The following is a 144,179-nucleotide window of genomic DNA, read 5'->3' as shown; positions in this document are numbered from 1 at the left end:
GTTATAGACAGCATATAGATGGGTCTTGTTTTTTTAATCCATTTATCCACTTCATATGTTTTGGTAATTCAGTCAATTCATATTTAATTATTGATAGTTAGGTACTTGTTGCATTTTGTTAATTGTTTTCTGGCTGTTTTGTAGTTCCTCTTTTATTCTTTTTCTCTTGCTGTCTTCCTTTGTGGTTTGATGACTTCCTTTAATGGTATGTTTAGATTTTTTTACATATTTACTTTCACATATTTAATACAAGTTTTTTCTGTGTGGTTACCATGAGGCTTAAATATAAGTACTTTAATTTATAACAGTCTATTTTAAGTTGGTAACTTAAGTCTGAATGCACAATAAAGCTCTACATTTTTATTATCCCCCACCACCACCACATTTTATGGGTTTTGGTCACATTTACATCTTTTTTGTCTTGTGTATCCTTTAATTGTTGTCGTTCAGTTGTTTTTACTACTTTGGTCATTTAACCTGTATAGTAGCTTTATAAGTGACTAATCTACTTTTACTATATATTTTCCTTAACCAGTGAGATTTATACTTTCATATGTTTTCTTGTTACTAATTAGGGCCCTTTCAGTTTAAAGAAGTACTTTCAACACTTCTCGTATGGCCATTTTAGTGGTGATGAACTCTTTTCACGTTTGCTTGTCTGGAAAACTCTCTATCTCTCCTTCAAATCTGAATGATAACTTTGCTAGGTACGGTATTCTTGGTTGGAGGTTGTTTTATTTCAGCACTTGTATTGTGACACTCCTTCTTGCTCACAAAGTGTGTGCTAAAACTCTGCTTATAGTCTTGTGGCAGTTCCCTAGTATGTGAAAAGTTGTTTTTTCTGCTTTTTAGATTCTTGCATTTTAATTATGTGTCCTTTATGAGTCTCCTTGGTTATGCCTTATTTGGGACTTTCTGAACTTCCTGGATCTGGATGTCTGTTTCTTTTCCCAAGCTAGGGAAGTTTTCACCCATTATTTCTTTGAATGATTTTCTGCCCCCTTATCTCTCTCTCTCTCTCTCTCTCTCTTTTCCTTTCTCTCCCTCACTCTCCTTCTCTCTCTTTCTCTATCTCTTCTCTTTCTAGGACTCCTGACTATAAATCCCTTAAGCTATCTTCACTTCTTAAAATTCTCTTTTTCTTTTTGTGGCTTTGATGGGTTGAATTCCTCTGCTCTATCTTGAGTTTATTTTTTCTTCTGCTTCATCTAGTCTACTGCTGAACCCTTCTGGTGTATATTTTAGTTCAATTATTTTATTCTTTCACCCTGTGACTTGTTCAGAATTTTCTTACATTTCCTATTTTTTTGTTGAAGTTCTCACTTCATTTGTTGAATGTTTTCACCCATTATTTCCTGAATTTGGCAAACATCTTGGTGACTATTATTTTTAATTTGTTTTCATTTAGATTACTCATCTTTATTTCTTTAAAGTCTTTTTTCTGAGGTTTTGTCTTGTTCTTTAATTTGGAACATATTTCTCTGTTCATTTTGCTTGGCTGTCTGTGTTGGTTTCTATGCATTAGATAAAAACCTCTCTCAGTGTTGGAGGACTGGTCTTGTGTAGGAGATAAATTATCTAAAATTGTGTGGAAGATTGAATTATCATTCAATCCTGCCCCAGCTCTTGGTTTTCTCTCAAACCTTTGTGATTATCCAAGCAACATATTTTATTTTTAATAGTTCCCAGTAATTGTGGGTGTGGTGAGAACACTCAGTGTCCCAAAGGAGAAGATTTCATTAACCACCTAGATTCAGGTTTATTGGAAGCTGGACCTTCAGGCAGTAGCCCTTAATTTTTAATATTTTTTTAAAATTATTTTTAGTGTTTGTTTATTTTTGAGAGAGAGAGACAGAGCATGAGGTAGAGAGGGATACACAGAATGTGAAGCACGCTCCAGGCTCTGAGCTGTCAGCACAGAGACCAAAGCAGGGCTCAAACCCACAAACTGCAGGATCATGACATGAGCTGAAGTTGGACGCTTAACCAACTAAGCCACCCAGGCATCCCTAAGCAGTAGCCTTTAAAGAATGCATATATATTTAGTCCCATGGATTTGCAAGCATAAGCCCCACTGACCCTTAGAGCAAGGTGATTTGGAGATGTCCCCTGGGCACTTGTCACAAAACTTGGGGCTCCAAAATAGTGTGTAAACTCCTTTCTGGGAAATACTAATGAGCTCTAGTGAGGCAGAGGAGACTGCAAAGATGGTAATCTCTGTCCTACCTAGATTCACTGAGAACACCTCTGTAGAGTGCAGATGTGTGCAAACCTGAAGCCTGCCCTTAAGGCTGAAGCACCAGGACAGCAAGAAGCTATGTTTCTGTCTTCTGTGTGCAGTGCCCTGGAGGCTGGTAGCCTGCTTCTCCATTTGTTACAGTAATATGGGCCCCAGGAACATAAGTCTCCCTCACCACTGGGGCTAGGTGGTGACCAGGTATCCCTGAAAGGCAGCTGAAAACACCAGGGCACCTTCAAGAGATGCCGGTGCTAGGGAGCACAGCAGAGGCAGAGTGAAAAGATAGCGCCTCTCCTCCAAAGCCTCTGGAAAGATTTACAGTCAGCCATTGGGTGTGCATTTAGTAAGAAGCCTGCCCCTCAGGCTGCAGCTGTGATAAGCTAATAGGCCTCTTTCAAAGAAAAATTGAGCTTTGGATTTGTTTCTTCCTGCTGTGCCCTAAAGGTGTAGATGTTTAAGAACTCTTTCTTGGCTCTTATAGTTCTCTGGAATCCTTGAGCATAAGTTTCACTGGCTACCAGAGACAAGGAATGTAGAGATGTCTCCTGGCAGCAGCTACAAAATCAGGGCACTAGAGAAGTATATATGCTCCGTTTGGAAGCTGGGGCAAAGCAGAAGAGCGCAGAGATCACACCCACCAGTTTCTCTTCCAAGAGCAGCTCCATAGGCCCCTCTAATTGTGCCAAACCAGAAGCCTGCCCCTAAGGGCAAAGCTCCTGAACAAGCAAGTAAGGCCTCTTTCTGAGAAAGCCTAGGTGTGTATATCAATCTGCTATCTGTGTAGTGACCTGGCAATGGTAGTCTGCCAAGAACTGGATCTCAGATTGTTTTAGTCCCATGGGACTTAGAACCAAGTGTCCCTGTCCACCAGAGCAAGGCAGTCAAGGGACGTTGCTTGTGCGGCCACCACAAGAACGGATATAAAAAACTGGGGTAGCACATATGCACAGAAACTTCCCCTCACCTCCCAGAGATATGGGTGTCCTGGCATATGGAAGAGGGAAAGTGTGAAAATAGTGCCCACTGGCTGCAGAAGGGCAGAGTAGGAGTGCAAAGAATGCACCCACAGTAAAAGAACATAAAAAGGAAAATAAATAGAAAGAAAAATACAGTGAAAATGAAAAAGTTCTCCAACCTTAGTGAGGCAGAGGAAGACCAGGAAGATGGCAGCCACCGGCTCTATCTCCAGAAAGTATCCCAGCAGGCCACTGCCCGTCAGACCAATGCTTTAAAAAATAGCCAATGAGGGACACCTGGGTGGCTCAGTCATTTAAGCTTTTGACTCTTGATTTCTGCTCAGGTCATGATCCCAAGGTCTTTGGATTGAGCCTTGTGTCGGGCTCCACACTGAGGGTAGAGCCTCCTTAAGATGGTTTCTCCCTCTGCCACTTTCCCCCACTCCCACTCTCTCTCTCTTTCTCTAAATTAAAACAGTTAAAAATGAATAAAATTAGCTAGTGAATCTTTTTCACATAAAGAGTGGTCTTTTTTAAAAGGGCTGTTTCAGCACTGGGCCTTGGGATGGGTGAGTCTGCGTGCAAGCGTTTTAAGAGCATTCCTCAGTTTGCCACAACCCTGCAGGTCTCCTGAGTATGAGCCCTGTTGATCTTTAAAGCCAGGTGTTATCGGGGCTTGTGTTTCCTGTGCTAGTCTTCAAAGTTGGGCTGCCTGATGTAGGGTAAGAACCACTCCTCAGAGTGAAGCTTTGGGTTTTGAGTTCCCTCCTGTGGTGGGTTTCTGCTCCAGGGATGAGGCTTATGGTGTGATTTTTGTCTTAGCCTTTCCTACCTGCCTGTTGATTTTTCCTCTTGTTAGCCTACTGAGAAGGGGTCACTGTGCCAGTGTTTGGTTTTATTTCTCTAAAGAAAGTGTTTCATGCATAGCTGTAGTTTCAGTGCGTCCTTTGGAGGAAGTGAGTTTAGGATCTTCCTGCATCACCATCTTGAACCAGAGTCTAAAAAATCTTTTTCTCAACAATAAAATCCATGGATAACTATCTTAATTGTAACAAATACACTAATCATGTACTTAATATCTCGCATACACGTACATATAATTTTCTTCTTTGGTAGCCCAAAACATCCATATATCTTTGTGATGGTTTGGGGATTTGAAGTGCATTTGGGTATTGTAGAGGAAATGCAAAAGGAAGTCAGTGTTAATATTTAGACACTGAAAATAACACATTGCGTTAGACCAACTGGCTTGTAAATGAGTCCACTTTTCAAGAGAAGAGATCTTCTAATTTTTAGCTCTCACTTAATATTACCAAAAAATGAAGTGGTTTTGTATAAAGAAAATTCTGGGTACACAAGGATAGTAAGAGGAAGTGTACCTCTTTGGGCTCTGGGAGATTGTGGAGAAAAAAGGGAAACAGAAGTTCAGTGATAGATGAAAAGAAGATACACTGTCAACCATGTACCCCGGTAGTCACTGTTCTTAAGAATGACTTGAAGGAGACTCTGAGGACAGAGGAATTTTTTCCACAAATCCTCACTTGAGGAATTCGGCAAAGACCACTACTTTTGGCTGTGTGACTCCTTGCCAAAATGTAGTGATCTTCGAACAGTTGAGCAGGTGTGTTTATTGAGCTGATAGACCCTGGGGGTGTTGTGATACTCGAACAGATGTTTCAGAGTGCCCAGTTAAGGTGTGAAAAGAATACGGGATGAAGGACATGGCAAAGACTCGGAGGGGTCTGCTGTATCTGTTGAGAGTTAGTAGGAAGCTCAGCCAACAGGAAAAGGGTATAGATCCCAACCAAGAAAAGAGATAAAAAACAATTATTCTCAGATATATGACCCTGGATGAATGCCCAAGAATGGATCTGGACCAGATACTTCACTGACCTTTAAACTCCATTAGAGTAATGATTGTCTATTTTGGTTGTTGTTCTATCTCCTGTACCTAAAACATTCTTGGCATATGATAAGATATCAAAAAATATTTGCTGGGTAAATCCATAGGTGTACAAATAGTAATTCAGTAGATTCCATCCAGTACTCAGTGGAACTGAAATACTTCAGCTGAGATAGAAATCTGAAAAGGAGTAAAAAAAATATAGAAGAGTGAATTAAGGAGATGTTTAAATTATTTACTGAGGGTAAGGATTTATTTTTATTTAACCACATGGACTTGCCTCAGAAAGGAAAACATAAATATGCTTTACATTGACTTAGGACTGCATTTTCTTTTCACATGTAAGTTAGTGTACCCAGTTACAAAAACAAAATGACAGTTAATTTGCCAGTTATTGGAAATATTGCAGAATATCTCAATGCAGGAAGGACTGAAAAAAACAATGAGAAAAAAAAACAATTGATCTTTGTTAGCCCCAGCAAGAGGCATATACAGGCTTTCTCTGAAAAGGAGAATTTAATGTATTTGGCCTATTTCAGTTTCCAAATCCCTCAGTCTCTGTGACTTACATTGAAATTTTGGTGTGCTAGGAAAGAGACTCCAGTTTACCAGCCTAAACGGATGGATAAACATGAGCCAGTTGGCCACAGCCCCAAGCACACTGTCACGTAGTTCAGAAATAGTTGTTGATGGCCCATTCCTAGTTAGGAGAACTAGTTCTAGAGAAAATTGACAGAGGGGGAGTCATTATTTGCTGGATATTCATCATCAGTGGAATCGATTGCAGAAACCTTTAGATTACTAAAGGAATGGGCATGCTCCCTAAGCAGAGTTGGAATCTCCTTTTGCTAAAATGTTTGAATGGGGGTGTATTGAGAGAACAGTGGCTGGTACAGTAAGGATGAGACTGGAGAGACTTCCAAGTTACTTGCAGCCCTTGATGCTGAGTTTCTACTACTCACAAGGGATTTTCAACTTCAAGGCAAAAGTATGGGAAATGTGTCACCTAAACACACACACACACACACACACACACACACACACACACACACACATATCAAAATCTCAAATGTCAATTTCAATCATTGATGTTATTTATAATCAATAATTTATGTATTTTGAAATAAAGATATTAAAGTATTAGGTAAAATGTTATTATTTAATAAAAGGATGCTTAGATTCAAAATCGGAAAGCCCTGACCTGGCCTCTGTCTCAATCTCTCTCTCTTTTCTTTAATGTTTATTATTTGTGAGAGAGAGACAGTAAGAGAGAGAGAGTGGGGGAGGGGCAGAGAGAGGGAGAGAGAGAATCCTAAGCAGGCTCCACACTGTCACCCTAGATCCCATCATGGGGTTCAATCCAACGAACTGTGAGATCATGACCTGCCCTGAAATCAAGAGTTAGACCCTCAACCAGTTAAAGCCACCCAGACACCCCTCACCTCTCTCACTTTTTAACAAAAATCAGAATATTTAGAAAATGGTGGGGGAAACACCAAGATGACAACATAATCATGTTTAATGTAAGTAAGAGCTCTGTATCTCTTAGACATAGGGTGGGAAAAATTCCCTTGGATTAGTAGGATATGATGTTATCACATCAACTGTGTTTTATGAAGAAATTTTAGAAGAGAAAATGAACAGATAACAAGAGGTGAATATTGAAGAAAAAGACCAGAAAGGGAAGGGACCGAAGAAACTGAGGCTCTACCATCTCTCTGGCAGCAGAAGCCAAGGAGGCTGGATGCTACTTCAGCTGGCAAAGTCAGAAAAACTTAGTTCATGAGATCTAAAAGTCATTTACAGTCCTATTTACTTGTTTGTTCATTTATTCATTCATTCAACTCACTTTACCAGTGAGTCATATTTCATTGACACCTATTCAGAGTCCCAACTTATCCAGCCCAGATTCATTCACTTCCTGCAGCAAATATGCCTGGAATCTCAGTCCTGAATACATAATTCCTTCTTTACCTATTGGGATTTTTTTTTTTTTTTTTTTTTTTTTTTTTGCTCCATTTCCTTAGGTAGAGGCATTCTTCCTTGCTTTCTCAGACTAGGAACACTGAACTGCCATCCCTTTTTTTTTTCTTTTTTGGTATAACTCTCTGGAAAATTCTAGCATTTGTTCCTCAGATGCCACATCATTATTGAGGCTGCATGGGGCCATGGGAAAGTATGAAATTTAAAAACAGTTAAACGGGGTGACTGAGTGGCTCAGTTGATTGAGCATCTGACTTCAGCTCAGGTCATGATCTCAGGGTTCATGAGTTGTAGCCCCACATCTGACTCCCTGTTGTCAGCACAGAACCTCCTGGGGATCCTCTGTCTCCCTCTCTCTGCCCCTCCCCCACTCACACTCTGTCCCTCAAAAATAAATCAAATAAAATAAAAATAAAATAAAATAAAACAGTTAAACAATTAGTTTCTTGTTGTTCCTGTGCCACCTATTAAGTGGTTACAGTACGTAAGTAACATCTACATCTCACTTCCTTCTGTAGCAATAAGAGAATAATATCATCCACTTGAATGACTAATATAATACAAAGATTAAAGATAATCAATGTAAAGATCCCAAACACAGTAGTCATCAATAAATTGAAAACCTATTTTACTACTTGGAAAGTTGTGATATTAGGTGAACAATCTTAACTTATTTTCATTTTATATACAGCCTCAGACCAAAGATAGGGAATTTTCCAGTAAAATTTTTTAAATTTAATAATCAGGAAGTACAAGGATTTCATGCCATGGCTTTATCCAAATTATCGGAGAAAAAACCAACACGTACAGCCCACTTATTTTAAAGGCTAACTTTGTATTTTATGACTCTATCATTAACAATGTGTTTGTCAGTTTATAATAATTAGATACCATACCAGAAGCTGAGTTTTAAAATAGTGTTTTATAATGAAAATAGGTTACACAAGATTTTAATAATCTTTTTATGGTAAGATTTCCTATTATGAATTAAATGAGGATTAAAATAGTTGAGGGCTTTCCACACAATAAATGAATCCAATTCTGTCAGAATCTAGTTAAGCAATGATACTAATGTTGAGGTGAATGAAAAAGAAAAAAAATACCCTTTACTTTTAGTGTAAAACTGTTGTCATAATTACTTTAATTTTAATTGCATACTTTCCTCAATATAATTACCAGTGTCATTACTACTGATAGCTAGGTTAAGAAAAAGTTGATTTATTTAAATTCTAAAAAGTTCAAGTCTAGATCCTGCTCTCACAGTTTTGCAGAGTTCTTACCTGTATGTCTACAGTAAGAAAATAACATTAAATAATTTGTACGTGCCTGAGAAAGCTTTGGTAATTCCAATCACAATAGAAACCCAAGGTAGATAGACATTTGAATAATCGAGTTAAATTGATGCAATTTTGTTAATCTTTGAACTATAAGATATAAACAACCTGGCTTTGTATTTTTATTTTGTAGATGAGGAACTTCTGCCTAGCAAGGCTTAGCAAATTGCTGAAAACACAGCCAGTTAATGATAAATGCCTTTCTCTGAAGTACCACCCAATTTGAAGATTTCTCTTTAAAAATAGAACAAAACAGCACTAAAAAGTGAATGAGGATAGACACGTTCATGTATTGTCCTAAATCCTTCCACAGTCCTAAAAAAGTGTTATCACTTCCATGGAATAGATTAAAAAAAAAAAAAAAAAAGCTTAGACACAAGAACATAAAAACATTAAGTGGCCAAATGGGGTTTTAGCTCAAATTTACTTGTCTCCAGTTTCTTTGTTCTTTGTGCTTTTATAGTCTTATTCATTTGGGATCCTAAACAAATCTGAATATTTTAAACTAGTATCAATTGTGTATATTTGTTATTTGCCTTTAGCTACATCTTTTATTTCTACATGAAACAGAAAACACAGAGTAGGTATTTAATCTATTCATCAGACCTGAAGGGATCTTCACAATTATGATTCACCTTTTCATCTGACATGAGAAAACTGAGATGGGTTCACAGCAGTGAACTGAAATTTCCCCAACTCCCATACTTCATAAATGACAGAGCTGGCATTGTAATCTAGTCTTCTGGCTCTAACTTCAATATTTTTCCTTGATGCTACATGATTGGAAAATATTCAAAACAATCTCCCTTACTTGAATAAAATTCATTTTTGCCACTTTGAGTCTTCATATTGAAGCACCATTATTTCCATGTTCAGTTACTTACTATTGTATGTAAATTGTTTCTAATAATTTTAAAGACTTATCATAAGACTACATTTGTCTTTTGCTTGAAATTATAATTTTGATTATGAAATTCACCATGCAGAAAAGTACAGAATAAGGGATGTGTATGTATGTACCATAGAGAATAGATATTGACATATCTGTTGATTTTTTTTTATATATTAAAATTGAGTAAGTTAAAGAACTAAAGCCACACCATTTTAGCTCTTTAACCTCCGTCTCTATCCAACTGGGGTGATTATTTTGGAATTGGTAGATAGTTCAGGTTCATACACTTGAACTCTCATGTAACATTCTACGTAATGAATTGATCAGTTTTTATCTATTTTTCCTACTGAGGACATTTATGTTGTTCTCACTGTTTTACTTCCGTCAAAGAGGGGAAGAGAAGCACAACTGAAGCACCCTGTACGTGTTGCATGCATGTCGAAGTTTCCGTAGGCTAGATGATAGAAAGAGGTATGGCTGGATCAAATATTATTAACACTTTAAAGTATACCAGTTATGGAGAAATAGTTTTTTCCCTAAGTGGAAGTAGAAATGTATGCTGTCAGCATTACTACATTTCAACAATATTTGCTATGATCACATTTAAAATTTTTGCCAGTTTGTAGATGTGAATTATCTCGTTTTAATTATAATGTATGTGATTACTGGTAAGTGAAGCATATTTTTTGACATTTTTAACTGTTTCATTTTTTCCCTTTGTTAATTATTCTTTTATAACTCTTTCTCTAGGTTGTTTTTAAATTGGGTTGTTAGTCTTTACTTCTCATTTGAAGTATTTCTTTATATTATCAACTTAATAGTCATTTGTCATTTATTTATTTATTTATTTTAAGTTTATTCATTTCGAGAGAGACAGAGTAAGAGGGGGAGGGGCAGAGAGGGAGGAACAGAGAGAGAATCCCAAGCAGGCTCCACATTGCCAGCACAGCCCTATGAGGGGCTCAAACTCATGAAACGCGTGACCACGACCTGAACCGAAAACAGGAGTCAGATGCTTAACCAACTGAGCCACCCAGGCGCCTCTCATTTGTCATTTATAAGAGTACACATACCTTCTCCAAATTTGTTTCTCTTGTTTTTAGGCTATAGACAGTGTCAGTTGTAATTTGAATCTTGTTACACTTGTCATTTTCTAGGACGTCTGCCATTATGTCTTGTTTAAGAAATTATTTTCTATTCCATTGTCATAATATAATCTTCAATATTTTATTTTAAGTGATTTATACATTTTATTTCTATACTTAGGTTTTCAATGTGTATGGAATTTGACTTCATTATGTTAAGTAATAACATTTTCTCATTAAGAATACTGAATTTTCTTAGTACATGTCAGTACATCCTCAACTGACTTATTAATATGATATCCATATATAAATCCCTACAAGCATGATCTAGTTCTAGACTATTTTATGGTTCAATCTATATATACCAATACAAATACTACCTACTCTTAATTATTTCATCCTTAAATTAAGTCTTTATGCCTTATAGGAAACACCTTACTTTATTATTATTGTATCGCCATTAGTTGATAGAGTTGAATAATAGTTTTGATTTGAGGGAAAGACAAGCATAGCCAACACTCTGGTAATTCCAATATACCTTTTACTTTGAATCAGTTAGCCACTGTCTTGATAACGTGGCGTGACAAAACCACCCCCAAAGTCAGTGGCATAAAAAAAAATACTCTTATTCATACATCGGGAATTCAGCCAAAGTAATCAAGCTCAGATGACCTCAGCTATAGGTTATAGCCACATCTGGGCTATGTGTTTCATTTCCTTCTTGGACCAGTGAGATAGCGGTTTCATACCTTCTCATAAGGTAGAAGAAGCTCAAGAAACAAACCAAACCTAACAAATCATTCCAAGTCTTTCCCAGCATCATATCTTCTCAAATTCCATTGACCAAAGAAAGTTCGATGAATGAGCCTAAAATCAACCCTGGGGAAGTATATGTTGCCTCCAGTGAGAAGAATTACCAATTCAAAATGCAAAGATCAGTGACTAGAGGGTGAAAATAATTTGGAATAATAATTGAGTCTTAAGCAGTTCAACCACTTGACTATAATTTTTATTTCTCTTCTACATAAAAGAAAATGCATTCCAATACTAAAGTTCTCATCTAGTCAGAGCATTATGCTTGAAGTTGAAGTTACTGCTATAATTTATCGCAGAAATTTATATGCTTGAACTTTATATGCCTGAAGTTCAAGTTGTTGCTATAATTTCTAGCAGATTTGGCAGGTCCAGATGTAGTTATCTTAATCTAGGGAACTATGAGTTTTTAAAAGTTACTTGCCTCCAGAACATTCAACTTATAGAAGTAGAACAGAGACCAAAACAAACAAACAAACAAAAACACCTAAATATTCCCATTTGACAAAGGAAAGATGAGATCCATAAAGTAGTACCTGATTAATATCATTTCTGAAATCCTGCTAGGCAATCCTTAGTTCAGATGTAAGGGACGACTTTGATTGAGGCTGGCTGTGCTCCACTGGAGGGTAGTTCTAGTACACTGTTTTCTAAGCCTTTCTAAGGCTCTTGGATATGCCCTTTGGGAAGTTCTCCCTTTCTTATCATACTCCTTATACTACTGAAGAGAACTTTGGACAACAGGTTTTTTTTGACAGTTGAAAATTTTCTACTCTCATTTTTTGCTATAAAAAGTTGGAAACCCAGAGGTCACCTTTACATCTGGAACAATTTTAGTTTCTTTTACTTCAGCCTAGTAGCACATTTGCCAATATAGTGCTCTCAAAAATGACGTTGATTTTCTGTATATTTGATTTCAACCAGCTAAATGTGCTAAAAGGGAATTTTATACTAGACATGCATCTCTCTCTAAACTTAATCTTGAGTACTTTCTGCACTTCAGGATTCTGTGCGACCATGTCCATAATCTTTCTAACAACCTTCATGTTCAGCTGAAATAATATTCTGAGTTCCCTCTTAATCCTTTGAGAAGTCTTTTAAAAAGGCATAACAGTCAAGCCATTCAGGTGATCTTCACATTGAAATTGTTTTTCTATTGGTAATCTAGTTTGATCTATTTCCTAAAAGATGTTTTAATGGCCACATTTTTGATTTGGTGGAAAACATTTTCATTTTACACTTGTAAAGTTTCTTGGCTTCCTATATTCCCTCTAAATATGTGTTACTACCTGATCTTAATTATTAATTTCTTCCCCCCTGAACTTCTTTTCTTTTGATACCTTGTCAAATGCAGCTACACTTTCAAGAACTTTCCTTGAAATATCCTTCTGCAGTTCTAAAAGTTGACTAGGTAGAATTATCTTTCAGACCATTACAGGTGCTTAGGCCAAAAATTTAGCCACTATATAACATAAGGTACATTTTGTATAGCCTCTTATAACAATTTATTCTTCCCTAGCCCTACTCCCAGCTGTAATTGAATATGTTTCAGATGTTGCTTAGTACAGTACTCTATTTATAGCTATCAGCAGCTATATAATCAGCCTTTGTCACAATAATGCTACATAAAAATCATCGCAAAACTCAGTGGCTTAAAAGACCATTATTTCATTCTTAGTCATATATATGTGGATCAGCTGGGAGTTGGCTGATCTATGTTGGTTTAAGTTAGTCTTGGCTCCAAGCTGCACAATTAGCTCTAAGTCTGCTCTTCTGATCTCTCATCCTCTTGGTTTAAAGAAGCTGATTCTTCTCGTGTCGGACGAAACATAAAAGGCTTGTTTCAACTCTGTATCACATCTACTAACATTCATTGGATACCAAAAATCACAGGGCCAAGCCCAAAGTCAAGGATTGGGAAATCTCCCTGCACCCTTGTTGGCCAAGTCTTTTGGATGTAAATGAATCTGAAGAGTGGAGACAGTGTAAAGAATGGGAAATTGGAGCCAACAATTTAATGTAACATGCTAATATAAAGAATGTGGCAGCAAGTTGGCATAATCAGGTCACAGAAAAGACAGACCAGCAGAAGTATCCTTAGGTTTCCAGATCCCACCCAGATGAAGTCTAGATAAACAGGAGTCACATCAGAACTTCTAACACCTGAATTTATTTCAAGCCCAGCCTTATGTAAACAAGTCAGAGTGGCATGTAGAAAAATCAGAAAAGGAATGAGAGACCACTTCATTTGAGCCAGGTCTCCATTAAGAGAGTGGCATATACTATATTAGGCCCAGAGATGGACACTGCCCCAAGTTACCACATTCAATTTTTCTGATCTCAGCAGATGCTTCATAAAAATGTTTCATATTTTTGGGGCGCCTGGGTGGCGCAGTCGGTTAAGCGTCCGACTTCAGCCAGGTCATGATCTCGCGGTCCGTGAGTTCGAGCCCCGCGTCGGGCTCTGGGCTGATGGCTCAGAGCCTGGAGCCTGTTTCCGATTCTGTGTCTCCCTCTCTCTCTGCCCCTCCCCCGTTCATGCTCTGTCTCTCTCTGTCCCAAAAATAAATAAACGTTGAAAAAAAATTTTTTTTAAATAAAAAAAAAATGTTTCATATTTTTTATTCAACTTGTTTCTAAGAAAATTTTGTTTCTAGGAAATAGCTTTCAAAATGGTTTCTAGAATTCATTTCTAAGAAATAGTTTTTTGTAGATAACAATGAATTAAAGATGCATATTGTAGACTCTAGGAAACAACTGAATGTTTTGCAAGAGATACAAATAATAAGCTAAGTGCATATGTAAAAATTGAATAAAAAATAATTTTAAAAAGTATAAAAGGAGTCAAAGAAGAAATGGAATAAATAGAAAATAGCTAGCAAGATGGTACATTTTAAGCAACCGTATCAATAATTACACTAAGGAAAAGCTGCCTAAATATGTCAATTAAAAAGCAGATTTTCACATGGAATGAAAAAAGAGACACACTTACCTCCCCTATAAGAAACCTACTTTTAAATATAAGGACACACATAGGGTAGAAGTAGAAGTATGGAGAAGGATATTTCATCAGTAGATGTTTGCGTTATATTCCTGGAAATTTTGGTTCTTGGATTCCCCAGAAAAGATTTACATGAGGGTCCTCGCTGCAGTAAAGACTGCCAGAAGGAAGGCAGCAAGTACAAAGCAGTTTATCAAATGTTCATTAAGGACAGTACACTCTCAAGATGGGAGGGTGGGCAAGCTGAGGTGGCCACTGCACTGAGATCAGGGGTGTCTTTTCCTTTTATGTTTGCATAGATTATGGGTCATATCTAGGGCATTCTCTGACTTCGGTTTCCAGTCATCTAATGGACTCCTCCTATCAGTCAGTGGTGGGGGAGGTTTTAACTCTACAAGGTGCTTGCCAGGATTGTCATGGTTGCCTTCCCCTATAGAGAGAGGGAGAGGCGTTGAAACCACAATGTAAACATATTATAATAAAGCTATAGGTTATTGTAGGACACAGGCTGGAAATACACACAGTGTATGCTCTCTGCACCTGCTGGTCTTCGTCTGATAGCCCCGGGAGGAGGGAAACCGCAAAGCCAGTGTTTACCACCACCCTTGTCTCCAGCTCATCTCTAGCTAACTGCCTATTCTGTCAGATATAAAATGTAAACAATAGCCCAACAAAAGTGGGAACAACTGCATCATTAGTTTCAGACAAAATGGACTTCAGAAGAAGAACGTTATCTGAGACAAACAGGGATATTACATTATAAAGAGGTCAATTTACTAGAAAGACATAACATTTTTTTTAACATTTATTTATTTTTGAGAGACAGAGCATGAGTAGGAGAGGGGCAGAGAAAGAGAGAGAGAGACACACACACGGAATCCGAAGCAGGCTCCAGGCTCTCAGCTGTCAGCACAGAACCTGACATTCACGAACTGTAAGATCATGACCTGAGCTGAAGTCAGATGCTTAACTGACTGAGCCACCCAGGCACCCCAAGACATAACATTTCTAAACGTGTGTGCACCTTACCATAGAATCTCAAAACATATGAACCAACAACAAAACTAATACAAATCCACAATTTTAGATGGCACTTCTCTAGTTGATAGATTAGACAGAAAGTCATTAAACATATGGAAGACCCAAACACTATCAACAAGTTTACTTACCTAACTTTTACAAAAATGAATCACAAAAATGACATAACGCAAGACAGAACTATTGTTTTGTTCTTGCTTTCTTGTTGTTGATGGTGATGTTTTTGTGTATAGAAACAAAAGTACAAATCACAGTCCTGGTATTTTTTATATGGATAACATTAGGAAGTATTTTTAATATGCTTGGAGTTTATTCTTGTCATTTGTGATCTATGGGCAGTCAGTCTTCTTCTACAGGACTCATAAAAATTAAGTAATAGAATGTATGCGAAGTGGCAAGTAACAGCTCCGATAGCCCCACCGCCCACATTTTTTGCTTTTCTTTTATAAAGAGTAAATGTGCAAAAGCACATTTTGCAAAGCACTTGATCATAACAAACAATGCTATGCTTAAGCAATGTCAGTTTACCTTCTCTTTCTCTGTTGCATTAGTAGTCCAGATGAACGTTAAAGTGGCAGGGGCCCCAAGGGAATATCCAAATTGATAGTCAAAAGGAGAGTAGCAGTCATTAGGAAGAAAAATGTTTAATTAAAAAATCAATGAATAGTTACTATATGTTAGTGACAAAATTTATTAAAGGCACAAAAGATGTAGCTAAGTGTAATTTTTCCACTTACTCCTATGCCTCAATCACACTAAAATTTTTATTTCTTATGTAGATAATTTTATTTTTAATAGCTGGTAGCACAATATATGTAGTATCCCAGAAGTTGATTTTTATTCACTTAAAATACTTAGAAAAATATTTCTCTATATATGAACTTTTTCATGCTTTTCCAGTACTAAAGAATACTGCATTATATGAATGTATGTTACTCATTTACATCCTGATGGGCATTTAAATAGAGCTTTTTAAACTTGCTCCATTACAAACTCTGGAACACATTTTCTTGTTTGCGCAAACTTTTGCAGGAGTAAAACTAAATAGCACCGTTAAAAGATAAAATGAGGGGTATTAAAATTTTTATGTGTTTATTTGAGCAAAAATCAGCCCACATTGGACAGTACCCCATGAGAAGTGGCTAGAAGAACCCCACTGAGGAGACCTGAAGGGGAAAGGGGAGAGACTTTTATAGAGAAGAAATGGAAGCAAACCAAGGAAATTATTGATTGGCTATAGATAAAAGTCTAGTTGGCTGTTTATGATTGTTTGCCCTTACGTTTCAGTTTTGTAACCTTAAGGCGTTTACAGGCTTAGATTTTGTTTTGATACCTAGGGCTCCATGGCATTAGAGCTACTTCAGTTTAATGGCTTCCTTGTTTAATTTAACAGATAGATATAATTGCTGGGTAAACACAGATAAACGTTTATATTTGCCAATAGATACTAAGAGCTGCATCAAAAGAAATTTTGCCAGTTTATATTCCACCAGCAGTTCTTGAGAGTAAATTCCCCATATCCTTGCCGAAATAGATCGGTAATTGTTTGACCTTTGTACACACGTCTTTGTAAATTCATGTTTCTGTTATGTGTAAGGTGGATTGGTCTTTTTTCCTTACGTTAAGAATCGTTGGCATTTTCTTTCCTGTTTGTCCAGTTAAAAATGGAGCTATTGAACATTTTGTCCTTGACCTGCTGAGATTTTTAATACATTAAGAAAAATGATCTTTTTAAAAAAATTTTTTAATGTTTATTTCTATTTGAGAGAGAGAGAGAGAGAGAGGAAGACAGAATTCAAAACAGGTTCCAGGCCCCAAGCCATCAGCACAGAGCCCAACAGAGGCTCAAACTCACTAGCTGTGAGATCATGACCTGAGTCTAAGTTGGATGCTTAACCAGCTGAGCCACCCAGGTGCCCCTGTGTTTTTGGGATTTTTTTGTTGTTTTTTGTTTGTTTGTTTGGGTAATATTATGATTGGTAATTTTCTCAGATGGTTGTCATTTTGTCAGTTTTTTTTTCTCCCTATATTATCTGCATTTTCTATGAATTTTCAATGTTGTGTGATGTTAGGAAAGCTTCTACACCTGCAATTATGAAAACATAATGCTCACACGTTTTCTTCTAGTGATACAAGGGCAACTACCTGGGAGGCTTGGAAGTGTCTCCTTTATTCTCAGAACTCATGGGCCCATCTAAAATGTGACAATTCTTTCATTAAAGGAAGAAAAGAATGGCCAGCTGGTACCAAAAGTATATGAACATTCTATTTATATATATTTATAATGCATGTATATACATATATCAATAGATATATTGACATCTCTATATAGATTATCATAAAAATTTTTATGTTTATTTATTTTTGAGAGAGAGAGAGAGAGTAAGCTTAAGTGGGGGAGAAGCAGAGAGAGGGAGGGAGACACAGACTCCAAAGCAGGCTCCAGGCTCCAGGCTGTCAGCACAGAGCCTGACATGGGGCTCAAACCCACGAACCACGAAATCATGACCTGAACTAAAGTTGAGCTACCCAGGTGCCCCTAGATTATCATAAATTCATATTGACATGTATTTATACATTATACATATATAAGCACACAGATCTCTATATACTGGTATGTGTGCTTATTTATAAGCTTATATATGTATGTGTAGGGAAGGAAAAATAATTTTCCTTCTATCCTTCTAGGTTCTATGGCTGAGACTCTTCCTCTGATAATAAAACAGATTAGAGATGAAAAACAAGCGGAAGTTGAATAACATGTATATCTTATATATGCACAGTTTATGCTCAGGAAAACTAAACAAAAGGCCTGAAATGGTCCAAATCATCCTCTTAAATACTATCTTCAGCTAAAGTCAGAAGAAAGATGTTGGGGGATGTGGAGGTCACTTATGAAAGGTTATCAGGAAAAACAGATAGGTGGTTATGTGGGGTTACTTCTGGCATGTTCTTTATTGATGAAAGTTTCTTCTGATGTAGACTCATCCTTTTCTTCCAGGTACAGAGAGAGAAATATGTTTCAAAATAGAGATTTCCCTTAGAAATGTCAATTTATACAAAATATTACAAAAGGATAAATTATATTGTTTTTAGAGCTTACCTTGTGTCTGCTTGTTCTCAGAAATAATCAGCTCAGGGGCACCTGGGTGGCTCAGTCAGTTGACAATCCGACTCTTGATTTCGGCTCCCCTTCTCTCTCTCTCTCTCTCTCAAAATAAATAAATAAACAAACTTAAAAAAATAATCATCTCAAAATAATCCTTATGCAAAAAGACATATTTTGAGTTGTCATATTCTGTTTCATATGATATGAAGTACATATATATCATACATGTTTTCAGTATACAAATCTATATATCATAAATATGTAAGCATATAATGTACATATATATATATGACTTGTTAAACTTCACAAATGCAACATGACTATTTTTTTTTTTGATGTTCTGTATTCACGGAAGAGCTTCACATAACATCATTTGGGACTCCAAAATCTTATTTACAAATTAGTGAGTCTGGCAAGCTTGAGATGGGTCACGTGTATTAGAAGTGACGTGCGGATTCTCAGGAATTGACAAACAGAGTTGAAAAGAGTTTGCTTGAAATTGGATAGAGGATGAAGGGATGTGTAAATGAAGTAATTTCTCTACCTTCCTATGGTGTTGAAGTTTCCTTTCACAAACATGTTAATGTGGCTCTTCAGATGTTGGTGCCTGTAGGAAAGGCTACTCACTGGGATTATGTGTTTCCCAAAGTTTAAACCGCAGGGAGTAATTTTGATTGAAAGGGTGCCTGGCATGTAAAGAACACAATACGAAAGTTAATGAGCTGAGGGGTTGTGTCTCTGGCAAGGACTGCCTGTGCAAGCACTGATCCTGTGAGCCAAAGCAACAATTTAAATCTTGTAATCTGGGAAAGGCCATGCTGACCTCTGCTACTTATGATAGGATTTGAAAACTTGAGCCCCGAAACAAACTACATCCTCTCCCTCGGAGCCTCTTTTGGTGACCATTTCTGTCACTTGGGAATAAGATAGTAATCCCTCCTTAGGTTTAAAGTACTTCTCCTTTATGAGAATTTTGGTGAAATACATAGAAGCTTTTAGACACACAACTCCTTGTGGGCTCACGGGGAGATTGGAGAGTGGGAGAAAGAAGTGATAGAAAGCTAATGGGTAAAAATATCGGGTGAGTAGTTGGCCCTAAAGTCCCATGAATCTTATCACTCTGACATTGTCTCACCTCTCGTGGCTTCAGAATATACGTTATGTCAAAAAAAGATGAAGAAAGGTGTGCGTGGGTGGCTCAGTCAGTTAAGCCTCTGATTTCGGCACAGGTCACAGTTCACAGGTTTGCGTTCTGGAGTTTGAGCCCCGTGTCAGGCTCTGTGCTGACAGCTCAGAGCCTGGAGCCTGCTCCGGATTCTGTGCCTCCCTCTTTCTCTGCCCCTCTCCTACTCGTGCTCTGTCTCTCTCTCTCTTTCTCTCTCTCTCTCAAAAACAAATACACATTAAAAACAAGATTAAGAAAAATATCCAACAGCATCAGTAACCTGGAAGTCCCCAAGATCATTCTTTTGTAATTAACGTCAGAAATTCATTAGCTTCAATAACACTTTCCTCCATTGGGAAGATGCAGCTAATGTTAGAAAAAACTGGGATTTAGCCTTTTTTCTGACCCACGCAATTCTACAGTGTACATATGTGTTTCATGTTAAAAACATCCTGAAAGATCCGTGACTCTAGAGAGAAGAAGGCTCTCTACATCTTTGTGCCAAAGGCGTCAGCATGACTCTATGCCCATTGTCACTTCTACTGAGTCTCTTTCTAAGTGTACTGTTCCCCCTTCCTCTTCTCCTGACCTCTAAATTCTGTCAAAAATCAAGTTTTTCAGGGCACCTGGGTGGCTCAGTAGATTGAGCATCTGACTCTTGATTTTGGCTCAGGCCATGATTTCAGGGTTGTGGCATCGAGCCCCTTGTCAGTCTCCACACTGAATGTGGAGCTTGCTTAAGATTTTCTCTCTCTTTCTCTCTCTCTCTCTGTCTTCCTCTCCCCCCTTTCCCCTGTCTCCCTCTGCCCCTCTCCCCTGTTTGCACACTCTCTCTAAAATAAAATGTAAAAAATCAAGTTTTTCCACACCACTTATCAGGTCCATACTGTGTTAACTCTCTCCTCCAAACCCCTTCCCATACCAACTTATAGTGTTTACCTAATGAAACAATTGTTTCAAAAGTGTTCTGCAAAGAATTCTCAGGGGCGGAATGACTGGCCTTCAGATGTGGTTGGTTTCTTTCAGATTGTGTTTAATGAAGTGGTATAGGGTTAGGAAGAAGACTCCCTTTAGTAACAGCCTGTATATTTCTAGAAACCAGAATGTCCACTTACAAACTCCCATCTAATGGGTTGTGGAGCCAAATAGGCAGACGAGAGGTGGAGTGGAACTGGTGACTCCAGAATCTACTTAAGGACCTGTTGGCAGGGTCTCTTGTGTTTAGCAGTACGTGAAATTAGGATTCCTGTAACCACCATAGGAAGGAAGCCATCTACATGTATTTCCTTATAATCTCTTCCTCATCATCCTTCTGCAATTTACCTTTTGTTCCCATTGTTCTGCTGAAAATGCTCTACAAATCCAAGATAGATCCAATGACTTCTTTTTTCCTATTCCTCATTGATTTTTTGTAATCCTTGACCCCATTGCCGATTGTTTTATCTCATTTGTCATCTTAAAGAGAATCATAGTACTGTAATAATCGGCATGATGTTAAACTGGAAATAGTGACTGATTTTTGTGTGTTCAGGTCAAGATGCTATAGGCAAGACATTCTAAAATGATGTGCCTGGGCAAGATACAAATATAAAAAAAATTAAAAACAAATTATGACTTTTAAATTCTTAATCTACATCAAGGCTTTAAAAAGTTCAGGTTGCTGGAGATTAAAAGAGATTTGAGAACTACAATGTTGTGAACAGATGCTTATATTCTTTTTATATTTTTACTGTTTGTTTATTTTTGAGAGCGCGAGCACGAGTGGGAGAGGGGCAAAGAGAGAAGGAGACAGAGGATGATAAGCAGGCTCTCCACTGACAGCACAGAGCCTGATGATGCTTGTATTCTGAGTCCAGTCTTCCATCGTGGGTAAAGAGAACTCAGCAGAAAACAAGTTAACAAATTGCATAATTTCTAGTTGTTGAGAATGGGAAATCGGAGATCCCCAGTGCAGGAAATTCTCCAGAAGACCCACCAAAGTATCTGTAAAACAGATTTATTTTAAGCATTCTCTTTCATTTTAATGTTAACTAGCTGAAAGTTATCACTCAGAACTCTGACCTTTCTTCCCCTCTTCCCTCTCTTCCCACCCTGTACCCCATCCCTGGAAGAGTCAGAAACCTCAGTGGTCCAGCTGGGGACGGGGGTGTGGAACCAGGGAAAGAAAGAAGTTGCCACCCACACTTCCTCTCTTCCCCATTGTAGGACGCCTAGCCTCTAGCAGTTCTTAGCCCTTGGAGGAGAAAGATAAAATAATAAGTTCAGCATTTTGATATTTCAAATACTAAATAGAGTGTTTGGTGACATCAAGGTGAACAGAAAAGTCATAGCCCTTGGCCAACAGAAATAACGTGCCGCTTAGCAAATTTAAAGGGACAATGGAGACAGAAGGTATTTATGACCACATTCCACAAGATGTACTTGTTCAGTATACCACGTACACATGTTTAATATGGAAAAACTAGAAAATACACATAAATTTAAAGATTAAACTTACATTAATTCCATCAAGTGTTGTTAATTATAAGTATTTCTGTATACACACACTCATATAACAATTCTGATTTGTAACTTTTCCCCTTTAATAATCTATCATAAATAGATTTTGGGGGAGCCTGGGTGGCTCAGTTGGTTGAGTGTCCAACTTCAGCTCAGATCATGATCTCATGGTTTATGAGTTCCAGCCCCCTGTCGGGTTCTGTGCTGACAGCTCAGAGCCTAGAGCCTACTTCAGATTCTATCTCCCTCTCTCTCTGCCCCTTCCTGGTCATGTTGTGTCTGTCTCTCTCTCTCAAAAATAAATAAATATTAAAAAATTAAAATATATATATGTATGCGTGTGTGTGTGTGTGTGTGTGTGTGTATTTCCAAAGCATCAGAAACATAGGTCTTTACGCTTAGTGTCTATGGTACTGTATATTAACTCCTTCATAGCATTTTATTATTTAATGTTAAATTGTCTATCAGATTGTTGTGTTCCACTTTGCTAAGTAGAATTTTAATATCACCCCTCCCCAAATGACTACCAGCATTGAATAATACTTTCCTCTTTTAGTATGGGTGGAATTTGTGAGCATGATGAGACAGCATGCTCTGTCTCTGATGACTATGTTACATTACATGGTAAAAGGTAGATTATCTGAGCGGGTCTACCCTCATTACATTAGGTCCTTCCAAAGCAGAGTTTTCTCTCTTTGGTGGTAGCAGTTGAAGTCAGAGATTTCCAAATATGAGAAGAGCTCACCAGGCCCTTATTGGCTGCAAGATACAGGAAGGCAAGTGACAAGCGATGCAGGATCCCTTCAGGAGAGCGTGAACCCTAACAACCAGGGAAAGAACAAGGATCTCCATTCCATGGCCTCGAGGAGTAGAACTCTGTCAACTACCCAAACAATCTTCTAAGCAGAGTGTTGCCTTGATATGGGTCTTGTGAAATACTAAGCAAGGAACCCACTTAAGCCTTGGCCAGATCTCTGACCTCCAAAATTGTGAGCAACTGGTAATTATTGTTTCAAGATGCTGATTTTGTGGTAATTTTCACACCATAGTAGAAAACTAATACAGTGTCGCCGAAAAAGGAGATTGTAAGTTCCATGTGAGTGGGGACTGTTGTCTCATGTTCCATCATAAACCTAGCACCTGGCACAGTGCTTGACAGAATTAATATGTGTTCATAAATTAATGGATGCATTTCATGTACTTGTTGCTGGGATTGAAAGAGGATATGTAAATTTGCAAGAGTAGATAACAGTATAAACGTGAGGAGTTACTTCTGTATAATATGAGGATGACACATCCATTTAACCTGTGGGCCAGATCTTACAAATTTGCGGTGAGGTCCTAGAACACTAAACCTTGACCTGACTCATGAGGAAACAAGCCATGATACATGTGGGAGGTCTCGGGGGTGGAAGATCAGGGAGGTGACAGAATTTATATTAACGTTTGAATCCCTGCATCTGTGTATGAAATTTATGTAGCTTTTTCAAGTTGGGCTTATTGAAGATGAAAAATAGAAAGCAGAATCCCATTTAACTTCTCATCTAAGGTTTCCATAAGGTAAACCCCTGGGGCTTAAAAGTAGCTTCGTAAGGATTTTTCAGCCCTAGGGTGCCAGGATGTAAGATTCTTTAAGGATATAGCAATCTGATGCTTTTTATTTGTGTATTGATGTTAAGCATTCTTTTTGATGAAAATTAGAAATTAAAATTCTGCTTAGAACGTGGGGCGCGTGGGTGGCTCAGTCAGTTGAGCGTCTGACTTCGGCTCAGGTCATGACCTCTCAGCCCACAGTCTGTGGGTTGGAGCCCCACTTCGGGCTCTGTGCTGACAGCTCAGAGCCTGGAGCCTGCTTCAGATTCTGTGTCTCCCTCTCTCTGCTTCTCCCCTGCTTGCACTCTGTCTCTCTCTCAAAAATAAATAAAAACATTTTTAAAAATTAAAAAAAAAGAGTTTAGAATGGTATGATTGTTTCGGTCTGATTATAATATTTACCAGCTTTTATTTGAGTGTTTTGGTTGATAGAAATTGGTTAAGCATCACTATTATGCCTTAATGTTATTCTCATATATAAACAAATCTTTTAAATAATTTATTTTTAATCATAATTCAAAAGTGCCCAGATGCATGTTTGTTCATTTTGGCATTGTTTTTTTTTTTCCTAGAAGACTTGAAAAAGATTCACCCAGATCTCAATGAATACCACATTTTATCTGAAAGTAGGGAACACAAGAAAAGGAGAAATCTAATCAAAGATTTTAAAAAAAATTTTAAAGCATTTCTCAAGTGCAGGTAACAAATTGGATGAACCAGTAAAAATGAACACAGTGTGTCTAACAGTTTGAACTTCTATGAAGAATATGATTGGTTTCTATCTATAACTTGGAATGCATTTTAAAAACTCTTCCTTAAATCATAGAATGCAAAAAAACATAACAGAAATATGACATTTCAGGACTGTAATTTATCTGATCTCCTGTGTTGCTTTTACGGTTCCTCTTGAATTTATAATTGCATGAAGTGAATTACTGATGATAGAGTTGGAAACAGATATGCTGTGAAATCCTAGAAGCTACAGAGTAGTAGAGCTTAGATTATACCATCTGGTTCTGATAAAGCATAGTGAAAATTCAAAAGGTGTAGAAATACACATTTACTGACAGCCGAATAAGGGTGCATTCACAGGCAGTGCTTGATTTTATATTTAAGTAATAATTTATACCCTCTCTCCTTCCAAGAATGAGAAATGTCTGAAATGTCTTTTGAACACCTCCTCTGTGTAAGATGTTTTACTGCATAGTATAGTTTACTTTTTAAAACAAGTCTTTCAACTATGCTATTATTATTTCCATTTTAAAGAAAGTAAATATTAGACCCATAGAAATGAAGTGATTTGTTCATTGGGGGAAAAAAATCTCTCCTTCATCTCAAATTTTTATAAAGGAGGTCTCTCTCACCTTATATTGAGAAAGCATGTAGAGTAAAAACATGTAACCTATAGATTCCCTGACTTTACTCTGTGTTGGACCCATCTGGGGATTTTGGAAAAATACTGATGCCTGGATCCCACTTGCAGAAATTCTGATTTAATTAGACCAGGGTGCATCCTGAATGTCAGAATTCTGGATATCAGAATCTTTAAACAACAGCTAACTGTCAAGGGGGACCTTTAAGACTAAAGATAAGGGGTCACTCATGAAAAATAATGCACGGAAAAATAATTGAAACTATTGAGCACTGGGTGTGGACAAACTATTTGTTATATGTGAAAGAGGAAAATTGACAAGTCAGTAGAGACTACCTCCGGCACAATTAACTGAGTTTCAAGACTATAGAATGTAGACTGGGATGTCATTATGGCACATGTTATGAGGGAATAGATACAGCAATTTTTTTATAGTTGTGTCCCTAACAAAAGATAGAGTGACAAGAACTGTGAAAAGGTGTCAGATTGGAAACTCTATCAAGATCAGCCATACATTACATTTCAGATTTAGGAAAGGGGACCTTCAAGGTGTAATTGTCTTCTCAAAGTGATGAAGGTATGGGGTATTTGTTTGAACAGTGACTCACACATTATCAGATACGGAACACAACAGAATTTGGGCAACAGAATTTGGGCAAGGAATATAAGTGTCAGGTTCCAAAAAAGAAAGGACAATAATGCAGACAGTGTGATCCTTTGAAAATGTTGACACTGCATGTTACAGGGAAAGACTTACAACAAGTTAGGGAACAGGTTAAATTACTATAATTCAGCTGAGCTTTCTTGAGAGGAGTAAGGGAACAATAGAGGAAAATAACCACACAGACCACAGTTATAAGCATATCATGGGACAGAAATGAATTTCTGTGTTTGCCACTGGAGTATCTTAAGTTCCTCAACCTTGAAAATCCACATTTCTTAGAAAAGTCAACGTTTTGGGAGAGTTACTTAATGTAGGATGTAACAATCTTCCCTGGATATCTGAAAGCAACGACAGGGCTTGAAACGTTAGCAGATCCTGACACATAGTAGGAACTCCAATATTTCTTCAAATGTTTTTTTGAAGATAATACATCTATAAAAATTCCCAGGCTTTTTGAACTTAGAATTGTGTGGGTGGAAATAAAATTGGCAAAGGTGTATCGTGATTGTCTAACCATTCACACTTTGTTTTCCACACTATGGAATAGGATATGTAGAGAGCTTACAGTTAGTGAAGAACACTAATGCATACAGAAGTACAAGTATCATTCTGATGAAGTTTCTATTCCTCCTCAATGTAGTCATGTGTCTTTCTTCAAAAGCTTTACCCCTGTTTCTTCTTATTCTGATTATGGATGCCTAGTCCATTGACTTCTTCACAGATTCTATTCTTTAATGCAGGTCGGCTTCTGAATGAATATTAATTTTATATTAGGTGTCCTCAAATGGTAGGGAATTTCTAATCTCTCTGCCTAAAATTGTTCAAACATCAGCCTTTAAGACAAAATAATAACTAATTATATTGATAGAGCTTAGAACCTAAAAGTCTTTAACCTGTTACTGCCCATCCATAGTGCATGGAAGTTACTGAAGAAAATTTTAAGTTACTAAGATTTAAAGTACTGTATTGTACCTCAAAGTATTCTCAATGGAATATCTGTTTCCAGAAATGGCTTTGCTTCCTATAGTGACTCAAAATCAGATGATAAAAATATCACTTAACCATCTGATCTTCCCTGTATCTGTGGGAGAGATTCAGGTTTCCTCCCATTTGGGGAGGGATGAGTTTAATTTAGAATAGTGTTTTCCTAAAAATAAAACTATTCATACATTCTAATGCACCTACATCCCATATCAAACACCTACCTCACTCTACCCCCAGTGGTTGTAGGCAGCTTGGGTGGGTTGTAATTTAACCATTCCAAACTTACTTTCCCATAGAGTATGCTTAGTGACTGAAATTTATTTAAAAGTTTTAACCAAAATGACTCTTTTTTCTTTTTTTTTTTAATTTTTTTTCTTACGTTTATTTATTTTTGGGACAGAGAGAGACAGAGCATGAACGGGGGAGGGGCAGAGAGAGGGAGACACAGAATCAGAAACAGGCTCCAGGCTCTGAGCCATCAGCCCAGAGCCCGACGCGGGGCTCGAACTCACGGACCGCGAGATCGTGACCTGGCTGAAGTCGGACGCTCAACCGACTGCGCCACCCAGGCGCCCCGACTCTTTTTTCTTTAAATGTTGATTTATTTATTTTGAGAGAGAGACTGAAAGAGAACCGGGGAGGGACAGAAAGAGAGGCAGAGACAGAATCCCAAGCAGAGTTGGTGCTCTCAGCACAGAACCTGATGCAGAACTTGATCTCCGAAACCATGAGATCAAGACTATGAGCTGAAACCAAGAGTTGGACGCTTAACCGACTGAGCCACCCAGGTGCCCCTCAAATTGACTCTTTAATTAATTTAATAACTTGTCATTGGGTTGAGCTCTTCCACCAGAATACTGAAACGGTTTGAGAATATACAAACAAAACCAAGAACAGTATACACTTGGGGAAATGTGATATGTTTCATGAAGGGCTAGAGTTTTATATTCTTCTTCAACCAAATTCAAAAGATATTTACCCTATTGCATGCTAAGTAGCCTTTCTCATGTAATTAAAGACTTCTGAAATATTTCATAATAGGTATCATCTCTTAGCTAGTTAAAACTTGGAGAACCATCATGAGCCCAAGCACTCCAGAGCAGTGTATTAGCCTTAAGGCTAACAAGTGCCATGTCTTTACTACTATCTCAATTAAGGTTTCTTATTCAGTAGGAAAAAAATGGAAGAAAAGGCCAGTTACTGGAAAACAACTGGATTATTCTCTGTGTAATTAATTACCTTATCCATGTAGTTAACTATTCCTACCAGATAATCACTTACAAAACGTTGATAGGCTTCATATGGGCCACGGACTTAGTAATGAGAGAAAAAATGCAGGGAAGAATCTCTGAAATTTCCTTCTTTTGTCCCCTGTAATACAGCAGGTATGATGATGACCAAAAGTCTATATAATCAATATAGCAAAGGACAAATGGGAGGCTTGATTAATTTTCAGATTGGATAAAAAGGCTTAAAATAACCTGAGAATGAACTAACCTTAGGATGGCTTCTCTGGGTTAACTTGATGAGCTGCCTAATCTGCAATATTCTTTCTTAGGATGTAAGTATAGAACATACAGTTCATAAGTATAGAATTGAAGCTTAAGCGTGGATGGACCATTTGCTTCAAAAGTCAACTTCTAAAAATCTATTATTAATGAACAGTTATTAATGATCACAAAGATCTGACTATAAGAAAGCGTACTGAATGGTTAATTATAATAGCAAAAGTATGGAAACAATGTCAATGTTCAAAGATAGCTAATTGAGAACATTAATTATGCTACTTCTATCAAAGTGAATAGTGCATGGGTATTAAAAGTAATGAGATTAATAGACAGATGGATATTAAAATATTTAAAATATTTCTAAGAAAAATTGGCACTCTGTCCGGCTGCCATTATGAGTACGTGCACGTTATATTTTATAATCAGGACCTGAGGGGAAAGCACTTTAAATTTGGAGGTAAACCAAAAATAAAAACAAAATCAAGTGGAAAATAACAGATTCATCCTGTCTAGCTCTAAACCCAACATAAAAGAAATAATAAAGCTTTCTGGTCAGTGACTCCCCAAATAATTTTGCAAGGCTGATAAGTGCATATATCTGAAAAACCTTTCAGTTATAATAATCTTGTAAGAACACTACTATTTTTCCATCATGAACAAAATAACTATAAAGTCAGAAAATTTGGCATGATAAATGTTTCCTGTAAATAACATGCATTTTTCTGCTGTTGAGTCAATCCTGATAAATCCTGGACTGTCTTGTAAACCTTTTTTCTAAATTTCGTTTCTTTCTAAATGTTTTGCCTCAGACTTTTTTTAATCATTAAATATAAAAAAAAAATGTAGTGCAAAACCATCAGACGTTTAACCGGTAATAGAATGGGCAGAACTCAGTAGGTTATGTGCTATTTCCCTATCTCTACTATAAGACATTAACACAGATTTAGTGCCTTAAAAAAAGACAAATTCTGAAGGTCAGAAGTCCCAAAAATACATTGTCAACAAGGTTGCATTCTTTCTAGAGGGTAAGGGAGAGAATCTATTTCCTTACGTTTTTCAGTTTCTGGAGGCCATCTGCATTCTTAGTTTCATGACCTCAAATCACACCTCTGCTTCTCTCATTATCCCTTTATCTGCCTTCCTTTTATAAGGACCCCTTTACATTGACCTCATCTCAAGTACCTTAGAATAATCACATCAGCAAGGTTCCCTTTGCCATGTAAGATAACATATTATCAGGTTCCAGGGATTAAGATGTGAACAACATGATACGGTCTATCAAAATTCACTCTGTAAATATTTATGCCCATCTCACACTTAAATACATTCACAACATGCCAAGACACTTCAAAACCTCAACCCATTCCAGCATCAACTCAAGTCCAAATATCTAAGCTTCATCAGCTCAAAATGCTCACATTTCGTGATTGAAATGCTCTAAACTAGGTACGGCTTAGTCCTAGGTATAATAAATCCTGGGGCAAAATTCCGCTGGATTTGTGGACCTGAAAAATTAGAAAACAGATTTTCTAGTTCTAAAATACAGTGATGGGATAGCTGTTACAGACATTCTCATCCAAAAAGTATGAACATGGAAAATAAAAGGAGACACCAATCCCAGACAATTCTGAAATGTAGCCGGACAAACATTAGATTTCAAGGTCTAGAAGTAATCCTTTTTGGTTCATACTCCCATCCTCTGGACTCAGGACTCCAATCCCTGAGCTCAAGTCTTCACCCTAGGACTTGTTCCTTCTCATGAACACTAGCATGTGTTTGAAGTTCAGTAGTTTAATCAACCTGTCGCCTGCCTGTAGAATGTAAGGAGTCTAGTAGCCTAGCCTTCTTTCAGTTTGTCTTCTATCTCTTTCAGTCCGAATGGATAGTATTTCTGCTCATGTAAAATCCTCCAGAACATTGTGGGTCTCCTTTGGTATGTCCTGAGATTCACTCCACTAGACAAGAAGCTCACCCCTCCGCCGCCATATGACTTCAGGATAACTCTCTCTCTATTCCTGGTTTCTGCTTATATAACTGGTGAGGGAATCTGTGAGTCCCATCCTAATCTCATTAGAGAGCTCTCAGTGCGACTCAGTACTGGCACTGTGTGTGTTTAAAGACACGAGCAAGTGGCTGTCTAGTCACACTCTTGGCTTTCTTGCCAAAGCACACTTTCCTGACAGTGAATATAATTTTACTGTCTTTTCCAATCTAGAGAGGCAGAGGAGTGCCTCAGACATAAGGTTCTCGTTCCCTTTTACTGAATGGTTCTTCCCTGTAAGTGTTTCTCTCTTCTTGTATTTTACTATAAGCAGCAAGAAGAAACCAGGCCTCTCTTTCACACTGCTTAGGTATTACTCCTGCCAATTGCTCAAACTCATCACTTAAAACTTCTGCTATGGGTCACGATCTCGCGGTCCGTGAGTTCGAGCCCTGCGTCGGGCTCTGGGCTGATGGCTCAGAGCCTGGAGCCTGTTTCCGATTCTGTGTCTCCCTCTCTCTCTGCCCCTCCCCCGTTCATGCTCTGTCTCTCTCTGTCCCAAAAATAAATAAACGTTGAAAAAAAAAAACAAACAAAAAAAAAAACTTCTGCTATGTAACCATGGGACATAATTCCACTAAACTTTCTATCTCTTATATAACAAGGATCCCCTTTCCTCAAGTTTTTGATGAAACAGTTCCTCATTTCCTTCTTAATATTTGACAACAGCACCTTTAATATTTGATATTTCTACTGCCTGCATATGATGATTTAATTATTTTTACAATAATATCTTTTCTTAAAAAACCTTATTAATTATTACTTTTTTTAACCAGGTTTCTCACTTACTTCTGAGTTCTTACTAGAAGGGTTGTCAACATCCATATTTGGGCTAACTGTTCAGGGAAATCTAGGGCTTTTCTGTCATTCTTCTCAAAATTCTTCCAGTCTTTGGAAAGCCACTTGGGCATTCTAAGGTATTCCTTACAGTAGCACTCCACAATCAGCACTGAAGTCTGTTTAAACTTTTTATTGCTGCTACAACAATTGCCACAAAATTTGTCCTAAAACTAGACATATTTCTTATCTTAAACTCTAGAGGCCAGCTCTATAATTAAGGTATCAGCAAGATTGTGTTCCTTCTGGACTCAAGGAAAAGACTCTCTGGGTTTCTACAGCTTTTGGAGGATGACTACACTTGGTTTGTGGGCCTTTTCTCTTATCACGTTTTCTTAAAGTTTATTTATTTATTTTGAGAGAGCAAGCAAGTGAGCAGGTGAGAGACAGAGACAGTGCAGAGGCCGATGCCTGAGATCATGACCTGAGCTGAGATCGAGAGTTGACACTCAACAGACTGAGCCACCCAAGTGCCCCTCTTGTCACTTTGACGTCTGTTTTCATTATCATATTTCTTTGCCACCTCCAATCCTTCTGCTTCCCTCTCATAAAGGCCTCTATGATTACATGGCACCTACCCGGATAATCCAAGATAGTCATCTCAAGATCCTTAATTACATATACAAAGTTGTGTTTTCCATGTAAGATTACATATACATAGTTTCCATGTAAGGTTACATAGACACAGTGATTAGGACATGGGCATCTTTAAAGGGTGATTATTCTGCCTGTTACAGGTTAAAACCAAAAGCTTCCTTGCTTGTCCTATGTCACTCTTCAAATATGGCCTCAGTTTCACTTCCCAGCCTCTTGAAGATATCTCAGGGTGATCCCAGTTTATTCTGTTCACTTTCAAGTACCAAGCCAATTTAATTTTTGGTCACTTATGTAAACCACAAGAGGGGAGAGATGGTCTGGTATTCACACTACTTGTTCTCTTTTTGTCCTATATCCTCTGACCCTTTTGAATCAGTGTAGTAGGAGCGGGTGAGGAGGAGGGTGGCTTAATGTAAAGAACTATAGGTCTTTTGGGTCAGTGGTGTTATCTATAGGTTTTCCTGATTGATATTCCTACCTGTTGAGTATTTTTACCATGAAAGGGAGTGAAGTTTGTCAAATGTTTTTTTTTTCTTGCATCTGTTTGTATATTTATATGGATTTTATTCTGTCATCCACTTGTATGGTACGTTATGTTGATGATCTTCTTATGTTGGACCAATCTTGCACTCCTGGGGTAAATCCCAATTGACCACAGTGTATAATCTTTTTTTCTGTACTTCTGCATTTGGTTTGCTAGTATTTTCTTCAAGATTTTTGTGTCTTTATTTATATAGGATATGCGTCTGTAGTTTTATTCATAAGGACTTTCAGTATTGATAGTACTACTTAGGAATGCTTTGGAAAGTGTTTTCTCCTCTTCTGTTATTTTCCGAAGTCTTTTTTGAATGATAGATGTTAAGTTTTCTTTAAAGGTTTGATAATTTGACAGTGATGCCCTCTGGTTCTAGATTTTCCTTTGAGGAAATTTTTTATAACTAATTTTATAAACCCTTTATTATAGTTCTTTTCCGATTTTATATATTATCATAAAGAAGTTTTTATAGTTCATGTCTTTGAGTTTATTTTATCTAGTTTATGCATGTCTTGGATTACAGTTGCCCAAAGTATTTACTTATTTTCATTTTTCTAAGGTCAAAATTAATGTCCCCTTTTTCGTTCCTGATTTTCGTATTTTGAGTCCTTGATATCTACCTTCTAGTTGCTAATCTTAAAAATTCTTTGTCATATGTTCCCTGTAGAGGGCTTGTCCTACCCTTGTGTGGATTCATGCCCTGTATTCAGCCTCATCTTTGGTTAGTAACAGTTGTCCTTTCCTTTCCCAGACTCATCTTCCAATTTCACATTTGGGGGTCAGGGGTGGGGGATAGTCACATCAGTGTTTCTCATTTTTTGGAAACTCAACTTTTTTCTTGCCATTGGCCTCCTATTCTGTCATCCACATCTCCTTTAGTGCTGCTGGGATCCCTGGGACAGACCAAGTTCATTTCTGCTGTATCACATGTGCCTCTTTCTTTGCTGCCATTACCCAAATAGTGACTTTGACCTCAAAGAAAAGGGATCTTCATATCCCCTCCCTTTTCAAAATTCACTTTATCAGCAATGAAAATCAAATAGAACATTTAACGTTTCTAAGTTCTGGACTTCTCTGATCAGAAGACTCCAGCCATGTTGTAGCTGAAGTTTATCTTAAAATTATGACAGTCCCATCAGCACTGTCTTCTTAACTAAGCATGTTTTCACCTCACCTGATTACCAAGAAAGATTTAACTTTCATTTAGTCCTCAGCATCCTAGCTTAAGAGAGTTTTATGCCCTTTCTTTATTCTTTAAATACCAGATCTCCTCAGGTTCTATGCTGCTAGAGAATAATTTCCTATTTTGGAATCTGAACCCCCTCCCTGGCCATTTGGAGAGCATACATTTATGCTTTTATCTATTGCTTCTGATACGTGAGCTTCTATTAATGAAGCTTTGCACCAGTTAGCATAGTCAAGCACTTTCAGCCTCCATATTTGTTATCATCATCACCATCAGTCATTCACTCTTGTCCTTTTACTCTGTAGCAGGGCACTGGGTACTTAGCAGTAACATCAGTACCAGAAAGCCCCATCCCACCAGATGATATGGAGAATATGAGCTGAATTGGATAGTGATAATGGAAGGGATTTTTAACCAGTGGCTCTACATTTCTGCCTTCTTTATGTGATATTCTAGAGGAGAAGTTAAAGAAAAGATGAAGGAAAAATAATAAAAATTCAGAAAATCAGCAAACTCTTTTCATATCTAGAGTTCATTGCTATGTGTCATCTGCTATTAAAGTTTATGCCAGAAAGAAGTGTGCTTTCTGAAAACGTGTCAGGTGTATTTTCCAAAACACACGTCCAACATTATTAGCCACCAGGAACTTCTGGTGAGTCCCATTCCTCACAGATGGGAGATTAACATAGTTCAGCAAAATTCTGAATTTGACAGCTTTTTGGGGTGCAAATTAATTAAAAAAAAATACCTTAGCTGGCATAAATCAGAATATTACATTCCAAGCCCTGGTGAGTCAATGTGCCTGAGGGATCAATATGACTGGTGACACGCAACTGAGAAATCACACCCAAAATATCAAAACTTTTACTGTGTGCTGGCAAGTGGTAGAGCCTCTCCAAAGGCATGCATGCTCTCATCCCACAGTACCCGTTTGCCAGCACTGCCCGCGAGACTGGCCATATGGTTAAAGAGCTTTGAGAATTCCGACACTTACACAATCAGTCAAGTTTCAAAAGAGTGGCAACACTAAACCACACTTTGGGGAGACAGCCATAGATCACAGAGACTAGTGGAGGAAGCAGTATCTAGGTCAGCAAACATGCTAAAAATAACACCAAATGGCAGGAAGGCTATGGGACTAATAAACAAGGGTCTGAGGAACAAACCCTGGGGTTTATGTGAGTTAGGGTGGCCAGAAAGCCTCTCAGAGAAGGACATTTAAGCAAAGGGGAAGGGGATTATAGGTGGAAGAAAAGTATATGCATCCTTTGGGAAGATTCCAAGAGAGGGAAATGACCACTAAAGTTGACACACAAGCTAGCCCCCAATGCAAAAAGCTGATTAGAATTTTTAAAATTTACGTTGAGGCTTTCTTTAATATGCCTAACCCACTGGGAATGATAACCTATGAAGCAGTTCTAAGAATTAATGCCACACAATTAAGAATGGGAAGACAGCTTTGGGTTTTTTTTTGGCATGAATACAGGATTTGGGGTGAAACTCGGGTTTTCCATTTAACTGTATCAATTAATATGTTGATTCTACCAATAAGATATGTAAATAAAAACAAATTACTTTGTCTCTACCTCTTGGTATCTGTAACTATAAAGCAAGGCAATTATATAAAAAAGTGAGATAATAATGTAAAATACTTTATAAATTATGAAGTCCTGGGGCACCTGGATGGCTCAGTTGGTTAAGTGTCTGACTTCAGCTCAAGTCATGATCTCACGGTTTGTGGGTTCAAGCTCCACGTGGGGCTCTGTGCTGACAGCTCAGAGCCTGGTGCCTGCTTTGGATTCTGTGTCTCCCTCTCTCTCTGCCCCTCACCCCCCCCCCCTCTCTTAAATATAAATTAACATTTAAAAAACTTATGAAGTCTTAAGCTAAGGTGGTACTACTTTTGTTTTTAAGTAGTAGGTAGGAAAGGCCTGAAATAGTCACAATTTTGCCCAAAAACAGTAGCAACGTGTAGCCTCAGTTATGGCCACAGTGCACAGGAAGAATATTAGTGAGAATACAGTGATGACTCCATTCACAGATTCTGGCTCACAACTGTATAGGGAACCAATCACTGTCATTTATTTGTCTTCCAAGATCTGTCTAACTGAGATACTAATATCTAGTGGCATTCTGTCTTTGGTGGGAAGTTTTGCCTTAGTCATTAGAAGATAAAAGAGAAATTGTGTTGGTAAATGAGGTGACATTTGAACAAAGTACCTTTCTTATTTAAACTTATCCATAATGTCTCTAAAGAAGGCATCCAGATGGCCAAAGGCACATGAAAAGATACTCAACATCACTCCTCATCAGGGAAATACAAATCAAAACCACACTGAGATATCACCTCACGCCGGTCAGAGTGGCTAAAATGAACAAATCAGGAGACTATAGATGCTGGAGAGGATGTGGAGAAACGGGAACCCTCTTGCACTGTTGGTGGGAATGCAAACTGGTGCAGCCCCTCTGGAAAACAGGGTGGAGGTACCTCAAAAAATTAATAAATAGATCTACCCTATGACCCAGCAATAGCACTGCTAGGAATTTACCCTGGGGATACAGGAGTGCTGATGCATAGGAACACTTGTACCCCAATGTTTATAGTAGCACTTTCAACAATAGCTGAATTATGGAAAGAGACTAAATGTCCATCAACTGATGAATGGATAAAGAAATTGTGGTTTATATACATAAGGAATACTACGTGGCAATGAGAAAGAATGAAATATGGCCTTTTGTAGCAACATGGATGGAACTGGAGAGTGTTGTGTTAAGTGAAATAAGCCCTACAGAGAAAGACAGATACCATATGTTTTCACTCTTATGTGGATCCTGAGAAACTTAACAGAAGACCAAGGGGGAGGGGAAGGAAAAAAAAAAGGTTAGAGAGGGAGGGAGCCAAACCATAAGAGACTCTTAAAAACTGAGAATAAACTGAGGGCTGATGGGGGAGGGGAGGGAGGGGAGGGTAGGTGATGGGCATTGAGGAGGGCACCTGTTGGGATGAGCACTGGGTGTTGTATGGAAACCAATTTGACAATAAATTTCATATTAAAAAAACTTACCTATAATGATGATCTCTACAGTATAAGAAAACAGTTCTCAAGTTTCTGTTGCTGTTAGTTGTATCACAGAGAGGTTGGGAAACGTGTACAGACTAGCATCCTAGTCCTCAGCTTGATAGTGAATATAGGAGGTTTAGGTATGGAGTTAACCCTTTTATGGCTCCAGACTTTATCATCTCTATGCTCTTTCTGTAAAAAAGCCTGTCATGAAGAAGGATTTCAAACTCATTCACAGTGATGTGTCAATGTCTGATAAGTTGTCTTTGGTTGAAAATCTACAAATTGGGGGTCTTGACCTAGTTTGAGATGACTTACCAAGTTACTTGGCCCTATGAACTTCTTTTTCTTCAAATATAAAATATAGGAGTTGACTGTCATAGTTGATTCCCAAACTTAGTTACACACTAGGGATACCTAGAGAATTTTTGGATGAAAATGAATTGAACTAAGAGAGTCAATATACTCCTATTTACCATCCCGTTCCTTCTTAAATTACTTATACTAAGCCAACTGTAGTGTTACAGCCCATAAACATCTGCCTATACTCATTCCTACTCTTCTCTTGACACCTATTTCTTTAATACCGAACCTTTGTCTGCTTCATTTTCACTTTCTTCCCTCAACAGTACTGACATAAATGACTGGCAGGAGAGACCTTATGTCAACAGCTGGGACTCTGTTAACAATTTACAGCAAGAATCAGCTTTGCTTGCTCATCCTTTCTTGCTGGCAGGATGCAGGATCTTGCCCTGATCTCTCCTGGGCTCCAGGACTGTCATCATTGTTGTAAAGACATCTTTTATTTAAAGAAAAGAAGCAATGGTTCCGGCTCAGTTTTTAAAGGCTTATGATCGGACAGTGGTTTTGTGATAAGCATTCTGCTTCAACACATTACTTGAAGCATAATACTGCTCTCCGCCACCCTAAGGAAATCAAGTGTTGTTACTAAGTGTATGAGTGTCTATATTTAATCCCAATCTCTCTCCTTCTGTGATTTTGAACAGGTCAGTTAAAAATTTGGGGAAGTTAATAATACAATTTAATAATAAAATATGAGAAGGTAATGATAGAATTTACCTCATCAGGTATTAAAAAGATTAAGACTTAATCTATGACAAATACTTAGAAGAGTTCCTGACATACACTAAAAGCTCATAAAATGATAATAACATGTAAGATGGCCTTCTCATGTGATCCTTCAATTGGTCAGTTAAAGATACAGTTTGTTTCAAGAAGATGGAACTGAAGAGTGGGGCCACTTGTGTTACCAGGTGTTCAGTTATGGTTTACTCTTTTTAACAGTCTTACTGTGGTTTAAATAACACAGTCCACTGCCACATATTTAAGGTATAACATTTCATGAGTGTAACTTATTTGCACACTGTAAAACCCTCACTACAGTCAGTATATTAACATATCCATTACTCTAAAAAGTTTTCTCATGCCACTTTGTAATCCGACAAATCCCCCCTGCTGCCCACCCATCTTTGTTCTTTGGCAAATGCTATGCCTACAATTATGGTTGTTTGCATTTTCTAGAATTTTATGGAATTGAATCATATACTTTGTATATGTTAATCTGTTTTCTTTCATTCACCACTTCTTTGTGTGGACACATGCTTTCGTTTCTCTTGGCTGAATAAATACTTTAAAGTAGACTTGTTGTACAGTAGATATATTTTTAATTTTGAAAGAAGGGACAAACTCTTCTATAATTGTAGTTGTACATTTCCATCAACAGTACTTGAGATTTTCAGTGGTTCCTCTTCCCTGTCAACACTTGGTATGGTTAGGTCTTCTAGTTCTAGCCCTTATAATGGGTGTGTACCACTGTCTCACTTTGGTTTAGTTTGCATTTCCCTGATGACTAATGCATTTGAGCATCTTTTCATATGCTTATTGGCCATCTGTATGTCTTCTTTGGTAATATGTAAAAGTATTTTGCAAATTTCTTTTGTTGTTTTTCTTCTTATCACTGACTTTGACAGTCATTAATATAGTAGAGTATAAGCACTTTATCAGATATGTGTTCTGCAAATATTTTCCTTAGTCTGTGCCTTGCCCTTTGATTTTTAAAAATGGTTGTTTTCAGGAGAAACTATTTTAGAAGAAAAAAAAGCATTCTAATATAGTTGATGGCTTTGATTTCCTATTTAGAAAACATTTTCCCAAAACCATGGTCACCAAGGATTTCTCCTAGTTTTCCTTCTGGATGTTTTATAGTTTTTTCCCTTTAAATGTGTTACCCATTTTGAGTACATTTTTGTATACAGTGTCAGGTAAAGTTTGAAAGGTTTTTGTTCTGTTTTGTTCTGTTTTGTTTTGTTTTGTTTTTCTGCATATGTTTGTAAAACCACTGATTGAAATAATTACCAATTCCCATCAAAATCTCTTAGAAATTTCATGGAAAATAAATTGCCTATATATGTATAGGTCTATTTCAAAATTATACTGTTTGGTTAATCTATGTGTGTATTTTTATGCCAGTGTGATAGGGTGTATTGATTGTAGCTTTATGTTAAGTCTTAAAATCAGGGTTTTATGAGTCCTCCAACTTTGTTTTTCTGTATCAACATTTTGGATCATTGTGTTCTGCATTTCTTATTAATTTTAGAATTAGAGTATCAGTCTCTACAGAAAGAAAATGCTAATATTTTGTTTAAAATTGTTTCTAATTTTGAAGGATGCCTGGGTGGCTCATTTCGTTAAGCGTCAGACTTTGGCTCAGCTCATGATCTCACAGTTAGTGGATTCGAACCCCACTTCAGTCTCTGTGCTGATAGATAGCTCAGAGCCTGCTTCCAATTCTTTGTCTTCCTCTCTTTCTCTGCTTCTCCCCCACTTGAGCTCTGTCTGTCTCTTTCTCTAAAATAAATAAACAGTAAAAAAAAAAAAAAGATTATCTAATTTTGGGGCATCTGGGTGGCTCAGTTGGTTAAGCATTCAACTCTTGGTTTTGGCTCAGATCATGATCTCACATGATCTTACATGGTGCTCTTCATTTACAATGTGGAGCCTCCTGGGGATTTTCTCTCCCCTGGTCTCTCTGCCCCTCCCCTGCTCGCATGCATGCTCATATACACTCTGTCTCTCTCTCAAAATAAGTAAACCTTAATTTTTTTTAAAAGGCTATTTCTAATCTAGAGATAATTTGAGGATGATTGGTGGCATAACAATATTGAATCTTTCAATTCATAAACATAGTATATATCTCATTTTATTCCCTTGCTTAATTTCACTTAGAAATGTTTTATGGTTTTCTGCATATAAATCTTGAAAGTTTGAAATCAGATTTATTCCTGATTGTTCAATGTTTGATCCAATTTTGAAGTGTATTTTATTTCATTTTTTTTGTTGCTATATAAATAAATTTGATTTTTGTATAGTGACTTTTTTTTTTACATTTTTTAAATGTTTATTTATTTTTGAAAGAGAGAGAAATAGCGACGAGTAAGCACGGGTGAGGGGCAGAGAGAGAGGAAGACACAGAATCTGAAGCTCCAGGCTCTGAGCTATCAGCATAGACCCTGATGCAGGACTCGAACCCACAAACCTTGAGATCATGAGCTGAAGTCGGATGCTCAACCGACTGAGCCACCCTGACACCCCTTGTATATTGATTTTTAATCTTGCAAACATTCTAAATTTACTTCTTAGCTTTACAGATTTTTAAACTAGCCAAGCTTTTCTACATAGACTATTAGGTTATCTATCTGTTTTTTATTTCCTTTTCCATTCTGTATATCTTTTTGTTTCTTTGTTTATCTTTTTCTTTTTTGTTCTTTCTTTTCTCTTCTCTCTTTGTCTCCCTCCTCTGTCTTCTTTCTTTGCAATAGTTGTCTTATTGCCCTGGGTAGTGCTTCCAGTACAATGTAGTACAGTAGAAGTGGTGACAACAGCTATTCTTGTTTGGTCGTAATATTAGGGGAAAAGCATCCATTATTTCACATTTAAGGATGATGTTAATATAGATATCCTTTACTACGTTGATGAAGTTCATTTCTATTCCTAGTGCTTTGAGAGTTGTCATCATTAATGGATGTTGGATTTTGTCAAGTGATTTTTTTAAATCAATTGAAATAGTCATAGCTTTTTTTTAAAAAAAAATGTTAATATGGTGAAATATATAAAATTTTAAATCCTAAACCAAACTTAACCTTATTAGGTTGATCCCACTTAATCAGAATATACTATTTTTTAATACATTGTTGGATTAGACTGGATAAAATTTTAAGAATATTTGTATCTTAGGTCACAGATGCAGTCCTATCGTTTTCTTATAATTGTTTTAATTTTTTTAATCAGGGTAATATTGGTCTCATAAAATTAGATGAGAAGTATTCTCTCCTTTTCTATTTTCTGAAAAGACTTGTATAGAAGTAATTTTTTCCTTTAAATATTTCATTGAATTTACCTGTGATGTCTATATTGGGAATTTCCTTTGTAGGAATATTTTCAAATATATATTCCATTTATTTGAGAGATATAAGGCTATTTAGATTTAATAGTTTGTGTCTTTCAAGGAATTGGTCTATTGCATTTAAATTGTTCAAATTTATTGGGAAAGTTGTCCTTAAAGTCCCCTCATGATCAATTTAATATCTGTAAAATCTGTAGTGTTTATTCTTTTCATTTCTAATATTGGTATTGTTTCTCTCTTTATTTCCTGATTGGTCTGCCTACACATTTATCAAGTTTTATGTATTTTTACAAAGAAACAGCTTTGATTTCATTGACTTGCTCTGTTTTGTTTTGTCTTGTTTTGTTTTTTTCTATTTTCCATGCCCTTGTTTTCTGTTCTTTGTGTTTAATTTGGTGTTCTTTCATTGATTATTCCTCCATAGGTTAGATTTAATTTGTCTTTTTTGTCTTCTTTTTCGATTCTTAAGTTGGAAGCTTAGGTCATTCATTTTAAACGTGTCTAGTTATGTAATAGAAGAACTTATCAAAATTCCCTTGTAAACATTCCTGTATCTGCACACCATAAATTTTAGTACTTCAAGTTTTCATTTTTTTTCAGCTCAAAATACTTCCTATTTCCCTTCTGGTTTCTTTTTGATCTATAATTATTAATGCATACTTTTCAAATATTTTAGATCTTCCAATTTTTAAAGTTACTGGTATTTAATTGATCTCCATTGTAATAAGTAATGTATTTGGCATGTTTGGATCCTTTTATGTTCATACAGAATTATTTTATGACTGTGTGTATGGTCTATCTTGATAAATATTCCATGTGCACTTGAAAAGAATGTATTTTGCTGTTATTTGGTTGAACGTTCTAGGTCACTGTGGTTGAGAGTGTTGATCAAATATACTACACTCTGTACTTATTCTATCAGTATTCAGAGTGGAGTGTTAAAGTATGTAGCTATAATTCTAGACTTGTCTCTTTCTCATTGCAGTTCTATCAGGTTTTGATTCATATATATTGCAGCACTGTCATTTTCCCAATAAACATTTACAACTGTTAGGTCCTCCTAATAAACTGATAAATTTATCATGAGATTACCTTCTTTTCCCTCTTACCATTAACTACTGTGAATTGTACTGTCTTATATGAAATAATTAAACTTACTCTTTTTTAACAGTTTGGCATATATGTTTCCATTCTTTACCTTTGTTCGTATCTTTATATGTAACTGATTTCTTATAGACAGCTAATTGGGTCTTCCTTTTATATCTAATTCAACAACCTCTGCCTTTTAATTGGGGAGTATTAAAAATTACATTTAATATGATTAATGCTATAATTATGTTGGAGTCACACTGTTGTCTATTTTAACATTTTAGTTAATTCTTTTTTCATTTCTTCTTTCTTTTAGATTGTTTTTATAATTTTGGATTATTTTTGAAACATATTTTTGGAGGGTATAGAATTTTAGTTTGATAAGTTTTTTTTTCTTTCTGTTCTTTAAAGATGTTGCTGAAGTGATCCTGATTTTCATTCTTCATTTTCTTGTCTATACAAATCTTTTTCTTCTGACTGTTATTTTTGTCTTCAAATTTTTTATTTAAATTCTAGTTAGGTAACATGCAGTGTAATATTGGTTTCAGAAGTAGAATTCATTGATTCATCACTTACATAAAACACCAGTGCTCATTCCATCAAGTGCCCACCTTAATACCTATCACCCATTTAGCCCATACCTCGCCCACCTCCCCTCCATCAACCCTCAGTTTGTTCTCTATTGTTAAGAGTTTCTTCTGATGTGCTTCCTTTTTCCCCCCTTAACCTATGTTCATCTGTTCTGTTTCTTAAATTCCACATAAATGAAATTATATGGTATTTGTCTCTTTCTGACTGATTTATTTCACTTAGCATCTATCCATGTCATTGCAAATGGCAAGGTTTCATTCTTTTTGATGGCTGAGTAATATTGCATTGTGTGGGGGGGGGGTGGGGGTGGTGTGCGTGTTTGGGGGGGCTGTATATCACCACATCTTCTTTATCCATTCATCAGTTGGTAGACATTTGGGCTCTTTGCATAATTTGGCTATTGTTGGTAATGCTGCTTTGAACATCAGGGTGCAGGTGTCCCTTTGAATCAGTATTTGTGTATCCTTTGGTTAAATACATAGTACTGCAATTGCTGCATTGTAGGGTGGTTGAAATTTTAACTTATTGAGGAACCTCTATATTGTTTTCCAGAGTGGCTGCACCACTTTGCACTCCCATCAACAGTGTAAGAGGGTTCCCCTTTCACCTGTTTCCTGTGTTGTTGAATTCAGTCATTCTGAAAGGTGTGGTGATACCTTATTATGGTTTTGATTTATATTTCCCTGATGATGAGTAATTTTGAGTATCCTCTCACATGTCTGTTTGCCATCTGAAAAAATGTCTATAGAATGGATTTTTAAAGGGGCAAAAATGGAAACAGATGGACCAGGTAGGAAGTTGGTGCATTAATCCAGGTGAGAGATCATGATAGGCTGGACTTGATGGTTAGTAGATTAAAGATCTATTTTGGAGACACAACCAATAAGATTTACAGATGAACTTGATATGAAGGGAAGTTAGGTTGGTTTGAGGTAAAGGGATGAACCAAGGTAGATTTCCATGTCTTTGGCTTGAACAAGTAGTTACGTGGTGGAACTTGTTACTGAAATGAGGACTCTGAGGTTTAGGAGAAAGGTAACAAATGGTCCAGTTTTGGTATGTTAAGTTTAGACATGTTAAATTTCCAAGTCGAGATATCAAATAGGTTGTTGAATATGTTGGATACTCAGGGAAAAGTCAAGACTAGAAATAAAAAAATTTCATTTGACGTATAATCTCAAATTATTATTTCATTTCATTTCATCTGGTGACATTATTCTATTGAGAAATATCTGGCCTCTTTCGCTAAGGACTCCATTTATTCACTGTTCAGAGGCCTAATGGTACCTTCAGTCTTCCCAGCTACAGTTGAACACAGGCAGGGATGGAGTGCCCTCTGCTGGATATCTGACAAGGTTTAGCACACTGGGTACAGACTTGCTAATAGAGGATTAGATGCGTCCCAGATTACAAGGGGGACATTCATAGGAACATAAATACATGAGTTGGGCTACCTATTAAGGAAACACCTGGGGTAGGTGAGGACTGGTACCAAATGAAGAATTTATGTTGGCTAATAAAAATGCTGTTCATTTCTAGCCTAATGTTATATATAGAATGCAGGCCCAATTTTGAGATGATTTAAATCCATACTATTATGTAAAATTTTAAGTGTTATTGATTTATTTTGAGAGAGAGAGAAAATGGAGAATGAGCAGAATAGAGAAAATAGAGAAAATAGAGAATAGAGAATAGAGAGAGGGGGAGAAAGAGAATTCCAGGCAGGCTCTGCACTGTCAGCACAGAGCCCAACGTGGGACTCGAACTCAGAAACCATGATATCGTGCCCTGAGCCGAGATCAAGAGTCAGACACTTAACTGACTAAGCCACCCAGGTACCCCATTGTTACATAAATTTGTAAATATTAGCTGATAATCATATGTACAACATGATTTGAGTTAAAATTATCCACAAGTCTGTGGATGAGATTGGTAGATGGTAGCAATATCAATATCCTGGTTGAGATACTTTTCTATTGTTTTGGAAGATGTGACTACTGGGAGAAACTGGGTTTAAAGTATATACGATGTCTCTCTCTTTCTCACAACAGATTCATATATGAATCTATAATTAGCTCAAAAAATAGTGTTTAATTTTAGAAATGAGTGAGTTATTCTGTCAGTTAAATTCAGCCCAGGGACCACTAGTTTACAACTTTTATCTTAAGGAAAGAAGGTGTATAAAGTGGTGCATTTTAAAAAGATGGCCCCTAAAATCTTACTGTAGGAAGTAGTGGAGTATTGTTTGTCGACCTGATTAATAACCTAAATCTTAGGCACATCTGTAATGAGAAAGGGAGTCCCTACCCCTTGTGCATTAGCATTAATGCCAGCTCCACTTCCCGGAGAAGCCATCAAGAAAGCAAACTACAGGCAATTTATGGTGGGGGTGGATCTCAGATCACCAAAATCTGAGGAATTATATACTACTTTCTGGTTCTTAGCTGCCGATCTTTGAAATGACACCTTACATCAGAATAAATTTAGTAATCTAGAGGGAGTACATATGCTCCCTTTCTGGATACCTTATTTATTTGACTAGTTAATGCAATGAGACAACATGGCTCCCTGGATTATTCTCTTACAGATGAGGCAATTGGCAAATAGACCTCAGAGCTTGAGAAAACACACACACACACACACACACACACACACACACACACACACATTTAATGGTACCTTACTCATAAAGTAATGTTGTCCCCCGTATGTAATTTACAGAACACTTGATGAAGTGAAGAAAAACAATGGGCCATTCACTTAACTATCACATTGCAGCTTTTACAGTCAGTACCAAAAGAAGGCCAGTGTTTGGGAGGAATTCAGTTTGTTGATTTAAGGAATGTGTCCTATTGCCTTTAAACACATTCTGTGTTACACATTGCTCAGATGGCTCAAACTTCTCCCCACTCCCTGCTTCAATAATTATGCCCTTTGACATGGTTAGTGAAAAGTGGAAAAGGGGAGAAAAGGAACAACAATTTGCTGAGGAGTTAGTCAACAGGTTTTGATAACAGAAGCTAATCTACTAGGAAAACTATCTGAAAGTGCCATGCTCAACAGGGCTTCTCCCAACCCAGCATCATCACACACAGATACTGGGATTTGGGCTTGGTAATCAATCACACCTTGTCTCTTCCTGCAATTTGAGATGGGGTCAATGAAGAAATAGGCATGTGTAACAGACATATGGAGACCAAGATATCAGCATTACTATTGATAAGGCTAAAATAGAGATTTGATCTTAAGTACCTTTTCCCAAGTCTGGTTACCATTCTATACTGGAGGGCCAAATTGCGTCTGTAGAGTTGAAACATGGAACCAGAAATGCTTATACCAGCTATGACCCACTGATAGAGAGGAAGAGAAGGGATGAGGGAGAAGAGAGAAAAGAGAGAGAAAGAGGTGGGAGAGAGAGAAAGAGAATGAATTTAGGACATAAAAGACAAGACAAAACATAAAATACAATCCATCTTGGCATCTTTGACTTAAACCATCATATATTAAATTATACACTCTACTGTGATCCTAATGAAGAGAGTAAGTGATGCAACCAGGACTCAAACTCAGATTTTCAACATACCCCTTTCTTATTTTTGTTCTGTTTGTGGAATGGAAAGTGTTCTGATAGATTCCTTTGGCTTACCTGTATTCCACCTTCCTGGACGAAGGATAAACAAAGCAAAGCAGTTCCCCTAAATTGTGATTCACATGTAGCTTTGGACCTCATAAGCCTTGGTTAATGTTTCAAGTTGAGTTGAAACCAACCCTTCTATCCAGTTGTGACCTGTGGGCCAGATAATGTATCAACTGCAGTGCCTCAGATGACATCACTGACGATGTCCTTTTCTCACCAGAAAAAGGCTATCCATCCTGGTACCAAAGATTACGTAGACACTTGAGGTAATAATTGATCATTGGGGGAATTCTTACTTTGCCATCACTGTAGTATGATCATGGAAACAAAAGCACTTTACTGGTCATTAGAAGACCGAGGCACACAGGCATGTATAAACTTCAAGTTGAGCACACAAGTCATGCAGCATCCAGCTCGTCAGGATTTTCCGTTATTACAGTGATGTTGGTGGACTGAGGTCCTCTCTGACCAGTTCCATCACTTTTTTAAAAACCCAAAGAGTGCTGACATTCATTCTTAGTTTATAAAGCACCATTTAATGTTAAACAAGAAAAGACTCCCCCCTCCATACCCCAGGCTCTTGCTAACCACAAAGATGGGGGGCAGTGGCTTGCATCTTAAGGGTAACTTGGAGATGGAATTCTCTGCCAGTGGTAGCTGGCTTTAGGAATCATGTGGGATCCTGAATGAGGGGAAAGGTCTCTGGCTTCTCCCATTTTCTCCACACTGTGCTCTTCTCTACATTCATAGTAATCCGTAGGCACCTACATCCCCTTTCACATCTTCTAGTGATATTCTCCTGTCTGCTCAGGTAAATGTCACACTGTGCCCAGAATCAGTAACTAGGAATCTTCAGAGTGACCAAAAAAGATTGCAGATTAATCATAACAAATGGCTAACTGTATTTTGCAGGAAAAAAAAGAGTATTAAATGACATAAAGACATATATTTAACACAGCACCCTCTCTCTCCGTTAAACTATGCAAATGATTCCCCTGAAGTCAGCTTGCAAAGATTGTGTGTAAAAATTTGACTTGTCTAGCAACAGTCAACTTTTCTTCACCATCTCCTCCAAATGGATGGAGCACACCTCCTCTTGTTAGATGGCCAAGCTTATTTGATATCCTTCCAGTTAGTCTAATAAAGTAGACTTTGTCCCTGTGCTCAGCTCTGAGGCTCAAATTCACCTCTACATTACCTCTAAGCACTTAACTGTATGTAAATATACCCACTAGCATGTATGTGAGCCCATCCACATTTTCCCACAGTGGTTCCCACTCTTACTGCCAGAAGGGAAAAGAGGAAAAAAGGAAAGAACCTGTTAAGCTTCCCCTGAGTTATCCTATATTTGCATCTCATTATTTTTCTCCCTCTGGCTTGGGATCCTTATGTTCTCTGGAGAGAAAATCTTTGAGAAACTGCTTCTATGAAATTTACTGGAGTACTTGAAATTTATGAGGAAGGAATAAAGTGAAGGGGAATATTCTTTTAAAAAATTTCTAGCTGATTTTGGGAGGAAAATGAACAAATTCTATTCCTCTAAACACTTTGGAATCTTTCTGAAATTACCCTGTAATGTTTCTTTGAGAATGAGATTTTTAATTTTTACTTAATGTAACCATAAATTTTCCTTCAAGTTATCATTTCATACATACATCAATCTTTAAAAACTCCCACTCTACCTAGTACATTTACATCATTTCCAAAGTAGTTTTTATATTGCTTCTGAACAATATAGTTTCTAATGTTTACAGCCACCTTTTCAAAACTCTATTTGAAATCAGCTTTAGAAACACCCACTTATTGCCATTAGGAGTATTTTCTTGGCCAAACACCAATATGCGTGTTTCAAAGAGTACTCCCTTAGCAGAGAATTTAATTATGAAGCTGTAAGTATTATTTCTGAACATCTATTTTATTCCTGTTGTGATTCCAAATCATTTTGACTACAGGAATGTGTAAATCTTAATTCCAGTAAATTCAGAGAATAGACATTTGGTCCTTTAAAAGCTCACAGAATAATAGTGAGTACATTAACTGCTCTGCAACATGTAATTATGTACACACAATTCCATTTTGGTCTTGCATCAAAACCTGATAAGAGGCAAATGTCAGTTTTTCTGACTGCTTTCTGGAGTGGTATATCTATTATTTATACAGTGACAGTTAGTGTCAAAGAGTTCTTCCCAAGTAACATAAATGCTTTATTTTAAGTGAAGGGGAACAATGTGCCTTTTTAATAACTCAACAGATTAATGAAAAAAAAAACAGATTAATGGTGTTGAATCCTCCAAGGTTTTCATTTTCAAAGACAGAGAATGACAGATCGGGAAAAATCTCTAGAGCCAAGTATGTAGTAATGAAAGAGCAGTTAGTAAAGAAAGTCAACCTGGCTTTTCCATCAACACATTAAAAACAATACCATGTGAACTTTGCAAAGCACATTGCTTCCAATACCATGTTTTCCCCCTGTTTGGCTTCTTAGTGTGGTGTGACTTAACACCAGGGAGACAGAAACTAGTTTCACTTTCAGAACCTTAGGCAATTTTACTGGGCTCATGTTATTTATATAGACTTAGCTATCAAGGAAATAGGTTATATTTCCTTTAACCTTCAAGCAAGGTGAACGTGGTTTGTTGTTTGCATTTGCTATTCCCTCTGTCTGTAACACAACTCACTCAGATCTTTGCATGGCTGGCTCCTTTTTTTCATCGATGTCTTTGCTTGATACTTTTTCAAGACAGCCTAGTGTTCACACATGTACACACACAGTACACATTCCATTGCCTTGACTTATTTTATACTGTTTCTCTCTGAAATCTGTCTCTATCTGAATTCATCTCTATCTGGAATTATAAGATATTTAGTTATCTGCTTATTGCTTGTTGTTTTCCCCATTATTTCTCCCATTCTCTTTTTTTTTCCCACTGTCTCCCTGAAACTCATACAGTTGTTGCTTCATAGAAGTATTGAATAAAATAGATTTACAAGAAGAACCAGATAAGGCAATATCAGTTCAGATCCACTTAACTTTGGGGAAAAACAGTGAAATTTGTAGCTTACAGAAAATGTCACAGGGGGAATAATTTTAAAAGCTTTCTGTTTCCAATGAGACACACATCAGAACTATTTTCCCAAATATGATTTTAGGATGAGTTGCCTATTCTATGTCAGTTTTCATTTCTTCGTAAATGGCCAAACTTTCAGGTGGCCTTGCAATGACTGATTGTCCAAACAGTTTCTGCTTATGATGTTGTCATAGAACCTGTCAGGTCTCAGCATATGGATGAGAGAGCCTTTTTCACCCTGTGCATTAATCAAGGCTTTAACTGTGCAAACTTAGGTTGATAGAAGTCTATGTGGAAAACAATGACCAGAGAAGTTGGAGACCCATCTGAAATCCTCTGCAGCTAAAGAGTTTAAACAGGAAACATAAGCTTTCTAAAGGAAGTTTTATTGGGCAGTCGTACCATTGGTGAAATGAGGATCTTCTCTGTATCGATGAGCAATTCACTAGTTGTTGTTATTAGGTTCATAAAGGTCAGTGACATTGAGAGTTTTCAAGGCAATTTTCTCTCTCATGTGATGATTTAGAAGGCCTGAACTAAGGCAGAGAGGTCAGGATTGTGCCAAAGGATTCTTAAGTATTCATTCGTCTGCTTGGATTCTTTATTATCAAAGAAGTATATACCCAGATAGAACTATACCTGTAATTTCAGCCTCTTGTTGGTGCATTCCAGAGACTCATTAAGAAAGCACAACCAAACTGAGATATTTCTCCCTAAAAAGACAGTGGAGAGGTTATGCTGAAAAGGTATTTATGTTCAGTGATGCAGAATTAGTGGCAGGGCCAGTAATCATAAGAAGATATCAGCTTATCTCACCACTCCAGGTATTTCTGTCATTTGTAACCATGCTATGTTTGAATACTCAACTTTCAATGAATAACATAAAGATGAAATGAATACGATGTTTTCAAGTTGCACTGATTAATTAAAAACTTATTCTTTCCTAAGCTAACTATACTACTGACATGTGTTTGTCTAAAAGCCACAATTCTCTTTTCTTAGATCTCCCGTCTCTTCCATGCTTGAAACTACCATTTAACATATCAAGGTCATTTGTTTTAGGAGTAGCTGATAAAGGAGAAAAATGAATTAAGGAGGAAGTTTTGGCCTATAAGAAGGAAAAACAGGATTTCCAGTTTTTGCCTGGCATTTTCACTAATGGTAGGAATAATTATTAATAATGCAACACAATGCCTTATTATATTATTGCCGTTCCTCTTTTAGCATTGTGAAAAGGTAACCATTTTAGTTGTTGGAATTACAGAGAACATTACTTGCTTCACAACCCAGTGTCCAGCTTAAGCTTTCTGCTCCATTAGGAGTTGACAGGAGTGAAGTATTTCCCTTTCCTTCCTCTGGATAATGGTTCGAAGGAAGTAATTATATTGACTCTTACAGGCCACAAGTGATTATTTTAGGGTCTGTGCTTGGAGTTGTATACAGCGGTATATCACCACTTGTCTATTTTCCCCATTTCTGTGAGTTTTACAAGTGTTTTTATTTTAGTATACATTTTCTACATTTTTGCCATATGTAATTGAAAGCCTTTTCATTTTGGTTTGCCATTAAAAATTGAACTCTTCAAAATGTACCCAGAAATTATAATAATATAATTCTCTTTTAGTGGAGAAACTGACATGAGATATTTTTAATCGTAATAATACTGCAAGAAACTCTTGTGCAAAGAAAAAAAGATTACCTTTGTAAACTCATAAAAATCAGCCCAGTTCGCGTCATGTAAATGTTTTTCCCAATTATATGTGCTTTTTCACTAAAAAATAATCATTTATTCTTCCCTTGATACTTTAAATGTTCTATTTTCCAGTAGGATAAGCTAACTTCACGTACAGTACGAACAAAGTAAGTTTTAGACACAGAGTTGGCAAAACTTCTGCAAACTCTGAAGCCAAATTGGTGATTGCTTAAAGCAGGTATATCATATATAGTGAAGTTTTTCAACTGTGAAGGCTGATAAAATATATTTCCAAAATCTTGACTCAGTGTAAGAACCAACTCAGTCTTAATTAGTACCATGCTTTCAGTTCCTCTAGAGGATTCTGGGACTATAACATGATAGACTTTGTGTGCAGTTTGCCAAGGTAAAATTTTTCTAATTTTGGTGAAACTTTCTTGCAGAAACCAGCTAAAGCAGATGGTTTTCCATAACCACAGATAGGGAAGCACCAAATGGAAAACACATTTATTTTTAAAAACTAGTCTATAGACATAGAAAGATGAGAATACAGATGGAGAACAAAAATTAATAATTAAAAACACAAGACAAATCTCAGTTCTTCTTCTCCCAGATGATCAGATAAAATACAATTGAAAGAGGAAATTCTACTAAGAGTATAACTACACATTGACCTTGGAAGATAACACTTAATCCCTGTGCATGTAGTAGCTTCTATAGTTAGTTACAGATGGCTGGTCCTGGTCCTGAAAGGAAAGAACAACCGTGAGGTGAGACAGCTGATCCATCAGCAAATATCAGGATTGGAAATAGGAAAGACTATTACCTCACACTTCCTAGGTCGCTGTGCACCTCCAAATTTCAGGACAGAACAAATGTACTGTGACAGTGTAGATGGAAGAAGAGACTATTCTAAGAGCAATTCCTGTGACGTTCTTTATTTAAACAGGGACTTGGGAAGAGCAGAAAGGAGTCCTAGAAATGCTTTATATTTTGGTTTCTCTTTTCTAAGGTGTCTTACTTCTATTTAAGACTACTAAATAATACCTTTCTAAATACAGGCAAATTTAATTCAGGGGAAAAAAAAGTTTAGGAAAGTAAGGGCAAGTCTTAGGCAGTAAATATTTTTATTAAAAATTAAATAAAAGTGATGATATGTGAACTTATCCAAGATATATGGGTATCAGGAAATAAGGAGAAGAGTATTCCCCAAATGCTCCCATTATTCACCTAACAGTCTATAGATTCTGGTTTTTATAATAGGACGAAGACAAACAAGTCTGTTTGTTCTAAGCCTTTTTTCCAACTGTGTTTGTAGAAACATCTTGGGTCCTGACCTGAAGTTCTCAGAGCTTGAAGTATATATTAGTAGTTCAATGATTAAAAATGCTAGGGGAGGGCTTTCTCTGGAGCAATTCTGAGTGCTAGGAAATGATGGATCAGTATCTATTAATTCCTCACAGAAAAATGTGTATCCTGTGACACTTATTTCCAGAGGGAATACAATTTCTTTTTTTTTTTTAACGTTTATTTATTTTTGAGACAGAGAGAGACAGAGCATGAACGGGGGAGGGTCAGAGAGAGGGAGACACAGAATCTGAAACAGGCTCCAGGCTCTGAGCTGTCGACACAGAGCCCGACGCGGGGCTCGAACTCACGGACCGCGAGATCATGACCTGAGCTGAAGTCGGCCACTTAACCAACTGAGCCACTCAGGTGCCCCTCCGTGCACATTTCTTGACATAAGTTTTGGAGAGCAAACTTGACGGTATTATATATTTCAAAATTTTTAAGTGGATAGATCTAATGTTAAGTGTTCTTACTATTAGAATAAGAAAAAGAATCCACAGAAACTTTGAGAGTTGCTGGATATGTCTCTTATGTTGGTTGTGGTCATGTTGTCGTGAATGTTTGCATATTCATCTAAATTCATCAAATTATACACATTGAATATGGGCATTTCTTTGTATATCAATTATAGCACAATAAAGCGATAAAACAAACAAACAGTGAAACAAGAAAGAAAACCCTGGTAACAGAAAAGAATGAAAGTATCTCAAATCTTAATAGTGTTGGAAGGGGAAAGGTGAGAGAAGAGGAAGAATAGATTGATCACAAAAAAGTAGTCCCAGTTTTGCAAAGTTCCTGCGATCCTTGCCATTGCTATACAAGTTGCCAGCGCCCTCACATTGTGGTTGGACATCCTGCTCTATCTCTCTAATCTGGAATCAACTAAATTACGTGCTTTGGCCAAAAGGACTAATAAGTACAACTTATTGGGAGCTAGCTAGCTAGCTAGCTTTCATGTTTGTGATAGGGAAAATTAGAGTAGGTATAGGCTGCATACAAAATGGAATGCATATAGTGATCCTCCTTTGTTAATTTGATGTGTATACTCAGAAGTCCAAGGAATAAAACAGTTCTCTTGACATTACCATTTTTTTTAATTTTTTAAAAAAATATAATTTAAAGTCAAATTGGCTAACATACAGTGTGTAAAGCGTGCTCTTGGTTTTGGGGTAGGTTACCGTGGTTCATTGCTTACATACAACACCCAGTGCTCATCCCAACAACTGCTCTCTTCTATGACCATCACCCATTTCCCCCTCTTCCCCCCTCCCCATCTACCCTCAGTTTGTTCTCTGTATTTAAGAGTCTCTTATGGTTTGCCTCCCTCCCTCTCTGTTGGTAACTTTTTTTTTTTTTTTACCCTTCCTTTCCCCCGTGGTCTTCTGTTAAGTTTCTCAAGATCCATATATGAGGGAAAACATATGATATCTGTCCTTCTCTGATTGACTTATTTCACTTAGCATAATACCCTCCACTTCCCTCCACATTGATGCAAATGGCATGATTTCATTCTTTCTCATTGCCAAGTAGTACTTGTTTTTGAGAGAGAGAGAGAGAGAGAGAGAGAGGTACAGAGACAGAGGGAGACACAGAATCAGAAACAGGCTCCAGGCTCTGAGGTGTCAGCACAGAGCCTGATGCGGGGCTCAAACTCACAAACTGTGAGATCATGACCTGAGCTGAAGTCAAAGGCTTAACCAACTGAGCCACCCAAGCACCCCTAAAATTCCTTATTTTAAAATATTCTCATATTGAAATGAAATATTTATGGCTTACATGTCCTATGTTAAAATTTAGGCTGGTATCTCTAAAATGTGTTTTCCTACAGTTACAAATAAACAGATTTCTTTTCCTCAACAGTGAAGTCATGAAAGCTCTTCTCACATAAATAAATAAATAATATTTAAAAAGAAATAAGAAAGCTCTTTGCTTTCTAAAATCCTTGACAGAGAAATTGAGTTGGACACGGAAAAATTAAAGTACAGGTGAAATATTAACAAATTACAAATACATATAGGATTTTAGCTTTCTTGAAGAAAATTTCAATTGTGAAAATTATACATAAGCAGAATTCGTTTCAAAGATTTTATAAACAGAACCAGCAATAACAATTGTATAGAGCTGAAACAAAACCACAGCTTTCAGTTCCTTAAATTTATACTTATCTTCAAGTTTAAGAATTATTATGGAAAATAATTCCCATTTTAACTCCTTTCTCTCCCTGTCTGCACAAACCACACTCATCTATTCCCCTGGGAAGACGTAAGTGCAACAAAATTTTAAAGTTATTATTGCTGAAAAGAAGGTGAAAGATTATCCATGATAGAGCACGTTCACACTTTTTTTTAAGAGTAAGCATATATGGGGGCACCTGGGTAGCATAGTCAGTTAAGTGTCTGACTTTGGCTCAGGTCATTATCTCATGGTTCCTGAGTTCTAGCCCTGCATTGGGCAGTCTGCCGACAGCTCAGAGCCTGGAGCCTGCTTTGGAACTTTTGTCCCCCTCTGTCTCTCTGCCTCTCTCGCTCTCTCTCAAAAAATAAAAATAAACATAAAAAAAGAGTAAGCATATATGTAATTTTCTTTGTAGTTCAGTAACGCATTCCATTGTCCACTATCTCTATCTCCTACATTAAAAGACTTAAGCATCAATCAGAAAAATAGCCCTACAATAACATATAGTTACTCCAGGGATTTGGGAAATGGTATATGAAAGTACAGTATCTACAGTTGGCACAAGCTACTATAATGAAAGACCCATAAATACAAAGACTTAATTAAGATGGATATTTTATTTTCCTCCCACGGGATAATTCCAAGACTGGAGCTCAAGGCTGGTAGGGAGATGCTGCTGTTGCTGTTTTTTTTTTTTTTTTTTTTTTTTTAAAGTTATTTTTTTTTTCAACGTTTATTTATTTTTGGGACAGAGAGAGACAGAGCATGAACGGGAGAGGGGCAGAGAGAGAGGGAGACACAGAATCGGAAACAGGCTCCAGGCTCTGAGCCATCAGCCCAGAGCCCGACGCGGGGCTCGAACTCACGGACCGCGAGATCGTGACCTGGCTGAAGTCGGACGCTTAACCGACTGCGCCACCCAGGCGCCCCATCTGCTGTTCTTAAAATGGGGCTTCTACTGTTGTTCTGATCTTCAACAGTTTCAAGCTATGGGACACAGTGTAAGAGAAGTCCATAGAGAGCAAGCAGCCTCACTTTTTTTTTTAATGTTTTTTATTTATTTTTGAGACAGAGAGAGACAGAGCATGAGCAGGGGAGGGGCAGAGAGAAGGGGAGACACAGAATCCGAAGCAGGCTCCAGGCTCCGAGCTGTCAGCACAGAGCCCGACGCGGGGCTCAAACTCATAGACCGTAAGATCGTGACCTGAGCTGAAGTCAGACACTTAACCGACTGAGCCACCCAGGTGCTCCGCAAGCAGCCTCACTTTTAAGAACAGGTCTGGAACATGCGTATATCCCTTCTGCTCACATTCCTTGCCTGGAACTTGATCAAATATCATATAGTGAGCTTAAGAAAACAAAACAACAACAAAAACAAAAGCCACCAAAAAACAAAACAAAACACTAGATAATACTATTTCTAGTGAAATAGCTATGGACCCAGTTATATTTCTGGAAACCCATTTTATAAACAAATGAGAAAATGGAAACTGTCAAGCAGTGACTATCTTGTCATAGAGGATGTGGAGATTGCATTTTCAGAAGATGATCTGTAAGTATATTTCATCCCATATGCTCTTGTCAATGTCACTTTGCCACCCTCCCATCCAAAATTAGAGTTAAAAGTTTATCTTGACTTCTGGGATATTTAACCAATAAAAGGTAGCAGAGGTGACATTCTGTCACATCTGAGGGTAAGTCATCAGCTTTACATCTTCTCCCTGGGTCTCCTGGAATACTCATTTTTGGGACCCTCTTTGGGAAACCAAACCATCTTGCTGCAAGAAGTCCAAGACATGTAGAGAAGGCATGTGTAAGTTCATTCCTCCATGAACAAGCCCACCTAGTAAGGACAGTAAGCATCAATCACCAGCCACATTAGTGATTCATTTTGAACATGCAGCCAATTTAAGCCTTCAGATAGCTCCAGTCTCAGTGTCTATCTGACTACAACCTCATGGGAGTCCCTAAGAGAGATCACTGAGGTGTGCCAGTCAACCATAGAACTGTGAAAAATAATAAATTGTTTTAAACTAAGTGTGAAGGTAATTTGTTACATGACAATAGATGATAAATACATATTATGGACATTGAGTCAAATCTCTGTCTTCATTTCTCTCTGAGTTGAATGATAAGTATTAAGCTAGCAAAAGATTCTTCTCCCTTCCTTTACTTTTCATATTGAAAGTGATTATTTGACCATGTGCTGGGCCCAAGCCACTTCAGGGTCCTTGCCTGAAATACCTTTCCTCCTCCATTTCAGTCTAGATCTTAGTCATTATTAAAATTTAAGGACCCCTCAGAAAGGAACATTTTGGAAACTATCAACCATTTTTACCTTAACTGGAAAAAAGGATTGAAAGTATGTGTTAAAAAATGGGTATGGGATAGAATGCATTTCTGGCTTTACATTTCTAAGCAAAGCATAAAATGAGACAGAAGCATCTAATGGGTGAGGTACTGGGAGAAATCAAATGTATTTTCACTTTCCTCCCAAGTTTGTATAGATTCTAGTGAAGTTTGTATAGATTCCTAAGTTTGTACAGATTCCAACCTATGTTCAGTAGCCACTTAAAGAGAAGCAAAATTCATAGGAGGACATAATAAAATCAACAAATTATTTTATTGGAAGTCTTAGAGAATTTTGTGCTTCCATGATGGTGTTTGTTCTTTCTTTTGAATTATTTCTAAGTGTATCTAATATTGTTAGGTGCCCAAAGATACTGATAGGTAAGATATGGAATAGGCAGTAGTTTGCAAGTGATTATTCCCCCTATCAGGTTTAGGTTCTAGATCTTGGTCATTCAGAGACTGAACTCTGTCATTGGTTGCATCTCCTTAACATTAATATATCGATTATTTGCCAGAAACTCTTCAGCTAGAGCATTCTTCCTAAGTTGAATAAGATCACTTTCTCATAAATCTTAAAAAGAAATTGAAATTAAGATCATCATCTCTAAATTACACATATTTAATTATCCATATACCAAAATGATCCACACTATAATTAGTTTTTCTTTTCTTTCAGGGATGTAATAAAATGGATATTGGTAACTTGGCTATCAATACATATATTAGAAAAAAACTGTTGTAGTCATCTTTGAGATGTCAGAATCAAAAAATATCTTTCATAGATATTTATGAGTGGAGAAGTCAAGACATATTTATTTTTATCAGCAAATGCCTATGGCTTATTTCTCTGGGTTTGTGCCACTGAACATATGTGAACTGCTCAGGAAAATAAAGCAATATGACAGAGAAGAGATGTCTTTCCATAAAAAAGGTACATAAATACATTATCACTTTATTATATATTATATATATTATACATAGTATACATCATATAATATGCATGAAATTCCTGTGTTGCTGAGATTATTAATGTGAATTCCTCAAACTGGGGAAGTCAATGGCCTATTGCTTGTTGTTTCTTTTTTCCCTTCCTCTCACCTTCCACACTCAAATTCATCAAGATGAACCTCTCTGAGGATTAAATTATTGCTAGAGAGTGACTTGTGACCTGGAGGGAAGGAAGCCCAATATACCATGTTAGTATCATGTCAAAGGTAGGGAGACTTGACATTTTCTATGCCATCTATATTAAGATGTCAGATTTTTCTGATGTTTAATTCCAGAAGGAAAGAGGAAAACAGACCTAGTTCTCTACATATACAATGTCTTCTAAAGTCTACAAGATATAATTCTTAAAATATAACATTTTTATCTTGAAATTGATTGGTAGAAATAGTTGTTGCCCTGATAAAAATATCATTACAAAGCCCAGCTATTATAGAATGGTTGTACCTATACATGGAGCTTGTGAACTCTTTAATATTGCATTCATCGGCCTATAGAAGAAAACTCAAATAAATGCCAGTGACTTAAATGTAATAGGGAGCAGTTTTTCTCACTTGAGTTCAGAGGTGACCATTCTAGAGCTCGTTGCTTGGCTCCTGGAAATGCCATAGGGACCTCACATAAGCACCTTTACTGAGTGGTTCCATTTTCATGTTCACAAAATTGTTTTGCCACGATGTATTTTCACATACCAGGAAAAAAGAAGTAGGCCAAGTGAAAGGCAAAGGTAAATGCTGAATGATTTGTCCTTTGTTTATGAGAAAAATGATACTTTTCTGTAAGCTCCAGCCAGTGGAGCACTTCTTATATTATTGTGGTCAGAATTAGATCACAAAACAACTCAAATCATAAAGAAGCCTGGAAAATTAAATGTGAAGGCACGTACCTTGTAACCCTAAACAAAATAGGGATTGTCTTTGGTGGTAATCAAGGGGAGAATGCATGTTGAGTAGCAAAGTCAATGTCTGCTACAACACTGGTTGTCTCTAGTTCCTGTGAAATTAAAATTTTTCCCAGGGAAACAGTAAAGAGGACTTTAAATTTTTTAAGCACTATTACGAACTTTGCTCTGACAGGGCAACAGGGAAAACCCTTGGGTGGCAAAAGTGATCAATCATGTAAAAAGAGTTGGACAGGTCAATAAATACAATACTGGCAAGCCGACTTTGATGTATGAGGGAATAACAAACTCTAACTTCCTATAATGCTGCGCTGGGTGCCTTGATGGAAAGCAAATGCATCATTCAATAGACTCTTTAGATTGGAATTACCATATGTAACGGGTGCTGCCACTTTTCATTACTGTTGACAGTCAATAAATGCTGAGATGGGTCTACAGTTGGTGATGTGAGTGTCCTCATGGAAAAAGATATGACCTTTATTTTTCCAGTTTTACTATTATTCATAGGATGGTAATTTGAGTGAACCGGCAATCATTAGCTACTCTAACTGGCCCTGTCCACCTGCTATATGTAATCACCTTTTACAACAATGGTGGAAGAATGGCAGGGATGTATGAGTGTACGGTTTACTTCATATGCCAAAAAAAAAAAAAAAACGAAAGAAGAAGGGAAGGATAAACGCCTCAGCTGGGGCACCGTGGTAAGCAACTTGCAACCGGAATAGGGCAAAGGAATTGATTTTCTCTCCAAGACACTTCTTGGTTTCCAAGAAGTGCATTTCTATTTTCTATAAAATATACTGAGGTCAAAATTAAAAATTTTTCTTTGTTCCTATTTGTGAATCTCTCCTTTTGTACTCTTAGTCTTAAGTTACTGCTTTTTAAACTTTTCTACTGTTACGGCACAGTAGTTAGCTTAAGCAGAAATCAATGTGGCACTGCTCTAGCTGTTGTGTCATGTTCACAGTACTGAGGTCAGTCAATATTATTTAGTGACCATCGTGCCCATCCCATTTTTAGACATGGTGTGAAAATGATGACAAAAATAAAATGAAATCTAAGGATACACTTTTCCAATTCTTTGGTTACTTTCCTCACACTATAAAAATGGCCTAGGCTTTTCTATTTTTATCTCCCTGCTCAGTCTGCTTTAACAAAATGCTGCAAACTGGCAAAGGTAAATGTTGAATGATTTGTCTTTTGTTTATGAGACAAATGATACTTTTTTGTAAGCTCCAGCCAATGGAGCACTTCTTATATTATCATGGTCAGAATTAGAACACAAAACTACTCATAACCTGTAAAGAAGTCTGGAAAGCTAAATGTGAAGGTACATGACTTGCAACCCTAAACAACATAGGTTTGAACATAGTTTAACATACAGTTTAAACAACATAAGTTGATCGTCTCACAGTTTTGGAGGCTAGAAGTCAGAAGTCAAAGCGTCCACAGAAGTGGTTCCTTCTGAGGGGTGTGAGGGAGGCATCTCCTGGGCTTGCAGATGGCTGTCCTCTCTCATATCTCTTCCTGTCATCTACCTTATATGTATGTCTATCTGTGCTCAAATTTTCCCTTTTTATAAGGACAACAGTCATAGCTCACCCTACTCTAGTATGACCTCATCTTACCTAATTATATCTGCCCTAACCCTATTTCCAAATAAGGTCACATTCTAAACTACTGGAGATTAGGACTTCCACACAGGAAGTAGGGGGTGGGGGACACAATTTAACACATAACTCCTCCTTAGACACTTTAAAATTTTTTTTTAAGTTTATTTATTTTGAGAGAGAGAGAAGGGGAGGGGCAGAGAGAGAGAATCCCAGGCAAGCTCTGCACCAGCAGCACTGAGCCCTACACGGGGCTCGAAATCACGAACTGTGAGATCATGACCTGACCCGAAACCAAGAGTCGGACACTTAACCAACTGAGCCATCCAGGCACCCTTCTTAGAAACTTTTTTGTTCTTTGAGCTTCGGTGCCAGCTCTCACTTCCCCACTAGTGGCAAACTTCTTGAAGGTATGTATATATAATTATTAGCTCTATGAAGTTTACTAACACATGTTTATGTCTGCTTATCTCCTTTATTCCATTTACCCTTGCAGTAATTCTCTGAGGTAGTATATGGTGAATGCTCTCACACCTTCTTTGAAGAGGTGAGGTAACAAAGGCTTAGAGAGTTTGTGATTAGAATAAAACCATTGGGAAAATGGCTAAGTCAAGACATAAATCTATACTTTCTGAAACCCTGGTTCCAAGAATTTTTTGTGAAGTTTTAAACTTTTTTTTATTACTCATTTTTGAGAGAGAGAGTACAAAATGGGGAAAGGCAGAGAGAGAGGGAGACACAGAATCCAAAGCAGGCTCCAGAGTCTGAGCTGTTGGCACAGAACCCAACCTGGGGCTCAAACTCACAAACTGCAAGATCACGACCTGACCTGAAGTCTGATGCTTAACTGCCTGAGCCACCCAGATGCCCCCAAGATATTTTCAATATAATCATTCTGCCTCCACTCCCTTTCTATTCATGCACATACTGATTTAAGATTTTATAGCTTTTTGGTCTTTTTCTGCCTTTACTTTTGGTTCACATATTTTTCTGTCAAGATGTTTGGTTTATAAAAACAATGTCATAAAAATAATGGAAGTTAAAAAAAAGCTTAGGTAAAATTTGTATCAGTCCATATAACTTTTTAGGCCATAAAGAATTAAGATAATTTGCTTACTATACAACCTCCTCACTTCACTGACTCCTGGCCATCTCAGACAAATAACTTTTAATTTTACAGTCTATTAGGGGAAATAAGTTAAAACTTAACTATGTACATTTTACCTTTATTAATATTAAATCATTATGATCTCATTCCTTCAAAAGGAAAATTTGTAGTATATTTCTCCTAAGTATCCAATAAAATATATTCCACCTAACATACTACTCTTCAAAAATCATCTACATAGCATAAGGGGTAATGAAATGATTTAGTTTACATCATTATTTTAAGAAAATCAGTAATGTGTGTAATGCTTGAAAAAAGTTTATTTTCTCTCTTATATTCTTGAAGAGAGGGTAGTCCCTGCACAACTTTCAAACACGTTAGTAAGTACTGCGATTGCAAGGTGACTATGAATATTTTAAGAAAATCAGTAATGTGTGTAATGTTTGAAAAAAGTTTATTTTCTTTCTTATATTCTTGAAGAGAGGGTAGTCCCTGCAAAACTTTCAAACACATTAGTAAGTACTGCGATTGCAAGGTGACTATGAAAATACCAGAGTAGGCCCCCAAACCTAAAGGAGCACTGATTGGGAAGGTTTGGAAGAGGTGAGGGAGGACAGCCTAAGCAAAGGTTACCTTTTATTAACTTACTTTGCAACTCAGGCATTAATCTACAATTTAGCTCAAGGGCATATCTTGAAAGATGATGCTTATAAGGGCATAAACTGTGTTTATTTTTACTATTGTGTACTCAGTATCTAGCAGAGTACCTTGGTCAAAGCATTTATTGAAAAACTGGGGCACCTGGGTGGCTCAGTCTATTAAGCGACTAACTTCGGGCTCAGGTCATGATCTCACCATTTCTGAGTTCAGCCCCGTGTCAGGCTCTCTGCTGACAGCTCAGAGCCCAGAGCCTGCTTCAGATTCTGTGCCTCCCTCTCTCTCTCTGTCCCTTCCCCACTCATGCTCTTTCTCTCTCAAAAATAAATACATTGAAGAAGTATTAAAAATATTGAGGGCGCTGGGTGGCTGGCTCAGTTGGTTAGCTGTCGGACTTCAGCTCAGGTCACCTCAGGATTCCTGAGTTCGAGCCCTGCATCTGGCTTTTGGCTGTCAACACAGAGCCCACTTAGGATCCTCTTTCTCTGCCCCTCCCCAGCTCTCACGTGTACTCTCTGTCAAAAATAAACATTTAAAAATTTATTTAAAAATATTTGTTGAATGAATAAATGAATGTGACTGCTATAAAAAGTCTTCTAAACAGGTTAAAGAGAGGCAATTTTTACATAAATATGCCTACTATGAAAATAATAAATTCATCCTGTTTTTCCGACTATTTAGAGTTTTGCCTAAACATTGTATCCATTTATCTAGCCATCCATGCAATCATTAATTCTTTGATTCATCTGAAATAAATTTGACTTTCCAGTATAAACCAGGTGCTAGGTTATTGCAGAAAGCAATAACCTAAAAAGTGATGGTCTACATAAAGCATGTTAGCATATATTTATAGTATAATGCATGTGCTATATAATGAAAATACATACATGTAAGTGTATGTGTATATGTGTATGATATGACACACATGCACATGTATATTATAATGACAGTGAAAAGTACTAAGAGAGATACTAACATGGTTTTGGAGATAAACAGCAGAAAAAAATCCTTCCAACTGGAAGCATCCTTCAAGGAGCCTCCTGATGTTTTCACTGTCTTGATTCTTATTTAAATAGTGCTACTGATTCAAATGAATGAGCTGGCCAGTGTGAAAAATGCTGTTCAACCACAGCCTTTGCCTTTCTCCTTGGACAGATTCCAGAGGGGGAAAAAAAAATCAGAAAACTGATCTGCTCCAGAGACTTGAGCTGCAGAGCTTTAGGCATTCCTTGACCAATCTAGCATTGAAAAGAATAAATAAGTCTGAAAAAGAGCTATCTTTGCTGCCATATTCCTTTTTCATTGTGAAACTTTGCAGCAGTATTAGCCTAAAAAAAAAAGCGGGGATGGGGGGGCTTGGTTTTCTCATTTTTAGTTTTTGGTTAGTTTGTATATTCCTGCACAAATACTTATATATATAGTTATGTAATTAATATAAAATAATTATATATCATTTAAGTAAATTAATATGAATAATATAATATGTAATTTTTTTACACATTATATATCTTAATATCAATGAAATGTTTAGATCCAAATAAACTGAATGCTATAAAAGACCCTGTTTGGATATGACGTTGTGATAAGAAACACACAGAAAAGTTAAAAGACACAATTAATACAACTTTAACTTCCATCAAATGGCATTTTTTCAGGCATTATCTCTTTTGACCTTTACGAAAGCTTTGTAGAGCATTATCATTGGTCTTTGTTAAAGATGACGCAACAGGCCTGAATGTTAAGATGGTGTCCTCAAGATCACACAGCTGAATCCAGGTCTCTAATCTATGTACTTCAGACTACCCTATGATTTTGCCATTCTTTAATGAATTGCCCATAGCCTGCTGAAGACCTTTGAGTTTTCTTTGTGGGATGAAGTGATCTGGGGGGAAAAAAAATCTCTCTTCAGAGCTTATAAATGTGTAAGGTCCAAAGTATTTTTATTTGTTTTAGTTTTCCCATTTCTTTTTTTTTTTTTCCCCATGGGTGTTTATTTTTGAGAGGGCAAGTGAGGGAGGGGCCGAGAGAGGGAGAGACAGAATCCTAGGAAGGCTCTGCATTGTCAGCCCAGAGCCCCATGAGAGGCTCAAACTCAAAATCCATTAGATCATGACCTGAACCAAAATTCAGAGCTGCAACTTAATCAACTGAGCCACCCAGGCACCTCTAGTTTTCCCAGTTCTTCAATCAGGAATTCTTTTTTCCCCGTCTTCTACATTATATTCATTAGCAATTTCTTTGACTGCAATATATATTTTGAATCCAATCACTTCAGAACATTCCTGATGGCACCTTGGTCCTGGTCACCATCAGTCTCTTGGATTCCTATCTCCCTGTTTTCACTCTGGTGCCCATTTCTATAAGAGTAAATATGTGGAGGTAAATTAATTTAAAAATCTATAACCCTAATTTCTCTAAGCAAATTATTTTAATGCTTTCCTTTTGGAGAAACCATATATTGGCTTTATATCACACAGGGTATTTTCAGAACACTGATGTCATGCATATAAATATTTAATAAGAATGGGGTAAAGGAGTTGCTGTGTCCTCCAAATAGGAAAGTGTTAATATATCCCCACAAAATGCCAAGTTTTTAAATTAGATCACCTTGGGTATGTTTAAGATGTTTCAACTGTGATGATGTGACCTAGGTGATTAGGTCTAATTGTATGATTTAATTTTACTCGGTAATTTTGATGAACAGATTTGCATGGCAATTCAAGAAGGAGTGTGCAGTAGACTAGTATAATTTCTATGTTTCTCTTATTCACAGAGTTCCTACTGAATGGGGAAAAAAAGGCAAAATGAGGTTTGCAGCACATATTCTTGACAGCTCTGTGTAGGCACTGACCATTTCTTTACCTCCACTTCTTCCCTGTATATTAAACACACCATGTATTCTTTGGTGATACAATCAATCACTTATCTCAATATGGTAAATTACAGCAAAGGCAGCCTCTGTGTCAACAGTCATAAGTTGGTAGGGAATAAAAAAATGAGTCTGTGTGTTATTCTCTATCTCTCTTCTTCCACACCCTCCCTTCTTGATAGGGTTAAAGTCGAGGTTCTTGATCCCCACATCATTTCTAGATTGGAAGTCTGTAGGCTGAAGATTTGTTGAGATGCTTAGCAATAGTCAAACACATCTGTGAAGAAACCTAGAGGGAGAGAGAAAGAAGATTTGGTATCAGTCAGTTTGTGTTAAGCTTGAATTCTATTGCATAGAATTCTCCTAGCCATTAATTGCCATTAAGAAACAGGAAAATATTTCTGTTTGTAGGATATATTGAACCTCATAGGCTCTGAAATAATCTGTGTAAGAAATCTAGAAGACACGAATACTCGTTAGCCCTTGAAATGTGATGGAGAGATTATAAAACTTGACAAAAGCCATGAGAAACTACTGACAAGCAGCTAAATCAACAGTGTTGGTCTTTGAGAAAATCGTTTTGGGGAACAATGACATTTGCAATGTATTAGAGCTGACTGCAATAATTATTACCAATCCTATCCAGAGAACCAGTGCCTCAGATTGTAAAGATGTAAAGCATTTCCTTTCCTCTCTAAGTAGAAAAGAGTTGAGTAAGGAAACAATATCTATTATTAACAATTGTTGTGCAGCAACTATCAGAAAAATACTGTAAATAATCATGTAGTTTTTCCCCATTGCATCAGAGTGTTTTTGTTTTGTTTTATTTTGGTCCACATAAAGAATAACAAGAAATTTCAAGAGTTATACAAGTGTCAGAGATGGAAAATGTATATTTCTCCCTACAAATTAGTACCCAGAATCTGAGGAATAATTCCAAGCTAAGATACCTGTGTATATTGCTAAATATTTAAATGCTTCTTAAATCCAAATTTTGGATATGAACCCGGAGGTCTGAGCTCAGAAAAGCTTCAAAAGAAATGGAGTTTGACTCAGTTTGAGTTTGGGTGTTTTTTACTTAAATGAAAGTGATGGGGTTTTTTTGTTTTTTGTTTGTTGTTGTTTGAGTAAATTACTGGAAATTTCTCTGTGATATTAAATTTACAATGAGAATCTACCAATGGACTTAAAGTAATCAAAGATTTAAATTCATTTAATTTGCAGAGCCATACCCCAAATAATTTATGCTCAAAAAAAAATGAGACAAGAAACTGATGGAAGGAGTACCTTAAAATTCTTCCAAAGTCTACAGCTACCATTCTTATTTGTCTTCCTAAGAGTTTATAAAGAGTATTATGATCTGACACTTAATTCTAGAGCTCTTTTGAGATATTTTATGATAATTCTAGATCTCATTTTTGGTTTTTAGAATTAGTATTTTGAGTTATAATTTAAAATCAGTAAAGAGAATTTTGAGAAATATAAACATGATATGACCATTACCCAAAACAAGGGAAAGAATCCATCACTCTGGAAAGCACCTTGTGACTTGATCCAGTGGCTCCTAATTTCTGTCATCACAAATTAATTTTGCCTATTACTGAATGTCTTATAAATGAAATCATATCATATGTACTCTTGTATGTCTGTCTTCTTTCACCAACATGTTTTTAAAATTCATCTATGTATTGGGGCACCTGGATGGCTCAGTTGGTTGAGCATCCAACTTCAGCTCAGGTCATGGTCTTGTGGTTCCTGAGTTTGAGCCCCCCATGGGGCTCTGTGCTGACAGCTCAGAGCCTGGAGCCTGCTTTCTGATTCTGTGTCTCCGTTTCTCTCTGCCTCTCCCCTGCTTGTGTTCTGTTTCTCTCTCAAGAATAAATAAAAAATTTAAAAAAATTAAAGTTCATGTATGTATTAGTATGGATCGATAGTCCTTTCCTTTCATATTGCTGAGGAGTCTTCCTTTGTTACCAGTATCCAAAGTTCATGTATATTTTCTTCTATTGATGGGCTTTTGGGTTATTTCCAGCTGTAGACTGTTACGAATTGAGCTGGTATGAATATTCTTGTACCTGTCTTTTGTAGACAAAAAGGCTTATTTCTCCAGTTCCTAGGAGTCAATTTGTTGTGCCATGGAGCAAGTCTGTGTGCAAACTTGAAAGAAATCATTAGTTGATCAAAAGGCTGGAGCATTTTACAATAATACCAGCAATTTATGAAAATTTTCTTTGTTACACATTCCTACCGACACCCAGTCTCATCAAAATTTTTAAGATCACACATTCTACCATTATTCATTGTGGCTTTTTGTTTATCACTGATGAGTACTAATCTTGACCAAATTCTCATATGCTCTTTGGCCATTGAATTTTGTGTGTGTGTGTGAAGTATCTTTGTAGATATTTCTGTCCACTTTTTTTTTTAGTGGTGTTTGTTTTCTCCTAATTGGTAGAAGTTTGCTATATATCTTACATATCACTTTTTTGTTTCATATCATATATCTCATATGACGTCCAGTCTATATCTTGCATTTTTACTTTCCTATATGGTATCTTCAGATCACAGAAGTTTTAAATTTGGTAAAATATAATTTTTCATGTGTTTTCTTTTATGGTGGCTTTTCTGTGTTAAGAAACTGCCTGCTTGAAAGCCAGAAAAACATTCACTTAAGTTTTATTTCTAGAATATATATATTTTTGTTTCCAGATGTAGAAATAGGTAAAATATTAATTTTTATGAACAATGTAAACAGAGTTAAGGGGTCAAATTTTATTTTCAACGTATATACATATGTATGTGTATGTGTATAAACATACATAAAAACACAAAAAGTTGTTCCAGAGACACTTAATGAAAATGCTTTATATGTCCTTTTAAATAATTTTTTCTTTCTATATTGAAAATAATTTGTGGTCTCTTTCTGGGCTCCATTCTGTTTATTGATCTATATAAGTATCATTGTGTCAACCACACATTCTTGTAGCTTTACAGACTGAAATCATGTAGTGTAAGACCTTCAATTATTTCTCTTTTTCAGTATTATTTTGTCTAGGTCCCTCGCACATCCATATAAATTTTAGTCTGTTAATATTTACAAAAGAAAATATTTCTGAAGCTTGGAGTGGAATTGTAGTAAATCTGCAAATCAATTTGGGGAAAATTAACATATTAACAATAATGAATCTTCCATTCCATGAACATAAAATACCTTTCCATTTATTTAGATGCTCTCTCACTTCATGCAGCAATTTTTTGTAGTATAAAAATTTTTTACATTTCTTAAATTTATGTTTATGTATTTGATAGAGTATTTGATGCTATCATACATATTTTTTTCAGCTTCCAAATATTTGTCTCTGGTATACAAAAATATATTGTTGTACAGAGCTAGTATCTAGATACCTTGATTAATGTACTTACTATGTTTACAGATACATAGAGATTTTCTATGTATAAAATTATATCATCAGTGTATAATAGCAATTATTATTTTATTTAGTTGCTGATATAGACAAATTTACATTTATAATCTAGTTATTTGTTTTCTATTGTTTTGGGGTAATGTCATATTTATGTTTCGTATGGAGATGAAAAATGCATCTTTTGCTTATTAGAGTACATCTTCACTTAATATTCTACCACATAATACATAAGGAACTTATAATAGTAAAATTGCATTTGTCCACCTTCCTGCCTTCGTCTTATTGTTTATATTTTATCTCTACGTGTTTTAAACTACATACCACTATTATTATTAGTGTTTTAAGCAATCATTACTCTTAAATACATATACCTAAAATTTCTGGTAATGTTTATCTCTGAAGACCCCAGGCTTCCATCTGGAATCATTGCTCTTCAGTTAAAAGAAATTCAATATCTCTTGTAGTGTTAGCTATTAATCACACATTTTCCCAAAATTGTTTTTATTGCACCTTAATTTTTTGGAAGATATCTTCACTGGTTTATAATTCTGCTTTGTTATGTCAGGTTTTTAAAGATATTCTGTTACTTACTTTTCCTCTTCTTCTTCTATTTATTGAACTATAGTTGGCACACAGTGTTACCTTAGTTTCAGGTGTACAACATAGTGATCCGCCAAGTCTTTATGTTGTGTTATTCTCACTACAAGTGTAGCTACCATCGGTCACCTTACAGTGTTATTATAATACCACTGGCTGTACTGCTTATTCTGTACCTTTCATGTCGGTAACGTTCATTCCATGAGCAGAAGCCAGTATCTTCCGCTGTCTTTTTGCCCATTCTGCCTATCCCTCTGAAAACTATCAGTATCTCTGTACCTAGGGGTCTGTTTCTACTTTTCTTTGTTCATTTGTTTGGTTTTTAGATTCCACATGAGTCAATTGATGTGGTATTTGTCTTTCTGTGACTTTCTTCACTTAGCATAATACCTTTAGATCCATCCCCACTGTCACAAATGGGAAGATCTCATCCTTTTTATGGCCGATTAATATTCCATTGTATGTATAGAATACATCTTCATTCATGTATCAGTGGGCACTTATGTTGTTTCTATATCTTGGCTATTGTAAATAATGTCACAATAAACATAGGGGTACATATATGTTTCTAAATTAGTGTTTTTGCTTTTTTGGGGTTAATACCTTGGTGGAATCATGGAATCATATAGTGTTTCTGTTTTTAATTTTTTGAGGAATCTTCACACTGTTTTCCACAGTGGCTGCACCAATTGAGATTCCGAACAGTGCAAAAGAGTTACTTTTTCTGTATATCCTCTCCAAAACTTATTTCTTGTCTTTTTGATTCTAGCCATTCAGACAGGTGTAATGAGATCTCTCATTGTGGTTTTCATTCACATTTCCTGATTATTAGGTCCTCTGCCCATGTTTTAGTTGCATTATTTGTTATTTTGGTATTGAGTTGTATAGTTTCTTTCTGTATTTTGGATATTAACCCCTTGTTGGATATATCTTTTGTAAATATCTTCTCCCATTGAGTAGGCTGCCTTTTCATTTGTGGATGGTTTCCTTTATAGTCTCAATAGTTGATTTTGCTTTTGCTTACCTTGCCTGAGGAGACATATCTAGAAAAATTTGCTAAGGCCAGTGTCCGAGAGATTACTGCTTAGGTTTGTTTTATTCTAAGAATCATATGGTTGTAGGTCTCACATTTAGGTCTTTAATCCATTTTGAATTCATTAATGTGTATGGTGTGAAGAGGGGTCCAGTTTCATTCTTTTTCATGTAATTCTCTAGTTTTCCCAGCACCATTTGTTGAAGAGACTGTCTTTTTCCCATTGTATATTCTTTTTCCTCCTGCTAGTATATTAATTGACCATATCATTATGCATTTATTTCTGGGTTTTCTATTCTGTTCTATTGATTTATGTGTCTCTTTTTGTGCCAATGCCATAATGTTTTGAATATTACAGCTTTGCACTATAGTTTGAAATCTAGAATTGTGATACCTCCAGCTATGTTCTTCTTTCTCAAGATTGCTTTGGCTTTTTACAGTCTTTATGATTCCATGCAAATTCTAGGATTATTTGCTCTAGTTCTGTGAAAAATGCTGTTGGTATTTTGATATGAATTGTACTGAACTTGTCGATGACTTTGGGTCATATTGACATTTTAACAATATTAATTCTTCCAGTCCATGAGGTTATTAGTTCTTTCCATTTGTTCGTGTCGTCTTCAGTTCCTTTAATCAGTGTTTTATAGTTAGACAACTGAGTACAGGTCTTTTATTTCCTTGGTTAAGTTTATTCCTAATGATTCTTTTTGGTGCACCTGTTGAGTGGATAGATGATAGATGATAGATAGATAGATAGATAGATAGATAGTGTGTGTGTGTGTGTGTGTGTGTGTATGCGTGTTAAATGATTTTTGTTCTGAAAATTTTTGAGAGGTGCTGTGTATCTTTATGTATATCCTGCCTGAAATTTTCTTTCAATCTGAAGATGTTTACATTCATATGTGGAAATCGTATCCATTATTCTTCACTTTATTTTCACCTGTGTCCCCTGTCTGGAATTCCTGTTATGAAAACTGGACCTCTTAAATCCATCCTCTGTGTTCCTTAAATTTTTCTTAGAGTTTGCTTCTCCTATCTTGCTGCTCTATATTTTGAGAAGTTTTTCAACAATTTTCCATGAAATTCTTCTGGAGTTTTTCTTGGTTTGTTTTTAATTTCATCATCTACAGTTTATTTCGGGATCTCTTTCTTGTTCTGATTTGGTTCTCTTATAGCTTTCCAATACTAATAAATTAAATATTATCTCACAACAGAGGATTCTAACTGAAATATTTTAATGTTCTTTATATTACCCAGATTATCCATCTCCACCAGAACCAGTTCTCCTGTTCATTCTGCTTAGAACCTCATTTCTCATTATGTGTTTCCTGAAATGCACAATGTTTCTTTGTTTTTCATTTATGTGAATTCATTCATTCCATAATTATTCATTGATCTGTTACCATGTGACAATCATTTTTCTAAGTGCTTAAAAATGTATTAGTTAGGATTTCCAAAAAAATAAAGATTCCTTCCCTCATTCAACTTACATTTAGAAGAAGTGGGAAGAAAGTGAGCAAGTATGGTAACCTAATTATACAGGATGTGACAAGATCATCAAATCTATTGTGAAAAAAAGAAAAAGCAGTGGACGATGAGAGACTATGTTGTGTGGGTTGGATAATTTTAAATTATAATATGATGATAGCTACACTGAGAAATAACATTGAGAAATAACATTTAATAAGAATTATTTGGCCAAGGAAGGCCATTGGATACCTGATGGCAATGAAAAGGCCTAGGGAAGAGAGCATTCCAGGCATGATCGAGGAACAACAAAGAGGGCCAGTGGTCAAATAATTTGGATCAGAGTAGGCTGGTCCAACTTAGAGAGCCATAGGTGATTGAAAGCATTAGAGGACCTGGCTCTGTATTACTAAGAGATATATAGATCTTTATAATGATTGTCTTTTGAGTGAAATGGAAAGTCACTGAAAAGTTTGGGAAATGGCATAATATGTATTACATATTTTAACAAATCACTACAATGAGACAAATTAGATAGTGAGTATAAGAAAGAGTAGAGTAACTGCAATGTCCACATTTGTTTGTTTTGGCTTTTTAGCTATACATTGGTCATAAGCAACTGGTAGAATGATATAGAAGACTGGGGTGGAAGAGCCTAAGGGGTATGTCAAGAATTCAGTTGATGACATGTTAATTTTGAGATGCCTATAACACACATTTTTTAGGCAGTTGGTTATGGGAATCTGGAGTTCGGGAGAGTTCTGTGCTGGAGATAAAAATTTGGGAGGCATCAGCATGGACAAAGCATCAAATCACTTAATTTGCCAAAAAAGTGTATACTACATTTATTTCCCTTAAAAGAAACTAAGTTACTGTTTTGCAGTTTAACAGTTCAAAGTTTTGCTAACTAGAATAATTGATATCATGCCTAAATCTAAAGAAATACCAGTATATGGTTGCAAATAGACATTTAAAATATTTTACATAGTCTTTTGGTATTTGGATAGATAGAATTGAAGTCAACTAAACAGAAGCTTACTTCTCTTTAGTATGCATAAAGGCAGAAAACACCAATTGGCAATAATAGCCAGTCAGTATTATATCTAATTAATAACCCTTGTATCAGTGTACATTCTCTGAATGCATTTGGACTATAAAAGTTGCAGAAGATCCAAAACTTAGAAAGTATAATTACTTCAAGCTTTGCATGTTTCTTATGTAACTTTGGTAATTATGTTCATGGCTTGAAGAGTGCTGTAGGTGAAATCATTTTTTAAACTGGCACCATATTATTTTTCTCTAAACTTTTTAATAGTAATGACTCATTAATAAGCACTGTCTGTATGAAAAAAAATCAAAGCTAATTTTTAAGAACTTCCTCCTGGTCATTTTCAATTTTTTCTGATGTGCTTATTTACTCTTTCTGTTGGACTTGTTTCATTTTACTTCCTTGACTAAATTATAAAAATTTTGCTAGTGTCAGGTAAGAAGTAAAAGGAAGATAATGGGGAAAATCAATTAATAATGTTAAAACCCTATAACAAAACACTAGATTTTATACAGAGAAGTCAGAGATTAAGACCATTCTTCGTAGATGATGGTGATACCATCTCATCAACAGTTTGAAGTTTCTAAAAGTATGTACCTTGGACAATCTTCAGCTAACTCAACTAGGGTGTTTGTTAAAAATGCAGATTCCCTAATTCTTCCCTAAGTGTGAATCTGTGCATTTGAGGAGAGGGTTTGTTGAACCTGGGATTCTACGTTTTATTTTTTACATTTTGAGAAATGCTGTTGGAACATTTTATAGTTGATAAATTATTTTTACTATTTATTTTACCATCACAATACCTATATGCAACAGTCTGAGCAGGTGCTATTATCTCCCAGTTTACACTTGAAAATACAGGCTCCAAAAGGTTAAGAGATTCTTCAATACACAGAACAAAGGGAAGGGGCAGGGGATGGGCTAGATGGATGATGGTCATTAAGGAAGGCAGTTGTTGGGATGAGCACTTGGTGTTATATGTAAGAGATGAATCACTAAATGCTACTCTTGAAACAATTATTACAATTATTACACTACATCTTAACTAACTTGGACTTAAAGCAAATTAAATTTATGGTAAAGTAAAAGCTTCAACACTCATATTCCAGTCTTTTATCATGAAACAACTGAAAGAAAGAAAAATTATGGTGCTTATGTTTGATTTTTATTTTCTTCATATATGAAATATGCATTCTTATACTGGATATTTAAACTTTACGCTCCTCAACTTCCTTAGTTTATTTCATGGTCTGGATTCTGGAAAAAAAATACAAACAAAGAACCAACAAACAAAACACCAACCCTCGAGATGAGAATTTCTGTGCAGTAATTTATTAAAGAATTGCTCCCAATAAGAAGTAAGGACTGGCTGAAGGACTAAGAAGTAGAAAAAGTTAGGGCTGTGATTACAGAGAAAGTGCTAGCATCTCTCTGACCCACATGGAGTCAGTTTGTCCTGACTCAAGTAGGGGAGCTGGGCTAGACTATCTGCCCTAGTCATTGACTCTGAACCATCCCAGGAGAGACATAAAATCCTAGCATTTTGCTTTCTATGCAGGCAAAGTAGTTGTCATAGCCCTGTGGCAGCCTCCAAAGTCACAGATGCAGGCTGTTAAAGGCAAGCAAACATAGAAGCTGAGGAAATATGGGTTATTTAAAAATAAACATGCTATTAGGACAACACTGCAGATTCCGCTATCAGTAAATACAGTTTACTAGTAATTAGTCCTGGGGTGATTCACTTTATCTCATTTAATTCTTTTGTAATTCCATTTTTCATTTTTAATGTAAAAAGTTAATAGTAGCTTCTGCCTTGCATTCTTGTAGTATTGTTGACTGGATCAAAGAGAATAATGAATACTTTACAGTACTGTGTAAAAATAAAGTGCTATCCCCATGCAAGATAGTCTTTAATTTTAAAGAGATACTCTTTTATTATTGAAGAGATATTTTGTGAAAACTCTTCGCTGTGGTTCATATGTCTGAAACCTTTGTTCTTTCTGCAAGCAAGCTAAATAAGAATGCTTGAATATAGCTGTTCTCTGATAGTAATGGTGAATGTGGTCCTAATTTTAATATTTAAACAACCTAAGATGACTAAAAGTACAATGTTAGTGATTTACCAGTTAAATTTTGAATCAAAAGACCTAAGGCATTTCTGCTTCTATCACAGTATTGTTGAATCTTTCAACAGTAACAGCAACAACAACAAAAATTGGTAATTCCTTAGATATTTTGAACTGTGCATTTCATAAATAGGATGGTTATGTGAAATTTCTCTAGTCAAATCTAGCATTTACAATAGCTCAAAAATAGACCATACCCATATATGTCATTGAATAAAATGTTTTCTAGTGCAACTGTTTTCTTAAATGTTCTCATAGAAAGTTTATGGCAATAAGAATTGAACATTATAGAATACTCATAGATCCACATAGAAATGCCATGTTCCACTTAAGATGTTAAAGTTCATGTCCTTAAATATATTTCCAATTTAACAGCATAGAGAGTAAATTCTGCATAGGTAATGCCACATGAAGCAAGAATGCATTTTATAATCCATCAAAATAGTCACAAGTTGTGAAGGCTGTCTTCATTATGTATAGCCTAATGGTCTTAATTTTTCAAATAACTGTGGGGATTAGAAGTAGAATCAATTCACAAGTATTTTAGGCAAGTATCTCTGAGTAATGCCGTATTTTCAACTTAGTTCAAAAGGATCAAAACTTTTTTGAGTTTTACAAATAAAGTTGTGTTGGCTCTGTTGGTATTGTTGGAAGCTGTACTGTGAACATGCAGTGTGACAAAAGCCAATTAAAAAGGAACATTCTCATGGACATCCTTGTCAGTGACATTCATACTTTTAGGAAGTCTTGGGTGCAAAAAATGTTGACTTAAGTAAAAGCTTAATTTGTTCCATTGGATTCTGGGTTTTTTCTCTATGTAAAACTAGAAATGAAATTTTGTCTGTAATAAATGCAGAGGAACTTGAAAAACTTAGCCATCTAGGATTCAAAAAAGTGTCCTTGGTTCTCTTTTCTCTTTCTTCTGTAGAAGGGCAATATGATCTGATTAATGTTTCATACAACTCTAGCTACTACATAGAAAATAAGAGGTACTCAACCTTGGAGTCTCTGTTTATGGCCCTAAAATTGCTTTTGGTCCCAACCTTTGCCTTTCAAAATCCCCCAAGGTTAAATTCAAATGTAACTCTTTTAAGTCTTCCTAAGTTTCTTATAGCAATTAGTCATTTCTCATGTATTTTATTCCACATATTATGTACTAGTCTTCTCTTTCTCTGAGGAGAAACCTTTCATATACTGTGTCATTCTCTGAGGAGATACTTCCATATACTGTGTCCTTTTGTATCCTTGTCCTTGGTAGTACTTTCTGCAAAAGTGTTCAATAAATCCTTGAGTAAAATAGAAATGAAAATATTATTTGTATTGGAAATTCTCAAGGAATTTTGTGAGTTCTAACACTTAATATGTGAATGATATTCTAAAGTCATTTCATATGCTGAAACTAAAATCCACCCTTATTCATGATATCAACTCTACATAACTCTACATATCTTTGAAGTCCTTGTTGCGGGCACCTGTTGACCTTCCCCAATTTGGGGGGAAATAAAAGAAAAAACAAACTCCTAAAAAGAAACCCAAACAACATCTATGTTCTAGGTTAAAGCCTTTCCTTCCACAATTTCTTTTGCTCTTGAGACTTTTTCTAGTAATACCTAGAGATAATCTTTTTAGATACCCCAGTTATAAGTAAGTAGGATGTTTAGTGTTTTCTTGCTATAAGATCAACGCTTTCTGTATACTTATTAAAGATTTCAGGATGCCCATCTTCTTTCACAGTAACCAACTTTTAGATTTTCCAATGTACCATACTTTCTCTCAACTTTGATTTTGTAGGTGTGCTTCCTTTTGGCACGCCACCATTCATACAACCCTCTCTTTTCGTAGATGGCCCCCATTAGTTTTTCATGACTTAGCTCATGTACCACTTTCTTACCCCAGAAGTTTCCCTTATTCACCCAATCCCAACTTGTATTGCACCTAATCAGTAGTCTTAATCCAATGCCATTGTATTGCAATTGTCTAGGTACTTCATGATCTTATTTCTGAATCTTACTTCCATAAGTCACTTAAAAATAAAAGTCATTTTATATTTACTGCCAGAACCTAGCAAAATGCCTGAAAACTCATAGGTGCTAAATCTTATGAAGTAAGAATACTTTTGTTTGAGAGGCACCTGAGTGACTGGGTCACTTGAACATCTGACTCTTGATTTCACCTCAGGTCATGATCTCATGGTCATGGGATCTAACCCCACAAAAGGCTCTGTGCTGAGCATGGAGCCTGCTTGGGATTTGTCTCTCTCTCTGCCCCTCTCCCAACTCGTGTGCATGTACTGTCTTTGTAAAATTTAAAAAAAAAAATTTTTTTAAGAATACTTTTGGTTGAAAGAAAGGCAGTAACAAAAAGTCCCTTTTTGTTATTCTTAGAATTGAGATATCTATGCTAGGACAATGTCTCTTAATCTGTATTGATCACACCTTTTTCTAAAGAAAATGCTGACATTAAACCAATCGGCCAATGATTCCTGTCTATGGATATAAACACTGTTGGTATATATTCATGTCAGGAAAAAGCAGCATGTGATTCAAATGTCAATGGCACCGACCTTGCCAGGTATCGATTTTATCTATTTCACTAAAATTTTGGTAGGTTTGCTAAATTATACAATTAATTTTGTACCCAAATCATGGGATGTTGATACAGCGGTAGTATACATATTGAGAATTTCATGGTAGTTACTTATGTTGGTATGAGTTTCCTGATCATAAACTTTCTTTTCATAGGAAAATACAGTTATTTCAAAGGAGCATCACAAACTGTCTTCTTCTTCACTGAATGAAGGAAATTTAGGAATTGTTCACATTAATACAGGCTCTAAAATAAATTTGCTGATTCACTTCATTCTGTCCCATATATGATTAATATAGCCAATGCAAAGCCACTCCACTTTATCATGGACATCTACACCTAGGGCTCTAGAGAAAGTGATTAAGAAGCACTGATGATGAATCTATGTTAATCTTCTGGACCACTAAAGGGAATTTTGACTTGTGGCACAGTCCTTTACAAAATGACTACAACTGCTTCTGTTTTTCAAAGCCTATGGCACTACATCTCAGATCTATTTTAGTTGTAATGAACACATAGATCTCTAGACACCATTATTTTAGCATGAAGTCTGAATATAATGTTGGATTGAAGCCCTATGGTTGTTGGCATTATTGCATTGTCAAGGATATTGTCAGAATGGAAGAATAGCACCAATTAAGAAGTCTGCTCTCATTACTGAAGATGAGTGGCTTAAAAGACTACTGTACTGGTAGGGAAAAGTAAAAGTTAAACTAGAACACCTTTAAAGTGAGTCTGAAAAAATAACTTTGATTCAGATTCCGTAACCAAGGGTTACTTTTAAGAAGTGATATGTAAATGCCACTAAAAACTGGAATGACCAAATTGGAATGCTCCTAGTCAAAAAGGAAATCACTAAACTTAGTATAACAAGATTCCCGGCAGTCAAACCATGCAAGCAGTTCTTGAGAGCCGACTGTATTCTGTTCTCTAATCCCAGTTACTTTCCTGGATTGTAGCTTTTGCAATTTCCTTAGTATATGTCCCTGGTAGACATGAAGCTATGTGCTTTATGACACTGATTTCTTCTATACTCATCTTAAACATGTTACTTTGTCCATTCTTGCCTCAGTATCCTGATATACACACCTCTGATTAAGAATGTGGTCTTTTTACCTGAAGCTTCCATTAGTGCTTAGAAAATGTTCCACTGTGCAAATGTTAGACAAAAAAATGTTTTAAGTCAATTATCCTGTGCTTGACAGATCACCAGACCAAGAATAATCTTCATGTGTATAACAGGATCATGAAAAAGGTGGCTACATGAAGCTGTCTTAGGCAGTAGAATATATATTTAAAGTAACAAATGAAAGCAATTCCCTAATTAAGTATTATCATCAGTTTAACTTAAGAAACAGAGCTGCGGGGGAGGGGGCACGTGGGTGGGTCAGTCAGTCAAGGGGCCCACTTCGGCTCAGGTCATGATTTCAAGGTTCAGGGGTTCGAGCCCCGCATTGGTCTCTGTGCTGACAGCTCAGAACCTGGAGCCTGCTTTGGATTCTGTGTCTCCCTCTCTCTCTCTGCCCCTCCCCTGCTAGTGCTCTGTCTCTCTCTCTTTCAAAAATAGGTAAACACTTAAAAAATACAAAAAAAAAAAAAAACCTTAAAAAAAGAAAGAGGGAAACACAACTATGGGGGCACCTAGGTGCCTCAGTGAGTTGAGCATCTGACTTCACCTTTGTGCTGTCGGCAGAGAGCCAGCTTCACATCCTCTGTTCCCCTTTCTCTCTGCCCCTTCCCCACTTGTGCTTTCTCTCTCAAAAATAAATCTTAAACAAAAAAAAAGAGAACTAGGGACTCACGAAGGATAGGTAATAAGACAATAAGTAAAAGAGCTCATTTTAATTACTGCCAACACTTTTCATAATATTTTTCAATGATTTGAAAATTCATATTCAATGGATATAGTTTTTACCTTAACGAAAATCTTTTTTTCCTAATCATTAACTGCATATGGAAAAGTGGATGATTTGGGATATGAGATAATATTTTCTAATAAAAGTAGTGTGGTAATTTTTGTTTTATGGTGTTAATGCAGTATTCCAAAGCACCAAATAAACAGGAGTATTTCTGTGAAGCTCATCAGTTTTATTCAGATGTGCGATGCAAAAATACTCAGGAAGCCGATGCAGCAGTATTATACACAGGGCCCAGTAAAATGAAGTTTCAAGCACTCACGTGAAAGACTAAAACATTTTTTATTTTTAAGATTTTTTTTAAGAATCAAGTTTTTTTTTTGTTTTTTTTTTTTTGTTTTTAAGAATAAAGGTTTTTTTGTTGTTGCTCTTGTGGTTGCTTTCCTTTGTTTTGTTTCATTTACTGAATGAAAGAAAGCCTTAGTTGCAGACATACTGGATTACTGCTAAACCATCACCAGCCATTTCTCCTGGGCAGAGACCTTGTATTAAACAGTGAATAAGTATGAAGCAAATCCACCCATCTCCAACAAATCTCTCTTTGAAGGATAACATTTTAGGCAAAAAAAAAAGGTACCTAAAGAAAATAACTAGAAGGCTTTCTTCTAGAAGCCTGAAAAAATAAGACAGAGATCTATAGTTACTTAAATCAGGACCATGGCAGTATGAAATAAAGTCACACAGGCCCACCAGTTTAGAGATTGAATGTAAATTGAAGGAACGTTGTTCATATTTCTAAGCTTGGGGTTAAGGTATCAGGGTAATGCCAATCTTCTAGTATGAATTTGGAAGCTTTCCCTCCTTTTGTATTTTTTTGGAATAGTTTTAGAAGAATAGGTATTAAATCTTCTTTAAATATTTGGTAGAATTCACTAATGAAGCCATCTGATCCTCTACTTTTTTTTTGGGAGTTTTTATATTATTGATTCAGTTTCATTGCTCATAATCAGTCTGCTGAAAATTTCTTCTTGATTCACTTTTCGAAGTTTATATGTTTCTAGGAATATATCCACTTCTTCTAGGTTGTCCAATTTGTTGGCATATAATTTTTCATAATATTCTGTCAGAATCTTTTGTATTTCTGTGGTGTCTGTTATTACTTATCTCCCTCATTTAAGATTTTATTTGAATTTCCTTCCTTCCTTCCTCCTTTCCTTCCTGCCCTCCCTCCCTCCCTCTCTCCCTTCCTCCTTCCCTCCCTCCCTTCTTTACTTGCTTTCAAGTCTGTCTTAAGGTTTATAGATTTTGTTGATCTTGTCAAAGAACCTTTTCCTGGTTTTATAGATCCATTCCATTCAGTTTATTTTGGTCTCCATTTCATTTATTTCTGTTCTAATCTTTATTATTTCCTTCCTTCTATTGGTTTTGGGCTTTGTTCTTATTTTTCTAGACCTTTAGGCATAAGGTTAGGTTGTTTAACATTTTTCTTGATTCTTTAGGTAGATATGTAATGCTATCATCTTCCCTCTTAGAAAAGCTTTTGCTTCATGCCAAAGATCTTGGACCATTGTGTTTGGACCTTGTATTTTTAAATTTCCTCTTTGGTGATTTGGTTGACCCCCTAGTTGTTTAGGAGTACTTCATTCAGCTTCCATGTGTTTGTGTTCTGTCCAGACTTCTTCTTGTGATTGGTTTCTAGGTTCACACCATTGTGGTTGGAAAAGATGCATGATATGATTTCAGTCTTTTTTAATTGTTGAGATTTGGTTTTGGTTTCTTGTTTGTTTTTATGGCCTAATGTGATCTATCATGGAGAATGTTCTATATGTACTTGAAAAGAATCTGTTTACTCCTGTTTTGGGATAGAATATTCTGAACCTATCTATTAGATCTGTTCCACTGTGTCATTCACAGTCGCTGTTTCCTTATTAATTTTTACATCAATGGATAGATAATCCAGACTGGGGTGTTAAGACCCCCTACTATTATTATATCACTGCCAATTTTTTTTATCTTTTTATTCTATTAATAGTAGCTTTATGTTTTTGGGTGTTTCCGTGTTGGGTGCACAAATTCTTATAATTGTTATATCTTCCTGTTGGATTGTTCCCTTTATGATTATGTAGTGTCCTTCTTTGTGTCTTCTTACAGTCCTTGTTTAAAGTCTATTTTGGCTAAAAGAAGTATTGCTACCCAGGCTTTTTTTTTTTTTTTTTTTTTTTTTTTTTTTTTGCTTCCATCTGCATGATAAATGCTTTTTCATCCCTTCACTTTCAATCTGCATGTGTCTTTAGATCTGAAGTGAGACTTTTGTAGGCAACATACATGGGTATTGTTTTCTTATCCATTCAGTCACCTTGTGTCTTTTGATTGGAGGATATAGTCCACTCACATTCAAAGTAAGATAGATATGTACTTTTCGCCATTTTTTTTTTACTTGTTTACAGATTGAAACCTGTATTTTAATACTAACATAAAAGTAATATTCATGGATTGTTTTTTAAAAACTGATGCTGTCAAGGGCAATAGTAAAATAGTACACAGTGGGAGCAGTAGAAAAGTAAATTTTATCAGTTTAGGATACAAATTAAAGTATATACCCTATGAATAGAAAGTAAAGAAATCAAATGCAATGAGTGAAACTGAGATCTATAGAAGCTTATTGAAGATGGACTTACTGTCCTAGTGCTTTAGTCACTATTCAAGGTGATCACTAGAGTTAGGCAGACATTTAATAAATATACCTCACAATTACTGATGATTTACCATGTGAGAATATTTGTTTTACATTCACCTAATCCTTACAATCACCTTGTGGCAAAGGTGCTATTATTAATCTCATTTGACAGATGAGAAAGAGAGTCTGAGTGAATTGTCCAAAGTCACAGAGAGAATAGTAAGTAGTAAAGCCAGGCTTCTAATAAAGTGTAATACATTGCTCGTGCTCTTAGCCACTACTTAATTCTGTAACCCAGGAAGTTACTGTGTAGCAAGGGAGAGGGAATTTTAATGTGGAACATTCCTTTTGGTATAATCGGGCCATCAAACAAAATAAGATACAGATTTAGGAGAAACACTGAAGTAATTTTGAGATTTTTCTCTAAATTATTAAAACACATTGCATATCATCAGTGGCTTTCAGATTTTTAAAACAAACCAAGTGAATTCTCATTGTATAAAGCATATACAAAAAATATACATATAAACAAAAATAAAAACTGGAACTTTCTACTTGGAGTAGTAAGCATGGAACCTTGCATAATACCTCCAAATCTGTCCCCTAGAGTCTTTCAGCTTCAAACCTCAGAAGAACCCTGGGATTCTCCAGAACACAATTTGAAACTCTCTAGCAAATAGACTCAAGTACTTGGGAAAGATCTTTAAGACCATTCCACCATTGTTGCTTCAGTGTCCCTCTAACATCTTAGGTGCCTATGATTTATTAAATAAATTAATGGGAAGGGCTGTATTAGAGAACAACCCAAATACCAGCACAGTCACAACTGCAAAGTTGGGAGAAGTAACCCTCAATTTCCACACGGGTGTGATAGGATGATAATCTTACCTGAAACTTGCAGGGTAACAATAAGGATTAGAATAGTGCACATACAGTACACATCAATGCCCAGTACAAAGGAGATAACAGCAAAAGGTAGCTGCTATTTTTGTCATCATTACAATTGGCATGTATTTCTTCAAAATACAATGATCTGAGCCCGAAATGCACTATACATTTTGCTCAATTTTCTTTGATGAATGGCCAACTGTTACTTTGCTGTCCTTGTGTTCTACTGCTTTTAAGATGAATGTTAAGAATTCAATTGGATTTCTCCAGGAGGGCATGGACAAAAAGAGCACACCAAATATATTAAGGTAGAATCAGTTTGACATGGGTTATCTCCCTTTGAGTTAAGAATACATTTTTATCATTGTGCTCAGAGAAATAATCAGTTAGTGAATGCCTTGATAACTCTAGTTGAAAAAAAACTGAGATTCTTAGGAGAAGAACTGAAATGCTACACCAGATAAGAAATTATATTAGTTGCCTAGAATAGTAACAGGAGGTGCTTTTATTCAGCAAAGTGCTGTTGGAGCCTATCTGCCACTGGGATTACAACGTGTCAGGGGTTGGCTAGCAAACTGGTAGGATGGGCTAGCAAGGATATATTTGCAGCAAGGATTGGGGAGTTTCCTAGGGGAGAAGTCATTCTCAGCAAAGAAGTAATAGGATACATAAGCTTGGCCCAGCAACAAAGAGTTAGTCAACAAAGGGAAAGGAAATCATGAGTTACAGTATGTTATTTTTCCCAAGATGTGCCTTTTGGCTTAATTCCAAATAAACTCCTATCTCCATATAATACAGAGGGAAAAGAAGAATACTGACGTGCTGACAGAAAGCTTTGTTGCCAAAGGATCTATAAAACCTAGATATCATAAGAATATTTACATATTCCTTTTATATATTTACATACTCACCTAGGTATCGTAAGAATATTTAAATAGTAATTAAAATATTCAAAATAATAGGCAATCAACTTGCAACAGGCAAAGCCATTCTCTTAATTTGTGCAGAAATACAATAAGGTTGTTTTTCACTAAAGCATTCACACACAGTTTTGCCATCTTCAAAGTCCCCACAACAAAACTGCAAGAAGTAACTACTTGGTGGTGGCTAGTGGAAGCTGAATAGAATGGGAGAAGCTAAAATATCAGATGTTTTGTAGTAGCTAAGAGGATTGGGGTGTAAAATTAAGGGATAGTCTCTGGAGAATCCAGCAAACGATGTAGAGAAAGGACATTTTTGAGGGGCAAAAAAGGTGTTTTAACCGTAGGGCAAGTGCCAGCAAAACATGGATCATGTGAATGGGTAGATGTTCTATGTATAGAAATAACCTCCTGGATAGAGCTTATTTCTCCTAGGTTCTGCTGTTTTGGGATCCAGGGTGTTCTAGATACTCTTAGAGCTGAAACGGGATGATGTTGCATTTTGTCATTTGTGCCAATTTGTGGTTGCACAGTGGGGAAACCCATGCTGTCTACAGGAGGAGTACAACACTCCCTTTTCTCATAGGTAAAATGTGAGTAGAGCCTTCTAGAACTGCCACAATGTGTCATCTTCCACCAGCTACATTAAAAAGATAGAGCTGATACCTTATTTTGATTCACAAGATTGCTGCTTTGTTTGCCAAAAAAATGTGCTGAAGATGAAAATGTGCCTCTCAGATCTTCCACCACAGGAAATATAATTACCTGGCCCCCAGTGATTCTCTCTGAAATTCACCAGTGAGTGTCAACACCATACTTCTGACAGGCTGCTTTCCACTAATAATGGAGCTTGGCAGGTACATTGAGAAAGACACTCCTGAGAGATACAGGATTATGGTAATGGGCACATTGGCTTCAAGACTCTTTATCAACTTTGCCAAAATTATCTTAGAACTCTGCTCCAGTCACGTCGCCTTGGTAGCTCTGTCGGTCAAGCATCCAACTCTTGATTTTGGCTCAGCTTTTGATTTCATGGTTAGTCTCAGCATACAGCGTGGAGCCTTCTTGGTATTCTCTCTCTTTTCCTCTCTCTCTGTCCCTCCCCCGCTCATTCTCTCTCTCTCTCTCTCTCTCTCTCAAAATAAATAAATTAACCTAAAAAAAAAAAAAAAGAACTCTGCTCTAGTCTTAATGCCTCTCTTCCCCCACCTTCCTTCTTCCTCCTCTCCCACATAGGAGTGAATCTCCTTCATGGTCTCATGGCATTTCTCTTTTATCCCTCCTCCCCCCAGTATTATTGAGATGCAGTTAAGATACATCACTGTATAAGGTATACAGCAATAATAACCTGATTTACATAGATTGTGAAATGATTATCACAATAAGCTTACTGACCTCCATCATCTCCTATAAATAAAAGAAAGCAAAAAAAAAAGAAAGGAAATTTCCTTTTGAAGAAAACTACCACGATTTAGTATCTTTTTTTTTTTTTTCATTTATTTATTTTTGAGGCAGAGAGAGAGCATGAACAGGGGAGGGTCAGAGAAAGAAGGAGACACAGAATCTGAAACAGACTCCAGGTTCTGAGCGGTCAGCACAGAGCGCGACGTGGGGCTCGAACCCACAGCCCGCGAGATCATGACCTGATCTGAAGTCGGGCGCTTAACCGACTGAGCCACCCAGGCGCCCCAGGATTTAGTTTCTTAATAACCTTCATACATAGATCATGTTAAGTACAGCTGTCATGCTATACATTACATACCTGTTACTTACAGTTTTTTAATTAAAAAAATTTTAAGTTTACTTATATTGGGGGGGGGGGGTGCGTGGCAGATCAGAGAGAAAGAATCCCAAGCAGGCTCCATACTGTCAGCACAGAGCCCAACTCAGGGCTCAAACTCACTAACCATGAGATCATGACCTGTGCTGAAATCAAGAGCAAGATGCTTAACTGACTGAACCACCCAGGCGCCCCACTTATCTATATTTTAACTGGAGGTTTATACACTTTGACCACCTTTCTCTCATTGCTCTTCCTAACCCCCTGTGATAACCCCAAATACAATCTCTCTATGAATTTTTGTTTTTTTGATTACACATATAAGAGAGATCACACAATATTTGTCTTTCTCTGACATTTTATTTACCATAATGCTGCCAGGGTCCATCTACAGTAGCACTAATTTCAGGATTTCCTTAGTTTTTTTGTTTGTTTTTTGTGGTTTTTTGTTTTGTTTTTAATAGTTGGGTAATGTTGTATAAACACCACAACTTCTTTATACATTTATCTATTATGGACATTTAAATTGTTTCCATGTCTTGGTATTATAAATAATGCTATGACCATGGGCAAGTAGATATCCTTTTTCAGTTAGTGTTTTCATTTACTTTGGATATATTACTTGAAGTAGAATTCTTGGATCATATAGTAATTTGTATTTTTAATTTTTGAAGATTCTCCATACTATTTTTCATGGTGGCTGTACCAATTTACGATCCCAACAGAAGTGTATAAGAATGTATTTTCTCGGGGCGCCTGGGTGGCGCAGTCGGTTAAGCGTCCGACTTCAGCCAGGTCACGATCTCGCGGTCCGTGAGTTCGAGCCCCGCGTCAGGCTCTGGGCTGATGGCTCAGAGCCTGGAGCCTGTTTCCGATTCTGTGTCTCCCTCTCTCTCTGCCCCTCCCCCGTTCATGCTCTGTCTCTCTCTGTCCCAAAAATAAATAAACGTTGAAAAAAAAAAATTTTTTTTAAAAAAGAATGTATTTTCTCCACCTCTTCGCCAGCCTTTGTTATCTCTTCTGTGCATGTATGTATGTATTTGTATGTATATTAAGTGAGGTATAGTGATATATTAGCTTCAGGTATACAACATAGTGAAATGTGTTCGTTATGATAAGTGTATTGTTACCATCAGTTGTTACTAACAGGAGCATCTAGAAGGCTGATTTTTTTTATACACCAGCCAGGGGTTTAATATAAATACAACCACCATAGAAAAACCTAAAATCACACATACACCGTAACCAGAATGTCAAGTAGTGAGGACAAAAGGCAGATTTCTGACCCTCTGGCTCATCCAGCCCCCAAATAAAATTCAAGAAAATAAGAAGATTCTTACTAAGCTGTGGGAGGGGGAGGAGGAGTATTTGTGTGTGTATCACACAGAGAATGGCCAAGGATTACCATGGAGTCAGGTTAGATCCTGGGCTGGGATGAGGAGAGCAAGGTCCCTCACCACAATTTAGCCAAACCTGAGTTGTCCCAGGTACGCTAAACCCCACCCCAGCTTGGAGGCTGTGTCAGAGGGAGGGCAGGGACCATGCTCCTCCCCTTTCAGGGAGATATAACTTCTTCCTTGCTGATTTGATGCCTTTTCTTTCTTTTTATTCTGTTTGCTGGAGATGTGATTTCCAATACCAGGCTCAATAAAACTAGCAAGAGTAGACATTCTTGTCTTGTTCCAGATCTTAGAGGAAAAGCTTTTCAATTTTTACCATTGAGTATGATATTAAATGTGGGCTTATCATATATAGCTTTTGTTATGTTGAGGTATCTTCCTTCTAAACCCACTTTATTGAGTGTTTTTACCATGGACGGATGTTGAATTTTGTGAAATGCTTTCTCTGCATCTGTTGAAATGACCATATGGTTTTTATTCTTCATTTTGTACATGTGAATAATCATGTTGATAGATTTCTATTAAACCATCCTTTTTTCCTGGAATTAATTCCACTTGATTTTGGTGAATGATTCTTTTACTGTATTGCATTTGGTTTGCTCTTATTTTAGGGACTTTTACATCTGTCTTCATCAGGGTATTGCTCTGTAGTTTCCCTAGTTTTATAGTATCTTTTTTGGTTTTGTTATCAGGGTAACAAAGGCCTCATAGGATGAGTTTGGAAGCTTTCATTCTTCTGTTTTTTGCAATGGTTTGAGAAGAATATGTATTAACCTTTCTTTAATTTTTAAATGTTTTATTTAAATTCCTGTTAACATGGCGTGTAATATTAGTTTCAGGTGTATAATATAGTGATTCAACAGGTCCATACAACACCCAATGCTCATCACAAGTGTATTCCTTAATCCCCATCACCTATTTAACCCATCCACTAGAGGAACCCATCTAGTAACCATGTTCCTCTTTATAGTTAAGAGTCTCTTTCTTGGTTGGCCTCTCTTTTTTTTTTTCTCTTAGCTAACTTGTTTTGTTTCTTAAATTACACATATGAGTGAAATCATACAGTGTTTGTCTTTCTCTGACTTTGCTTACCATAATACTCTCTAGCTCTATCCATATCATTGCAAATGGCAAGTTTTCATTTTTTATGGCTGAGAAATAGTCCATGGCTATATACCACATGTCCATATGTTTTCATTTTAATTCCAGCTAGATAACATACTTCTTTAAACATTTGGTAGAATTCACCGGTAAAACCATCTAGTCCTGAAGTTTTGTTTGTTGGGAGTTTTTTTTATTACTGATTTAATTTCATTACTAGTAATTAGTCTGTTCAGATTCTCTATTTCTTCCTGACTCACTTTTGGAAGAATGTATGTTTCTAGGAATTTATCCATTTCTTCTAACTTGTCCAATTGTTTGCATACAATTTTTCATAGTAGTATCTTACATAATTGTATTTCTCTGATGTATGTTGTAACTTTTTTTATTATTACTAAATATAATTTATTTTCACATTGGTTTCCATACAACACCCAGTGCTCATCCCAACAGGTGCCCTCCTCAATACCCATCGTCCACTTTCCCATCTCCTCCACCCGCCATCAACTGTCAGTTTGGTCTCATTGTTTAAGAGTCTCTTATGGTTTGCCTCCTTCCCTCTCTGTAACTTTTTTTTCCCCACTTACCCCCGCCCTGGTTCTCTGTTAAGTTTCTCAGGATCCAAATATGAGTGAAAACATATGGTATCTGTCTTTCCCTGCCTTATTTCACTTAGCATAATACCCTCCGGTTCCATCCACGTTGGTGCAAATGGCCAGATTTCATTCTTTCTCATTGCCAAGTAGTATTCCATTGTATATATAAACCACATCTTCTTTATCCATTTGTCAGTTGATGGACATTTAGGCTCTTTCCATCATTTGGCTATTGTTGAAAGTGCTGCTATAAACATTGGAGGTACAAGTGCCCCTCTGCATTAGCACTCTTGCATCCCTTGGGTAAATTCCTAGCATTGCTATTGCTGGGTCATAGGGTAGATCTATTTTTAATTTTCTGAGGAACCTCCACACTGTTTTCCAGAGCAGCTGCACCAGTTTGCATTCCTATCATCCGTGCAAGAGGGCTCCCATTTCTCCACATCCTCTCTAGCATCTATAGTCTCCTGATTTGTTCATTTTAGCCACTCTGACCAGTGTGAGGTGGCATCTCAGTGTGGTTGTGATTTGTATTTCCCTGGTGAGGAGCAGTGTTGAGCATCTTTTCATGTCTGTTGGCCATCTAGATGTCTTCTTTAGAAAAGTGTCTATTCATGTCTTCTGCCCGTTTCTTCACTGGATTATTTGTTTTTTGGGTGTGGAGTTTGGTGAGTTCTTTATAGATTTTGGATACTAGCCCTTTGTCCGATATGTCATTTACAAATATCTTTTCCCAATCCATCAGTTGCCTTTTAGTTCTATTGATGTTTCTTTTGCAGAAGGTTTTTTTTTTATCTTGATGAGGTCCCAATAGTTCATTTTTGCTTTTAATTCCCTTGCCTTTGGAGATGTGTCGTGTAAGAAATTGCTGAAGCTGAAGAGAGGTTTTTTTCCTGCTTTCTCTTCCAGGGTTTTGATGATTTCCTGTCTTACATTCAGGTCCTTTATCCATTTTGAGTTTATTTTTGTGAATGGTGTACGAAAGTGGTCTAGTTTCATTTTTCTGCATGTTGCTGTCCAGTTCTCCCAGCACAATTTGTTAAAGAGACTGTCTTTTTTTCCATTGGATATTCTTTCCTGCTTTGTCAAATATTAGTTGGCCATACATTTGTAGGTCCAATTCTGGAGTGTCTATTCTATTCTATTCTATTCTATTCTATTGGTCTATGTGTCTGTGTGTATGCCAATACCATACTGTCTTGATGATTACAACTTTGTAGTAGAGGCTAAAGTCTGGGATTGTGATGCCTCCTGCTTCGGTTTTCTTCTTCAATATTACTTTAGCTCTTCGGGGTCTTTTGTGGTTCCATACAAATTTTAGGATTGCTTGTTCTAGCTTGGAGAAGAATGCTGGTGCAATTTTGATCAAGATTGCATTGAATGTGTAGATTGCTTTGGGTAGTATTGACATTTTAACAATATTTACTCTTCCACTCCATGAGCATGGAATGTTTTTCCATTTCTTTGTATCTTCTTCAAATCCCTTCATAAGCTTTCTGTAGTTTTCAGCATACAGATCTTTACATCTTTGGTTAGGTTTATTCCTAGGTATTTTATGATTCTTGGTGCAATTGTGAAGGGGATCAGTTTATTTCTCTTTCTGTTGCTTCATTATTGGTGTCTAAAAATGCAACCAATTTCTGTACATTAATTTTGTACCCTGCAACTTTGCTGAGTTCATGTATCAGTTCTAGCAGACTTTTGGTGGAGTCTGTCAGGTTTTCCATGTAGAGTATCATGTCATCTGCAAAAAGTGAAAGTTTGACTTAATCTTTGCCAATTTTGATGCCTTTTATTTCATTTTGTTGACTGATTGTTGATGCTGGGACTTCCAACACTATGTTAAACAACAGCGGTGAGAGTGGACATCCCTCTCGTGTTTCTGATCTCAGGGTGAAAGCTCTGTTTTTCCCCATTGAGGATGATAATAGCTGCAGGCTTTTCATAAATTGCTTTTATGATGTTTAAGTATGTTCCTTCTATCCCAACTTTCTTGAGGGTTTTTATTAAGAAAGGATGCTATATCTTGTCAAATTTTTTTTCTGCATCTATTGACAGGATCATATGGTTCTTTTCTTTTATTAATGTGATATATCACACTGATATTTTTGTGGATATTGAACCAGCCCTGCAGCCCAGGAATGAATCCCACTTGATGATGGTGAATAATTCTTTTTATATGCTATTGAATTCAGTTTGCTAGTATCTTGTTGAGAATTTTTGCATCCATTTTCATCAGGGATATTGGCCTGTAGCTCTCTTTTTTTGCTGGTCTCTGTCTCTGTCTGGGTCTCTGTCTGGTTTGGGAATTAAAGTAATGCTGGCTTCATAGAATGAGTCTGGACGTTTTCCTTCCCTTTCTATTTTTTGGAACAGCTTGAGAAGGATAGGTGTTATCTTTGCTTTAAATGTCTGGTAGAATTCCCCAGGGAAGCCATCTGGTCCTATATTCTTATTTTGGGGAGATTTTTGATAACTGAGTCAATATCTTCACTAGTTATGGGTCTGTTCAAATTTTCTATTTCTTCCCATTTGAGTTTTGGAAGTGTGTGGGTGTTTAGGAATTTTCCATTTCTTCCAGGTTATCCATTTTGTTGGCATATAATTTTTCATGTTATTACCTGATAATTGCTTGTATTTCTGAGGGATTGGTTGTAATAATTCCATTTTTCATTCATGATTTTATCTATTTGGGTCATCTCCCTTTTCTTTTTGAGAAGCCTGGCTAGAGGTTTATCAATTTTGTTTATTTTTTCAAAAAACCAACTCTTGGTTTCATTGATCTGCTCTACAGTTTCTTTAGATTCTATATTTTTTATTTCTTCTCTGCTCTTTATTATTTCTCTTCTGCTGGGTTTGGGGTGTCTTTGCTGTTCTATTTCCTTTAGATGTGCTGTTAGATTTTGTATTTGGGATTTTTCTTGTTTCTTGAGATAAGCCAGGATTGCAATGTATTTTCCTCTCAGGGCTGCCTTCACTGCATCCCAAAGCGTTTGGATTGTTATATTTTCATCTTCATTTGTTTCCATATATTTTTTAATTTCTTCTCTAATTGCTTGGTTGACCCATTCATTCTTTAGTAGGGTGTTCTTTAACCTCCATGCTTTTGGAGGTTTTCCAGACTTTTTCCTGTGGTTGATTTCAAGTTTCATAGCATTGTGATCTGAAAGTGTGCATGGTATGATCTCAATTCTCTTATTTGCCACATTCTTATCAATAAGGTTTCTTGTGTTTGTGATTAATTCTTTTATATATTTTGGTGCTACTGGATTCGGTGCATAGACATTCATAATTGTTAGCTCTTCCTGATGGATAGACCCTGTAATTATTATATAACGCTCTTCTTCATCTCTTGTTATGGATGGCTACTCCAGCTTTCTTTTGACTTCCAGTAGCATGATAGATAGTCCTCCATCCCCTCACTTTCAATCTGAAGGTGTCCTCAGGTCTAAAATGAGTCTCTTGTAGACAGCAAATAGAAGGGTCTTGTTTTTTTATCCATTCTGATACCCTTTGTGTTTTGGTTGGAGCATTTAGTCCGTTTACATTCAGTGTTATTATAGAAAGATATGGGTTTAGAGTCATTGGGCTGTCTGTAGGTTTCATGCTTCTAGTGATGTCTCTGGTACTTTGTGGTCCTTACAACATTTCACTCACAGAGTCCCCCTTAGGATTTCTTGTGGGGCTGGTTTAGTGGTGATGAATTCCTTCCAGTTTTTTGTTTGTTTGTTTGGGAAGACCTTTATCTCTCCTTCTATTCTGAAAGATAGACTTGCTGGATAAAGGATTCCTGGCTACAAACTTTTCCTGTTCATCACATAGAAGATTTCCTGCCATTCCTTTCTGGCCTGCCAAGTTTCAGTAGATAGGTCTGCTACTACTCTTGTGTGTCTACATTTGTTATGTTAAGGCCTGTTTATCCCTAGCTGCTTTCAGAATTCTCTCTTTATCCTTATATTTTGCCAGTTTCACTATGATGTATTATGCAGAAGATCATTCAAGTTACATCTGAAGGGAGTTCTTTGTGACTCTTGGATTTTAATGCCTGTTTCCTTTCCCAGACTGGAGAAGTTCTCAGCTATGATTTGTTCAAGTACACCTTCAGCCCCTTTCTCTCTTTCTTCTTCTGGAATTCCTATGATATGGATATTGTTCCGTTTGATTGCATCACTTAGTTCTCTAATTCTCCCCTCATAGTCCTAGATTTTTTTAATCTCTCTTTTTCTCAGCTTCCCCTTTTTCCATAATTTTATCTTCTAATTCACCTATTCTCTCTGCCTCTTCAATCCGTGCTATGGCCGCCTCCATTTTATTTTGCACCTCATTTATAGCATTTTTAATTCATCATGACAATTTTTTAGTCCCTTGATCTATGTAGCAGTAGATTCTCTGCTGTCCTCTATGCTTTTTTCAAGCCGAGAAATTAATTTTATGACTATTTCTAAATTCTTGTTCAGTTATATTGCTTAAATTGGTTTTGATCAATTCGTTAGCTGTCACTACTTCCTGGAATTTCTTTTGAGGAGAATTCTTCTGTTTCATTATTTTGACCAGTTTTCTATCCCTTACTCGTTTTATTTTTTTTTTTAATTTTTTTTTTCAACGTTTATTTTTGGGACAGAGAGAGACAGAGCATGAACGGGGGAGGGGCAGAGAGAGACGGAGACACAGAATCAGAAACAGGCTCCAGGCTCTGGGCCATCAGCCCAGAGCCTGACGCGGGGCTCAAACTCACGGACCGCGAGATCGTGACCTGGCTGAAGTCGGACGCTTAACCAACTGCGCCACCCAGGCGCCCCATCTTATTCGTTTTAAAAGCTTGTTGTGTGCTCTGCACCTGTGAACACTGCAATATTAAAGGGGTGGGGTGGTCATACACTGTCCAGGGCATGGCCCTTTAGGAGGTGTTTTTTTGGAGATGGTTACTTGCTCTCTGTAGATGTGACTTTGGTTATTTTATTACCCTACTCATAGTGATATTTTGGACCCTCCACCAGGTGTGCTTTGATTTGTTCCTTGGAGTAGCCCTGTAAAGGAAAACAGACAAACAGGAGACAAAAACACGCAAATACACAAACAACACAAATAAACAAAAACAAAAAACTAAAGACTAAAACCGAAAAACCAAAAAATACCAACTAAAAGTAGAGGTTGGAGGTGGTGCTGATGGACGAGCACATACAAAGAGAGAAATGACAGGAGTGGGAGCGGGGGCAGAGGGGAGAAAAAATAAACATTGACTAGGTATGGAGACTAAAAGGCTTAATCCAGAGAGAGAGAAAGAAAAAGGGAGGGAAGAGATAAGGAGGAGAAATGGGGGAGGGGGGAGAATATATCTATATATCCAGAATTGACCTAGAGTTAATCCAGGTAATGCTGCAGCACTTGTCTTGAGGAGCTGTCTGCAGGGTCTATCCTGCTCCGGAAGATACACAGTTACCCAATGGTTTGGTGTAGTCTGGACCCACCTCCACTCTGGGCCCCGGGACTGATCCCTGAGGCCCCGCCTTGGTGGTGGTGGTGGTGGTGTGTGTGGGGCGGTGGGAATGGTGATTCCCCAGTCTCATCTCCACTGAGCCAGACTCAGTGGACTCTGAGTTGTCTTCACCTGTGCTGCAGGCACAGACGGGGCAGTCCTTCTTACTCCACCAACTCCCCTGACCCTGCGCTTGGCTAGGATTCAAAGTCCTGCTCTGTGCGCTCTGGCGCTAGGGAAGCACCTTTCAGTGCAGTCCAATATGTAGTTCTGGCTGGCTTTGTCTGTGCCATCACACTTCAGGGAGGACTGCCATTTCCTACTGTGGACTGCACCGTTGACCTCGCCGCTGACCTTGCCGCCGAGACCCAAGGGTGGCCTGTAACTTCTTTTTCATTTCTGATTTTGGTTCTTTGACTTTTTTCTTGAGTCTGCTAAAAGTTTATCAATTTTTTTTTTTATCTCTTCAAAGATCACCTCTTAGGTTATTAATCTTTTCTACTTTTTTTGTTTCTTTCTTATTTCTACTCTTAGGTTAATTCTTTCTTCCTGCTTCTAACTTTGATATTTGTTTCTTATTTTTCTAGTTCATTTAGGTATAAGATTAGATTATTTAAGAATTTTCTTGTCTCTTGCGGTCAGGCTGTATCACTATCAACATTACTATTAGAACTGCTTTTTCTGCAACCGAAGATTTTGAACCATTATTTTTCCATTTTCATTTCTCTCAAGGAATTTTTTTTATTTCCTCTTTGATTCCTTCAATGACCCATCAGTTGCTTAGTAGCATGTTGTTTACCTTCTGTGTGTTGGTTTTTTTCTTATAATTGATTTCTAGTTTTACACTATTGTGGTAGGAAAATATGGACAATATTAATTCAATCTTTTGAAATTTTAAGATTTATGTTGTGGCCTAACATGTAATCTCTCCTGGAGAATGACTCACATGCACTTGAAAATAATGTGTATTCTGCTTTTTTTTTTTTTTAATGAAGTGGTCTGTATTTTTCTGTGAAGTCTATTTGGTCTAATGTGTCTTTCACAGTCATTTCCTTATTTGAATTTTCAGTCTGGATGATCTATCCATTGATACAAGGGGGATGTTAAAGTTCCCACTATTATTGTATTACATTCAATTTTCTCCCTTTATGTTTGTTAATATTTGTTTTATATATTTAGATGTTCTAATGTTGAGTGCAAAGATATTAACAGTTATTATATCTCCTTATTGGATTGATCCCCCTATTATGTAATACCCTTCTTTGTCTCTTGTTACAGTCTTTGTTTCAAAGCCTATTTTGTCTACATATTGCTACTCCGTCTGTTTTCCACTTCCATTTGCATGGAATAACTTTCCATCCCTTCACTTTGAGTCTGTATGTGTTTTAGATCTAAAGTGAGTCTCCAGGAGGCAGTATATAGATGGGTTTTGTTTGTGTTTGCTTGTTTGTTTTATCCATTCATTCACCTGAATATTGAATATTGGAATATTGAGTCAGTTTACATTAATTACTGATCAGTATGTATTTATTGCCGTTTTGTTAATTGCTCCGGTTACATTTGTACTTATCACTTCCCTTCTGTTTATCTTGTTGTCTTACAATTTGATGACTTTCTTCAGTGTTAGGCTTGGATTCCTCTTTTTAAATTATTTTGCATATTTCTTAAAGGTTTTTGGCTTGTAGTTACTATGTAACGCCCTCAATATAATAGTCTGCATTAGTTTGATGGTAAGTTAAGTACAAATACACTCTAAAAGCACTGCTTTTTTACACGAGCCCTTCACATTTTATGTATTCCTTAATGTGTAGATACAATTGATTTCATAATTTTGTGTCTTTTAACCTTCTTCTTGGTTTTATAAATGATTTATCTACTACCTTTAACTATACATTTGGTTTTACTGATGTTATTTTTTTCTTTAATATATGTATATTTTTTTACTTCTAGTTATGACCTTTTCTTTGCTGAAAGAAGACACTTTAACATTTCTTATAAGGCCAGTTGAGTGGAGATCAACTCCTTTATCTCACCTTCAATTCTGAATGACAGTATTTCCGGGTGGAATATTCTTGATTGTATGATTTTTCCTTTCAGCAGTTTGAATATATCATGCCACTCCCTTATGGACTGCAAAGTTTCTGCTGAAAAGTTAGCTGACAGTCCATGAGATTTCACTTGTACATAAATATGTGCTTTCCTCTTGATACTTTTAAGACTTTATCTTTGCTTTTTGACTTTCTAACTATTATGTGTCTTTCTGTAGACCTCCTTGGGTTCATAGTTTTGGGGGTTCCCTCTGCTTCCTAGACCTGAATGTCTGTTTCTTTCCTCAGGATAGGGAGGTTTACAGCTGCTGTTTCTGCACCTTTCTCTGTCCTCTTCTGCTGGGGCCCTTATAATGCAAAAGTTATTATGCTTAATGTTGTTCCAGGGGTCCCTTCATATTATCTTTTTTTTTTCTGTTCAGCATGAGTGATTTTCAATCTCTCCTGTCTTTCAGCTTGCTGATCCATTCTGCTGTTTTCTCTAATCTCTTGTTTTCCTCTATTGTTTTTTTTTATTTCATGTATTATATTTTTCAGCTGTGATATTTTCTCTTTATTGAACTTCTCTCTGAGTTAATCCTTTCTTTTTTCAATTTCAGTGAACATCCTTATGGCCATTACTTTGAACTCTTTTTCAGTTGATTGGCCCATTTAATGTGGGTCTTTTTCTCAGGTTTTGTCTTGTGCTTTTGTTTGGAACATGTTTCTATGTCTTCCTATTTTGTCTCATTCTCTCTGTTTGTTTGCATTAAGTAAGCCAGCTGCATCTGTTTGCCTTGACAGCAGTGGTTTTATGTAGACAGCCTCCTTTGTGGCCCAGAGCACAATGCCACCTGGTCATAAGCACTGGCTGCTCTGAGAAAATACCCTGTGTGGGCTGCGTGAACCCTCTTATTATGAATGAACTGCGACTGGTGTGGGTGTACTGGTGGGTGGAGCTGGCCCACAGCGTGGTTGTCTGCAGTGACCACCTCAGTTATTGTGGGTGCAATGGTGGGAGAACTATATGTACTTTTTTATAATGGCCATTGTAATGGGCATGAAGTGATACCTCATAGTATTTTTAATTTGCATTTCCCTGATGATTACTAAAACTGAACATCTTTTCATGTACCTGTTGGCCTTTTGCAAGTCACCTCTGGAAAAATGTACAGTTAGGTCTTTTGTCCATTTAGATGAGCCAATTAGATTGTTTGCTTTTTAATTTTTATCAGCATGAATTTTTTACATATTTTAGATATTAACCACCTATAAGATATATAGTTTGCAAATACATTTTTTCCCTTCAGTAGGTTGTCTTTTCACTTTGTTGATAATTTCTTATGCTGTGTAAGAGCTTTTTAGTTTGATGTAACCCAGCTGTTTTTTTTTTTTGTTTTTTTTTTTTTTGTTGCTTATGTTTTAGGTGCCACATCCAAAGAATCATTGCCAACACCCATAGCAAAGAACATTTTTCCTGTCTTCTTCTAAGAATTTCATGGTCTCAGGTTTTATGTTTAAGTCACTTCAAGTTAATTTTTGTTAGTGACATAAGAAGGGGGTGCCGTTTTATTGTTTTACGTGTGAATACCTAATTTTCTCGGCACCTTTTATTAAATAGACTGTCTTTTCTCCATTGAACCATATTGGCTCCCTTATTAATATTGATTGTATATGCTTGGGTTTACCTCTGGGCTCTTAATTCTGTTCCATTGATTTCTTTGTTTTTACACCAGTACCATACTGTTTTAATATAGTTTGATAGTATAGTTTAAAATCAAGGGTTTTGATGTCTCCTGTTTCTAATTTGCCAGGATTACCTTGGCTATTCAGGGTTGTTGTGGTGCCATCTTATTTTAAGACTGTGTTTTTTCGTCCTGTAAAGTTGCCATTGAAATCTTGATAGAGACTGCAATGAATCTATAGATTGCTTTTAATAGTATATATATTTTAATATTAATTCTTCCAATTCATAAACAGAGACTACCACTCATTTTTCATTTCTTCTTTGATTTAACTTCAGTATCTTGAAGTTTCCAGAGTAGTGATTTTTCACTTCTTTGGTTAAGTTTGTTAATAAGGATTTTATTGATTTATTTATGCTGTTGTAAATGGGATCTCTTTATTTCATTTTCACATATTTCATTGTTAGTATATAGAAATACTACTGCTTTTTATGACAATTTGGCTTCCTACAACTTTACTGAATTCATAGAGATTTAAGAGTTTTTAGGTGTGGACTTGAGTATTTTCTATTTATAAAACCCTATCATCTGCAGATTGTGACACTTTTACTTCTTCCTGTACAATTCTGGTGCTTTTACTTTCTTTTTCTTTTCTGACTGCTCTGTAAGGATTTCCAGTAATGTATTGAATAGGAGTGGTCAGAGTCAACACTCTTGTTTTTTATCTTTTTCATTGAAGTCATTGCTACAGAATGTTATACCAGTTTTAAGTGTACAACATAGTGATTCACCAACTCTATAAGTTAAGCTCTGCTCACCACAATATACCATACATTACCATTATTATACCATTAACTAGATTTGCTATGCTGTGTGTTTCATCCCATGCTTATTCATTCCATACTGAAATATAGAATCTCTCACTTCCCTTACCCATTTTGCTCATTCCTCTCCACCCTCCCTTCTGGAAAGCACGAGATTGTTCTCTATATTTCAAGGTCTGTTCATTTTTCTTGGTTTATTTGTTCATTTTGGTTGGGGGTGGTGGATTCCACATATAAGTAAAATAATGTAATTGTCTGTATCTTATTTCATTTAGCATAATACCTTCTGTGTCCATCCATGTTGTCATAAATTGCAAGATATAATTTCCTATTATGGATGAATAATATGCCATTGTATAATTATACCACTTTTTCCATTCTCTCAGATGCACCCCTTAGAATGCACCCCCCTTTTTTTCCAATATATGAGTTTATTGTCAAATTTGTTTCCATACAACACCCAGTGCTCATCCCAAAAGGCGCCCTCCTCAATACCCATCACCCACCCTCCCCTCCCTCCCACCCCCCATCAACCCTCAGTTTGTTCTCAGTTTTTAAGAGTCTCTTATGCTTTGGCTCTCTTCCAGTCTAACCTGTTTTTTTTTTTTTTTTTCCTTCCCCTCCCCCATGGGTTTCTGTTAAGTTTCTCAGGATCCACATAAGAGTGAAACCATATGGTATCTGTCTTTCTCTGTATGGCTTATTTCACTTAGCATAACACTCTCCAGTTCCATCCATGTTGCTACAAAGGGCCATATTTCATTCTTTCTCATCGCCACATAGTACTCCATTGTGTATATAAACCAAAATTTTTTTATCCATTCATCAGTTGATGGACATTTAGGCTCTTTCCATAATTTGGCTATTGTTGAGATGCACCCCCTTTTTAATTAGTGTTTTTATTTTCCTTGGGTAAACATCCAGTATTGGAATTTCTGGATTGTGTGGTATTGCTACTTTTAATTTTTTGAAGGAACCTACTTACTGTTTTCCACAGTGGTTGTAGTATTTGACCTTCCCACCAACAGTGTATGAAGGTTCTTTATTCTCTACATCCTCACCTAATCTTATTATTTCTTTCTGGTACTAGCCATTCTGACTGTGTGGGGTGATATCTCATTTGTGGTTTTGATGCATTTCCCTGTTGGATGATTGATGTCAAACATCTTTTCACATGTCTGTTGGCCATCTGTATGTCTTCCTTTAAAAAATGTCTTTTAGGATTCTTTTTCCCATTTTTAATTGGATTGTTTAGTTTTTCTATGTTGAATTTAAGTTTTTAGATACTTTAAATGTTAAGGCCTTATCAGATATGTCCTTTTTAAATACCTTTTTTTCATTCATTAATTCCTTTTTAATTTTGTGACTGGTGTCCTTTACTGCACAAAAGCTTTTAATTTTGGTGTAGTCCCAATAATTTATTTTTGCTTTTGTTTCTCTTGACTAGGAGATATATTTAGAAAATGTTGCTAAAGCTGATAACCAAAGTATTACTGCTTATGCTTTTTTTTCCCCCCTTAGGAGTTTGTTTTATGGTTTTAGGTCTCACTGTGGCCTATAAGCCAATATCTCTGATGAACATGGATGCAAAAATTCTCAATAAAATATTAGCAAACTGAATCCAACAATATATTTTGAATTTATTTTTGTGTATAGTTTTAGAAGTGGTCCAGTTTTCCCAATACCGCTTATTGAAGACACAGCTTTCTCCCTATTGAATATTCTTACCTCTTTTGTTTTAGATTAACCAATCATATAAATGTGGGTTTACTCTAGCCCTCTGTACCCTGTTCCCTTGATATGGGTGTCTATTATGCCAGTACCATATTGATTTGAATAGTATAGCTTTATGATAGATCTTGAAATTTGAGATTGTGATACCTGTGGCTTTGTTCTTTTTTCTCAAGAGCTCATTGGCTTTTCAAGTTGGTGTTTCCATAAAAATTTAGTATTATTTGTTCTACTTCTATGAAAAATAGCATTGGTATGCTGACAGGGACTGCATTGCATCTGTAGATGACTTTGGATAGTATGGACATTTTAACAATATTTCTTCCAAACCATTAGGATGGAATATCTTTCCATGTTTGTATCATCTTCAATTTCTTGTATGAATGTTTTATACTTTTCAGAAGACCGGTCTTTCACTTCATTGTGTAAGTATATTCATAGGTATATTAATAGTTTTGGTACAGTTGTAATTATTGTTGAATTTTATTGGTGTATTAGCCATTATCACTGTTGTGAGAGAGACAAACCAAGAAACAGAATCTTAACTGCAGAGAACAAACTGATAGTTACCAGAGAGGATGTGAGTGAGGTGTTTGGTAAAAATAGATGACAGGGATTAAGGAGTGCACTTATGATGAGCACTAGGTGATAAAAACCTTAAAAAAATGCAACACATTTCTGTGCATTAATTTTTTACCCTATTAATTTACTGAATTATTAATTATAATGGCTTTTTGGTGGATTCCTTAGAGTTTTCTATATATGGTACCATGTTCTTCTTTGATGCCTTTTATTTATTTATTTTGTCTGATAGCTAGGACTTCCCATACTACATTGAGTGTGATGTTAGCTGTGGGTATGTCACATATGGCCTTTGTTATGTTGAAGTATATTTCGTCTCAACCCACTTTGTTGAGATTATGAATTGATGTTGACTTTTGATGATAGGTTTTTTTATCCTTCAGGTTTAATGTCATAAATGTGTGGATATACAGAAGCATCTTTATTCCCTGGAATAAATCCCCCTTGAATCTGTTGCATGACTCTTCTAATGTATTGTTCAATGTGGTATTTTGTTGAGAGTTTTTGTATCTTGGTTCATCAGGGATATTTGCTTGCCATTTTTTTTTTTTGTCATGTCTTTACCTGGTTTTTATATCAGGATAATGCTGGCCTCATAATATGAATATGGAAGCATTATTTACTTCTGGATCTTTTGTTCTGGTTTAAGAAGAGTAGATATTAATTTTTCTTAACGTGTTAGGTAGAATTCACCTGTGTAGTCATCTGGTCCTGGACTTTTGTTTTTTGGGAGTTTTATGATTACTCATTCAATTTTGTTACTAGTAATTAGTTTGTTCAGATTATCTATTTCTTCCTGATTCACCTTTGGAAGAATGCTACTTCTCTTTTTCATATATCATTTTATTTATTAGACTCCTTTCTCCATTTCTTTTCCTAATGAGCCTGGGTAAAGGTTCATTAAAATATTAAAATTGTTTATCTTTTCTGGGTACCTGGGTGGCTCAGTTGTTTAAGTGTCTGACTTTGGCTCAGGTCATGATCTCACAGTTTGTGAGTTTGAGCCCTGCATCAGGCTCTGTGCTGACAGCCCGGGGCATGCTTGGGATTCTATGTCTCCCTTTCTCTCTGCTCCTCCCCTGCTCACGTTCTGTCTGTCTCTCCTACAAAAATAAACATAAAAAAAATTTTTTTAATTGTTTATCTTTTCAAAGAACCTCTCTTGGTTTCGTGGATTATTTCTATTCTTTTAAGTCTCTTTCATTCCTTCTATCTGCTTTGGGCTTTGTTTTTCTTTATCTAGTCCCTTGAAATGTGTGGTTAGATTGTTTGACATTTTTCTTGTTTTTCTAAGGAGGGCCTGTATTGCTATGAACTTCTTAGAACTCCTTTTCCTATATCCCCAAAATTTGGGGCCATTTTGTTTCCATTTTAATTTGTCTCCATGTATTTTTTCATTGACCCATTTTTTTTTTATGTTTATTTACTTATTTTGAGAGAGAGAGAGAGAGAGAGAGAGCTCACACACAGGGGAAGGGCAGAGAGGGAGAGGGAGAGAGAGAATCCCAAAGCAGGCTCCACACTGCCAGAACAAAGCCTGATGCAGGACTCTATCTTAGGAACTGTGAGAACATGACCAGAGCTGAAATCAAGAGTTGAACGCTTAACCAACTGAACTTCTCAGGTGCCCCTGACCCATTGGTTGTTGACCAACATGTCATTTAGCTTCCATGGGTTTGTATATGTGTGTATTTCTTGTAATTGCTATCTAGTTTCATAATGTTGTGGTGAGAAATGATGCTTGATATGATTTCAGTCTTCTGAAATATATTCAAACCTGTTTTATGGCCTAATACGTGATTTCCCGAGGATAGACCCATGTGCACTTGAAAAGAAGTATACTCTGTTTTTGATGGAATTTTCTGTATATACTTGTAAAGTCCATTTGGGCTAATGTGTCTTTCAAAGTCATTGTTTCCTTAATGATTTGCTGTCTGGATGATTTATCCTTTGATCTAAGTGGAGTTTTAAAGTGCCTTACTATTACTGTATTACAGTCTTTTTTTCCTTTTATGTCTATTAATATTTGTTTTATATATTTAGGTACTCCACTGTTGGGTACATAGATATCTATAAATGTTATATTCTCTTCTTGGATAGACCCCTTTACCATTATATAATGCCTTTGTCTCTTGTTAGAGTCTTTGTTTTAAAGTCTAATTTTTGATGAAAGCATTGTTACCTAGGGTTTTGGGGGGTGTTTTGTTTTCTACTTCTATTTTCATGGAATATCTTTTTCCATTCCTTCACTTTCACTCTGTGTCTTTAGGTCTGAAGTGAGTCCCTTCTAGGCAGAATATAGATGTTTCTTTTTAAAAATATACTCTGTCATGTATGTCTTGTGTTTAGAGCATTAGGACATTTACATTAAAATAACTATTGATCAGTACGTATTTATTGCCACTTTGTAAGTTGTTTACTGGTTTTCATAGTGTGTCTCTTTCTTTAATCACAAGAGAAGGAATAATCATCAATATTGTGCTTGGCTTTTTATTTTTTGTATATCTCTTAAAGGCTTTTGTGTTTACAGTGAGGTTCATATGTAACATCTTACATATGTAGTAGTCTATATTAAGTTTATAGTCATTTAATTTTGTATCTATTCTGAAACCATTACATTTTGAGTCCCCTATACCACATTTTATGTGTATGTTGGCATAGTTTATATGTTTTTAATTAGTGTTTTTTATTCCTAATGCTAGCTTTAGAAGTGGTTATTCTACCTTTACTGCTTTTAGTTCTTTTTAAAAAGTTTTGTCTTATTCTTTTGTTGGGAGCATATCCTTATATACTATCATTTTGTTTGACCTTTTTTTTTCTATGACTTAGCCAAAACAGGCGTATCTCCTAAAATTGGAAAAATGGCCTTGTATGGGAATGTCCCCTGTGTCAACTGGGTGCTTTTGACATCTTTAGCTGTCTAGTTGGAGTTGTAGCTGGCATGGGCTGGGGGTCCTGGGGTAGTCTGCACATGGATCATCCTGGTGGGATAGCTGGAGCTGAAGTGGGCACAAGCCATGATGGTCCCCAGGTCCTGTGTGCACAGGGTGCCATAGCAGGATAGCTGAAGTCGATTGGGTACAAGAATGGGGGCGCTCCCTTCTGGGGTGCTCCATGCAGCTGGGCATCCTGAGCTGAGGCAGCACAGGCTGAGGGCTCCTGGGTTACTCATCACAGCAAGTACCCTAGTGGGTGGATGTTTTTCCAGACTAGCGTGGAATAGTGGATCCTATGTCATTGAGCACTGGTGAGCCTGAGTGCAATGGCTGGAGCCATGGCAGGTACAAGCCATAAAATCCCTGAATGTTCTGGGCAGTGTGGTCCCAGGGCACTCTACACTAGGGGTGTCCTGGTGAGGGTACAGGCCTAGAATGTTCTGGTGTGCTTTGTGCCTGTGTCATGTTGGTGAGATAGCTGGAGCTGTAGTGAGCATTGTCTAAGGAAGTCCCATTGTGCGCCTCACTGGAGGTCCCATGGTGAAATGGCTAGAGCTGGTATAGGCTAGGTGCCCAAAACCTACTGATGCAGCAGGCTGGAGAGGAATCCCAGTTCCTGCTCTGTACTATCCAAGTGCAGGGGGTAAATGAACTGTGGCACTTGCTAGCCCCTCCAACCCTGGCAGGGTTCTAGCTATTTCCCTGCTATTTAGCAAAATTTTAGAGTCAGTTCCTTTATATTCTGGTTGTTATGTCAAACCATAGCCTCTTTTTTTGTGCCCCAGAGTAGAGAAATCTGCTCATACCCCTAACTGTCCCCTCCTGACTGCGGTGGCAGGGGTGGGTGTACAAGTCATGAATACTAATGAGTTTTTGTAAATACTCTTACTGTAAGAATGAGCAATCCAATCAATAATTAGGTATTTACCCATGAAAAATGCAAAAGTATGTTCACATGAAACCTGTGAGTCAATATTTATGACTGCTTCATTCATACCCCTCTTAACTAGAAGCATTCCACATGTCCATCAGCAGGTGCATGGATAAATAATCATAGTATGTCCAGTCAATGAAATAATACTTAGTGCTAAAAAGGAGTTTTCTCTTTTAAAGAACAACACAGGTATATCTTAAAGTATAATGCTAAGTGAAAAAAGAGCAGGATTTGATTTATACGGTATCCTGGAAAGGAAAAACTCTAGAAAGAAATATCAAATTAGTGGTTGACAAGGGCTCGTAGGTGGGGAGCACATTAATACAAATGCATTCAGGGAAACTTTTGGAGGTGATGAAAGTGTTCTGAGGTAGAGGTTACATGACTTTACACATTTGTCAAAATTGGCCAGAGGATTTATTTTACTCTATACTGGTTATACCTCAATAAAAGTAAGCTCCAAATAGATATATGAGACCTATAAAATGCCTAAATAAATGCTAAGATACATGTATAACCTTTAGGTATAGAAAGCGTGACTAAAGATGTAAATGATTTTTAAATTAGTCCTAAGATTCAGTGCAATTATAATCAAAATTTCCTGTAATTTCTCAGATGATTTCAAAAATTTACATCAAAGAACTAATGAGGTGACTTGGTTTCATCAAATATCAAGACTTATTATAAAGCTAAGGTGATTAAGATGTATGCTATTGTCTGAGGGAAAGAAAGATCAATAGGAAAAACACTCAAGTAGACACTAAAGCCTTTGTGGGACTTTTATATATGCCAGGGTAGGAAGTAGAAATATTAGGTATATGATACAGACCTAAACGTGAACAAAAAATTAAAACTGTAATTTAGGCAGCGGAGGTTTTCCTTTAAAAGATATAAATCATAAGAGATGAGTAATTCTGACTCTAACATTTACAACTTCAACAGCACAGAGAGACTGGAAAATTAAAGGGAGAGAAGTAACCTAGAAAATACAACCAATATGTATTACAGACAGTAGAAAAACTTAGAATAATTCCTATCGGTCAGTAAGAATATAATCCAGTAGAAAATTGCCAAAGAATATGTATTGTAACTCAAGAGAACACAATTAGGCAAATAAGGATGAAAACAGAGACCACAATATTACTAGAAGTTGGGAAAATGCAAAACACAAGTAACATAATTTCAAACCCATTATACTGACAGCATGTCCTACAAACTAAGAATTCAATTTCTTAGCACCCTCTCATACCTATGTGCAAAAACTATGCACAGTGCAGCCAATAGAATTATTTGTAATAGAGAAAAACAAGACAACACAAATATCTATCAGTGAAGGGACAGAGAATTAAACCATAGTGCATACATCAATGTAATACTGTATACTACCAAAATAACTAAGAATCACTAGTTCTAAATGTTTAATGGAGTAATTAAAAATCTTTAATGTGCAGAATGCAATACCGTTACAGATATTAAAAACACAGCAAGCAGATTGGTATCTTTTCATGGATATATATGTACATAATAGAAATTTTAAAATTTAGACACCAGTATCCTAACCTAAGAATAGTGATTTCATTTTGAGGGAAGGGGTGGACAAAGTTGGCTTGTGTAGGGGGAACATAAGGAACTTTAACTGTATGTATGCTATTTTATTTCTTTAAAAAAAAAAACGAGGCATGTAGGGACTAACTGGAAAGGTGACTAGTAGAGACAATGTGTAATGATTTGTCATTACTTGATGCACAGTACCAGTTCACAATTTAAGGGGATCATGACATGGTATGGAATTTGGCAAACCATAAAATTTTGGACCTCACTTCATAACTGGATATTTACCATTTCATCTTCAATCAAGGCTGATAACTTTCCAAGCTTTTTGCTATGTTGAGGGTGTTGAAATTCCTTCTTCCAAAGGGACAAGAAGATCCATTCAAGTACTTTCTCAAGCTCGGAGGAAATTAGAAGGAGGTTATTTTTACAAAAGTACTGGGGAGTCCTAACCACATTTGATTACTCTCCATAATTTATTTTATTCTTGGATTTTGACATGAAATACATGACTTTGGAAATAGTCATTAACTAGCTCCTGAAACAGTCCATGCACACAATTCAAGACAATTACTAACATATAAAGAACTCAAGAAATAGGGGCATTATGCTTCCATACTTGCAAACCCAAATGCTATCAGTTTTGTTTGCTGTGTATGTGCCATTTTCAATATGTTACTTTTATATATCAGAGCAAATACTCATTGCACAAAAAATATTCACAGATGACAGGAATGCTAATCATTCTGCCTATTGTTGAGGACAAGTTAGGCTGATCTTTGAGAGCTATGGTTCAATTAAAAAGCTACAGTGCATATGTGTTCTGTAATGCTGATTCTTTGTCAATAGTCAAAATTACAAATGCAACTAAGTGAATGATAGTACTACATACTTTTCCTTATGATTTGTCAAGTGAGAGGCATGAAAACTGAGCCAAGATTACTTTTTAGTAAATAGTTCTGGGTCTTTTCAACATGAACCAATAGATAATTCAATCCTGTTCAGAATTGTAGGATGTAAGCCAATATATTTTTGAGACCATCTAAAAAAAATGATGATTTTAGTTTAATAGTGGTCACTAGTTCTAACAGTTGAAAGCAGGGTCAATATCTATTGATAAACCTTTTACCTAGTTGATAAAAATAAAGAAGCATAAATTAAGATACTAGTTATATTTCCAGTGTTCAGAAAAGATTCTTTTCTTTTCTTAGTTTATTTTGGGAGACAGAGAATCCCAAGTAGTATCTGGGCTGACAAAGCTCGGGGTAGTTCCCGCGAACCAGTGAGATTATGACCTGAGCCAATATCAAGAGTTGGATGCTTAATGGACTGTGGCAGCCAGGTACCCCAAAGAAGAGTCTTTCAGAGAAACACTTCAGAAGACAGCCCTGTCCACCCATGCTATTTCAATCTGTGACAAGTCAGAAGTCCTTAGATTCTGACCTTTTCATAATAACTAGATGGAAAAACATCCCACAGTTGGGACAATAATGAGGACTTGTACACACTTACATGAGGTTTTCAATCAGAAAGGCAGAACAAAGGACAATAAAATTTGTGAAAACTACATTATTATTAATAGCTTCCCCCACAAAGCAAAGGAGATGGGGAAACCCAAGTCATTGCTCTTAGTATTTTTCCTGACACTCCTGCAGACAAAGTATAGACATACTACCAAGAAATAGTCCAAAGTTACAGTGACTGTGCTTTAAAAGTGAGATATATTTTATTCTAAATCCATCCATACTGAATTATGCTATCAAGGTTATTGATGATGAAAATCTTGGTGAGCATCAAAGCTCAATAAAATTTCTTAGTGATCTAGTAGATTTGAGTTTCTGAAATCTGATTAGAATCATGTCAGTGGTTACTTTCTAAATCTGATCAAATTACTTTTGCCGAGGTCCAAAATTAGGATTTTACTTGCATTTAAACATTTTTTAGAATGCAGTTTCTACAAATTTTGCTTCTGCATAACACAGAGATGGACTATAAACAAATACTAAATACTTAAAGTGATTTTTACCCAGGACACCTTTTTACACAAGTTTTTACTATGCATTAAGAAATGTAAATGCTGGGTGCACCTGGGTGACTCAGTTGGTTGAGCCACTGACTTTGGCTCAGGTCATGATCTCACAGCTCCTGGATTTGAGCTCAGAATAAGGTTCCCTGCTGTTAGGGGTGGAGCTGCTTTGGATCCTCTCTCTGCCCCTCCCTCACTCATGTGTTTCTCTCTCTCTCAAAAATAACATTTAAAAATAAATTCAAATGCTAAAGTTTACAGTTTAAATCTAGCAATTTTATAACTCTAAAGGCAACTGAATGGAAATATGCCAAAACAAATATAATGTCATAAATATCTTTCCTAACTTTTTTAGTATTTTTATGAAGGCACAATAAAAGGGGAAGTAATCAATGAAACACTGATTCCAAATTTTGAACTCCAACTTTTAACCTCCAAGGCTCATGTAAGTAAATTCTCTTCATGCTGTTAAGGCATATGAGAGAGCTTGTGTTCACTGCTCCAGGGTCTGTACTCACTCTTTCCTATCAAAAACCTTATTGGGAATATTAGGCCAATTCTTAATCTTATGGTTACCACAGACCACATGCGGATGCCCAAATTCATAGGAAAGTGACTGTTAGGAGTAAGGTTTTGACGGTAAAGCTAACGGTATATAGTTCTAGTATATATGGGTTGTGGAATTCTCCGAAGAGTAGGATTGTTGTGAGGATGTTTATTATGATAATGTTTGCATATGCCTTTAGGAAGAATAGGATGAAGGGACCTGCTGTATATTCAAAGTTGAATCTGGAAGTGAATTCTGATTCTCCTTCTGTTAGATCGAATGGAGCCCGATTTGTTTCTGCTAATGTTCAGATGAATTATATTATGGCCAACGGTCATGTGGAAGGATTAGTCATGTGTGTTCTTGGGTGATAATGTAGCTAGTGTGAAGGACCCATTTATTAGCAATACTGATAGGAGAATAATGGCTGATGTGACTTCGTATGAGATTGTTTGGGTTAGGGCTGGTAGAGCTCCAATTACAGCATATTTTAAATTTGAGACTCATCCTGATCATAGGATTGTGTAAACGGCGAGGCTTGATATAGCTAGTATGAATAGTACTCCTAAGTTTATGTTGATAAAGTGATATGGTATGGGTAGAGGAATATATGGTTAGGGCTAGGATGGGTGCTATAATGAATATGGATATAGAGGATGTGATGGGTCAGAGGGGTTCTTTGGTGACGAGTTTTATGGTGTCTGCAGTGGGTTGAAGCAGATCATATGGCCCTACCATGTTTGGTCCTTTGCGAAGTTGTACATGTCCTAATACCTTACGTTCGACTAATGTTAGAAAAGCTACTGTGAGGAGGGTAGGAATGATTAATGAAAGAATATTAATTATAACCATGTTGTTAGGGAGAGGATTTGAACCGATTCATATGTTGAAATCTAATCCCCAATGTGATGGCATTTAGAGTGGGATCTTTGAGAAGTAGTTAAGTCATGAGGGTAGAGCCCTTGTGAATGGTGTTAGTGCCTTTATGAGAAGAGGCAGGAGAGCTAGCTACTCTCTTTCCATTGTTTGAGGACAACAGTGAGATGTCTGTAGGGCAATATACTATCTGGAAGAGGGTCCTTACTAGAACCTGACTGTGCTAGCACCTTAATCTTGGACTTCCAGTTGCCACAACTGTAAGAAATTTCTGTTGTTTGTAAACTCACCCAGTCTAGACTACTGTGTTATAGCAATCCAAACTAACAAGATGCTAGTTTTCCGTTCATTTAATTATACTTTTCAGAAATATAGACGATGTTCTGCAGTTCAGCCAGTTTTTGAGCCTTGTACGTGTTGTAATTATAAGGAAACTTTAACTTCTCATTTAACAATCATTCCAGCAATTGTGCATTTAAAGATGCCAAAATAAATTATGTCAGCCCAATAATAGCTATATACACTTGCTCCTTTTTTAAAAAACACATTCTTATTGAAGGTAATGGTACTTAACAGAAAATATACTTGCTTATGATCTCAAAAAGGCTCATTTATAATCCTCACTCTATCCCTTGCCATCTGAGTGACCTTGCTAAGTTATTTAATGTGTTTAAGTTACATTTGGTTGATATTTTAAAAGGAAATGATGATATCTTGTAACAATAGGTCTCAAACTTGAGTTGCATCAAAATCACCTGGAGACCTTGGGGCACCAGGGTGGCTCAGCTGGCTAAGCATCCCATTTCAGCTCATGTCATGATCTCATGGTTCTTGAGAGCTCACTTGGGATCCTCTGTCCCCTTTCTCTCTCTGCTCTTACCTGTCTCTCTCCAAACCAAATAAAAAGAAAATCACCTGGAGACCTTATAATATCACCAATTATTGTGTTCTGCGTCTAGAGAGTCTGCTTCAGTGTAATTCAAAAATTTGCATTTCTGACAAGTTTACAGGTAATGCTGCTGCTCTTTCAAACACTACTATTGCCCTCCAGGATGAGATTTGAAATACAACTCACAAATCACATATAATTATTGGCTTCTTTTGTTGTTACTTATTTTCTTATAGAAATACATATGCTCATTTCACAATTTAAAAAGCTAAAAATTAAAATAATCCAGAATACTACCATGAACCTGTAACAAATATAATTGGGTCTTTTCACTATCAGTCACCTTAACTAGCATTTCCACCTATGTGTGTTAGTTCTTTCTCTTCCTCTTCCTCACTGAAAGGCTATGAATCTGTACCTGTGCCCCTTAAAATCCTACACATTCTTCAATACTGAGTACATCTTTTACCTTCTGTATGTTTCTTAGCATGTCCTTGATAGAGCTTTTATTTCTTTCATCTGTATTCTTGAACCAAATGGAAATATGAAAACAAAAGCCCTCAAAAATTGTGGTTCCACACTCCTTATTGTTAAGAAAACAGGATGCATAGTGGTTGACCAAAGAAGTGAAAGCTAATATTCGCATGAGTTAGATAAATTTGTTTCTATAAACTGCCACTAATCATTTGGCCTGTTTCAAATATCTAAATCTGTCCACCTGCTCAACTCACTTTGTCAAAATTTCCAATTCCGCAGGACCAGATGTTTCATTGGCTTTTCTGCCCACTTTGGGTATACATGTCGATGGGCTAAGTGCAACAAAAATTATAATGAACTTACAGCTGTGTTCAAAGTTCATTCCCAAACTACATGTAAGGAACAGAATTCTGTTTATATATACTGCAGTGACTTATGTTTCATGGTCTCACTATGAACACACATTTGTTTTTAAGGTAAAGTGAACCTTCCAATTCCAGTTGTTTTTTCTGGTCATTATACTGATCCAGTTCATTATAGCTCCTTCTGAGAAGATTATATAAAAATAGAATTTCTCAGGGGTGGATCAAACAGATTATGCTATCACCCAAGTAGCATGTGCTGCATACTGAAAGGATCACCAGTAAAAGTATAAACCCAGGCTTCCTCAATGCAGAAAAGCTACTTTATGTTTCCATTATTCATTCTTTTATGCTTTTTTTTTTAATATCAAAATGGTATTACCGTGTTACTGTGCTCAACATTTATTCCTAATGGTCTCATTAGGCTACTGAGTCATGTTGCTTAAGAATTATTCTTCCAGTTGAGAATTGGTACCGTAGTTCATTTTTTCCTGATATTGAAAAATGTATATTCAACAAACTATGAAAGTCTGCATATCCTTGAATCTAATAAATCCACCTCTAGGTTCTGGTTCAAGATAGTGATACACAAAGATCTTAAACTCACCTCCTCCCATGGATAACCCCTATCTCTAGTGAAATGTGGAACATTGCCCTTTGGGGATAAAATACATGGAAGCAGGTAGGAAAGGCTGAGACACAGGTTTCTCAGCATAGGAACCCACATTAGGAAGACTGGCACATGAGAGAGATTGCCCCCAAATATCTGGCTTTGAAAACCAACCTGTGAGTCTGTGGTGAACTAAGTAATTGGCCTTAAAGTGCTTGTATGCAGACCCCTGCGCTCCAGTGCCCAACACAGAAGCGGTCCTTTGAAATTTGCTTCTTTTAAAGCATTAGTCCGCCGTACTCTCCAGGGATGAAGGCTGCAGCCACCATCTTCCTGCTCTTCCTCTGATTTCTGAAAAAGCTACCACCTTCAGTGTACAGAAAGAAGCAACGGACATAGGAACCCAGTCTTTCTGTGAAAGAGGCTTATGACCTTATCATGGTAGCTGAGATCTAATTAAACACGTATCTAGGGGCTGATGACAAGCTTTCCAGAGACTTTTCAAGGTGGGCACAATCCTCACATTGACCCATTGTCACTTAGCACCAGTATCTCTTGGAGGCAATCTCTTGTATGTGTCTGGTGTTCTGGGTTTTGCAGCTGCCACCCAAGGAACACCCCCTATTCTCCTGGATCTGATGCCTGTGGGGGTTTGTGTTACTAGGTCCCATGACAGTGTAACCAGAGAGACAATTTTTGCAGGCTACCACCCCAGGGCACTGCACAGATTGAAACACATCCCCAGCCTTTCTGTGGAAGAGGCCTAATCACGTGTTCTGGAACTATGGCTTTCGAGGCAGGCTTCAGAAATAGCACACATCTAGGAACACTGGAGGTGCTCCAAACACTTGTTTGGAGCTCCATTTTTATGACTGCTACCCCTTGGGTACTTCTAAATTGCTTGTTTCTGGTGGCCAGTGGCATTTCACTTGTGGCCTTCCAGAATTGGAAAGATTTGCATTCTTTTTAAAAGCTGCTGCCTGAGGCCTGCACTCCAATCAAGCTTAATCTAGGAGTTAAGATTCCCACCCCCTCTGAAACACTGCCTGGTTTTGGTACACATTCAACTCCTGGGAACTATTAAAAATAAAATTGGCTATTTGGATATGTACAAATATGTACATATTTTCAAACACATGCTTGAAAGACAACCAGGAGCTGAGGCAGGGTTGAATGATCAGGTTCATCTTCTACACAAGGCACGGTTTAAAACTGGGAGAGAAGGCAGTTTCTTCTAAAGCATATGGACCACAAGAGTCAAGCAATATAAACAAACAGAGAAATGTGTTCCAAATTAAAAAAAATGAGACATCAGAAAAGAAACCCAAAAATAAAGATACTCACCAAATTTTGGAAATGATGAACAGTAAAAAGTTCAACAAAGAGATAAACAGAAACAAGTACAAACAAGATGTCACAGAGCTCAAGTATACAATAACTGAACTGAAATATACACGACAGGGGTTCAACAGTAGACTAGATTCAGCAGGGACTTAGGGTACAATACTCAGCTGACTAGCATTCACATTGCAGGAGCTGAAGAAAACAGAAAATGGGCAGGAACTTTGCTTTAGAAAAATAACTGAAAACTTCCCTAAACTGAGGAAGCAAACAGATATCCAGATCCAGGTGACCCAAATAGTAACGAGATCAAAAAAGACCTATACAATGACACATTAAAGTTAAAATGTAAAAAGTTTAAGGCAGGAGACCATCTTAAAAGCAAGAGAAAAACAATTTGTTACAGACAAAGGAACCCATATAAGAAATAAGCAGATTTTTTAGAAGAAAAATCTGGCAGGCAAGATGGGAGTGGCATGATATATTTAATGTGCTAAAAGGAAATAATTCCCAACCAATAATTCTCTACCCAGCAAAGTTTTTCAGAAGTGAAGGAGAGTAACCAGTTTTCTAGATAAGCAAAAGCTAAGGGAGTTCATTACCACTAAACTAGTCTTACAATAAACATTGTAAGCTGCAAAGAAAGGGAACTAATTAGTAACAAAAATTAGGTAAGTATAAATCTCACTGGTAAAGGTGAGTACATAGTTAAAATAGTGGATTAATCATTTATAAAGCTGGTATAATGATTAAAAGAGAAAATAAAAAAAAATAATTAGTGAAGGTATACACAAGAGTAAAAGATATAAAATTGGACATAAAAAACATAATGTGTGTGTGGCAGGAGACAAGAGAGTGAAAATGTAAAGCCTTAGAATGTGTTCACTTAAGCTGTTATCAACTTAAAATAGACTACTGTAAGTTCTTATATATACGCCTTATGGTAAACACAAAGCAAAAACCTGTAATAGAGGGCCAAAAGAGAAAGGAATCTAAGCATACCACTAGAGAAAGTCCTAAGACCACCAAAAAAGAAACCAAGAGATGAAGGAGAGGATCCACCAAACAGCTAGAAAACAATAAAAATGCCAACAAATACATGCCTATCAATAATTATTTTAAAAAGGGTGGCTGAATGGATAATAATAATGCTCCATATGCTGCCTATAAGAGAAGCACTACTGGGGTGCCTGGGTGACTCAGTCAGTTGAGTGTCTGACTCCAGCTTAGGTTATGATCTCATGGTTCCTGAGTTCCACCCCCGCATGGAGCTCTGTGCTGACAGCTCAGAGCCTGGAGCCTGCTTCGGATTCTGTGTCTCCCTCTCTCTCTCTCTGACCCTCCCCCGCTTGTGCACCCGATCTCTCTTTCTCTCAAAAATAGATAAACATTAAAAAAAAGAGAGAGAGAGACGAGAGAGAATCACTACAGACTTAAGGAAACACAAGATTTGAAAGTGAAGGGATGGAAGAAGGTATTTCACGCAAATGGAAACCAAACAAAAATTGGGATAGCTATCCTTACACAAAACAGACTCTAAAATACGGACAATAAAGGGGTGCCTGGGTGGCTTAGTTGGTTAGACTTCGGCTCAGGTCATGACCTCACCACTTGTGGGTTTGAGCCCCATATCAGGCTCTATGCTGACAACTCAGAACCTGGAGCCTGTTTCAGATTCTGTGTCTCCCTCTCACTCTGCCCCTCCCTCTGTCTCAAAAATAAACAAACATTAAAAAAAATAGAAATAAAAGTAAATACAGACAGTAAGAATAGAAAAAGAAAGGCATTACATCATGATAAAGAGGTCAATCCAAGAAGAAAGAATTTATAAACATGTATGTACTCAACATGGGGGTATCTAAATATATAAAGTAAATGTAAATAGACCTAAAAGGGGAAATAGCAATGTTATAATAGTTGGGAACTTTAATTCCCCCCTTGAATCAATAAATGGATAATCCAGACAGAAAATCAATCAGGAAACAATGACTTTAAATGACACATTGTAACAGATGGATTTAAAAGATGTGTGCAGAACATTCCATTTAAAAACACCAGAACATTCTTTCAAGTGCCTTGTCATTCTCCAGTACAGTCATTCATTATGCCACAAAGCAAGTCTTAACTAAATTTAAGCAGGCTGGAGTCTTATCAAGCATCTTCTCTGACCATTATGGTATGAAACTAAAAATCAATCATAAGAAATAAATTTGAAAATACTAAAATAAGTGGAAGTTAAACAGCACAGCACTTAAGAATTAATGGGTCAGCAAAGAAATCCAGTAAAAAAAAAAAAAAAGTACCTTGAGATTAATGAAAATGGAAATCCAGTATACCTAAATTTGTAGAATTCATCAAAAGCAGTTCCAAGAGAGAAGCTCATAGCAATGAATGCCTACCTAAAAAAATTATTTTTCAAATAACCTAATTTTATACCCCAAGTAAGGAGAAAGAGCTCAACATTAGTACAAGAAAGGCAGTAACAAAAATTGCAGCAGAAATAAATGAAATAGAACAAACAAAAAAAAAATAGAAGAGCTGCAAAAACAACAGCTGGTTCTTGGACAAATAAAATCCATTAACCTTTAGGTAAACTCACCAAGAGAAAAAGAGGACTCAAATACAATTAGAAATTAAAGAGATATCACAACTGATATAAGCATCATAAAAGGCAACTATAAAGAATTCTATGGCTACAAATTGAACAACCTATAGAAAAGAAGTAATTCCTAGAAACTTACTAGCTTTCAAAAATCATGATGTAATACAAAGTATGAACAGACCAATTACTACTATGGAAATTTATTCAGCAAGCAAAAACCTTGCAACAAACAAAAGTCCGAGAGCAGATGGCTTCACTGGTGAATTCTACCAAAATTTTCAAAACAGTTAATTCCAATCCTCCTAAAACTCTTTGAAGAAAGAGGGATGTTTCATACATTTTATAAGGCCATCCTTACCATGATTCCAAAACTAGCCAAGGATACCACAAGAAAAGAAAGTTATGGGCAGATATTTCTGATGATCGTAGATACAAAAATTGTCCACAAAATATTTGTAACATGAATTCAGCAATACACTGAAAAGAGGAAGTGTGATATGTTGCAAGGATTGAAGAATGATTCAACATTTGCCAATCAGTCAATATGATACACCCCATTAACGAAATGAAGTATAAAAACCATATGATTATCTCAGTAGTCACAGAAAAAGCTTGTGACAAAAGTAAGGATTCATTTTTGATAAAAACCCTCAACAAGTGGCCATAGAGGGAATGTACCTCAACATAATAAAGGCCATGATCACAAGTCCAAAGCTAATATCATACTCAGCAATGAACTTTTCCCCGAATATAAAAATGAGACTAGGATGCCCAGTCTCACCACCTTTATTCAACATTGCATTGGAAGTGCCAGGCAAAGCAATTACCCAAAAAAGACAAAAAAGTCATTGTAATTGGAAAGGAAGAAGTAAACTTACACTCTCCGCAGATGACATGATCCATTATATAAAAAACCTTAAAGATTCCACTAAAAAAAACACTTGGATCAAATAAATAAATTGAGTGAACTTGCAGGATACAAAGTCAATATACAGAACTCTTGTGTTTCTATATAGTATTAACAAACTATCAGAAAGGAGAATTAAGAAAAGCAATCCTGGACTACTTTCTTACACCATACACAAAAATAAACTCAAAATGGATGAAAGACCTAAGTGTAAGACAGGAAGCCATCAAAATCCTCAAGGAAAAAGCAGGCAAAAACCTCTCTGATCTTGGCCGCAGCAACTTCTTACTCAACACGTCTCCAAAGGCAAGGGTAGCAAAAGCAAAAATGAACTACTGGGACCTCATCAAAATAAAAAGCTTCTGCATAGTGAAGGAAACAATCAGCAAAACGAAAAGGCAACCGACAGAATGGGAGAAGATATTTGCAAACGACATATCAGATAAAGGGTTAGTATCCAAAATCTATAAAGAACTTATCAAACTCAACACCCAAAAAACAAATAATCCAGTGAAGAAATGGGCAAAAGACATGAATAGACACTTCTCCAAAGAAGACATCCAGATGACCAACTGGCACGTGAAAAAATGCTCAACATCACTCATCATCAGGCAAATACAAATCAAAACCACCATGAGATACCACCTTACACCAGTCAGAATGGCTAACAGTAACAACTCAGGCAACAACAGATGTTGGCGAGGATGCAAAGGAAGAGGATCTCTTTTGCATTTTTGGTGGGAATGCAAGCTGGTGCAGCCACTCTGGAAAACAGTATGGAGGTTCCTCAAAAAACTTAAAAATAGAATTGCTCTACAACCCAGCAATTGCACTACTAGGCATTCATCCAAGGGATACAGGTTGCTGTTTCAAAGGGACACGTGCACCCCCATGTTTATAGCAGCACTATCAACAATAATCAAAGTATGGAAAGAGCCCAAATGTCCATCTATGGATGAATGGATAAAGAAGATGTGGTATATATATACAATGGAGTATTTTGACTCAGCAATCAAAAAAATGAAATCTTGCCATTTGCAACCACGTGGATGGAACTGGAGGGTATTATGCTAAGGGAAATTAGTCAGAGAAAGACAAAAATCATATGACTTCACTCATATGAGGACTTTAAGAGACAAAACAGATGAACATAAGGGAAGGGAAACAAAAATAATATAAAAACAGGGAGGGGGACAAGACAGAAGAGACTCATAAATATGGAGAACAAACTGAGAGTTACTGGAGGGGTTGTGGGAAGGAGGATGGGCTAAATGGGTAAGGGCCATTAAGGAATCAACTCCTGAAATCATTGTTGCACTAGATGCTAACTAATTTAGATGTAAATTTTAAAAAAGAAAAAAGAAAAAAAGATAATGATCCTATTTATAATTAAAAAGAATAAAATACTGAGGAATTAAAAAAAATACCTGGGAATAAATTTAACGAAGGAAATTGAATATGTTAATAAACAGAAAAATGTTCTATACTCATGGATTCAAAGAGTTAGCGTTGTTAAAATGTTCATACTAGCCAAAACCATTTATAGATTCAATGTAATCCTGACAAAAATTCGAATAGCATTTTTCACAAAAATGGAACAAATAATCCTAAAATATGTATGGAATCATGGAAAATCTGAAGTAGCCAAATCAATTCTGAGAAAGAAAAGCAAAGCTGGAGGCATCATGCTCCCTAGTTTCAAATTATATTACAACAATATAGTCATCAAAACAGTATGGCATTGACCTAAACACAGACAGATGGATCAGTAAAACAGAATAGAAGTCCACAAATAAACTCATGCTTATTTGTTCAATTTATGACAAAGATGCCAAGAATATACAACGAGGAAAGGCAGGATCTTCAATAAATGGTGCTGGGAAAACTGGACAACTACATGCAAAATAATGAAAATGGAACCCTACAAACATACAAAAAAACCCCATACAAAAAAAAATTAAAAATGAATAAAGAATGAATGTAAGACCTGGAACTATAAAACTTGTAGAAGAAAACATAGGTAGTAACCTTCCTAACAATGATCTTAGTGAGGATTTTTTTTTATTTGACACCAAAAGCAAAGACAACAAAATCAAAAACCAAATGGGACTACCTCAATCTAAAAAGTCTCTGTACAGCAAGGAAAGTCAATAAAATGAAAATGCAACCTACTGAATGAGAGAAAATATTTGCAAATTATATATCTGATAAGCAGTTATCCCAAAATACACAAGGAACTCTTACAAGTCAATAGCAATAACAAAAAGATGTTCAATATCACTAATCATCAGGGAAATGCACAGAACGCTTTCAATTATGAGTAACAATTTACCCATTTCAATCTGGCTTGAGTCAATAAGGAAATGTCATGGCTCATAGAGTTAAGTCTAAAGAATGTAAATATTCAACAATATTTTAGCCAAGTCTTCAGCTCCATTATTCTGTAATTCTCTAAGTTTTTTTCCTCCACATGGTGGCTTCCTCCATATGGTCACAATTACTGGTGAAATATAAGCATTATACCAGAATGTGATGTGTATCATAGGCAGTCACTAAGAAGAGGTTGTGGAGACAGTAATTTCACCCTTTTATATAGCCAAGCACTTACAGTCCATCAAGACATGTCTTCGTATAGTTCATCCTAAATTTACTTGGTAATTGCAATGGCTGTGTTAGTGAATTAGCTTTATCCAAAGGAATAACAAACTTCCCCTATCTTTATGACAACAACTAATTTTGCAACTTGGAGTGAACCAAACTTCTGAAGTTGGGCTCCTACTCTCTCACATAAACTGGAAGTTGAGAGGCAATCATCAAGAATGATCACATCCCTAACATCCAACTGCCAGGTCCTTGAAGAAGACATTCTGGGTTACAAAGCTGGTCTAAGACTTAGTTTTTAAGTATTTATATTCATCTCGAAGAGACAGAGAAAAAACTTACAAGGTTCCTGAAGTAAATGCTCTAGGAAAAGGAAGTAGGAAAGTTCCTTCCCTTATTTTCAACAGGGAGGATTAAGCCTCTGAATTTTTATTTTTCCTACACAATGATGCTTCCGGTCCCAATCTGGACAACGTGCATCCTTACCCAGGTTGAGAGAGGTGGGAAAGTGAAAAGAGAGGATTATCTTTCCCTTCAAAAGAGCAAAATCCTTTCTCTGTAGTCTGAAGGAATATATCTAGTATAAAAAGAAGAAGGACAAGGAGAAGGAGAAGAAAAAAAAAAACAACTATGTACTTGTTGGTTTACAAGTGTTGAACTTGTTTATTACCAATCTCTTAAATACCCACACGGGTGGCAAACAATCAGGACTGGAGCAAAGACGAAAGTCCATCCATCAGGAAATCAGGAGTATATTTGGAGACAAATTCTCAGATTCTCATCCCATGGAAACTTCTTTATCCCCACCTGCCTTCAAATTGGTGTTAAGGAGATACACCTGTGTGTCAGTGGTGCTGCTCCTGCCTGGTACCACCTCAGACTGCCTTTAAAGCTGTGGTTCACTATTTTGATATCGTAAGTGAGGGTAAATCATCTTTTGTGGGTGAATTTTCTTTTCTTTGCTTTCTTTTTTTTTTTTTTTAACAATTATTCACCTTTGAAAGACAGAGAGAGACAGAGTGCAAATGGGGAAGGGGCAGAGAGACAGGGAGACACAGAATTCGAAGCAGGCTCCAGGCTCCAAGCTGTCAGCACAGAGCCCGATGCAGGGCTCAAACTCAACAGACCACAAGATCATGACCTGAGCTGAAGTCGCCGCCCAACCGACTGAGCCACCCAGGTGCCCTGAATTTTCTATTCAGTAATGGCTACAAGTTACTAGCACCAAGAGAAGTGATAAAGGAAATTACACAGAAAAATTTTGTTTCAAAACTGAGACACAAGAGAGACCATAATTAAATACCTATAAATATTTTCTATTATGTTTTACTAACCCCCCTCACTTAGGTTCAGTAGGGTACGTTTTCTCCAAAGGTGCTGCTTTGAATGAGATCTTATATATTTGAATGTAATGAGTGATAAAATCCCAGTTTTAAACAAAATTTGATACTTTACAGGAAGGGTAATCACTATCTTTAGTGTATTAAACATTACACTATAATTTTCCCTACAATGAATATTATAAACTAGTGGTTTATCATGCTAAATATCTTAACATTTAATGTCATCTTTTGCAAATCTTTATAAATTTAAACCTCTCTGGCAGGCTGGCTAAATCCTGAAATACCACCTTTTGTGGATATCACAGCTATAAAATGTTATTTGGCTGGATTGTTGCACTTAGTGGTGCTGGCATCTAGACATTTTAATGCATCCTGCTGCAGTAATAAAGGATACAACTATTGATTCCAAAACTACAAAATGATGTAAAAACGATAGGATTTCAGTGGATTTAGTCATGCCTTTATGTTCCTCTGTGATGCTTAGTTTTATGTGTCAACTTGACTGGCCCACAGGATGCCCAGGTATTTTGTTAAACTTGTTGGGGATACATCTGTGAATGTGTTTTGGAGGAGATTAGCATTTGAATTGGTAGACTCAGATTTAGTAAAAATGATTGCCTTTTCCATTGTAGTTGGGCTTCATCTACTCTGTTGAAAGCCCGAATAGAATAAGAAGAGTAAAGGAGAGTTCCCTGTCTTCCTGCCTGTCTGAGCTGAAACACTGGTCTTCTCTGACTGGAAATAGGTACATCTATTGATCTTACTGATTTGGTTTTTCTGGAGACCTCTAATACAGTATGATGACAGAAAAGGAAAAATGCACTTAAAGTAAGAGGTGTTGTTTTTCAGTGTCATCCATTTATAGTGCACATTAGCTATACACATACATGCACAAATCTCTGTAGCTGTTGTTATTATCGTCTGTTAAATCATTAGGGTGTAATTTTGGATTCAAACTTCTCAGACAGCTTCAATTCTAGAATTTTTCAGTTTGGTAATTTTGACAGACACATTTCTTCTTAGGGGTTATAAGACTGCTTTACTAAAATCCATTGTTATGTGGAATAGATGTGCTCAGATGAATTTTTTCTTTACTTAAAACTGTACTCTACCTGATCCCACCGAGAACAGGTTCCTGGTTGTTTCTCTCTCCTTTGAGACTGTTACCAAGTGTTCTTTTCCTTCTAAACAAGATAGCGTTCTGTAATTTTGTCTTATCAATGTGCTAATCCTGAGAGCAGTATTGTTCTCAGGTCCTCACATCGCTGGAGGATTCTGGCTTTGTTTTGCCTGGACCTTTCCACTACCTTTTGGCAGGAGAGCAGGTGAGAAATGATGGTTGCATGGCCTTGAAGGTCAGACTCTTTCCACTTCCTCCCCACGTTCCATAGCTAATGCTCTGTTACCTTCCCACTTAACTACCACTCCATTTATTCCCTTGATTAATAGGCACACAGCAGTAAACCAAAAACATGTCTGACTCTATGGATCTTACTTTTAAATGGAAGATTCAGACAATAAACAAGATGACTATATAATTGCAAATTGAGGGAAGGGCTATAAATACAAATAAAATACAAATAAATACAATGGATTTACATACAAATACAATGGAAATACAAAAACAAATAAATACAATGGAAATTTTCCCATTTGAACTCCTTGGTTGTTGACCTCAGTGTCCCTAACAGCTAGACAGGGTAAAGGTGAACACGACCACCCCCAACACCAAGGATGCCCTAAGGCTGTAAGAAAAGGAAGAGAAAATTCTCTCTCCTCTGGGTACTTAGGGGGAAAACTGTATGTTATACATGCCTAGAAAATCTGATTGTCAGCTTAGTTCACTTTATGACCATCTTTTCTACTTCTCCTGACTTTATCTCATAGCTACCAGATTTTGCTGATTATGTTCTTACCACTTTATTAGCTCTGTCACTCTTCCATTCTGTGGTTCTCCCTAGTGCTGTATAAAAAAGCCTAGAAGAGACAATACCATCTGCATGGGGTGCAATATTTTGCCCCTCACCTTCTTCCTGTTGCTCTACTCACCCTTATTGACCCTGGAGGTACTGGAGGTTAGTTATTAGACCCAAATTGTCATTAATAAATCTATTAAGTACTCATACACCTTCATGAATAGTCTACATACATTTACTGAATATATTAGATCTTGCACTTGGACCATGAAACTGAGATACTCATTTATCGATGCTTACAGTTTTATGGTTATGAAATATTCTCAGCAAGGTTTTTTACTTAAACCTTCACTTTCCTTTACCATCCAACCAAATCCTTGAAAAATGCAGATGGAAGGTAAAGCATTAAAACTTAAGTTTGTTTATTATTATTTATTAGCACTTAAGTGTGATGTTTTAAATAAGACCTAATACTATGGATAGTCGCCGAGATACTGGGCCCTTAAAAATTAATTTTTCTGAAGGGAATGCAAGCTGGTGAAGCCACTCTGGAAAAAAGTATGGAGGTTCCTCAAAAAACTAAAAATAGAACTACCCTACGACCCAGCAATTGCAGTACTGGGCATTTATCCAAGGGATACAGGTGTGCTGTTTCGAAGGGACATGTGCACCCCCATGTTTATAGTAGCACTATCAACAATAGCCAAAGTATGGAAAGAGCCCAAATGTCCATCGATGGATGAATGGATAAAGAAGATGTGGTGTCTACACACACACACACACACAATGGAGTATTACTCAGCAATCAAAAAGAATGAAATCTTGCCAATTGCAACTACGTGGATGGAACTGGAGGGTATTATGCTAAGTGAAATTGGTCAGAGAAAGACAAATATAACTTCACTCATATGAGGACTTTAAGAGACAAAACAGATGAACATAAGGGAAGGGAAACAAAAATAATATAAAAACAAGGAGGGGGACAAAGCATAAGAGATTCATAAATATGGAGAACAGACAGAGGGTTACTGGAGGGGTTGGGGGAGAGGGGATGGTTTAAATGGGTAAGGGCACTAAGGAATCTACTCCTGAAATCATTGTTGCACTATATGCTAACTAATTTGGATATAAACTAAAAAAATAAAATTAAAAAAATTAATTTTTCTGATTAAAACACGCTCACTGTAAACATTTAAAAATTAGACATGATGGAGAAAACTATATCAGAATTAAATTAGTCTTTCATCTGTATTTGAATATGCAGGTAATTACCTTTACTAATGCACTTGTTCCTTAGTAGTAAACATCTTTGTCCAAAGAAGCCTTAGGTACTTCAGGGTTTCTTCTTTTGAATGGTTTCCCAGATAAGAAATTACTAGGCAAAAGGGTTAAGCATTTTTCACACTCATGAGACACAATACTAATTATGTTCCCAAGTGGAGATACTAATTTACACCTCTGATAGTGCCTGTTTCATCATAAATATATAAAATTTGAGAAGTATTCAACTGTTGTAAAATCTATGAAATTTCAATGCCCAAATACCATTGATTTCTGTCATTGCTCTGTCTTCCCTGCCATCCCCATCCTGGTCCATGCTGCCATCATCTCTCTCGACTTTTGCAGTAGATGTGTAACTAGTTTCTCTCTTCTCTTTTGCTCCTCTCCAGTTCATTTTCCTCACTGTGTCAGCAATCATCTTTTTTAAACAAATGAAATTCTTATTTGACATTTTCCTGTTTGTACCTCTTCAAAACCTTCCCATTACTCCTACAATAAATGCTCTAGAGATGAAAGTCCCTAATATGGCCTTCCAAAACCCAAACATGCTATTCCCTGCCATTTATAGCCTCATTATGTTCTGCTTTTACATCTTTCCACTTTTAACAACTCTGTCTTCTTTCCACTCCTTGAATACCCATACCCTCTCCTACTTTTGGAAAGAGAGTACAATGTTTCATCTGCCCAATTTTCCTCCTCCCCTCCAAACTTTTCATTCTTAAACCTTTCATGTATCAGCTCATGTGCCATATCCTCACTCCATAGCCTAAAAAGCACCTTTATTTTCTGTAAATCTGTATTGCAACTAATAATTACTTATTCATGAGAGTATTTGATTGTTCACACCACACTACAGCTCTTGGTCAAATCAAATCAGATCAGATCAGGTCTGTTTTGCTCACCTTTAAATCCTCAGCCCTGCAAAGAGCGCTTGGCACATGGCTACAGGTCAACATTATTTGCTTACAGAATAAAAGCTATTTATTTCTGGAATGAATGTATGAATCTGGATTTGGTATGAAACTCTGAAAACATAGTAAGAAAGGAGAGTGACGCCAGATTGTAAGGAATGCAAAGTACTAGCCAAATGAAAGTGCGTCAAAGAAAACATGTTTAAGTGTGACTTTTGACCAGTTTTCTGGACTCTGCTCCTAAATGCTTCTTGTTCTAATAGCAATGACACTGTCCCATTTACCTCTTTTCTGATATGAAAACTGTATATAACTTTTACCCTGAATTTGCTTTAAACTATAATAAAATTATTGTTAATTTTAATATAATGACTTTGTGAATTGTATTATAGGAGGTAAACCAGGAAGGAAACTATAAGAGAAGGAAGGGAAGGAGTCAATATAAATTTCAGCAGCATGAATTTTTAAGGAAAATTTCTTTCCCTTTTACTTAAGAAGCTACCTCATTTTAAGGTGTCAAAAATCTAGGAGTATCAAAACCACCAAATCAACAAAGAGTAGTAAGATATTTTTGTGCCTATAACACAGTTCAAAACATGGGAGCTTGTAAAATTAAAAATGGGGGCACCTGGAGGGCTCAGTCTGTTAAGCGTCCGACTTTGGCTCAGGTCATGATCTCACCATTCGTGAGTTCGAACACCGTGTCGGGCTCTGTGCAGACAGCTCCAAGTGTGGAGCCTGCTTCAGATTCTGTGTCTCCCTCTCTCTCTGTCTCTGCCCCTCCTCTGCTCATGCTCTCTGTGTGTCTCTCTCTCAAAAATAAACATTAAAAAAATAAAAATAAAATAAAAATGGATATGAAGCTCAGGGGCATAGAATTACAGGATGACTTATAAAATCAAAGTGAAAAAGTTGTTAACCTTTACCGTGATCGGTTATTTAAAATGGAAATATCCAGATGGCAAGGGATTGGTTTAAAGTGATTATCTCATGCAATTTTTAGGAAAATAACTAAGTTTCTTTACAATTGTCAAAGGCACTTATAAAAAGTAAGTTTCACTTACGTTCATGAAATAAGTTACATTTAGTTTTGCTTATACAGCTTAAATGGTTTTATCTGCTCAGGGTTTTCTAAAGTCCCATCTCCATTTAGTATTTAATTTTAACAGAGGTTTTTGTTTTATTGCAAATTATCCAAACTAATTCAGCAAAAGCTGTACAATCCTGAGTTCTCTCCAGACACTAGAGCTGTGTAAATGATTAAAACAGCAAATAGCTAGGAAGAGTTAGTGCTCAGAGCTTTGCTGTTGCTGCTTTTTAATATAAAAGGAATAAGTAAAACCTTAAAGATACTAACTTTTGAGTTCTTATTTGGGCAAAAGCTCCTCTAGAAACAATCCTAGCTTTTCTACAGCCTAATTATTGGATCCTCTTTTGAGATAATCATACTCTCGTACTTTATCTTCATTTCCATAAATAACTAGGTATTAGGACCATAATTCAAATCTATAACTCTAGCAAGAAAAGCAATTATGGCATGAGCAATGAGTACCAATAGGGGATACAAACCTGTAATAAACCATATTTAGGGCTGAAGATAATCTGAGCTTTGCATCATTTAGGTTAGAAAAACATTTAAATGACAGTTAACTGTCAACTAGGGAAAATTCTCAGAACTATCTTTCAACCTAAAGTCTGGAAAAGCAGATCCACTGTGGTACAATATCACCATGACAGATACTGAAATTAAAGGAAGGGAGTGTATGTGCTGAGAAACACCTGGAAGCTGGAATGTTCACTCCCTGAAAAAGCAGTACAAATCTGTCAGAATACAGTGGTGCCTAACCTAAGGGGCATGATATAAGTGAAGAAGTCTTGTACTGAGATCATTCTGATTTCTCAAATAATCAAGTCCTTCAAGTGTATTCCAAAAAGTGAAAATCCACAGTAAAGCAAGTAATTTCAGAGCAGAGTTCTTATTATACAGGGGTGGGGTAGGAGGGGGGTGAAGTTAAATTACTTAAGTTCAATACTGGTTTGTCTCTGCCGGGTGCTTATCCTAAGTCCTAGACTCCTGCAACTTTAGCAGTTTTACAAAGTCCTTCATGAAGAAAAAAAAAGTCAGGGTTTACAGAAATCACAACCAATTTAAAATTAAGCTTACCACTGGCTTTCCTTTTAAGCATAGGGTTGATAACTTTTTCTACAATATTCGGAATATGAAAAGGAAAAAATAATCATGTGTTATATTCAAGTCAAAAAACAGAAACAAAAAATTTGACCAAGATGGAGACACAGGTTGTTCCTGACTCAAAGTGGATTAAAGATCTTAATGTGAGCCTTCAAACTATGAAAATCCTCGAAGAGAACACAGGCAGTAATTATCTGACATCAGCCATAGCAACATTTTTCTAGATATGTGTCCTGAGACAAGGGAAACAAAAGCAAAAATGAACTATTGGGACTACATCAAAATCAAAAGCTTCTGCACAGCAAACAATCAATAAAACTAAAATACAATCTACTGAATTGGAGAAGATATTTACAAATGATATATCCAATATGGGGTTAGTATCCAAAAATATGTAAGACTTAACATACACATACACACACACACACACACACAACCACGAACAACAAAAAACACACATACACAATTATGTATAAGTGTGTGTGTGTGTGTGTGTGTGTGTGTGTGTGTGTATAATGAAATCCATATAAATACATGTATATAAAGTACATACACATGGAATATCAGCCATCAAGGATTGAGGAAATCTTCCCATTTGTGACAATATAGTTGGACCTGCAAGGCATTAAATAGTGAAATAAGCCGGAGAAAGACAAATAATTCATGATTTCATTTATATGTGGAATCTTAAGATAAATAAAACTCACAGGAAAATATATCAAAGTTGTTGTTACCAGAGGCAGAGGGTGTACAATGGATGAAGGTGATCACAGATACAAACTTCCGGTTATAAGGTAAGTAATAGGGGCATACAGTAAAAAGTGAAGAAGACAGCTTATACTGTGTATGATATATAGGTAGGTTATTAAAAGTTTAAATCCTGGTTGGGTTCAAAATGGCAGAGTCGGAACATATTGACCTCACTCCATTCCACAGAGCAAATATATATGAAATATTTTCTCTTAAAAAGGCAAGAAAACTAGGTGAGCAGAATCTCCACAACAAAGGAAAAAAGAACAGCTTTAAGATGGGTAGGGGAGGCAGAAAAAGTCCTACACAAAAATATCTTCCCCAATCACAGCAATCCACACGTGAAAGGAATCTCAAAAATACAGAACTTTTCCCTAAGTGAAGTGTTTGTGCTCTACATCAAGTACTACAACCCTTCAATCCTACATGAAATGAGCTTCCTAAATGATGGGCTTTAAAAAACAATGGGAATTATATGCAGGAAAACCACAATTTACTTACAATAAATACACAAAGGAGAACAAGAAAAGAATACAAACATATCATTAGTGAAAGCCATCAAACCATGAGGGAATAGAAAAAGAGAAGAAATGGACAGTAATAACAACAACAACAGCTTAGAAACAACTAACAAAATGCCTAAGTAAAAACCTATCAATAATTGCTTTAAATGTAAATAAACAAGATTCTTCAATCAAAAGACATAGGTATTTTTTTTAAAGCCATTCAGCCATTCTATCTACATGCTGCCTACAAGACTCACTCCAGAAGGAAGGACACACAGAGACCAAAAGTAAAGGGATAGAGAAAGCTATTCCATGCAAATGGAAACAGAAAGAAAGTTGGTATAGCTATACTGTTACACAAGATTGGCTTTCAAAGAAAGACTACAATAATAGGCAAAGAAAGGCATAATCATAGAGGGTCAATCCAACCAGAAGATATAAAATACACATACACACACCCACCATAGGAATACCAAATGAATAAAGTAAACATTAACATATCTGAAGGGATGAATTGACAGAAATATAAAAATAGCAGGGGAATTAAACACCCCACTTACATCAATAGATAAACTAAAAAGAAAATTCATAATGGATTTAATAGGTATACAAAAACATTCCATCTAATAGCAACACTATGTACATTCTTCTTAAGTGCACACTGAACATTCTCCAGGATAGATCATATATTAGGTCACACAAGTATCAATAAATCCAAGAAGAATGAAACCATATGAAGCATCTTCTCTAACCACAATGGTATAAAACTAGAAATCAATAAAAGGAAGAAAACTGGAAAAAACACAAAAATGTGGAGATTAAGCAACATATTACTGAATAACTAAGAGGTCATCCAAGATACCAATGAAGAAATTTTTAAAAACCTAGAGACTAATGTATACAGAACTATGACACAGAAATATTTGCAATACATCAAAACTGGTCTAGAAGAAATACATACATACAGGCCTACCTCAAAAAAAAAAAAAAAAAAACAGAAAAATCTCAAGCATTTGAACACTGAAAGAATCTAGAAAAAGTAGGAAAAAAAATAACCCCAGGAAGGAAGAAAATAATAGAAGGAAAAAAATAATAAAATCAGAGGAGAAATAAAAAAGAGGCTTAAAAGACAATAGAAAATATCAATGACACCAAGAGCTTTGGAAAGATCAAAACTGTTAAACCTTTAGCCATATGTACCAAGAAAAAGACCAACTGAGGTCACAAAAACAAGATCAGAAATGAAAAAGACAAAGTTATTATTAATACCACAGAAATACAAAGGACTGTGATACTATGAAAAATTATAAGCAAACAAATTGGATAATTTAGAAGAGTGGATAAATTACTTGAAAAAGAGAGTCTTTAAAAACTCAATCAGCAAGAAATAAAAAAATCTAAACACAACAATTACTGGTAACAAAATTGAATCAAAACCCTCCCACAAACAAAAGTCCAGACTTGGTGGCTTCACACATTAATTCTACCATATATTTAAGGAAAAGTGAATACCTACTCTTCTCAAACTATTTTAAAAAATAGAAGGAAAACTTTCAAATTGATTCTACAAGGCCAGCATTGCCTTGATACCAAAACCAAAGACAGTACCAAAAAAACAAAAAAACAAAAAACAAAGAAAACTACAGGCCAATATCTTTGATGTTCAAAGATGCAAAATTCTTCAATAAAATATTAGCAAACTGAATTCAACAATATATTAATAAGTTCACCACATCAAGTGGAATTTATTTCAGGTATGCAAGGATGGACATGCACAAGGCAATCATTGTAATAAACCATACTAACCAAATGAAGAGTAAAAACCATACAATTATCACAAAAGATGCAGAGAAAGCATATGATGTAATTCAACATTCATTTCTGATAAAAACTCTTGACCAAGTGGATTTAGAGGGAATATACTTCAATATTAACAAAGGCCATGTATGACAAACCCACGGCTAACAACACACTCTGTTAAGAAAAAAATTGAAAGCTTTCTCTCTAAGAACAGGAACAAGACAAGGATGTCCACTCTTGCCACTTTCACTAAACATAGGCACTGGAAGTTCTAGTCATATGAATTGGATGAAAAGGTAATAGAAGTCATCCAAATTGGTAAGAAAGAAATAAAACAGTCAGTGTTAGGAGATGACATGATACTATATAAAGCAAGCTGTAAAAACTTCATCAAAAACTATTAAAATGAATAAACTCAGTACATCTGCAGGATAAAAGAATAACACAGGGAAATATCTTTTGTTTCCTTATGTTAATGGCAAAGCAGGAAGAATATTTTAAAAATCAATCCTATTTACAACTGACCAAGAAGAACATACCTAGGCATACAGTTAACCAAAGAGGTGAAATATTTGTACTCTGAAAACTGTAAGACATTGATGAAAGAAACTGAAGGTAATATAAACACATGGAAAGATATACTCACAGCATGGAAGAATATTGTTAAAATGTCCATACTACCCAAAACAACCTACAGATTCAATGCAATCCCTATCAAAATATCAAAAGTACTTTTCACAGAGCTAGAACAAATAATTCTAAAGTTTGTATGGAACCACAGATGACCCTGAATAGCCAAAGCAATCTTTAGAAAAAAGAACAGGGGTGCCTGGGTGGCTCAGTCAGTTAAGCGCCCAACTTCGTCTCAGGTCATGATCTCGTGGTTCGTGAGTTCGGGCCCTACATCAGGCTGAACAGATGGTTTATAGCCTGCCTGGGATTCCCTCTCTCCCTTTCTTTCTGCCCCTGTCTGCCTCATGCTCTCTCTCAAAAATAAATAAATAAACTTAAAAAAAAAGTTTTCTAAAAAAAGAACAAAGCTGGAGGTATCATAATCCCAGATTTCAAGATAGAATACAATGCACAATAATCACAACGAAATGTTATTGGCACAAAAAGAGACACATAGATCAATGGAACAGGATAGAGTCCAGAAGTAAACCCACGTTTATATGGTCAATTAATATATAATAAACGAGGCAAGAATACCCAATGGGGAAGGATAGTCTATTCAATAAAAGTTTGGAAAACTTTATTGGCCATAAAAATTGGTGCAACCACTGTGGAAACAATATGGAGTTTCCTCAAAAAATTAAAAATGGTAGGGGCGCCTGGGTGGCGCAGTCGGTTAAGCGTCCGACTTCAGCCAGGTCACGATCTCGCTGTCTGTGAGTTCGAGCCCCGCGTCGGGCTCTGGGCTGATGGCTCAGAGCCTGGAGCCTGTTTCCGATTCTGTGTCTCCCTCTCTCTCTGCCCTTCCCCCGTTCATGCTCTCTCTCTGTCCCAAAAATAAATAAACGTTGAAAAAAATTAAAAATGGTAAAGACATACAATCCAGTAATTCCACTAGTAGATATTTACATCCCACAAGAGAATGAAACACTACAGAGATATATGGATCCCTTATTATATAGCAGCATTAATTACAATAACGAATATATGGAAGCAATCTAAGTGTCCATTTATAGATGAATGGATAAAGATCGATATAAATATGCAATGGAATGTTACTAAGCCATAAAAAAAAATAGTATCTTGCCATTATAACAACATGGATGGACCTAGAGGATATTATGCTAAGTGAAGTAAATCAGACACAGAAATACAAATACCATATAATTGAACTTCTATTAAAAAAACTAAATCAGAAACAGTATTTCTGGTATGTAAAACTAAATCAGAAACAGTATTTCTCTACTGTTAGAGGTGGTTATCAGAAGGCATGGCTGTGGGAGTGTGGTGATGGGCTAGAAAGGTAAAGGGGATTAAGAGACACAAAGTTCTAGTTATAAAAGTGAAAAGTACAGCATCTGAAGATAGTCCAACAGCAGTAACATTTTAGTGTCAGAAGGTAACTCCAATGCTCATGAGCATTAAGCAATGTATAGACTTGCTGAAACATTGTTACAAAGCTGAAAGTAATATAACATGTATGTCAACAATACTTTTAAAAAATAATAATTTTTTTACGTTCATTTATTTATTTTGAGAGAGGGAGAGTGAGCAGGGGAGGGGCAGAGAGAGAGCCAGGGAGAGAATTCCAAGCAGGCTCCGCACTGTCAACACAGAGCCTGCTGAGGGGCTTGAAGTCATGAACAGAGAGATCATGACCTGAGCCAAAATCAAGAGTTGGACACTTAAGGGATAGAGCCACCACCACCCGTAACAATTTGTTTTTAAATAGACACACAGATTAATGGAACAAATTTGAGAACACACATGTATGGACAATTAATACAACAAAGTAGTGAAGAACATCCAGTGAAAAAGGACAATCTCTTCAATAATTGATGCAGAAAAAACTGGACAGCCACATGCCAAAAAATGAGCCTGGCCCACTCCTCTATGCCATACACCAAAATGAACTCATAAGGGATTAACAACTTGAATATGAAGCCTGAAACCATTAAAATCCCTTGAAGAAAACATAGCTGGGAAGCTTTTTGACACTGATCTTACTGGTATTTTTGTGGATCTGACTGTAAAGGCAAGGGAAACAAAAGCAAAAAATAAGTGAGGTTATATCAAACTTAAAAGTTTCTGCACATTAAAAAAATTATCAGGGGTGCCTGGGTGATTCAGTCGGTTAAGCGTCCAACTTCCCCTCAGGTCATGATCTCATGGTTGGTGGGTTCGATCCCCACATCAGGCTCTGTGCTGACAGCTCAGAGCCTGGAGTCTGCTTTGGATTCTGTGTCTCCCTCTCTCTCTGGCTCTTCCCAGTTCATGCTCTGTCTTTGTCTCAAAAATAAATAAACAGTAAAAAAAATTTTTTTTTAATTATCAAAACAAAAAGGCACTCTATTGAATTGGAAGACTTTTGCAAATCAGGTATCTGAAAAGGGACTAATATCAAACATAGGAAAAACTCATTAAAGACAGCAACAACAAAAAATGAATGTCATTTTAAAACTGGCAGAAAATCTGAATGGATGAATGGATAGTAATAAATGGAAAATGTAAGACAAATAGACATTAAAAAAAATACAGTTGGCCAAAAATCACATTAAAAGATGTTAAATATGGCTAATTAAGGAAATGAAAATGAAAACAAGAATAGGATGTTACCTCATACCTGTTAGGTATGGACAGGGCATGGAGCAAACGGATCCCTCGTGCACTGCTGGTGGTGATATAAATTGGTGTAGCTACTGTGGAAAGAGTATGGAGGTTCATCAAAACAAAATGAAAAGTAGAACTGTCTTATGATCCAGCTAGTCCATTCCTGGGTATTTATCTGAAGAATACAAAAACACCGATTCAAAAAAAATATGTGTACCCCTTTGTTCATTGCAGCAATCTTTACAGTGGTTAGAAATGGAAACAATGGATGAAGGGATAAAAAAATGTAGTATGTATATATGTTTGTATATACACACACTTGCATACAATCAAATAATACTCAGCCATAAAAAAAATAATGAAATTTTTAGGACTCCTGGGTGACTCAGCAAGTGTCTGACCCTTGAGTTCTGTTCATGTCATGATCTCAATTTCCTGAGTTTGAGCCCCACATAGCATCCAGCTCTGTGCTCAAAGCGTGGAGTCTGCCTGGGATTCTCTCCCCTCTTTCTCACTGCCCCTCCTCTCCTCATGCTTGCTGTCTCTTTTTCTCTCTCAAAATAAATAAACTTAAAAACGAATAATGAAATTTTGTCATATGCAACAACATGGATAGACATTGAAATCATTAAGGTAAGTGAAGTAAGTCAGATGGAAAAAGACAAGCACTATATGATTTCACTCCTACAGGGAACCTAAAAAACAATTTCAACAAAACAGTGAACAAAACAAACTCATAGATACAGGGAATGGATTGGTGGTTACCAATCTGAGGGGTGGGAGAAATTAGTAAAGAGGTCAATTGTATGGTAATAGATATTAAGTACACTTTTAATGGTGATCACTGTGTACATGATGTGCAATTATGACATTGTGTACCTTAAACTACATGTTATATGTCCATTTACCTCAGGAATAAAAAGTGAATATAAAAGGTCTCATCACAGAGAGAAGGTTCTTCTTTTTCTTTTTTCTGTTATCAATATGAGAAGAATGGATGCTAACTGATCCTGTTTTGGTAATCATTTTATGATATATATAAATCAAGTCATCATGCTATATGCCTTAAATTTATACAGTGCTACATATCACTCGTTCACTAAAAAAAAACTGGGGAAAAAAAGAAAGATTTTCTAAAGAAAACTTTAGGTGGTGGTTTTCCCCATAATTTAAATTGTATGGAATAAAAATCTTTATTTATGTAGTAGAGATTGGAAACGTATGCTTTAACTTATGTTTATAGCTACTGAAAATTAATGGAAAAAGAGGGGAAACCAGTCAAAGAAAAAAGTATAGGGAACTCTGAATAACATTTTTTAATATAAGTGTCCACAAATGCTAGAGGAGCCTTTCACGTTCCATGGAAATCAGAATGTATATTGTCATTGCCCTCTGAATTTCTTATTAGCTCTCTAGTAGTGAGATTTCTTCCCTTTGCCTGGGGTAAGCTTCTATTCTCATTTTCAGACTCTAGAGATGTTTTAAAAATCAAGACATTTTTTTCCTGATCTCCTGAGTATTTGCACCTGCATATATAATTTTAAGTTTTTGAAATATTATTTCTCCTCTCTGAACACTTGAAGTTGCTTGTCATATCTAATAAAGTCCTTAAAGTTTCAAAACTTCTCAGATGGACGTATGTCAGTTCCTTGTAGGATTAGTGCTGTTTATTTCTGTTTCCAGACGATTTTCTACTCTTTCGGAATATTAAGTTTTCCACCTAGAAAATCACTAAATTGACACAGATGATTTTCAGGATCCATCCAAGCTGTAATACTGACTCTATCTCTAAATTTGCATTTGGAATCAGGTTTTTGATGGTTCTAAGCATCATTCCCACATACTTCAGACTCAAGCAAAATTCATTTTTGATTGGATCATAATAGGAGTAACCCATATTTTCCTTCCTGAAGCAAAAATATTTTTGAGAAAACATGTGAAACATGTTGACTCTCCTCTGCTACTCCAGTTTGAACAAAGGAATTGGGTAAGAAGTCTCTTGGGAGAACAGGAGTTCAGGAGCTACAGCTCCATACCTGAGTGTCCACTTTCCATTCCTGTTCTCAAACTCTGACCAGTTTAGGTCACTCTAATTGTACTCTCAGTGAACTTCATTAATTAACAACCAATACTTTCTCATTTTCCTGAGATTTAACATAATGAATAAGACCTAATCACTGCCTGCATTTCGTTTAAAATCTTTAAGTAGGAGTTTTTAAACAACCAACTCGAATACAAAGCAGCCATGATATCAGAGAAAGAAAATGGTTACGAGAACATACAGAAATGATTGCTGCTTCAACCTCAGATGCACGTGGATGAATTTAGAGGGTGTTATGCAAAGTCAAATAAGTCAAACTAAGAAAGACAGATAGCAGATGATTTCAGTCATATGTGGAATCTAAAAAGATAAAACATATAAATAAACAAGGAGCAGAATCAGACTTATGAATACAGAGAAATGGTGGTTGCCCAAGGAGAGGAGAGTTGGAGGGACAGGCAAAATGGGTGAAGGGGATAGGGAGATACAGGCTTCCAGTTAGGGAATGAGTAGGTCATGGGAATAAAAGGCACAGAATAGGGAACACATTCAATGATACTGTAATAGGGAGGTGTGATGACAGATGGTAGCTATACTTGTGGTAAGCACAGCATAATGCATAGATAAGTTGAATCAGAATGTTGTACACCTGAAACTAACATAACACTATATGTCAACTATATTCAAAATTTAAAAAAAAAAGAGAGAGAGACTTCAAAAAGGAGGCTTTGTTCTAGTTCACCTTTGAAGAGCTGGCTTTCCATCCACAAAGTAATTGAGCCTTTCAGAAGAGGGAGGGAAAACAGGAGGAGCCCAGGTATCCTCCTCTCTTCCCTTCCAACCACAGTGTGTTCTTGCAGATGACTGAGAGCAGACAACAGCTCTGTTTGTTCTTTCTTGAGCATCTAATGTTTGCACAGCACTGGGCTAGCCACTGAGAAATATAGCGGTTAAGAAATTGCATTTTCTCTGCCCTAATGGAGATAGGAGGAGGCACTGATTAAATGATACTTTCCAGATCTCTACCAGCTTTAAGATATTATGAAACATTCATGGTAAATTTCCAATTTCATTTTTGTAGAATTTACATATTAAAGATAAAGTGAAACAGAAGGACGAGTCCCATTTGAATAATTAAAAGTTTTATTTTATGTAATAATCAGATGTTATTTCTCTGAGTAGCTGAGGAATCTGTAGCCAACACTGAAATTTGATCTTCACTTCTTTAATTCTCTTTTGTTTTCATCATGCTTTAGGGTAGAAATTTTTGAGAATCAATGAGCTAAATAAAGTACTCCAACTGTCTATGTTCTTTCCCCATAGCTTTTGGACTATATTTTAAGCTAGAAAGAGCCTCTGAAAGAGAACAAGCCCAGGCATCAATGGGTAGGAAAATCTTTGGTGTACCCCCAAATATGTGTAAAATGTTTGATTCACATATGACCTCTTATCCTTTGCACATGACACTTAATTGAACATGCTTTTACTAACTGAGCCTGAACTGCCATCATATTATCACAATGGCAGTGCCATAAAATCATTCTCAAACAGAATTAATCAACAACTTAATACTTATTTAATTTCTGTGGCCTTGTCAAAATATGTCATCTTCCAGCTGTAAAAAGTAAAGATGAGATAGTACTACTGATGTGTTCATCTAATTAATGTCCAGTAATGACTAATAACCTATGTTTTTGTCCAAGTCTTTTAAGAAATAACTTATTCATCCAATATTAATTGGATATTTCTATCTGTTAGACTAGGCACTAGATATAGAGTTATATATGTGAAAAATCCATTATTAAATTTTCGATGGCTTTTTAAAAATACATCAATTGAATAACTTCAAGCTTTTCTGGTTGAGCACTGAAAACATTTAAACACTTAACAGAGTTATGAATTTAGATATCACTAGGAAACTCTGAAAAAAAATATGCCTTCTAAATTTTTTAAAATGCTATAAATAAACTATTAATGGATGTTTAATTAATGTTTATTTTTGCTAGCCTTCTAGGTTTAAGTAGGTCAAATTTAGATCACTGAAACACTCTGCTTTCATATATTGCATTATTGTCTGTACTCAAAGTACACTGAATCTAAGTAAATACTATACTCTGTATAGTTTTAAAGTTATGAAAGAACTAAAACTGGAAATTAAAAGAAGAAAGTGCTAATTTAATCTCTGCTACTAATTACTCATGTGCTATTGGTCAAAATTTTGATCTGTCTGGACCCTCAAAATTCTTAGTAAAATGAAATCCATGGGAAAATATTAAATATCATTTTTGGTTTTTAACCACTAAAAGGCACAGTATTAATATTTAAAATATTTTTTGCTTCACCGCTGTTCTGGTGATTCTGTTAATACCTACAGCCTTTTGTGTCTGAACTAGTTTATTCACAAAATAAAATCAGGAAACAAAAAAGCTTGAAGATATAACATATGAATAATGCAAGTTAAACTTCTACAAATAAAAACTAAGATTATTGACATTAGAATCTCAACTCTCTAACAATACTTTAGGCACAGCTGCAGGAAAATAAAAATGAGAGACCCAAGAAAATGTACAGACTAAAACACAGAAATAAACAGTCTGCAATGTTAATTTTTTAAAACTAATTCACAGATGTTTTCCATAACTGTCTTTATTGTATGCTGGTATTTTATTGGTTGAATAATCACAAGGTATTTTATCATGTTGATATAAAATAATTTACTTCAGTGATTATGTGTACTTATTTTAATCATTTTTACTCATGGTATTCTACATTCAATATCGTGATATAGATAGCTAAGAACAGTCTAATTTGTTTTTCCAATGAGAAAACATACTTGTACTTCTATATTTTCATATTGTCTGTTCTTTACCTTTTAATCTCAATTTCCACAGGCAATAAGTAATCACCTGCTGTTCTGTTTTTTTTTCTTATACTTCATAAGTAATCTTAATATTCAAATTCAGGTATTTTTCTACTTCAGCAGAGTTTTTATTAGTATTATTAGTACATTAGCATATTTGAATTCTCTTTGTGTTCAATCCTGGAACATCTTATTTATTTTTTTACAGCACCTATTCAGTCTTCCATATATATTATTCTCTGATCCCTTTCATTACATTCTAGATGCATCCCAAGCTCATCCACAATAAAGATGTAATTTTCTGCAAAATTAACACTCTCTTCCTTTTCACTGACTCAAAGAGTTTTTAATTTTTCTGTGAATTCCTCCTATACTTTAGAATTCGATTCTGCATTCCTGAATACACAGCCAATTAAAATTATATATAGATGTGTTGCATGGTTAGTTTTTTCAAATGAGAAACAAACTACAATTTGTTTTCTTTACTATATAATAGCCATCATTTAATTGGCAATTCAGATCAAATATAAGGAGTATAATAAATAACCCTTATCCATGGAATTCAGATATATACTTACTTTTGACTACTCCATTTAAAATCAATTTGTGGATAACCTTATATTCAAAGTCTGAGACTTAACCCTACCTGCAAACTAACACACTTCAAGTCCGTACTTCCGGGAATGTAGGCAGAAGAAACAAGATTGCTTGGTCTTCAACAAAGCAGGAGCACCAAGGGTATTAGCATTTTCAGCAGCTGTCCTAAACTCAATTCCTATAGAATAATGTGAATAATACCAGATGCTATGGGCTGGATGTTTGTGTTCCTTCAAAATTTAAAGTTTGAAATCCTAATCCCCATTGGGATGGTATTTGGAGGTGGGAACTTTGGGAAGAAATTAGGTTTAAATGAGGTTGTAAGAGTTGAACCCAAATTACGAGATTGATGCCCTTGTAAGAAGAGGAAGAGACCAGAGTACATTCTCTCTCTCTCTCTCTCTCTCTCTCCCTCTCTCTGTTTCTCTCTCTGTCTCCCCGCCCTCTGCCCCTGACTGGGAAAGGATAAAGCAAAAAGGCAGCCATCTAAACCAGGAAGAGCACCCTCAGCAAATACTGAATATGCTAGCACCCTGATCTTAGAGCTTTCAGGCTCTAGGACTTTAATAAAGGTCTATTATTTAAGCTACTCAGTCTATGGTATTTTTGTTATAACAGCCCAACATGACCAAGACACCAGCACAAGAGAGAAACTTCAAGCTTACAAAACCAGAATTTTTAATAACAGACAGTACACGACCTTTGTTTCAAAGGAGCATCATCTTTTTTTTTTTAATCATATAAACGATACCTCCCTTTGCTTTGGAAGAATATACTATGTTTGTCTTCCAAGGCTATTTGCTATACAAGCATCCTTGAAAAGGTAGTCTGAAACAAAGCAGTCAGTGTTTCTGCTCGTGAGATGTACAGAAATGAGAGGGACCTATGAACAGCTATCTTCCAAGTTAGAAATCTGGTTATGGGCAACAGAAAACCTGACTAATGACTGAAACTAGATAATGACATATTTGTTTTATTGCTGTTACAAATCATGTTCAGTTGAAAGTGAACTGATTTGGTGGCTCAGTGACACCATCAAAGACAAAGCCAGCCTCGTTCTGCCTTTGCTTCACTTTTATCCAGAAGCTTGTGGCCCCCTGGTGGCAACATAGCAGTCAAAGTCCACACATCATGTCCACATTCAACATAAAAAGAAGGTGGAAAGGGAAGCACCTGAATCAAAAAAGCCAAAACTTTCCTTAAGGCCCTCACCTTGTGCCCATTCACCAAAATTTTGTTACTTAGTTTCCTTAACTGCAAAGCAGTTTAGGGGAGCAGGTATTTCTACCTGGCAATTTAGTCTTAATTACTGTGTGATAATCTTTCCTCTTTAATGGCTTGTAGTGTGCTATTCCAAGTTCTGATCTCCAATGCATTGAAGAATCTCTCTGAGATCCTAAGAGGAACCCCACTGCTGTATATTTCTTTGTCTTGAAAGGTACACTATCTGCTGCCACTGTTGAATCAGTAGAACAAAGTCAACGGTTTTCTTCTCCAAGGCTGAGAACAGTATGTTACTACACCTGGGATATTTGCTATCCCAGGTTGAGACTTACAACTCACTTCACAAATATGGGAACAGAGGCTAAAAGCTTAAGTAATTTTCAAAATAAAAGTCAATCACGGAAACAGATCTAGAATGCCAGGGTCCAGAATTACAGTGCTGTGTTTCATTCTGTTTCCATGGATACATTATTCACTCCAAATTATCACTGATCTTTTCCATAAAGAATCTCTTAAAACACTCTTAAGTTATATCTTCCTAATGAATATGTCTGAATCTTGACTGGAACAGAGAAATAAATAGGAAAATCTTCTCCTCTGTATTTTTTCTTGCCTGTAGAGTTGAGTAGGTAATATTTTAGTACTACCAATAACGATGAGAAGGAATGGATATCCCCTTTTGTAGCACCCCCAGACTGAAGTTAGGTTTTTCATGTTTAAGCTTTATTTATGCCCTGATGCATATGAAACGTAAAGCAAGAATTCAGCTCTATTCTCAGTCTTTTCTATAGTTTTAAGATCTGTATGAAAATTCCTATAATCTAAAGATAACCCAGAGGAAGACAGGCACCTTAATGAACAAAAGCTTCTCAAATATATTCCATGTTATAATGCAGTGGTTCAGAGAAGAATCTTTCAATCATAGGCCTGTGTTTGAATTACCACTATGGCAATTTATGTGGTTTGTAACTTTGGGCAAGTTACTTAGCTTCTCAGACCAACCCTCAGACCAAAATGATTATATAACAGTGATTATCCTACAGGACCATTTTAAGAGTAAATTGAGGTGACATGAGCAAAAATTTACCACAGTTCCTGGTACTTATGCTTAGTAGGTGGTAGCTATTGCTAGCTCTCAAATATCTTACTAGTAACTCCAAGGTGATTTGGAAAACACTGTTACTATCTACACCTTACTTAAATATTCTTAACATACATTACTATAACACTGGATCTAAAGAGTCCTGAATCAAGAAAGCTGTTTAAGTGAACTAGTCTATTTGAGATTTGATATGTCAGATAATTATGCCTGCTCTCCTCTGGATTCTCATTACTAGAAAAGTGGCATAGGAATATGATGAAGATCAAAATGACACATTATTAGTGGATGTCCAATAACTCCCGAATAACAGTGCTCACCTTTACATTGAATTCAAAAACATAGCTAGAACCTGAAAGTGGCTTCATCAAGTCAGCATGGCCTATTTTCCTTTTGACATGGTCAGCAGCCCACCCAATGAGCCTGGTTCAATAGATGCTAGACTCACAAGAAAACAGAGAATAGGGGGAGAAGGGAGTGAGAACCAGACAGGAAAAGGGAGGGAGAGAGAGAAATAAAGACAGAGACATAGAGAGCAATTGAGGGTAGATAATTCTGTTCAAAGATTCCCTCTAACACATTTTGGTAAAAACATGAGGATTGGAGAATAAATGGTCTCCTTAAACATAATTTAGCATTTTCTAAATGCTGTGGAAAACAAAATACTTTTGTTAACAACACACCTAATAATATCCTTAAAAAGTGTTCTGTGAAACAATAGCTGTGGAAAGCATTTATTATATATATGTAGGATCCAACGGAGGCTTTTGTCTACAGTGTATTAGGTATGGTTACTTTTTAAAACATTTCACCATGGAATCAACTTGGCACTGTACATTCTACTTTTCTTCCAGTACTTAACATGCCTTGAATTGCTTTTCAGTTATGTGTGGGCAATGCTTATCCGCTAGGCTTCTCTTCTTGAGGTAAGCAATCCTAACTTTTATAGATACATAGATATGTCTATCTATAACATCCCCCGTATTTGTCACCATTGGGTTGTAAAGAGAATAAATACTGACGCGGCAGTTATAGTATAATTTGTCACAAGCCAGTTAGCCTCCCTGTGACAGTAGCTTTTCTTCTGCCTGAGAACAAGAGATGCTGTGCATCTATCTTGTGTTCTTAATGAACACTGAAGATGGTTCATTTAAGTCAGACCATTTTCTAACAAGGGAACTTGCATGTACATGTCTATCCTTAAACACTAAGGACCTTGCTTAATGTCAGGTTTGTCTAATAAATAGTTCAGTTAGATATAATCTTAGAGATCATTTCACCAAATAAGGCCACCCCAGGCTTCAAAGGGACATTTGGAAGACAGGAACTCATTGAGAAATTCAATATACTCCTCTATCCAAGGCACTGCTTTTTCTCTTCCTAGAGGTGTTTCCATACTGCTCATCTATCAACATTTTCCTTAATTCCAGAATAAAGAACTTCTTAATTCTTCATTCCACAATTAATAATTTCTTAATTCTCCCTAATGATTCTCAAGTTCCTAAAGAAATTGTGGTAATGCCCCAACTCCAGAAGGACAAATATGGCATAAAACAACGCTCTAACACACTGAATAAACTGCCAAATAGAATATGAAGTCCGCCTTCAAAAAGTAACCCAGACACTAAAATCAGCTCTGACCTGACACACTCAGGAGATCAGAACTCTCATATCTTTATTGGTAACCACTAGCCAATGTTCACAATATGAACCAAAGCCACCAACATCCTATAAAATGTAAAACCCACACAGAAAAGAACATCCTGGTCTTTATGCAAATTTTTAATCTCATGAATGTGTGAATGAGTGATATTACATGTACCTTTGGGATTATGATATCCTATGATGCATGACAATAAATGGCTAGCTAGTAAACTTCAAACATACTGTGATTTAGATTTAAACCCACAGCTGGTGGTCACAAGTTTAATTTCAGTCGATTTACAGTGTCTCAACACAACATTAATGCAGTGGTGATAAATGAACTGCTTAATCAAACTGATCATTTAATATCATCATTAATATAAGCAGTTGATTGACTAGGTCTGCACAATTTTTCATCGTTTTAGTATGTAAACAAAACTGATTCAATAGAACACCAACAAGTATTATTGTTTCTTTAATACTATTATCTTATTTTTTCTTTCTTTGAATAGGTCATGTATAGCAGTGCCAGTTCTCAATAAAATATCATTCTTCATGCGAAGGCATCAAGATTATACCTTCTTAGCCCTAAAGGAAAAAGTTCACAGTATTACATGCAACTTTCTTATTTAACTTGAAAAGCGAAAGCCTAATACTTGATTATGACTCCAGGAAATATCAATAAATGTAAATATTTATGAATAACCTTAGGATATTTTACAAGCTGACTTTATCAATACCTTAGCAAACTGGAAATTTTTGAGATGGCATCCAGTTAGTGCTATGTAATTACTCCTGAGGTGAGGTGATAGTGATGGTGGGTCCTCCAAAGGAGGGTATTTTGCACCAAAACAAATTCCAGTGGAGCCCTTTTAAGACCGAAATGTATCTGCTTTATCATTCAGTTTTATTTTAATACTTGTGTGAGTTAACTTTAGGCTTCGACTCTTACCTTTCCTACTTGCCTTCTCCAAACCCAATCCCAGTAAGGAGAGATGGTGTCTTTAATTACCTGTCTACACCTCTTTGTACAAAGTGTAGCCTACAGCTTGGCCAGACAGTAGTGCTATATGCTTCCTGGTGATAAAATCCAATATCCTAGAGAGATGCAAGGGCTCTTGTTTATGGTCTGGAGGAGATGAAAAGCAGATTATGCCCTCAGCCATAAGATATCCCTGCCCCCTAGATGCTGGTTTTAAAGTTTTCCACAAGTGCCCTGTTTGCCTTTCTGATACCTACTATGTAAGCCCCTTATAAAGTATGACCTACAGCGGTGACTGCAATTGTCAAGCTTGCGCACATACAGACACACACACACACACACAC

The 144,179-nt window shown here is 36.4% G+C and overlaps 1 long non-coding RNA gene across 1 annotated transcript; it reads right to left on the bottom strand.

Annotated features, from left to right (window-relative positions):
- Positions 1-64,144: 64,144 nt before the first annotated feature.
- On the bottom strand, positions 64,145-126,595 carry LOC123606275. Its single transcript, XR_006716208.1, has 4 exons — positions 126,429-126,595; positions 124,213-124,366; positions 106,459-106,569; positions 64,145-65,213 (listed from the first exon to the last, which is right to left on the bottom strand). It is a non-coding gene; the product is annotated as an uncharacterized LOC123606275 (long non-coding RNA).
- Between the last annotated feature and the right edge of the window lie 17,584 nt (positions 126,596-144,179).

Source organism: Leopardus geoffroyi, chromosome A1 (genome assembly GCF_018350155.1).
Source record: "Leopardus geoffroyi isolate Oge1 chromosome A1, O.geoffroyi_Oge1_pat1.0, whole genome shotgun sequence".
Taxonomy (NCBI): domain Eukaryota; kingdom Metazoa; phylum Chordata; class Mammalia; order Carnivora; family Felidae; genus Leopardus; species Leopardus geoffroyi.
The sequence above is the reverse complement of the archived record's forward strand: the minus strand, read 5'-3'. Positions and strand labels throughout refer to the sequence as shown.